Source organism: Delphinapterus leucas, chromosome 1 (assembly GCF_059928025.1).
Source record: "Delphinapterus leucas isolate spDelLeu-1000000601 "Yukka" chromosome 1, BTC_Dleu_Yukka2, whole genome shotgun sequence".
NCBI classification, from domain to species: domain Eukaryota; kingdom Metazoa; phylum Chordata; class Mammalia; order Artiodactyla; family Monodontidae; genus Delphinapterus; species Delphinapterus leucas.
The window spans coordinates 42588929-42731225 of record NC_143129.1 but is presented as its reverse complement, the minus strand read 5'-3'; the positions used below and the strand labels follow the sequence as shown (position 1 = coordinate 42731225).

Genomic DNA, 142297 nt, shown 5'->3' with positions numbered 1-142297 from the left:
AGGCTGTGTTCCTCCCTGTTGGCCCCAGTGATCGACTTGGGAATGGGCATCAGGTGTGATTCTGGCCAATGAGAGATGGGGGAAGATTGCTGGGGAGTTGATGGAGAATTTTCCTACCTCTTTAAAAGGGACACAAGAAAAGTGTGTCTCTTTTTTGTCTCTGGATGTCATTACCTGGACTGCCACAATCTTCCTAGACAGGGAAGAAATTAGCCTAGAAGGACAAGCAGCATATTGGGGTGACAGGGGAGAAAGTCAGGAAACACCTGGGCTCGTCATGACATTTTTGAACTGCTAAATTAATTGACCTTGGGTGGTGGCTAGGGTGAGGGGTTTAGATGGGAAGGTGGGGGGAACACTTGGGATTTTCTTGTTAAATGAGATAAATTCTTTTTCTTATTTAGACCACTATTAGTTGGGTTTTCTATTACTTGCTGCCCAAGTCATCCTAATACGATTAATGTGATTAGAATCTCACTGGAATACACAAGCAGAGAGAAAAATAGGGCATCAGAGGGAGTTATCAGGAGGACACTGGGGACTCCTGGCAACTCTAAGCATTGGATTATCTTGTCTCCCACGTCTGCCTTGGGAGTCCCCAGTGCCACCACTAATGGGTTACTCTCTTGCCATCTGCCCCCTTTTGTGTCTGCTGTTTTCTCTTTCTACCAGCTGGCTGGTACTCTCTATAATTTCCGGTTCAAATTTCCAAGAATGAGACCCCATTGGCCTTGTTAACTACCCCTGCTTCAGATAGGGAAGAGCTCTTCATGCCAGGCCACCTCATCAGCCACTGGTCAGTCTGTGGGTTGACTGTCCTTGAATCAGAGTCCTGTCTAATCGGCCATGCAAAGGAGGGTGGATGCAGAACATGGCCAGCCTCACTCAGTCTGAGGCCGAGGTCATGGGCTGGGAAGGTTCCCTTAGCAGGAAACAATGCTCTTGGCAGGTACCAACACTGACTTGCCAGCACAGCCTTCATGGGGAACAATGAAATGGCAGTGCTGAGCCAACCAGGGTCAGAGCAAAGGAATCCACTTCCACCGCAAGCCCTCTCCGCTGTAGATCTGTTATATACCCAAGAGTAAGGGGTGCCCAACCAAAATGCCTGCCCAGATCCTAGATCTGCCCCCAAACACACAGTCACACTGCTCAAAAAACATTCCCACCCCAGATGCACCCACCCATACTCCCGCAAAGGAAGCAGACACACGGCTGTTGTCCAAGACGCACACGCTCTGCCATATGGCACTTTACGGCAACTGTCGTAAGAGTTGTTTTGTTGCTTCAGTCACGGTGAAATAACGTCGTGGGCTGTGTGAGCAGCAGCAGCTCTGATGGAACAGGGGCAGAAGTGAGGGCACCCACAGCGGCAGAATGTTTCCTAAATAAAGCTTTAAAAATGCATAAGGGATTTAAGCACCTACGAGCCCAAGTGTGAGAGCGTGACACTGTTTCCGCTGTGTTTATGGCATTCTGAGAGTAGGTGTGCCATTCTTTCCTTAAGAACAAGTAATCACAGGCATGGAAGAGGCGCAAACTAAGGTGTTTCTGTCACTGATTAATGCTGTATCCTTAGGCAAATTGTTTGAACTTTCTGAGCCTCAAAGTCTTCATTGGTAAAATGTGTCTAATAATACTTCACTTATAGGATTGCCAGGATTCTTATATACAGGAAGACCCCTGAGAAAATGTTGAGCACATAATATTATAACATTTTAAAGGTGTCATCCTAAAAGACTCCTTCCCTGGGGCAAATGGACTATGGGATTATTTTGAGAGAATCGTAATCTAAAGCTCCAGGTCATGGTATTGACTGGGTCCTGTGATGTCTGTCACCCAGCTCAGCAAATGAGCTTGGGATTCAACGTGGTCATCAGATCAGAAATGAGAAATGGCTAGAAGGCGCAAAGTGGGTGGTGGGATATTGGGAAGGAGACACTTTCATTAATGTGAATCTGCCCAGGAAATGGAGAGGAAGCCACAGTAGCATCCAGAGCTGAGCCCAGGTGTAATTCATCATTTGATGCTACATGGGGAGTGGAATGGGAGCCAGGCCTGATGCTGGCTTGGGAACCTGGGGAAGAAGCTCAAGTTCACCAGGGAGCAGAGGCCACTGTGAAGAGTCAGTGAATGGTGGTGAGTCAAGCCGCCCGGCACTGAGACAGGGCACAGCGGTGGGAATGGGATTTTCAGGATTGGGGAGCCAAAGGACCTTTCAGGGAGTGGTGAAAGATATTTGGGAATTCTTGGGACTTGAGTCAGGAAAGGTCTATTAGATCTCTGAGAATATTCACAAGTTCAGTGTAAGTCTCCAGATGAGAGCCCAGCCTGGTCAACACCTTGATTTTAACCTTGTGATATCCTGAGCAGGAATCCAACCATTCTATACTACTTTCAAAACCTGAATTGTGAGATAATAAGTGAGTGTTGTCTTATGCTTCTATGTTTGTGATGAATTCTATGCAGATCAATGAAGAAATATGTGGTTCAGACTTGAGACTTAGAAATGTGTCCACCTTCATCTTATGTGTACTTTGGTTCTTCCCACCTTTGTTTCCTTTTTATTTTCCATTCGCTTATTTATAATTTTTTAAAGTCACAATCTGATCACTAAGAACCAGGAAGAATTTGACTGTATCGAAGTGCTGATACAATATATGACAATATAAGAAAAATATAAAGTCTGCATTCTGCTTCTGCCACTCAGTTGGTGTGGCTTTGGGAAAACTTCTTAGCCTTCCTACATCTTAGTTTCTCACCTATAAAACAGGGATTATAATGTTTACTTACTGCATTTAAGTCTGACTCGAGTCACATAATGTATTCCAATGTGCTTTATAAAATATGAAACTGTGTACAAATGTAAGCTACTATTGTTATGAAGCCAGAAAAACGAGCAGGGTGCCTGGGGCAGCCAGGTGAGCCAGTGGCAGTGAAAATCTAGCTAGAAAATCTAGAATCCTAATAGAGAGGAGAAAATTAATAGAGAGAGCCCGTTGCAGGTGGTGCTGGGAAGTAGCTACAAGGGCGATTTCTTCTCCCGAGCGTACTTGCATTCCCCAAATAAGAGGAGTGGACTGAGAAACACGCCAGACAAATTCTCAGTATCAGCAATAACCAGATTTCAAGTCGTAGGTGTAAAAAAAAGTAATATGACCCCCAAGCCAACGAAATTGCTTAGAGAGCAAAGAAAAAAGGAAGCCACAGTATAATAATTTATATAATGAAGATAGTAAACAGAACTAATGAATGAAACCAAACACCTATAAAGCAGAGGAGAAGCAGAAGGAAATTTCTTGGAGGAACTGTTATCATTGGCTGAAGACAGAATACGCCTGTGCTTAACAATGGCGAGGGAAACGTCTTACACAGGAAAGAGATCGTTGGAGAGAAAGGCTACAGGCACTGTGTAGCAGCATATGGAAATCCAATCCATAACAAAGAAAATCAGACAAGAGACGGGTGATAAGCACACCCGAGAAGAACAAAAAGACAGATGTGAAAATCGGACGAGTTCTACAACTACTAACAGCCTCCAAATTAGCAGAATGTTTTTTTAAGGCTCAGATTACAGTAGCTTTACAGAGAAATACTTTGGAGAAAATTCAGAAAAGGAAAACCAGCACCAATGCTATATTTACCCAACAATAACAACAAAGTGTTTTGTTTCCTGCCTGTTCCATTGTTCATTGACAATGAAGCCGCATTTTTTTTTTATAAATTTATGGCTGCGTTGGGTCTTCGTTGCTGCGAGTACGGGCTACTCTTCATTGGTGTTCGGGCTTCTCATTGCGGTAGCTTCTCTTGTTTCGGAGCACGGGCTCTAGGCACGCAGGCTCCTATAGTAGTGGCTCGTGGGCTCAGTAGTTGTGGCGCACGGGCTTAGTTGCTCCGTGGCATGTGGTATCTTCCCGGACCAGGGCTTGAACTGGTGTCCCCTGCATTGGCAGGCGGATTCTTAACCACTGCACCACCAGGGAAGTCCCTGAAGCTGCATTTTAAAAATGTGAACCCAGGTAATGTGAAAAACGTAAGTTCCAGATCAATTTACAAAAGTAATTAAAAGCTTTCGCAAGCATACAAAATCTTGTACTCATTTTAGAGATGGAATAAACTGAGAACCAATTCCAGGAAGTGAAACCAGATAATCCCATGCCACAGAGAAGATCCATGTATATAGGATCTTGAGTTAATTTAACACTAAATTGAGTTCAAAGCTCAGCTCTACCATTTGTCATTTGTGAGATGCTGAGCCTGTTAATTAGCCTCTATAAAACTGAGATAATAAACACTTTATAGGGGTTTGGAGAGGACAAAGTGGAATAATATATATATAAAACGGCTGGCTTATAGTCAATGATCAAAAATGGTAACTAATCTTTAAACTACTAAGGTCTCCCCAGCTGTAAAGTAAGGGAACTAACTAAATACACTGCAGGATCCTTTCTGCCTTTTGAGTCTTATGCTTCTACCCTTGTACATCGTTGGTGGGAATGTAAAATTGTGCAGTCGCTGTGGAAAATAATTTGGCAGTTCCTCAAAAAACTAAACATAGAATCATCATACAACCCAGTAATTCCACTCCTAGTTATGTACTACTCAAATGAATTGAGAGTGGGGACTTAAACAAATGCTAGGCCACCAGTGGTCATTGCAGCATGATTTACAGTAGCCAAAAGGTGGAAAGAACCCAGTGTCCATCAACAGATGAACGAATCAACACAATGTGGTGTGCATATACAATGGAATATTATTCAGTCATAAAAAGGAATAAAGTTCTGCTACATGCTACAACATGGATAGACGCTGATGACTTTATGCTGGGTGAAATAAACCAGAGACAGAAGGACAAATATTGTATGATTCCATTTATATGAAATATATAGAATAGGAAATTTCATAGAGACAGAAAGTAGAGATTACCATGGGCTAGGGAAGGGAGAAGGGGAAGTTATTGCTTAATGGGTATCGAGTTTTTACTTGGGATGATACGGATGTTTTTGGAAACAGATTGTGATGGTGGTTGCACAACAGTATAAATGTAATTGATGCCACTGAATTGTACATTCAAAATTGGCTAAAATGGCATATTTCAGTTATAGTAATAATTTCCCCACCAAAAAAAAAGTGTGGTTCAATCTTTCAGACCCTCCAAGTTAGAGAAATGAACGCTACTAGCATTTTCATATCCCCTGCAGTCATAAGGGTGGGCTCTTGAGTCAGTTTGCTTGGGTTAAAATGCCCCCTCTGTCACGTACTATGTGTGCCATCAGAGGCAAGGTACACAAATTTTTGAGCTTCAGTTTCCTCTTCTGTAAAATGGAGGTAAAATAATCCCTACCTCATAGGGTTGTTATAAGGAAGCTGTGAAGTTCTTACATCATGACTGGTACAAGGAAAGTGCTTATGGAGTATAGTTTCTTATTATTCCTTGAGAAGTGTCACTAAAGTGGTAGCAGAAGGTAGAGAGCATCAGAGAACTGAGTGTGGAATGGTGCTGGGGTGAAATCTCTTGCCGTGCTTGTACTGATTTCCCAAGATGCTCCCAGTGAGACGGGAACTGAAGGGCTTGCTGCCCTGGGCTCTCACCCCCAGGTGACCAGAAAACAACAAAGTACTCCTTGAAGCTCTGCTTCAAGCCCACTCCACCCTTCCCACTATAGGCAGAGAGAGAATTCTAAACCCTTCAGTAATATCACCTCACTTCCCTTAGAATCCAGTCCAAACTCTTGAATAAGACTTGCAAGGCACCTCCTGATCAAGTCCATTTACTAGTCCCTTCTCAACTCTCACCACACTTCGTCTCACCCTTTATGCTTCAACAATGTTGACCTGCTCACAGCTCCGCCTGGAAGGCTCCCCACCTCACCACCTCACCTGGCTCTCTCCTCCCTATTTTTCTGCACTTGGACATAATAACCTTCCAGGAGGGTTTCTCTAACTCACTAAGGCTGAGTTAGATGCTTCTCCTATGAGCTGGCTTAACGCTCTTTCTCCTATCACTACCACTGCATACTGACTCTGCTGTTATTGCCTGTTTTCTTATCATCTTTCCAGTGAGATCATAAGCTCCTTGTGCTGTTAACCATTTCATCCCCAGTACCTAGCACAGTACCTGCAGTGCCTGACTCATAGAAACACATGCTAGTTGAATAGATGAATGAACTTGAATGGATGAAAGAATAGGTGGACGGATGACCTGGCACTGGTTCTATAAATCACATCAGGTTGTGAGATGGCAACATCAGTTCCTTTTGCCTTTTCAGGCCTTTATCAGACAGTTATGGACCCTTGACATTGTGTCAATATCAATGGGGAAGAGTGACAGCACAGGTCTCAAACAAGGGAGGTGGAATGACTGTTAGTTTTTTTAGAAACTTCACTGGCTCCAACCACATACCTTCAAATAGATTCCTACACGTGATCCCTATCCCTCTACCATCCAAACCTACCTGGTTCTTAACTCGCCTACTTCTGCTGATGGTAGTACCATCATCTGAGCTATTAAAGCTTAAAATGCTTGTCGCCTTTGACTCTCACATCATCTCAAATCTCTACAGTCCCTTAGTCCACTAATTTGACTCCTATGTATACCCACTTTCCTATTCCTACCATTACTACTAAAAAGGGTTTTGTGTAAGAACAAAGCTCGATTAAAGAATAAGATTTCCTCCACATTGTGAAATCATCAAGAACACCCAGGCAACTCAACATCATTTAATATGTAGCACAGACTTCAGGCTAGCCTCTGCTTCTCTAGTGCCTCAGAAAAAAAAGCATTATTAAAATAGTTGATTCTCATAGCAGATACAGTACCAGTTTTAAATGGCATCAAATGGGGCAATGACCTAGCACTGCTCCTTTTTTAATCTTTATAAAACTAGGAAAATTAGGGACATGTCCCTCTGCCATAGGAAACAGGAAGGTCAGCCTTTCTCCTCTGAACAAGTGGCCTTGTTTTATTGTCTTTGACAATAAAGAGGTTTTCGAAAAAGAATATATATGTGTATATGTGTGTGTGTGTGTATATGTGTGTGTGTATATACATATATATATACACACAACTGAATCACTTCGCTGTACACCTGAAACTAACACAACATTGTAAAGTAATTATACTTTGCTTTTACATATTTTAGGTAACATATGATCATTAGAATGGAGAATGTGGTAATTATAATAAAAGGCTAGTTTTTAAAAAAACTATACTTCAGTTTTTAAATAAATAGTAAATAAATAAATAGGTCTTAAGCAGTGGTTGAATTTGTAGTTTAGCCATTGCCAAAAGGAACATTAATTAATATTAATTATACTACCTTTAAATCATAGAAATAAGTAAGCATTCATCAAAATTTAAAAGTACAATTTTTTTTTTTTTTTTTTTTTGTGGTACACGGGCCTCTCACTGCTGTGGCCTCTCCCGTTGTGGAGCACAGGCTCCAGACACGCAGGCTCAGTGGCCATGGCTCACGGGCCCAGCCGCTCCACGGCATGTGGGATCCTCCTGGACCGGGGCACGAACCCGCGTCCCCTGCATCAGCAGGCGGACTCTCAACCACTGCGCCACCAGGGAAGCCCAAAAGTACAATTTTATACAGTTTTCTCTAACTGGTTAAATTAAATCATCCTGCTATTTAAGTGGCTTTTTCACACTATTGCCTATCTGTTGCACCCAACAGACAACTTCTTCAGAAAAAAGTACAGAATCATAGAGAAGTTTGCTTTGAGAGGTGTAGACAGCTGGTAACATCCAGCTTAATCACTTGTCAAGGGGAAGTCTTGTTTTCCCAAGTAGTATGGACTAGACTCCTTAAGTCTGTTGGCTCAGTACGGTACTCAGCAGTCAGGGAGGCTTATATATGGCCTTTCATTTCTCTGACCTTCACTTTCCTCATCTGAAGGATGTAGAGAATAGTAACATCTCCCTATTGAGTTATCTAGAACAGTGCCCAGCACATCATTCAACTGCCTACTAGCCCTAGTCATCCCCCTGCCCCAGCCTTGGTGGCTCATGCCTGTCCTGAAGTGGGCAGCCTGTCTGAGAAGCCTGTCCAGCTCTTAACATTCCAACAGAGAATGGCACATTTATTTCTTTCCCGTCTTGTATCTGTAGTTCATAGCTCTCATTTTAATAAACAGTTCAGAAAAATCTATATTGTTTAGAGGATTTGGTCATTATTTATAGCCATTTAGCACATGCCCAGAAATTGTTTGGGTGTCTGGTATTGGAGAGAGTCAAAGCATTTAAATCACCCATCAGAGAGTCTCCAAGTTCTAATCACGTAATTCTAGCCCTGAAGGAAACACGGCATCACATTTTTTCAGCCTGTGGAGATGCTTTCACAAGTAGCAGGTTAGTGTGTAAGGGCATCTGCTCTTACTTAAGAACAATGTAACAACCAACTATCTGAATGACTTTTCTTTGTGTCATAAAACCAGGGTTGGATATTTTCTACGTTGTTGTTTAATTCCCTTTTTAAAATTTATTTATTTATTTTTGCGGTATGCGGGCTTCTCACTGTTGTGGCCTCTCCCATTGCGGAGCACAGGCTCCGGACGCGCAGGCTCAGCGGCCATGGCTCACGGGCCCAGCCGCTCCGCGGCATGTGGGATCCTCCCGGACCGGGGCACAAACCCGTGTCCCCTGCATCGGCAGGCGGACTCTCAACCACTGTGCCACCAGGGAAGACCAATTCCCTTTTTTTTAAAGGCTCGTACATTAATTCCTACTTGAGTTGTCTGTAGCTGAATTTTATTCTTCTGTTAGGAAATGAAAACGATGCAATCTAATGTGTTTAGCTTTTGCTTTTGCAGCCAGAAAGTTTAGAGCAAGCTTACTGCCCATGTGCCAATCAGTTCAATGTAATTGCCTGATTGTCCCCTCTCCTTGCATCCTTCAGCTGTGCACTTCAGGACTTTACTGTGAATTATCTTATTTTGCACCGTGTTTTAATCTTGAGTCCTTTCTGAGATAAGAGGCATTACAACATTCAATCTTAAATGAAAAAAATTCAATAGTTCATTCAATTCAACAACAGGAATAAAAGCAAAACTACTGGGTAAGTATTATAAGAAAATGTAAGTCACTGTATAGATATTTAAGAGATCTGTTCAGAAAGTATCAAATAGAAGTGATTAAAAAAAACTAGGCATGTTTCATATATAAATATAAATATAGATATCAAATTCTAGAATCAGACTGCCTAGGTTTGAATCCTACCTTCACCCTTTACCACCTTTATGTTCTTGGGCAGGTTATGTATCATCTCATTGTCTCAGGTTCATCATCTCAAAATTGCAGATAAAGACAGTTGAGATACTTAGGATATGGCGAGCTCTCAATAAATACTTTTAGCTTTTACAACTCCCTTTTTCTCACAGTGCTTCTGACAACAGATCCTGACAATGTTTGAAAGTGCCGTATTCAGAAGTTGAACAATAGGCTTACATCGTTTTAGGCAGGATCAGGTATCTTCCCCAAATGCAAAAGATTAGAAAGTCCTTAATTTTGCTTCCTGTAGACGTTGCCTCATTTAAACTCCAGTGATCTGGAACATATGAAAATCTTTAGCAGGCCCATCTGGCCAGGGCAGGAGCAGCTGTGATCAGCTGCTGTGACTCAAGGCTTCGTAACCCATAGGATCAGGGGGCCATGCCTCCCCCTTCCTTGACCACCCCCCCCCAATCCCCACCACAGGATACTAGGGATACAAAGGATAAGGTGGGGGAAAGGAAATCTCTTTCCTTGCTTCCAAAAGAGTAGCTGAATGAAGGCTTGATCTTCTGTTTCCTCCAAGCTCACCCATGAGTAAGGTCCTCCACTCAGTGGCCTGCCTTCCCTGTGGTCAGAGAGGAGAGGGCCTAGCAAGATACCAGCTTGGGGGGATGACCTCATGTGGTGAACAAACTCGAGACCCTGGCAGTCAAGGGCTGGGGTCAAGGGTTGGGGAGAAAGATGGTGACAAGGACAACTGCTCCCTTAGAAGCCCAGCCTCAGCTCTCAGCCATCACCTTCGATCACCCACCCACCCCCAGCAGCAGCAAGAGCACCAAACTCTTAGGGCTCAGAATCATCAATCAGATGACAGAGGGGAAAAAAACAAATAAATGTGCAACTTACTATGCTCCAGGCATTGTGTTAAATGATTTACATGGACTATCTAATGTAATATGTAATATAAACAGAAATGTGGAACATGTGAACCTAGATTTCTGAAAGGTGAGATTTTTAAATTCTTAATGTATATTATTACTTCATTCCATCCTTATTTAGAAGAGTCACAATGAATTATAGCATAAGCATATTTTTTAAACATCTATTCATGTGTGTTTTTAAATATTCACTTAGGGAAATGGAATCAAAATCCCTTTATGGAGGGTTTTTAGATTCAGCTAGGTGTCTACCAGGTCTAGTTAGTGATAATCTGAGGTTGCATTATCTAGTATGGTAACCACCAGCCACATGTGGCCACTGAGCTCTTGAAATGTGTTACTGTGATACCGCACTTCTAATTTTTCTTAATTGTAATGATTTACATTTAAAAACTGAAGCAGTGTGAAATATTTTTCTAACAACACAACTTGATTATTTTGGCAGGACAACATTTCACCTTCACCATGAAACTTTACTCTCACGTTACTGGTATCATATGCATTGTTTCTAGTATTGCATGTAAACACTTCACTGACAGAGTTAGTGTCTATGCACTGATTTCAGTTCCAGTGATTTTTTTCTATACACCATAGTACAATTATAATGTGTTTATTTGAATGTTTCATACGGACAGCACAAGTTCCAGTGATACCTATATAAGTCATAATTGGTGATTAAATCAAATATTATTATTTTAATTGTAACACAATTAAATTATTTTTCTAGTTAAAAAAATAAGAAAGAGCAAGTTTTTTAATTCAAAATGATGGCGGATTACTGATGCAGAATTGCATACAGGTGCAAAAGCTGATACTTTCATGGGACCTCTAAAAAAGGATTGGTAAATGTATATTGTAAATTTCACAATGAATGACCATTGTAATTTGTTGACATGGAGCAAAATGAGGAAGATTGTTATACAAAAAATTTTAGAGATAATAAAGTATACGATGTTAAGAGACTTTTCAGAAAATACATACTGAATTAGATACATTTCCTCTAATATTTGAAAAAGAATTGATGAAATTATTTACCTGAAATCAGAATTAAATATCTAAGATAAAAAAACCGCACATATTTAATGTACTCAATTTGTTGAGTTTGGACATATGTATACATACCTGCGATACCATCACTACAATGAAGGTAATAAACATGTCTATAACCTCCAAAAGTTTCCTTGTGTCCCTTTGTGTGTGTGTGTGTGTGTGTGTGTGTGTAAGAACACAACAAGTTCTACCCTCTTAACAAAGTTTTTTAAGTGCACAATACCATGTTGCTAACTATAGGCATTATGTTGGATAGCAGATCTCCACAACTTATCTGTCTTGTATAACTGTAAATTTATACGAGTTGAACAGCAACTCCCCATTTTCCTCTCCTCCCACCCTCCGGCAACCAACATTCTATTTTCTACTTCTACAAGTTTGATTAGTTTAGATATCTCATATAAGTAGAATCATGCAGTGACTGACTTATTTCACTTAGCATAATGTCTTCCAGATCTATCTATGTTGTCCCAAATTTTTAAGACTTTTAATAGAATCTGAGCTTGTCACTATAACCAGATATAAAACTGCTTTGATTTTCATATACACATACACATAAATTTTTAGATGGAGAGATGGTAAAAGAAACTATTATTTCAATTAGAGAAATTTTTGTTAGAAATTTAAGAGGAAAATACTAAAAAGATATTTCACAAAAAGTAAGAACTTCAATTAAGCTACCAAAACTATTGCTTATAAAATACAAGATCTTTTTAATGATATCAAAGATCAATTGATTCAAAATCTGAAAAATTGCAAAAAAATTTTTGGAGGGTAGGGTCAGCTTTAAATGAGTCACAAGATATAAAAGACACTGTCCAATTAGTACTTTGGGTATGTTATGTCTCCAAAGATTTCTTAATTTACAAGAAATATTGTCCATTCATGGCCTAAAATATCAAACTCATGGTATACATATTTTTTAATATTTTACATATGTCAAAGAAGAATTTTGGCTAGATATTAAAAAATTAGTTTCTAACACAACAAACAGTTTTTCACCTGTGTTAGACCAAAAACCCAGTTTATTGGAATTTTTAAAAAGGAAATGATGTTTCCTTTAAGTCTTTGTTTCACTGTATGATACATCTTACAAATATTTGTGCTCAATTTTCTGAAGCAGACTCCATGAAATTTGTCATGGATACAGTTGTTAAAATTATTCAGTGTATATATGCTAATACAATGAATCATTACAACCGAATAGAACTGTTGAAAGAAATAAAAGACAGTGAATTTAATGGCCTCATGTCTTCTTTGCCAATGTTCTTTGGTCGAGTTGTGAGAATTTCGCTGTGCTGTTAACTTTAATTCAATATTTTCTTGAAAATAAAGGAATATTTACCAAATATCCAATAATCAAAGAAAGAAAAAACAGCAGTGTGATTTACATTCTCACACTAATATCACACTGTATATGAATGAGCTAAATTTGAAGTTCCAAGAAAAAGAAAAGCTTATCTGTGACCTAGCTAGAGCAATACAAGATTTTAAGTTGAAATTGAAACTTTTCATCATATGATTAATTAATAATGATTTTACAGTTTTCTTATATACGTAAATATGAAGACAATTTTAATTGTAATTGATAGCATTAGGTGTAAACTGACTACAGCACTACAAGAAAAACGTGGAGAATTCAATACTGATAAAGACTTGCTTTTCAATCTGTCAATACCATTTTGAGTTTAATGTTAATAATACTGAGCTAACACAAGAGTTAATGAATTTACTAAACTTAGACATAAATCTGAAATTGATATCTTTTGCTTTGAAGTCAAAGCAATTACTTTTAAAAAGATAGACCAGTTTTGTCAATGTGGTTGCAAATATTAAAGGACAATGATTTTTCAGTTAAGGGAAAAATTTAATTATGTTTGGAACACCTTAAATATGTAAATATATTTTTCCAACTGTGAATTACATAAAATCATACACTTCACCTATTCCTCATAAAAACTGAGCATCAAAATTTGGTGTGCTATAAGTGTAAAGTACACTTAGTAAGAAGAGAAAAAACTAAAATATCTCATTAATATGTTTTATATGGATTATATGATTGAGTATATTGTGATATGTAAAGTATATTATCAAAATTAATTTACCTGCTTATTTTTACTTTTTTAATGTGGCTACGAGAAAGCTTTAAATTACATATGTGACTTACATTTCTATCAGGCAGTGGTGGCCCGACGGAGTCTGCAAACTGCCTCCTCAATAAATACTGCACTTAGATGCCTCAAAGGCGAGGAGGGGAGGGAGTCAGCCTGGGTGAATTACAGGTCCCCTGACTACTGGGAGAACTTTTTGCCCTGTTGGGTATATAGCGTTTGTCAGTGTTTGCCATTGTCTTTCTGCTCTTTCCTCTTCTAAGCACAAAAAGAAAAGAAAGAGGAAGGTCACTTCTGGAAGCTTAAAGCCAGATTTCCTCTGGAAGTCTATCTGGCCAGTTAAAATACGTCAGAGTCTATTCAGAGACCCAAGGAGTGAAATCGAATGCCCTTACCCTAGTTAGTGTGAGTAAATAGCTACAGGCTTTTTGACCCCAGATCTGTCAGAAGCCCTGAAGCAGAGAAAGGGAGAAACTCTGAGCTTCTCAGACCCTTTTTAACACTGGAAACTTCATCTAAGAAAGTAAAAGGTTGTTTTTGCAAAATAAGAAAAGTGGGGTTAGGTGAAGAAGTGATTAGGACTAAAATTGAAGTTTAATAGGAGAAGGATATTTAATTTGCCCTTGTGTATTTTTTATTTCTTTCTATTTTTCTCTCAAATATACAAGAATCATACACCATGATTAGTGATTTTAGTCATGACCTAATAATTCATGCTCTTATTTTAATAATCACATTTTGGAGGAATATCAGTATAAATGATCAAATTGTTTGCCACTTTGGCATGGTTAGGAAAAGGTTTTGTTTGTTTGGGGAGGTAGGGTGCTATGGAGAAATAACCCATTTACCTGGTGGAAGATACATAGAATATGCACATGGAAACTGGGAGGAAACAAATACTTTCTGAGCAAGTTTACACACTCAGCCATGGTGCTCTGTCTGTGTCATAATCAGTTCTCTGCCTAGCGCAGTGCCTGCCACCATGTAGGTAGCTGGCATCATTTGTTGGATTGAATTATAAAATGAGGTCATTTCCACAAAGAGGTTTGTTGTCTAATTAGAAGACAGAATGCAAACCATGAAAAATTAAATAAATACAATTGGTTTTATTTTTGTGTATTTTTGTATTGTGTTTGAATTTGTTCTCTTAATTATAAAACCTTTTTACTGTTAGGGCTTTTTTTTTTTTTTAGAAAAGACAGTGGGTACACAGGACATAATACAGACATTGCATTTATTACCTGAATTCTCACTCTCCAAATATTCCCTGTAATGACTTGGAACCATTTTTACCCTACATATATTACTCTAATTGAAAACCTTCTATAAAGTATTTGCATGCTGGGGCCAGTAAAAACTCATCATTTGGACACAAGTCTGGGCAAGAGGACACAGGATGCCCTGCAGTCTATCTTAGCTGTTTCCTCTGAAAGACATTTCTCTCCTGCTTGCACAGTTGATTGCATTGTTTAAACTTGTGTGTTATTGCCATCATCTTCCCCACACTGTTAAGTGAAAATGCCTTCTAAGAAAGTGGAAAAGCCTGTGAACCAAGTACATGAACCAAAGAGGCCTAGAAAAACCCAATCACTAAAAAGAGAGTTGAGAGTGAAAAAGCATTTTGAGAGAAAGAGAATGAATAGAAAACTTAAGCATGTAGAAAGGAAAACGTAATACATATTGGCTATTGAACAACATGGTTGCAGATCGTTAGTCTATACTCACTAATGAGTTCATTAAATGCAATTTTTGTTTTAAATCCTTTATCTTTATATTTCAGAAATCCTCCATGGATTATTATATAGATTTCTAAGAGGGTTTTAGGGATAAATGGGGGAAATTGGTTGGGGTTTCAGGAAATGCTTTTTAAAATTTTTCTCACTTAAAAATCATAAAATATGGGCTCAAGCTATTTGAAATTTCAATATCCAAAATATTTTCAGGAATAAGTTGTGTTTTTTAACACAGGATGCCTGAGGTCACAGAGTGAAAACAGAATTAGATGGTGTTATGAACAAATCTGTTTTAGAGTTTTCTTATCTAGAAAGGTCTTTTAAACTACAAAGAACTTAATATTTTTATGTTATTTAGAGATATTTGGCAAATATATGACTCTAGATAATTTCCAAACAGAACTTCAAAGCAGTCCTGTAATGTTGAAATAAAGTTGGAATCCTGAATAATTTTTTTTAAATACATTTGAAATTTTTGATATCTTTACAAACTCTTCTCTCCCTAAAAGAAAAAAAATTGAGTGTGGAAGCCATAGCTGGTCCATGGACCATTGTGGTTGTTCCTAGCTGGTTTCTTTATCTCTAGTTATCCCTATCCCTCCCTGTTCCAGTGGTCAGCACAAAGCTCTCAGAATTTTCTAGCAAAACACTATTTAATTATAATAGCTTCTGGCTGAGGAAACATCAACTTCCCATTTCTTTTCATGTTGGATTGAAATGTTTCTTTCCAATCATCAAGTTCCCACCACATTGCCAAGTCTCCCCTCAATGTGGGACTGGAAATGAGACCCCTGGAAAGCACTGTTGGTGGAAACATAAAGGCTATTTTCTTGGTGAAGGAGAATCAGAAAAAATGTACTCTACTCCTGGGTGTATATGGAGGACGAATACATCATTTACTGGTAACATTTCTGAAGCTCAACTAAAACAAAGAGAATTTTTAATGAACAAACTACAAGAACAATGAGTGAAGGAAAGAATCAGTAATAGTAAAATATTGGAAGTTTGAAAACATATGGAAAAGTGGCAATTGACTAAGAGATCCTTAGAAGGCTGAGTCCTAAACCAGCCTTAAGGAAAACTGAGAAACAACAGAATTTTTACTTCAAAAAGCCTCCAAAAGCTCAGAATTGGTGTGCAAAATCTCTAGGAAGTGCAGGGCAAAGTAGAAGTTAAAAATACCTAGGAATAAACTTAAACAGTGAGGGAAATATCTATACACTGAAAATCATAAAACATTAATAAAGGAAACTGAAGATGATTCAAAGAAATGGAAAGCTATCCCATGCTCTTGGATTGGAAGAATCAATATTATTAAAATGGTCATACTACCCAAAGCAATCTGCAGATTTAATGCAATCCCTATCAAAATACTCAGGATATTTTTCTCAGAACTAGAACAAAAATCTTAAAATTTATATGGAAGCACAAAAGACCCCAAATTGCCAAAGCAATCCTGAGAAAAAAGAGCAAAGCTGGAGGTATAATCCTCCCAGACTTCAGACTATACTACAAAGCTACAGTAATCAAAACAGTGAGGTATTGGCACAAAAACAAACTCATAGATCAATGGAACAGAATAGACAGCCCAGAAATAAACCCATGCACCTATAGTCAATTAATCTACAACAAAGGAGGCAAGAATATACAAAGGAGAAAAGACAGTCTCTTTAACAAATGGGAAAGCTAAACAGCTACACATAAAACACTGAAATTAGAACATTCCCTCACACCATATACAAAAATAAACTCAAAATGTAAGACATGACACCATAAAACATAGGTGAAACAGTCTTTGACATAAATTGTAGCAATATTTTCATAGGTCAGGCTCCCAAGGCAAAAGAAATAAAGGCAAAGATAAACAAGTGGGACCTAATTAAACTTAAAAACTTTTGCACAGCAAAGAAAACCATCAACAGGACAAAAAGACAACCTACAGACTGGGAGAAAGTACTTCCAAACGATGTGACCGACAAGGGGTTGACATCCAAAATATATAAACAGCTCATACAACTCAACATCAAAAAAGCAAGCAATCCAATCAAAAAAGGGCAGAAGACTTGAAGAGATAAACATTTTTTCCAAAGAAGACATATAGATGGTTAACAGGCACATGAAAAGATACTCAACATCATTAATCATTAGAAAAACACAAATCAAAACCACAATGAGGTATCGTCTCTCATCTGTCAGAATGGCTATCATCAAAAAGTCTAAAAATAACAAATGTTGGAGAGGATGTGGAGGAAAAGGAACTCTTGTACACTGCTAATGGGAACGCAAATTGATGTAGCCACTATGGAAAACAGTATGGAGGTTTATTTAAAAAACCAAAAATAGAACTAACATACAATCCAGCAATCCCACTCCTGCATATATATTTACAAAAAGCAAAAACTCTAATTCAAAAGATACGTGCACCCCAATATTCAGAGCACCACTCTTTACTCTAGCCAAGACATGGAAGCAGCCCAAGTGCCCATCAACAGATGACCGGCTTAAGAAGATGTGTTATATGTATATATACACAGTGGAATATTACTCAGCCATAAAAAATAATGAAATATTTCCATTTCAGCAATGTTATTTCCATTTCAGCAATAGAGAATATTATGCTTAGTGAAATAAGTCAGACAGAGAAAGACAAATACTATATGATATTGTTCATATATGGACTCTAAAAAAATAGTACAAATGAATGTATATACAAAACAGAAACAGACTCACAGACACAGAAAACAAACTTATGGTTACCAAAGGGGAGAGGGAGGGAGGGAGGAGGGACAAATTAGCGGTATGGGATTAACAAATACAAACTACTATACATAAAATACAGTTTTTAAAAATGAAATGATTGGTTGAAGATCAATTTGGTTGAAGAAGCAACCCCAAATTTGAAGAGTCCCAAATTTTTATCCTGCCCCCCTTGTCCCATCCTACCATACCATGAGAGACTGCCCCTTCTAAACCACAGCAAGATGCCTGGAGATTTGGTGACTGAAGGATATAAAACAAAGAGTCTCTAGACTGTCAGACACCAGCCCTTGTTCAGGACAAGTGAATCATTCTGAAAATAGGGGCATGAATTGAATGGTGGAATGCTCACCCAGCTCACTTCTCCCACTAGTTCCCAGGTTGCAGGTAGCTAGGATTAAACACTCTAGGCAGGAGGATGGAAAATCTTCTGGGGCCTCTGACAAACACAAGAGGGAAGGTCTGAAGCTACTGATGCCAGTATCTTTTGGGTTCTCCAAAGATACATCCCAGTCAGAGCACTCCCACAGTAGAGACCACAGGTGACAAACAAAACCCTCTCTCTCACACCTTACAATCAGCTTGCTGGTGCCCCACTCATATCAGATAGCAAAGAAAGCCTCTGTCATGAATGACATAAACCAAAACAAAAAAGCAAATAAACAAACAGGAAGAAGAAGAAGAAAAAAAGCAACTTGGAGAAAATGGAGACCATGCAGGAAGAAGAAAATTTTAAAAAATAAAAAAGAACAATCCCCTATATCCTCAGAGAAATAAGAGAAGACATTATGCCCATAAAACAAAAATAAAATGCCAAAAAACAAAAAGAAAAAAAGAAACAACATTTAGAAAACAAATTAAAAAGTACACTGGAAATAAAAAAAATTCTAGTAGAAATTAAAAATGTAATAAAACAGTTGAAAATCACCCAGAATGGATTAAAAACACGAGATGGAAAATATTATTGAAAGGATAAAGCCAGAGGACTTGTTTCAAAGTCCAACATCGAAAGAACAAAATAATTCAAGATATTTTCCCCAAATGGAAGTTACATGTTTCCAGAGAGAAAGGACTTACTGAGAACCCAGCATTATAGCTGAACATAGCCCATAAAAGGTACATTAAGGCTTCTCAGGGTACTAAGGAATGAAGAAAATATCCTACAAGTTTCCAGGGAGAAAACATGTTACATCCGAAGATCGGGAATTGGAATAGCTTTGAATTTCTTAACTGCAACGCTGGGAGCTAAATGTCAATGGAGCAGTGCCTTCAAAATTATAAAGGAAACCAGTTTACAATCAATAATTCTATTTGTAGCTAAACTAAGTGTGAGAGTGGAATAATGACAATTTCAAACATATAAGGTATGAAAATGTTTGCCTCTAGTATGTCGATTCTCAGAAAGCTGGTGAAGAATGTGCCTGTTACAAATGAGGGAGTAAACTAAGAAAGAGGGAGATGGGGCACAGGAAACAGGGAATCCAGCACAGGAGAGGACAAGAGAATCCCTGGGGTGATGGTGAAGGGAGAGCCTAGTAGGAGAGCTGTGCTTCAGGCACTGGGGACAGCCAGTCCAGACAGGAGCAGATTCAAGTTTAGGATTAGTAAAAGAAAAAAAAAAAATTGAACTAAGAAAAACGACCAATCTAAAAGAATGAGAAAAACAAAAAGAAAAAGTAGTACAAATAGAAAACATAAAATAAGATGATAGAAATAAATCATAATAAATGTAAGTGGACTGAAAACTTACCAACTAAAGGGCAGAGGTTACTAAAATGGACTTAAGAAAATTCAACTTTATACTGTTTACAAAAGGCACACCTTAAAGTAAAGACAGAGAAATGTCAAAAGTAAAAGGATGAAGAAAAATCTTTCAGGCAAATATCAATAGAAAGAAAGCTCATGTAGCTACATTAATATCAGGCAAAACACACTTCAATACAAAAAGCATTACTAAAGATTAAATAGATTAAATGTTTTATTCACCATGAAAATATAAAAATTCTATTCTTTTCTATATCTAATAATATAATTTCAAATATATAAAGCAAAAACTGATAGAACTACAAAAAGAGCAAAATTCACCTACCCAGTGGAAAATTTTAGTACAATTCCCTCCAAAAATAATCAAGCAGTAAGAAAATTAGCTAGAAATAAAAGAATTGAATGACATAATTAACACACTTATTCCAAAAGCTGTATATAGAACTCTGAATCCAACCCTTGGCAAATACACATTGTGCTCAAGCACACATGGAACACTTATGAAAATTAAATTTGTATCATTAGGCTGGTAAGCAAGTCTCTATAAGTGGGAAAGCTGTCATGTCATTGACACTATGTTTTCTGACTGAAATGGAATTACGTGTATTATTTTTCAAATAACATAACAAACCCAATATGTTTGAAAAATTCTAAAACAAACTACTGAAAATTCAGTGGATCAAAAAACAAACCAAGGTAGAAATTGGAAAATGCATAAATTCAAAGGACAATAAAATAGTATATATCAAGATATATGTAAGGAGCAAAGTTGTTATTAGTGAGAATTTTACAGATTTTTATGTTTATTTAGAAAATAAGAAAGAATGGAAATTAATGAGCTAAGAGTCTTAAAAAATTGCAAAAAAACAACAGAATGCACACAAAGCCAAAAGCGGGTATTTCTGAAAATCTTAAAACTGATTAGATTTATTTTTTAAAAAAGAAAGAAGGAAAATAATATTAGGATTTAAAAATCATTCATAACTATAGATATGAGATAATTTAAAATATTAAGAGAATAATAAGAACAATTATATCCCTTTAAGTTTAAAAACAGATGAAAAGGACAATATTACATACCAAAACTGACTCAAGAAGAAATAGGAAATCGGCACACGACTCTAACTATTAAGTAAATTGAATGAATCATTAAAAATTGACCCCCGCACATACTCAGTATCACTCACGAGACTCAGACATTTTAGTGGTGAGTTCTATAGAACAGTTAAGAAGCAAAAAATTCTAATTTTATACAAACACTTCCAGATAATAAACAAAGAGGCAGCAATACTAACCAACTTACTATATATTTTTAATACAACTTTAAAGCAAAAGTATACCAGGACAGTAAGAAAAAGAATAATAACATATTAACCTATGGCTAAACAGAGGTGCAAAATTCAAGGCAAAATGCTAGCAAACAGAAGCCAGCAATATATTAAAACTCACAGTTACATTCACACATACACATACACACAAATGGTACAAAAGGGGGTCTTCAACTGTATTGGTAATGTTCTATTTCCTAGGGTGAGTGGAGGCTCACAAGTTCCTTACATTACTCTTTATAGCCTTTTTTATGCCTGAAATATTTCAAAATATATTTTTAAGCAGCTAAAAGGCCTTTGAGATATAACTGAGGATGTCCAAGAATTGGCCTATTTTAAACTGAAATGTTAATGTAATAGTTTCTGGAGACATTTAAAGACTCATAAAATGTAGTTTATCCATGTGTTATTCTCAACTCTTAATCTTCTTTTCTCCCCAGAAATACACTGAATTTCCTCTATCAATGTAATATATCTTCAATGGGATGTATGTTCTAATTTTTCCTCTCAACTTTCACAGTCTCCTTAGCTTACAAACATACTCAAGCCTCCGCTATCCTTAATAAATTAAAAAATGAATTCCTATCACAGTTACCTGCTGTGAATTCCTTGCCTCCTCTCTTACCAGAGTTCTTGGAAGAGCAGCCTGTACTTCCTTTCTTTAACCCATCACTTCCCCGCACTCTGCAAACCACTGCAATCCGGTTCCTGTCCACTTTGGCAGAAGAGCTCACACTCTGGTCTCAACAATTGCTTAAAAGTCAAATTCAAAATAACCTTCCAGTTTAATAGACCTCTGCTGTCCTTGACGCTGCTGATCTCTTCCTTCTCCCTGAAGCTCTTTCGTCCCTTGATTCTGTGATGCTCTACTTTCCTGGTTCTCACACCTCTCTGTTCTGCTGCTGTATTCTTCACAACCTCTGAGTTGTCACCTTTGTTATAAATCAGGAGACCAAATGCATGTGGGAGTATTTCTGAACTCTCTATCTGTTCCGTTCATCAGTTTGTCTATCCTTGGTCCAAAACCACACTATCTTAATTACTGTATCTTTATAATTCATCTTGATATAGACTAACATAAGGTCTCCAGCTTTATTTCTCTTTAAGATTGGCTTGGCTATTATTGCCTCTTCAAATTTTCACACACATTTTAGAATATTGCTTTTTTTGAAGTCTTTTGCCCCCTAAATCTACCCCAAAATTTTTCAGAAATTTTTGAAATTCTAAAGTCTGAGAATATCTAACCTAGTTATTCTTACTCATTTTTTTTTTTTTTTTTTTTTTTTGGCGGTACGCGGGCCTCTCACTGTTGTGGCCTCTCCCGTTGCAGAGCACAGGCTCCGGACGCACAGGCTCAGCGGCCATGGCTCATGGGCCCAGCCGCTCCATGGCATGTGGGATCTTCCCGGACCGGGGCTCAAACCCGTGTCCCCTGCATCGGCAGGTGGACTCTCAACCACTGCGCCACCAGGGAAGCCCTTCTTACTCATTTTAAGGATTAACTTAGGGGGCAGTTTCATCAGAAACCTTCCTGTCTTCCCCATCACAGATTGCTTAGTTTCTCATTTTACTATTATCCCACTTACTATATTATTAAGTGATATAAATATTTAATATATTATTAATATGAGACATAGAAAAGTAAACCTATCTGTCTTCCACACAACTGGCAAGTTTTTAATTTGGAATTCAAATCCAGATTCCAAAGCATGATTTTTTTTCCCACTAATTACTCTTCCTCGTCTAGTGACATAATAGTTAATCATGGGATTTAAATTTAATTTGTTAGAGATTTGATGTTTACTTTTTAAAACCAAATGAATTATTAACTTTATAGAAAAAAATATTTACTACCTGTAAATAAGTGTTCAAGATAAACTTTAATTTTTTTAAACACCTTATCTATATTTTCTTATTTTAAATAAAAATATTTTTTAAGGGCTTCCCTGGTGTTGCAGTGGTTAAGAATCCACCTGCCAATGCAGGGGACACAGGTTCGTGCCCTGGTCCAGGACGATCCCACATGCCGCGGAGCCACAAAGCCCATGCGCCATAATTACTGAGCCTGCACTCTAGAGCCCACGAGCCACAACTACTGAGCCCGTGAGCCACAACTACTGAAGCCCGTGCACCTAGAGCCCATGCTCCACAACAAAGAGAAGCCACCGCAATGAGAACCCCGCGCACCACAACAAAGAGTAGCTCCCGCTTGCCACAACTGGAGAAAGCCCACGTGCAGCAACGAAGACCCAACACAGCCAAAAAAATTAATTAATTAAAAAAATATATATAGTTGAAATTATTTATTGCCCCAGAACGCATTGGCATAAAACAAGTATTTTATTATATTCATGAATTCTGTGGGTCAGGGCTCAGCCCAAAGGTCTTGTCTCTGCTCCACCAGGCCTGGGGCCTTAGTTGGGAAGACTGGAGTGTCTGGACACTCCTTCATTTATAGATCTGGTGCCTGACTGGCAGGGGCTCCACAGAGGCTGTCAACCAGAGAGCCTAGATCGAGCCTCTCTTTGCAGCTTGTGGTAGCTGGCTTCCAAGAGAGGGAGAATGTCAGGAGAGCAAGCAACCCAGAGAAACAGGAGGAAGCTGCAGGGCCCTTTCTGATCCAGTCTCAGAAGTCACACAGCAGCCATTCCATCATACTCTATTGGTGGAAGGAGTCACAAGCTAGCTCAGCTTTAATGGGAAGGGACATAGAGTCTGCTCTCAATGGTAGGAGTGTCAACAAATTTGGGGCCATATCTTAAAACCACCAAAGTTCATAAAAATGTCTAGACTTTAATCATGTTTTTGATAACTGCATGCTTGTTTCTGTCTTTACTGTTAGTATTGGGTCTGAAAGTGATACCTTTGCAGTATCCATAGTTAGATCCATTCTGCAGGAGAGATGTGACAGCTCCACAAGACTTCCCATCGCCCTTCACATCAGGAGGATTTGGGGATGATATTAGAAACAAATTCTAAATCTTCCATTCCTCTCTTCTGGAATTTTCCCATTGGCATAGACTGTGTAAAGGACTGGCCTCGTGTGGTACCCAAGAGATAGATAGAACAAGGAGTGTTTCCCTGACTTAAGAAATTTTCTTTGAGATTATGATAATATGTCATATATGGGGAGATATCTAAATGGAGATCAATGAACATTTTAGTATTTCACTTGAATAGTAATAGGGCACATTTCTTGAGCACTTACCATTCGTCAGCACTGTGCTGCACACTTATTTGATCGTTTAGCATTCTATGCCCTTGCCACTCATAGTGTGGGTCTCAAATCAGCAGCATCAACATCACCTGGGAGCTTATTAAAAATGCAGAAGCTCGGGCCCCAGCCCGGACCTCTTGAATGTGAACGTACATTTTAACACGTCCGCCAGGTGATTCGTGTACACGTTGAAGTTTTAGACCTACTGTTCGATGAAGTAGGCACTGCTACTACCTGCCTGGAGAAACTTGCTGAAGAGTGCATAATTTGTGAGTTAGCAGAGGCAGAATCCAAATCCAAGTTTGACTGGCTCCAAAACCTGCGCTCTTAACAAATGCTCCAAAATGCCCCTCAGTAAATTTCATCATCGTATTAGCAAGGATTTTGCTATCTGTTTAAAGGGAGGTTGTGAAAGTCTTCAGTGATTCTGAGAAAGAGGCTCTGCTCTTAGGACAGGTTTCTCTACCAAAGCAGTATTAGTCCATCACTCCGCAAATTATTTGGCCCTCTGTTTCCCCTGCTAGACTGAGGGTTCCTTAAGAGGTGGGACTATTGCTCTGTTTTTACATCTCTAGAAACTAGCACAGAAGCTGGCATGTAACGTACGATTTGTTCCTTACATGCTCATTAATGAATCAACAAATGGACCTGTCTATTCAAGTGAGTTGTATAGATTATGGACACTTAACTGGAAGCTGAAGTTATTTTGCAGTAAAAGAAGATGCAAGGGTTTTCTCTGGGGTTTGCTACAAGCCCAGGGTTTCAGCTGCAGAAAACCAAAGCACAAAGCTGCTGCTCTTGGCTTGTCGGTGAAGCTTATCTCTCCATCCAGGCAGCCCCCCACCCCAGCCAAGCAATGGACTTCCTGAGAAAGCTCTCCTTTCTTTCCCAGCTTCAGAGCCCAGCTTCTCTGTGGCTATAATTAACCTCCACATGATTTATGAAGGACGGGACCTGTGAAACACAGAGAAGCTTGATCATAACCCCCAGATTTCTGTGGTCCCTCAGTTTCTAAAGTTCTCTTTTATGTATTCCATCTCAACTCTTCTTATTGAGAAATCTAGAGAGAGAAGAGTATGGAGACACAGCAATGTCTGGTGGTTAGAGCAACCAGATGTCTGCTTTTTGATGGACAGTTTCCATTATGCTTGCTCGCCTGGTGTAGTTATTAACAACATCCTCTTTCACTGTCAGAAACACTCATGTTTGGATGCTAAATTATATGGTCCCCCTAGTCATTGGGACCTAGTGATGGTCCTCAAGTTACTTCAGGAGCCCAAACAGGGCCAGCCCGTCATGCAGGGAGCTGCTTTCTGGACTGGTAAGCCATAGGTCATTGGTTGTTTCTCAAAGTGTGGTCTTCAGGTCAACTGCTTCAGCCAGATTTGGAGCTGGGTATCCACGTGGGTGCCCAGGGCCCACCTTGGTCCTCATCACTCAGAACCAGGAGGCCTTTTTCCTCAGGGTCTTAGTCACTCTAAGACACTTAAGACACTCTCTACTGTAACCTTAGTTCACCTTGAAGACCCCTGATAACCTTCTATGCCCCCAAGCGCACATCCTTCCAACCCTGTGCACCTAGAATTGTTAGTTTTCAGGTTCCAGACCTCCTGCTTCCCACCAGCCTTCAGCGGTGGCCTGACTACCAGCTTCCCCACACACCAGAGCCCTATTATTAGGCAGTAGCATCAGAAACTAGAACTGCAATCCCAGCGGCCCTTTGATCTCCAGAGAGAATCACCGGAAGGGACAGCCCAGCCTGAGGTTATATAGTCCAGCTCTCTTTCCTCTGGGCTCCGGAGGCCTGAAGGCCAGCAGGAAGGAGCTGCACTATTCTTAGCCAAGGTGTGGGAGCCTGGCAGGAGCTTCAGGCACTGCCCCAAGGGTCAGAGACAGGAATTGGCCACCCACTCCGGCTGCTTCCCCTCTCTCCCGTGGCTGCCCCTCACACAAGGAAATGACCCCCACGCTCCCCCTACCCGACAGCAGCTTACGGCTCAGACATAGACCACCCCCTCAGTCCCCTCAGCAGCAGGCATGGCTCAGCCTCCCTCTTAGAGGGAAGATTCTGGGTACAGTTAGAGCCAGGAGGTGCCTTGGTTCCTTCACTGACCCCTATCACTCTACAGATGCCAGGACTGAGCCCCACAGAGGGACAGGGACTCGTTCAGGTCCACCTGGATCTAACCAGCGTTGGGTGGAGTCATAGGCTGTAGGAGCTATGAGATTGGGCTAAGGTTTCCAGATACCAGTCAGAAGACGTGGGCTCTCTGTGACATTTTCACCAGCCCTCAGTAAACTGAAGAAAATTAGGGTAAGATCACCAACACTTCAGGACCTTCTCACTCTTTCTCCAGTTCTAATCCTCTGGCTTCACTCTGGGGTCTTCAGACGGTTGCTGGGCTAGCTCTCCTAGGTCAATACATGCTCAGAGGAATCTCCCAGGCCCCAACCCTACTGTCCCCATCGAGTCTTCTCAAAGTTCTTCCATTTGGATATGGCCATCTCTGGAGAAAACACACATCTGGGAAGCAGCTGCCTGGCCACTCTCACAAAATCATCTCTGTCTGAGGCAGTTGAAGCCAGAGTGGGGAATAGGCGTGGAGGTCTAAGGAAAAACATGAAGTCTGTCCAAGATGGGATCTGGGTAGAGTGTCGGGGTACCACCCCAAATGTTTGGAGCCATGCCTCCAGGGTAGCCACTGGGATTCCAACTGTCCTTTGTGCCTTCCTCTGATCCCTGCAAGACCAGATGTGTCCCACAGCTGTGTACCATCTGCTATCCCCGACCCCAAAGGAAGCTATAGTTTGGAGGTTAAAGACGTGAGGAGGAAGAGAGTGACTCTTCCTTGGCTCTGGAGGGTGAGTTGTGGGAATAAGCTCTAGACTTCCCACAAAGCAGGAAAATGACCTGACATCCGTCTGCACAGTGGCTCCCCCAAAAACTCGCCTGGCATGAGAAAAAATTTTAAAGAAAAATCAATATGCTGGGGTTTCCAAACTCTTTTCCTACTAAATGTTTCACAGACTCTAGCTTAGAAACTTTACCTTTCCTATTTATTCTATTATCTGGCCCTCTCCCTTCCTCCTCACCCCAAACACTTGCACCCCGAGTTCCCAACCTGGGTCATGACGAGTCTAACAGCATCTAGTCAAGATGACATCCAACCCTCCCCAAAGGAAGAGAACTGTACACCCATCCAGTGGATGATGTTATCGGCCCCTCCCTGAGCTCAGAAGCTTGGTGCAGCCCAGACATATGGATCTTTTTAGAGACTCATGCAATTTGGCAATCCTGTTTCACACCCTCCAAGCCCTGCTGCTCTGACACTGCTCTGCTGGGACTGCACCAGCAGAGGGAAGGAGTGGATTCATGTAGGCTCTTTTATTCTTGTTCTTCCCTTGTCATTTCTCCTGGCAACTGTCTACTCGATCTGGAAAACACAATTGTTTCTCTCCAGGTCCAGTCTTTGGCTGAAAACAGGAAGGAATTGAGAGAGACAGACAGAGACAGAGAGAGGAAGGACTGAAAGAACACAGCAGCACTATTCTGGTTAGTTTTCCAAGACCGAAGGCTGGGAACCCCTCAACCAACTACACACTTGGTCTTGCTCCTCCCCTTCTCCACTGCCAGCCACTCCTGGAGGAGCCATTTACGCCCCCACGGTCTGTGTGAACAGCGCTGCTGGTCCGTGCAGTGCTCGACCAGAGCACTACATGTTGCCCCTCTGCCCCCATCACATAATCCACCCTGAGGCTCTGTGGGTACATTCAGCCTTGCTCTGTGTGCTCAGAAATGATGGAAAATGCTTCTGCTGAGATGAAAATATGTCCCTGCAACTTTGTGGGCACACTTGCCCCTTTCCTTCCCCAGCCAGACACACAGGAGGCTGCCATGTCTTGAACGAAAGGGAATGATTTTGCTGACCTGAAAGAAAGAACGACTTCTCTGCTCAGAGACCAGAAGTCAGAACTGCCAAGGAAAGTGTTCTGGCACTCAGAGGTCTGATTCTCCCAGCACAAGACCTCCAGTGACCCCCCCAACTGGGGAGTCTGCAAAATGTGTACCCTAAAGGGCAGGCCATCTTGCATGAAGATGTCAGACTAGGAGGGGTCCAAAAAATTCACAGGAATTGGGCAGTCCTTGACCCATTCCCCCACCTTCTGCCTCCAAGGTGGTCTCTTCGAGGCATAAGCCTCACTCAGAAGATAAGCAGTGGGAAAAGGGAGAAGGGAGGAATGTTCCCAGAGTCAGACCCCGACCAACCACCTTACTTTATGTGATGACTTCAAGACAGAAAAGACCTCTATATAAAGTGCAACAGTCAATAGTTTGGGACAGATGTTTCCTTTCCAGCCACATTTTCCTGCCCCAGGTTAAAAATAACCACCCTTTCTGTTTTGGCCTCCATCAAATGTATGTCATTAAAACCGTCCATTTGGGTTTCCAAAGACAAAGACTGATAGGTTCCTGGATTTTACAGCCTGTTGGCCCATGAACTACATGCAGTATCGGGTGCAAGATGATTCCAGCCCCTTGAGGCAATTCTTGGACCCTCTAGTGAAGGAAATTACTTCCCTGCTCCTACCTTTAGGTAGCACCAGAGAGAGAATTTCCAAATGAGGAAGCACAATTTGCCAAGTAGCTCCACTTTTGTTACTCCAAATAAATCCTTCATGTTGGAATTTCCTTGAATCCATTACACCCCCACCCCCAGGGTAGCCTGGACCCGCTTTGGTACTCTGGCTTTAATGGAAATATAAATGTTGTCTGGTAGCACTCATGAGCGAAGCTGAGATAGGCCTGCACTTGCAGGAAGATTTATTGAAAGTCTAGAAGAGACAGAAGGGAAATAAGCAGAGGCAATATCAGAAGTACAGACACACTCACATTCACAGACCATGGATTTCTGACCCATTCCCAGAAAGCTGCTTCCCAGGGCTTAAAAATTCTTTACTCAAGTTGCCCTCATCACTGACATATCCACTCTTTTAGCTAAGCTGTTTTCGGCTATCACGTGGCTGCTCCCTCAGACGATGCAGGTCCTAACAAATCTTAAGAAAAGAACTATAATAATTAATAATTGCCACAGCTTTTTCCTTTTCACAATGAAAATAGCTTTATTTGTTATTTTTGTTTGTAAAAGTAATGCACAGGTATGGTAAAATAAAATAAGGTCCATGCTGCACACAGACGTGAAGAAGAAAAACTGACATTTGCCCCTAACTCTACCACCCAGAGATGATCATTGAGTATGTATGTGATGCATGTTATCCCCTCACACCCTGACCTTTTTTCCTTCCCACAACAAAATAGCAACACACCGTGATGTGCTTTTTCCTCACTTACATGTCACATCACCAGCTCTTAATAGCTATAGCAATGCACAGAAAAGCTGTGGATTATGTGCAAGTCTAGATGAAACACCATGTCCTTCTCTCTTACTGAGAAGCCTGCCTCTTAGGAAGCAAAATTGGGATGGCAGTCCTGGGCCAACGCCGAATGAAGGGAGAAAAAAAGCATTGCATTTTATGCTTCTTTACTGAACGTCATTACAGTTTTGCCTTTAATGATATCCCAAGGGGCCTATGAAAGATTCCAACAGATTATCTTGGGCGCTTGCACTGGTTGATCAGCCCAAGCTCACTCCCCTCTAAGGAACAGCCCCACCTACTCAAGTGCAAGAGAGGGATGTTATCCCAACATAAGAATACTCTCCAACCCCACTTGAAATATATATATATATATATATATATATATATATATATATATATATGCAATTTGAAAACTTTTGTAATTTAAATTTTTGTAACAAATTATTCACAAAGTGATGGTATGAACGAGAAAGAAGATACACTCTAAATATTAAAGTACAGATTAACAAGATAAAAGGAATTTTATCAATAATAATTTGAAAACTTTAGTAAATAAATAAATTCCTAGGAAAATAACAGTTTACTCAAGAGGAAATGTTTTAAAACTGAGAACTCCCATAACAATTAGAAAAAATGGAAATAGTATTTTTCAACGGTCCCACACTAAATCAGGCCCAAGTGATTTCATAGGAAAGTTCTAACAAATCTTTAAAAATGTGATCATCCCAATCTTACAAAAACTCTTCCTGGGACTATAAAAAAAGAAAATATTCTCCAGCTCACTTTATAAGGACTTCATAACCCCAATACCAAAATCAGACAATGACACAATGATGAAGAAAGAAATACAGACCCATTTCATTTATGAATATAGAAACAAAAGCCATAAATAGAAGACTGCATTAGCAACTTAAATTCTACAGTGTATAAAAATGATAATAAGCCACGACAAAGTTGGGTTTAATGCAAAGTTGGTTTAATGTTAGAAAGCCTATAAAGGTAATTCACTAAACTCCCATATTAAAAGAGGAAAAGCTATACTTCTCTTCAATTAGATGTAGATATTTTTAAAACATCATACATTCATTATTTTAAAAAGACCTCTTTTAATAAATTAGGAATAGAAGGGAATTTCTTTAGCATGATGTAAATAGCACATATAAAAAAATTAAGCAAATGTAGTCCTCAGTGGGGAAACATTATAACATTACCCTTTAAAATCTGAAATGAGGTAAGAATGTATAAGATCACCCATCTTTCATTCTTGTAGCAGATGTTCTTGCTAGTACATTAACTTAAGAAAAAGGAATTCAAAGGGAGAAGAAAAAATAAAATTATCACTATTTGTAGTTGATATGATCATTTACATAGAAAACCCCAAAGAATCTACAAATACTTAGAAATAATAGAATTTAACAAGGTAGCTCAATAGAGGATTAATATAAAACAATGAACTGTCATTTCACACACCAGCAACAAAAATAATTAAATAGAAGATACTATTTACAACAGTATTAGAGGACGTCAATTACCTAGGAATAAATCTAACAAAAGATGAATTTAAACCACTACAGGGAAGATCATAAACTTTAAAGAAGAACCAAACAATGGAGAGCTATGCCAACTTCACTGAATGAAAGATTCCATTCTCTCCAAATTAATCTACAGGGAAATTTTTATCAAAATCCAAAAGGTTATTCTGGGGAGGAATCTGATAAGCAAATTCTAATCTATATGGAAGAGTAAAGAGCCGAGAATAGCCAGGCCACTTTTCTGAGAAAAATTTGAGTTTTCACTTGACCTAACCATATCAGGACTTATTTGAAGCTGCAGTAAATGAGGCAATGCTAAAGGCCCTGGGATACATATGGTGACCAATGAATAGGGAGCCCAGAAACAGGCACACATATAGGAAGTGTTGACACATAACAGAAATGGCATTCCAGATGAGTAAGGAAAGGATAGACTATGCATTAAATAGAGCTGGGCAAGTGTTTCTCTGTATAAAAAAATACATGAAACTGGATTAGTGACAGTTATTCACCCCGCATCTCTCAGTACCAACCCCACGCTTCTATACTCTTCTCTAGAATGCAGGTTATAATGTGTGTTTGCTCTATTATGTGAGAATATTCAGTTCTGCTACAGAGGACAAGGAAAGCAGACAGGATGGGTGAATTTCATCAGTACTATTTATAGGTGATAAGTAAGCAAGTGGTTTGTGAGACATAGGCAGAAGTCACATGTGCTAAAAGTAGGAGCAAATTTGTAATCTGTGAGACATGCAAAAATAGAATAAATTGAATATATTATAAAAAGAAGGGACCGAACAAAAGTGTTACTTACAGGTAGAAAGGAATAGAAAAATCAAGTCATGAGTCACCAAGTGTAGAGCGCATGCCTCCTCGGGCTGACAGCCAGGTCATCCCTAAGTTGTCTACCTATTGGTAGACATTATTCTGGCCCCCGTATGCTCTGCCCCATAAACGCTGACAAAAGGGATGGCTGCCCAGAAGAACACTTACGAGCTGTGTGCATAAACCTGCCACCCGACCAACTTGCCCTTGCATCTCCCAATAGAGCAAGTATATGTTGGTTCCAAGCATCTTCCACCTACTGATCCTTTAACCTCAATGCTGGTCCTCAAAACTGCACTACTGGAGCAAAACACAAGATTCAGAGAATGTGTGGTCCTTTCACCCTGCTTGTACCCATCGCAAGTGCGTTAACTTACCCCAACTCTTTCCTCTTGGTTCTAGCTGTATGTTTTAAATAGATTCAGTAACCTTCATGATTTGATTACCATAATTTGGTCTGAGACTTCTTGGTCTGTGGCCTCTGTAGCCTGCCTAGAGCACACTGGAGGTTTCCACTGCATGGAGCCAATTTCCCACAAGACCCTAGGGCTGGGAATCTATATGCCACATTTCCCAGGTTCCCTTGTCAGCTGGTTTCTGGTTATGTTCTGCCAAGAGGAAGCACTGGAGAGAGACTGGCAGATGGGAAGAGGACAGAAAGGGCTTACTTTTGACCTCAGGTTCTCATCACCTCCTTCTAATATCTGTACACCTCCACCACCAAGCATCCCTCCTTGCCAAACTGGGCTCCAAACCCTGAAAGCTTTCAAAGACCCAAGACAAGTTAGCAATGTGGGAAAAAAGTCTTGTTTCCAAAATATGAAAATGGAAAATCAAAATGAACAAATGTCTTATTAAATGCCTCTAAAAGGTAAACTTGTAAACTGCAATTCAACTCTTTAGCACTTATATCAGTATATAAATGTAATAAAGCTTGATGAATGAAGAATATATCATAAAACTCAAAAAAATTTTAAATAATTTCCCTTATTTTTTTACATCAAAGTAGTTATATTTAACATGGGATGAGGGTCTATTTTAAATGGATTGATACGACATGTGTGTGTTTTGGGGCTGGGGTGGGGGATGTTCAATGGTAAGGGTGGCCATGACCTAGAAGTCTATCAGGGCCTAACAGAGCCTCTCACTCTATAGATTTCTGCTGCATCTGACACAGAGTGTGGTGTAGGTTTATTTTTTTTTTCCTAAAGATTTTTTTTTGATGTGGACCATCCTTTTTAAAGTCTTTATTGAATTTGTTACCATATTGCTCCTTTTTTATGTTTTGGCTACGAGGTATGTGGGATCTTAGCTCCCCAACCAGGGATCGAACACGCACCCCCTGTGTTGGAAGGCGAAGTCTTAACCACTGGACCGCCAGGGAAGTCCCTGCGTGGTGTAGTTAACATTCTCTTTCAGCAACAGCTCATGTGACAAAGTAGGGGAGCAGAAACATTGAGGAGTAGCCAAAAAAGGCTACAGCTTTGAAGACCCTTGCTAGCTCAGCTCTATGCGGCCTGTGAGGAAACGTAAGGCTGGGGCCCCAGGGCAGACATGTGTCCAATGGCCAGAACCTGAGTTTGTGGGTGGCCAGGGCAAGGTTATGTGTGCTTGGAGTCATGAGTCTTAGTGGCCCTGGAAAATAGAAAGAGTGGTCAGTTATCACCTAGTGTCATGGTTCTGGTGTCATCTATAGTCTTGTAGGCCAGAGAAGAACAGCTCTGGTTCCCCAGAGGAAGTGATTTGTCAGCCTCCAGTGCCTCCTACTCCTATTTCCCTCCCTGAAGTCTGCCATCCACTTTGTACCTAACCTGTCTTTGTTCTATACCAGGGCTTCTTAAACTTTAGCGTGTATAGAAGAGAGTGCCTATTAAAAGCGCAGATCCCCAGACCTTACCCTTGATTCTGTGTAGACCATGCTTTGAGAAGCTCTGTTCCATAGGATCGTTGTCTCCTCTGCCCCCAAAGCTAGTTAAGAAATTCAGGTGCTAGGGACAAGTTCATGCTCCAGCTAGGGCAGACAAAGGGCATTTGAAGTAACCAGACGAATTTACTAAGAATGAAGGAAGAGTCGAGAGGGCCAAATTGGTTTTCATATGGGGTTTTCAACCCCACATTTTGTTCACAACATCTCATTGGGGGTAAAGCAGATCCAGCTCCTGGAGCTGAGAGAGCTGGGGGTCGGCAGAGGGCAACTCTTTTTCTCTGTTAATTGGGAGTTCTAAGGACAAAAGCCTGATTTTAAAAATGTATCTTGTAACCCTTTCTGTCCCCATCTGCAGTCCCTTGAGATCACAGTGTGGTCAGATCTGAATCACCATTTGCACTTTGAAACAGATACATACCATACCACCATGTTCTACCAAATCTGCATCAGAAGCCTTTGGTTTCATTATGTGATGAAAGGCTTTGTTTCCTCTGCAAAGGAAAGTTAGGCAACATGATCAGAATGGGAGTTTCGGATTGCTTTTAGACCTGGACACCCTTCTACTTTCATAATGCTAGGGGGTCTACAGAGAAGTAAATCAGAAAAGAGCAGTGCTGGGCCTTCCTCTCCCTTTCGGCTCTGTGGAACAGACATCATGGAAGAGACTGGACTGGGTATTTGTAATCATGTGATCCCACTCAGGATCTCAGGGCATAGTCTCCAAGACTGTGCCTTCTCTTACCCCCCACCACCACCTGGTGCCGTCATCTGCTCCTCCTGGCTCCTCTGTCTTCCAGTATCCATCTCCCCAATCCAGTCCTTGACTAGGCTGACTGCCCAGTTCAAAGTTTCTGTAATTCAGTTTGCCAACAACCAGAACAACTCACCAGGAGTACACAGCTCCAGGATCAATTAGGTAGAAGAGGGTGGAGTCAGGGGAAGTCTTTTTTTCTGATAAGAGAGCAGGAGGAAGCCCCTAGAGTCTCAGCCCCAGGACTGGAGAGAAGGCACCCCAGGTGCTAGGGGAGTCCTTTGTCTTTATGATGATGGTGACAGGATCAAACTATGTGCGAAAATAGGGACGGTAACAGGAAATAACCCTCCAAATTAAAACAAATAGATCTTGTAAGAAAAATAATGAAAAGAAAGTGAATAATTACTGTCATTTATATGTCCTGCTCAGGCTTTCTGCATCATTAACACACAGCATAGTCTCTGGTAGAGTATCACTAAATGCCTCAGATTTGACATGTGCTAAATTTTACCTGATTAGCAAAATGCTCACACTTGTAAACTCGGGTCCTTACTGGTAGATTCCATCTAAAATATTGTTCTCAGCTTAAAACTTAAAAGAAAAGCAAAAAGGAAAGGAAATGGAAAAAAAAATCAGAGGAAATTTGCCCCCTGCCCTGGACACCGGCAAGGCTGACACAAAGGGGTTAAAGTTAAGTCAAGTCCAGCTTTAAGAAGATGGGGCCTCTATATAAAGTTGAACAAGACGTCTGGGGCCCTCACAAAACCTTTTTTGGCCTCGACAGCGGCAACCCCAGCCTGCCTCCTAACGTCCTCCGCCTTTGGGACCAAGCGGGAAGCTCACGTTAGTGGCAGCCAAGGAGAGGGGTTGGCCGTGCCAGGACTAAAGAGGGAGGGGAGGGGAAAAAGCAAGTTTCGCCCACCCCACGCTCGGGCGGAGGGGCGGGAGCTGCGCGTCCGGGCCTGGCCAAGCAGCGTCTCGATCTCTGTGCATCTCTTCGGGAGCGGCGCGGGAAGGATGCTCGTCCGCAGGGGCGCGCGCGCGGGGCGCGGGATGCCGCCGCGGGGCTGGACCGCGCTCTGCTTGCTGAGTTTGCTGCGTGAGTATGGGCCGCGCGCCCGGCCCGGCCAACTTGGTGGCGGGGAGGGTCGACGCTCTCCCGGAGGCAGAGCGCGCACAGCCGAGTTAGGCGGAGCGAAGGGACCCCTGCCCCACCCCACGCCCCCACGCCCACGGCTGCTCCTGGCTTGGTGGGATCGGGGCCGCTTGAACCGAGCCCAATGGGGACTGGTGCCTCCGCTGGGAATGGGTGGGGGTGGGACGCGCCGGGAAGGCGACCACACTGTGAGCGTGAACTAGCCCAGGTGTAAATCGGAGGTCGCGCCGGCGGCTTCCCAGAGTCAATGAGGCTCTCTCGAGTTGTCTCTAAAGTAAAGCTCTTTGAAGATGCCAGTGTCCTTTCGAGTTGCCAAAGGTGCAGAGTGCAGAGTTGGAGCCAGAACCAGGAGAGAGGGGAGGAGAGAAGCAGGAAAGTTTCGTGACTGACGGTTGATTCAGAAAGCTGCGGCCTGAGCCGGTTCCTGGGAAGAGAGCTGTTCCTGGCAAGAGAGCGTTGGTGCCCACCGACCACTAGGACAGGGGGAGCCAGAATTGGACATTCAAGGAACCTGAGCGAAGCCAACCTGGGATGAGGCCCCAGGTCCGAGGTCCAGAGGCCCAGGAGGCAGGCTGAGTTAGGTGACATGGGGAGTTTGGAATGAAGAACAGTCCGTGAAAATATTCTTGCATTTAAGATCGCAAAGCTAAGTTACACTCCGTCTTCTGACACCCTCTTCTCCATGCCACTGGAGAGAAGGCACAGGGTAGATGGAGTTTGTTCTGTGCCCTGCTTTCCTCTCCCCACTGCAACCCCTCACCCTGGCACAAACTCAAACTTGTTACATTTTGGAGTTTTCTTCCCCTGCCCTTCTTCTCCAAGTTCTAAAACTAGTGGACAGATCAGCAAACTGGTGGACACTCCTTGGCTTTTCCACATCCGCCCTGACTTCTTAAGCTCTTGCACTCACTTTGGTTAAAAAGAAAAATTAGTAGGCGCTCAATAAATATTTATTCATAATTGCTTTCATTTGGGGATAACATTCTCCATCTCATCTCACTGCACTTAGAAGGATTTAAACATTGTAAGTTATTCTCCCTTTGGCTCCAGATTCTGCTTCCAGGCCTCTAGGACTCCCAATTCCGTACTCTTATTGCATCCTAAAGGCCACCCACCATGGCCCCCCAGAGTGACCTGGGCCAGCCAGCTAGGCCTCTTTGCTCTCAGTCTCCTCTGCTGTCCCCCTTTGGGTCCACCCAGTTGGAGAGAGACTCCAGGCTGGAGAAAGCTCTTAAGTTAGGCTCTGGGTTGACCTGTTTGACAGCCCCAGACATGCCCTTCGGGGCAGGGAAAAAGCTGTCAGTAAGATGTCCGTTGAAGCCCTAGAATGGGGAACTGCCCTGAGGGCTGGCTCCACCTCACAATGGGGTGAGTTGACCAGCAGCTCAGATTCCTATCCGATGCTCCACTCTCCTTTGGCTTCACAGCTCATGATGACCTGGTCCTGGGCCCAGTGAGGCCCACCCTTTTCTTATTTCCTCAGCTGGCCAGTCTCAGTCTCGCCTTGGCCTGCAGCAGTGGGGACAGGGAGGGCGATTTTAACCTCTGCAAAACCTTGGGCAGATATGCTGAGAATTTCAGTGTCTCCGCTTTGGGGATGAGCGGTGGGGCCTGGGTCCCTATGCTCAATCTTGCCAGACTGCTAAGGCCAGTGTGTAGCTTTATGCATTCCCCAAGAGCTTTCTAGCGTTTGTTTTTATATAATACTAGGAGTCATTTTCTATTATACTGTGGGGTGACTGGAATGAGTGAGTGACTGTACCTTGAAATGCTAACAAAGGAGCATTGCAGAAATTCTGTGCTATTGTTACTGTGAACTTTAGGGCAGAAGAGGGTTCTGTGGTTTTCTCCTCACTGACCTTTGTTCTGGGAAGGTCTTTTTTCTGTCGCTGTGAGAACTTGGCCTGGGCTTGGGTACAGCAGCCAACCAAAAGTGGACTTTCTCTGTTGGAGATGGGGTGGCTCTGGGTGGTGACCAGAGTCAGGGTGGGCGCTGAGAGGCCACAAGGTAGCACTGCCACACCACCAGCTGGAAAGAGAAATCTTTCAGGTAATCAGGGAACCCCATTTGTCAGCCCCAGGGTATCTGTTTCCTCCAAGCCCTCCAAGGTTGTCCCTCCTTTTTCCCTAACAAGTACCACCCCTTCACATTCCTCTCCTTCCTTTGGGTCCTTCGTGTCTGCTGACCCCACACCCATATCCTGTCTGGGGCTACGTGTAAGAGGGGAAAAAAGAAAAGGGAAAAGAATTTTATCAGATATTTTCCAGAGGGGAGAGGACTCCACCCTTTGACTCTCTGCCACATGGCGACCAAGAAGGAGCAGCCTTGGGACCTCTGACTAATTCCGTGGTCCCCAGTTCTCCCCCTTGTAGGGCCAGCCCAGCTGGCATAGCCTTTGCAAATGCAAATCTTCGGCAACATTCCTGTTTGACTGATAAAACGAGCCTGGGCATCTTTTTCTTATGCCTTTGGCTCCACCTCCTGGGCCTGTTCATTCACTAGTTCTCATCTCCTTCCTTCTCTGAGTCTTTGTCTCCAAAAGCTCAGGGCAAGAAGTGCCAAACTGCAACAGATAAACTCAGGCTCAGAGTCTTACAAAAACAAATCAAAAGGAGCCACAAATTCCACTTCTTACCATCTCACTGCCTGATTTCCTTTAGATCCTGGACAGGAGGGCCTGGACTTACTTTCAGAGCTGGACGGTTACCCAGTTCCAGCCTCAGGATGCCTGGGCCTCCTTCTCCCACTGACTTTGCTGGATGTCACTAAATGGCCCCGAGTGTGGGGAACTGAAAATGTGAAGGTGTGGAAAAAGAATAAAACACACCCTCCAAAAGAAAATGCCTGGAGTCGCCAGGGCAGAATTTCCATATTTTTCTGGGCTTTAACTTCCCTAATGAGAACATTCTCTTCCTTCCTCAGCTAAGAAATAAAAACACAGTATCTACGATTTTTAGTCCCAAAGGCCCTAGACTTTGCTAAGGAGAAAGACGCATGCATCTTGAGAGAATGTGATACAAATAAATAGGGATGTATACCAGGGTATACTTCCTAGGACCTACACTCTGGAGACCACTGAAATGAATCACTTCCCTTTGGAATACAAAGGAAAAACCTCTGGCTTGATTGGGAAGTTTGCTCCTGGTTTAAGAGGAAAAATAACCCAAAGAACCCACCACTGACACCTTCTTAGCAGAGCAGCATCTCTAGGTAGCCAGCTCCATTATTTAAGAAAATGCCTTAATGAGTCTTTGGGTGAAAAAACCTAGACTCCTGCACAAACCTTTGATGTGCAGTGGCAGACAGGAGGCTGAATTGCTGAGCATGATAAAATAAAGTAGAACTTTGTATTTGATGGGCCCTAGAGACAAAAGGCTAAAGGACTCCAGAGGCCAGGAGAACATAGAGAGAGGAGGGGAGGTGCTGGGAGCAGTAGGGAACAGTAGTGAGTGGAAGGTGGAAAAGACCTGGCTGGGAAAATTCCTTATGGTGTGGCCTGGCTGTTTAGCATAGGAATGTCTAGCCTAGGATTTCAAGATTATGCCTTTGTCTCTTCTGGGCTGTGCTGTAATCTCCCTCCATGATCTCAAACCTTCAGTAAACATGCACTGGCCTTGTAACACTGTTAGTGGTGCTCTGGGGTGGGGTGGGGGGAATAAAGGAATGGGTGTTTGGCAAGCCCATGGTGCAGTAGTGTAGAACGAGAACTCCTGCAGCCTGAGGACAGAGAGGCACAGAGCTGTGAGACGGGTCGGTGGCAATTAGAAAAATGGAGAAAGAGGTAGCCCCCAGGGAAAGCTCAAGATATTGGGGTCCCACAGGAAGTGGATGTCGGCCAAGACATGCTATTTGAATATTAAAGGGGAGTCTCAGTACCCTGGGCACACTCAGGCCACAGACACTTTTTTATGCTCACACCTCAGCTTAGCCTCTGCAGTGTAGGAAGGCATCAGCCCAGCTCTTTGATCTAGTCCAACATGACCCAAACCCACCGAGACCCATAGCAGGGATGCTTCCTGAATGCTCCCAGGAAAGATGGGTGGCTCACTATCTCCCAGAGTAGTTCATTCTATTAAAAAAAAAAAAAATCCCATGATTATTAGCTTTTTTTGTACTGCAGTGAATTAGCCTTTATATAGCTTCTGATCATTAACTGCAATTCTATTCCTTAAACTCTCACAGAATTAATCTGATCTTTCTTCAGGACAATCCTTAACAACCTTTCCGGTCTGCTCCACTAGATTATAAACTCCTTGAGGGCAGGAATTTATTTAAATTCTAGTGACACTAACACCTAGCAGTAGAAAGGTATCTTCTCTTAGCTTGTGCTCCTCACAATGCTGAGTTTGGTGGCGCTTCGGGAAGATAAGAATGAATGAATGAGTGAAATGAATCTTGAAGAAAGGTATTTATTCTCTCTCCCCAAATTCTTCCTTTCTATATCAAAAATCAGCAAATTTTTTCTGTAAAGGGCCAGATAGTAAATATTTTAGGCTCTGGAGTCCATATGTGGCCTCTGATGCATACTCTGTTTTGTTTTATTTTACAACACTTTAAACATGTAGAAGCCATTCTTAGCTCACTGGCCAAACAGCACACAGCCCATGGGTTGGATTTGGTCCACCAGCTATACTTGCCAACCCTTGATCCAGATGAAATAGCACTAAACCCTCAACCATATGACTTGGTTTCTAGAACTTTCCTAATTCTGGTTATCATCTCATGGGCACTCCCTTAATTAAATAAATTCCCTCTTAACATATAGCATTGAATGACACGGTACTACATAGAGGTGGTCAGTGTGAACACTCCTGGTGCAGTTGCCATTCAACCCAAGTGCTTACTGTGAACTCAGAGGATTGTGTTCAGTGCCCTGAGTAATACAGACAAGTACGAGAGATGGTTCCAACACTCAGGAAACCTATGATGTAACTAAGGTGACAAGACCTATACCCAGGAAACAGCATATATGATCTTGTGCCAGATAAGTCATGGAGATATGTGTCTTAAGGTCTCTGAGAAGCAGGAAAAAAGGGACCTGTCCTAAAGATAACCACTGTTTCTTGAGCATTTACCAGACAGGCAACTGCTTTACACCCCCATCTCCTTTATTCCTGCGAACAACAAGGAGGTAGGCACTATTTTTATCTCCATTTTACAGGTGAGGTATAGAGAGGTGAAGAAGCTTCCCGAGGCCATGCAGCTAGAACTCGGTAGAGGAGCCTTTCAACACGGTCCAATTACAGAGCCCAAGCTCTTTGTTTTGAGGCTCTCCTGTCTTCTCATCAACCATCAACGCAGGCTGTGGGCTCCCAGCAGAGGCCAGCTTGTTCCTTCTTCCTAGTACTGCATCTAAGATACCCAGGATCTCCTCCAAGAAATTCCTCTTGGGCCAGGTGCTAGAATTTGAAAGGATGGGCAGAACGGTACTGACTGACTAAGAGATAAGAAAACAGCACCAGCACAAACTAAAACTCAGAGGGTCTGTGAAAAACAAGACCAAATATAGGGGGAAAAAACCTCCTCCGAAAGTACAGGAATTTAGTAATTTAGGTAGCAGAACTTTCTGGATCTCTGAGGATTTGTAAACCCCCTTTAAAGACTAAAAGAATCTTTAACTTACTAATTGTAGGTAGAAATCTTTTAAAAAGATATTACATATGTTTCTGCTTTCTTAGTGTATCAGGAAAAAAAGGGCTTTAACCTTCAGACTCAGTTGTATCATGAAAATAATTAGGTTATGGTGCAACTCAGTGGCATCATTAATGCCTACGAAGGTGTATATTTTCATTTACTCCTACCATAAATGGTTCCAGACTAGCGTGGTTTTTGATACTCATGTCTGTTTTTCATTTACTGCTGCTTATTCATTTTCAACTGTTGCTTCTCCTTATTGTTTGCTTCTATTGTTTGCTTCTCTTTCTAATTTTTAGCTTTAGCTAGGATATCAGATAAACAAGTTTGTTAGAATTGTGTGTAAAACAAGAATAATTGCCTCTGAAATAAGTACCTGTAAGTTAAATGCATGACTTTTACAACATGAATTTTGTGACATCTATTTGGCTTCTTGGAATCCTCATTTTGCTAACTTCCTGATACCTTGTCTCCTTTTGTCCCAAGTTCATGGGTTGAGATCAAGTAGGGTAGGTAGGGGCAAACAGGATACTTAGGGAGACACAGTTGATAAAGATGGAGTGAGAAGTAAACAACAGAAGATAGCCTTTCATTCAAATTTAAATTGTAGTATAATGCTCTGTTGGGTTGGGGGTAAGGGCTGTTCTTCCAGTCTAGAGTGGAATGGGGTGGAGGTTTCATCGCTTGTCTCTTGGACCTGGCTGGTAGGCTGCTATGACTTCCATACAGAGTTGGGGATAAGAAGCTCAGATAAAGAAAGATCAGTATTGGATGGTTTAATGCCATGGGTGTGGGGGGCAATATAGGATAAGAACAAATCTGTGGTCAGTCTTGATTCTTATAAATGTCATTCCTCCAAGACCCATCTCTTCATGGGAGCACGAGAAAGGGCGCCCTAGAGACTGTGAAAACAAGAGACTCCAGTCTCTACGGACAGCCTCTGTGCTGCAGTGTAGGTCAGGATTGGCCCCCAGGGTTCTGCCAAGGTGTCCCCTTGCCCTACACCAGCTCATATGTACCCCATTGCTCAGCCTTGCCTTTCTGCCTTCCCTTTTTGTCCTGTTTCTCTAGGGTCTCAGAGGCTTCCCCACTCACCCTGGGCTCAGGGACATAAATCTGAGATTGGGGTTCCCTTTCCATTTGCAGGCAGATCCTGCAACCTGTTCGTCAGTTCTTGGCTGAGGGATGGGTGGGAGGGGGCAGCCGCAGCCAGGAGCCTGACCCTAGTGGCTCAGTAGCTGGCCTGGGTCCAGGATTTCTTCACTCATCTGGAACAGGCACGTCTGTCCTCAGAGCTAGCAGCAGGTCTCTCTTCACATCTGGAAAAGTTCAAAACTGTTTGTCTGGGTCAAGGAGGCCCTGGGGGAGGGGGTTCAAAAGCATGACATCACCTCAGCCAGGCCCAGCTTTCTCTGGGGAGAGAAGAGGGCTGGGCCAGGTTGGACCAGATGGGATTCCCAAGAATTGATGTATTGGTGGGAAGAAGAAAAAAGGGTGGGCAGGAAGAGTGATGTCAAGGGGGAGTTCCGGTGGTGCCTTGGAATATGGTACCTTGAGAGGATGGTCCTTCAATTCAGTGTCCAAATGTTCCCACCACCTGCCCCCTGAACTGAACTCATACCTTAGGGTCAGATTGCTGAGAGGGACTTATTTAAGGACAAAAGAAGACTGGATCTGCTTCCCCACCTATTTTATTTTGATAAATCCACTCCCCCCTCCCTGCTACTGCCCCCTATTCCAGCCAGAGAGGAGCCCATACTTTTCTCTCTAAAATATGGAAGATGCATCCTGATCTTTGGCAGTTTGGACCCCCTGACCCTCTTGCTACTTCTACTAAGAGTCAGCTAAACCTCAGTGGCCCCATTGCTCCTTGCCCTGCATGAATGATGGCCTTCCTTCTTGGCCAAAACTCTTATCTCTAAAACGGAGATAGTAATATCACTTGGTCCTCCTGCACACTTGCCCTGTAATTTTGAGATATGAGTTTTGTACTCACCGTGAGTATCAACCTACCTGCAGCAGGCTGGGAAGAGAGGCAGATGAGGGAGAGTGAGACTTGCCACCACCTTTAGGGGAGACTTTTGGCCTCAGTGAACTTTTGGTTCATTGCCTTGAAACTAATGCCTAACTTCCACCTTGATGCTGAGGAAAAGAAGAGGTGTCATTTTGCACTGCTATTTACCCGGAAACTTCTGTAAAATACAGGCCTAGGTTTCAATCAGTAAAGTTAGAGACAAGCTTTAGGGTGGCCTGGGACCCTCAGGTGCCTTTCCTTGAGGATGCTACTGCCGGGTATGAGCTCTGAATACCAAGTCTACCCCTAATATTTACAGGGCTCAAGCTAGGAATACAATGGAGGCCCACACATTATAGGTTTTAAATACTTCAAAGTTATAAATCAGGCCAACCATATGGTAAATAAAATACCGTCTATCCTCTTACCTTGAAAAACTTACCTTCATGGCCACCTGGAAGGCCAGATTTGAATTTAGGACTCTCAGAGCCTTGGAGTTCAATGCCACAATGTGGCTTAGCAGGAAGAGGTGGTCCTCGGCCCTTGCCTACCCTCTTCTCTTCTTCTTACTCATGGCTCTGGTCCATACTGTAAGGGATCTTGCATGCAGGCAAGGGACACCCCACCTACAAGGTGGGGTTAGATCTTAAGCTCTAACCCTTCTCCCTGCAAACAGACACCCATTGGCCACCCTTGGGCCTTGGAGGCACACACCCTGGTGCTGCAGTTCACCCTTGGAAGGAGGGACTGGGAGAACAGGCCCATGCAGGTCCTCAAGTGAGCCCATTTGGGCAAGAAGTTCTAGGACTTCTGGTCCCAACACATGATCTAGAAGAGAGGGTACACCTCTGTTGGCCCCATGGACTCCTCGTAGCTTGGGGACGGGGAGGGCAGGAAGAGGAACAGAGTGTAGGCTCTAAAGTGCAAGGTCCAGACAGGTAGCTTCTCCTTTCTGGGTCTAAGGATGGCACTGCTGGGTACCACAAGAAACATGGAAGGGTAAGAACCTGCAGGAAAATTTTCAGAGAATAACTAGTTCCAGGAACATTATACTATAGCAATTTAACATTTGTTATCTCATTGATTTTCCCAATAATCCCTCACTTTAAAAATTAGTAAACTGAGACACAAACACATTAAATTACAGAGTTATTGACAGAGCCAGGACTAAGCTCTCTGTTCCCAGGACATTTGTTGAGAAACCAAGCCTTATGCTCTCTAGTCCATCAGCTAGATTCCTAGGTCGGAGCTTCCCGAAAGAAATCTTGCGGTTGCTAGCTGCAGTTCCTCAATAAAAGGAAAGAATGAAAGGATTTGGGGAATGGGGGAATCTAGGGAGGTTAGAAGATTTTTAAAGGATTACATAGAGATGGTGTCGATCTAGTGATTATTCCAAGAGTTAATACATTGGCTGAAGAGAAGGATACATTAAAAAGGAAATAGAGGCACATCTTTTCCCACATTTTAGATCTTGGCAATACTTATTCAGGTGTAATTTGAAATTTTAATATTTTACTTAGCATGTTATGAGCATTGCCTCATATTCTCATGCTGCTATAGTTTTTGCATTTTTCTATTTGCAATGATTATGGTATGTTAAGTGCATATAACATCTATCCTATTGTAATTCATTTAGTTGCTTGCAACTTTTCCCTCCTATAAATAATACTATACTAGATGTTTGGTGCATGCAAACTTTTCCTTCTCTCTTTCCTTAGGAAAAATCTAGTGAGAAATTAGTCACATGTCCAGGAGGATGTCCTTGTTCTGCTCTGTTGCCAGGGGTGGCAGGGGATGTTCTAGATGGATTCTACCTAAAGTCAAGAAATTGAATCAGGTGATGCCATGAGGCTCCAGGATGATACGAGTTCTGATATTTCTTCTTTGTTTCTCTATAGCCTCTGGGTTCACAAATACAGAGAGCTTGACTACTACTGCCACAAAGACATCTACCCCAGGAATATCTTCAACTGTCCCTACAACTATACCCAACCAGGAAAGCACAATATCAAGTACTTCTGGAAACATCAGCCTCTACGCTGTCTCTCAGGACAGCAGTGGGAACACAGCAGCCATCTCAGGTAAAGAGTGTTTGTCTCTGGCCCCAGAAGGATGCTGCTGGCACTAGGGTAAAGCATTAGGATATTTGCAAATACCCCCACCCTCTATTTCCCCCCACAGATGGAAACATACAAGCCCCTTTGAATAGTGGCTTGAGTATCCTGCTTAGGGTACCCTGAAGTAAGCGCTAGACAGTTCTTCCTGTAGGGGCAGCTTTCTCAAGTCAACGCCTTGGCAGCTGATCCTGATTTATAATGCTCCTTGCACTCTTTGAGTTCAGCTTAGTGATAAAATAAAGATCTGATGAGGACTCTGTAGAGACCTCTGATCTCTTCTAAGTGAAGCAGACTGTGTACAGGTTCAAATTGGGGGTCTTTGACATCTCTAGGGTAGATCGGTTTCCAGTTCAGTTTCAGAGTCCTGAGGGCATCTCTAATACATTCTATGATTATAGCTATGGTTCCCACAGCTGGCTGGAAATGAGCTGGTAAGCGTTAAGACATGAAGTAACTCTTAACTCCCCAAATTCCCTTTTCTGGGTTGAAGTCCGTGCCTATGTCAATGAACTGAGATGTGTTTGTGTGTGTGTGTGTGTGTGTGTGTGTGTGTGTTTATGCCAATGCGCATATATTCACACTTCTGTTTTGGTCAATTCCAGAGCCTACAGTCAATTTCACATCTACCTCTGGGATCACCCCAGTCCCTGGAACCATGAACTCTTCTGTCCAGTCACAGACCTCTTTAGCCACCACAGTGTCTTCTACCCCCATCAACTTTACAACTTCAGAGATGACCTTGCAGCCCAGCATGTTACCTGGAAATATTTCAGATTCCCCATACAATAGTACCAGCCCTGTGACATCTCCCACAAACCCCTATACATCATTTTCTCCTATCCCAAGTACCATCAAGGTGGGTGAATCAGGCCAAAAATGACAGATTGCCCCCTCATTTCATATGTATGCAAGCTCTCTCTTCCCCTTAACCTCTGCTTATCCCAACCAATGAATTTGGGTCATATAGGAGTTAGCATGAAAAATGTGCAGCATAAATATTGCTAGAAGGGATAGAAAAGGGAGGAGAGGGGTAGAGTTGGGTAGCAAGGCTGATCTGTGCCGTGGGTACTATATTTCTAGGAAGTAGAGAGTAAAGAGGATACTCAGAAATCCATCTAATTCTCTGTGGTTCTTTCCAGTACCTCTTGGTCTAATCTTTGACTAGGGTACCACTCGCCTTTGGGCATATTTGGAAACCATCTTCTACTTAATGGCGCTGCTTTTCCCAAAATGTTTAGGGCAAATACCATTTCCTCTATGCAAGAGGGTTTGGTGGTATGCCAGGAATAGAGAGGCAGTGAGGAACTAGGCAGAACAGGGATGTTGAGCTCAACCTGCCTTTCTCAGCCTTGGGGCCTGTGGCTATCAACAGCTTTCAGCAGGAAGAGTAGAAAATGTGAGGGCATGGAGCCTGGGGGCAGGCATGGGGGACCTGCCTGGTTTCTGTTTTTAAAGGAGCCAGAATAGAAATCTGGAGAGTCCTAAGGGACCAGGAGGAAAATGAGTGTCACCAGGATCTGCCTGGCCACCTCATTATCTGTTTCGCTGCAAGTGTGTAATTCACTGGAGGGAAAACAGCTCAAAGGGGAAAAGATCCTCCCCTCTTCCATTTCTGCGCCATCCAAGCTAATGTTTACCAAGGTCACAAATAGCTACTTGCCTGCAAGCCCAGGCTAGTAACAAGTTTTGATCATCTGATGGGTTAGGAAGTGAGGTAAAAGAAGAATATGACATAAATTCCTAGTCTCCTAACAAAATGTTTAAATTTCCTTTCTTTAAAGCCTCTTTAAAGAGTATCTCACAGAAATCAAACCAGAAAAGAGGTGGGGAAGAAATGAGGGGCAAAGATGCTGGCTTATTTACTTTTTTTTTTTTTTTTTTTAATACAGGGAGAAATAAAATGTTCCAGAGTCAAAGAAGTGAAATTGACCCAAGGTATCTGCCTGGAGCTAAATGAGACCTCCAGCTGTGTAAGTCAAAGCCCCCACCTCCATCCCCAATTCCTTACCCCTCCCTCTCTTCCCAAAATTCCTTCTGAATGTCCTGAAGGCAAGTCTTGGACTGACTGACTTGGGAGAGGGTGGGGGGAGTTTAACATGGACAGGCTACTTTGAATACTGAGCTTTGGATTTAAGGAGTGAGAGGCCCCATCTGGTGGACAAAGAAGGCAAAGACAATTTTATTTAAATTTACTTTTTTCCCTCCTCTTTTGTACATTTTATATATATATATATATATATATATATATATATATATATATATATTCAGATTTAAGTTTGCTTTTATGTTAAAAAATTCTTCATGAAATATAAACTAGTCACCTAAAATATCAATTTATTTATTATTATTTTCATATAACTCTTTAATATACAAAGAATTTTTTTGCTGTAAATGCTGCATTCTCCATATAACCATTTCCTAGCATTATTTATTGCATGATCCTCTCCTTTATTGATTGGAATGCTTCCTTTAGTTTGTATTAAGTTTTTGTATGTCCTAGGGCATGTTCTTCAGAGAGATTTTGTATGTTTAGTTTGTCTTTTTTTTTTGGCCTGTTTTAAATTTTTTAATTATTACACTTTTATATTACGGCACTTTTAATATCCAGACAAGCAGGTCTTTGCTTATTACACTATAAAAATGAAAGGCTTTTTTCATCTACTCTTTTAGAAAAACTTTAGAAACACCTATTCAAGATTCAAAAAAACCACAAAACCATTAAAATTTTAATTGGAACTGCTCTAAAATCCCTCTATTTTTTTCTGGTTTTCTTTGGTATTGTTCAGTATCTTCTTTTTTTAGTTTTTAAAATGTTTTTTCCTTAGGTTTTATGGATTTCTTAAGGTTTATTTATAATATAGATTTTTTCATGATATATTCCAATTGATTTTTCTGGTATATTGGAAAGTCCGTTGAGTTTTTAATATTTATCTTGGGTCTAGTCATTTTCTTTAACTTGTTTATTAATTCCAGGAGCTTTTTAGCTGATTATTTTTCATTTTTAACATAAGCTATTGTGTTATTTCTCATAATATGTTGCTTTTCTCCTTCTTTTTAGTAGTTATGCCTCTTCTTTCAGTTTCATGTCTTATTGCATTGGTAAACTGTACAGCATGGTGTTAATTTTTAATGATGATAGCAGACCTCCTTGCTTTGTTTCAGTAAATCCAATTTCCTGACAGTAACAATTTCCTGGATGAAGGATAAGATGACAGGAAGAGTGGTATTTACTCATAGGAAAAAAAAAAAACCGTTTTCTTACAAGGTGGGAATCCATTTAAGGGAACCATATATATGATGTGTGACATGCATAGATTGGAAAGAGCCTGAGCAAATACTGTAGTCTGTAGAGGGCATTAAGTTACTTATTTTGTCCACTCTGACTGTTGGTATCTTATTCATGATTATCAGTTGGGTCATTGTGACTCACAGTTCTTTTAAAATAATACCTAAGAAAATTATTTAACTTACAATTTTAAAAAACAACACAAATTTTGAAGACATAGGTTCACACAATGGAATAACTAAGTGCAATCTGCAAAATAGTTAAGCATGAATATACAACGTACAAGTAACATTCTGTGTGTTTCTGACACTGATTTTCAACTCTAGTCATTTAAAAAAATTTTTTTGCCCAACACTTTGCTAATTATAGCCAAGAAAAATGACCATCTTCTCTCTCTCTTTTTGTATCATCTTGGTTGAGCACTTATTTTCTTGTGCATCACAGTGGTCTGTGCCAGAATGCTAATTCCTTGTTCGAACGATTTAGAGCTAACTGCAGAGGATTCATTCTAAATGTCTGTCCACTGCTCTTCAAAGTTCACATTTAACGAGGGTCATTGTACAAGACAAGTGCCAGAAACTTACTGCTACTCCAGAAATAACTCCTCTTTCTGTGCTGCAGTCTGTTTCTCTCTGAGGTCTTTACTGTCTACTCTATTCTGTGCCACAGCTAAGGTCTGCACTCTACTCAGTTTGGAGAGGATCTGCAAGTAGGGATGTGAAAAGATAGCAATTCCTCCAATATCCTAAAGAAGGCTCCTGCACTGCCCATGATGAATCAACTCTATGGCAGCACCTGTGTAGTGCTATTGTTTTCCTTTTCCTTCCACCACCGTCGATACCCCTGTCTTCCTAAGGGTTCCTCTTCCCCAGCCCCCAAGCAGCATTGCCTCCCAAGGTAATTTTCTTCAGTCAGCAATCCTTGTTCCAGAATTTTGGGCCACAGCTCCTGATTGTGTCCCAGATTCCTTTTCCTTGAGTCCTACTGCATGCTTGTCTGATAATCAATCTGTTCCAAAGTGGTGTAGTGTCTCCTAATTTTCCTTAGGTTGCATTTGTACCTTTGGTGTCAGAGAGCCTTACCACACCGGTTCTAATCAAGGGAAACTCAGGCCTAATGAGAAGCATGAAAGACATGGGTTCCTCTAACATCACATCCTTGAGTACTTATGTAATGTTCTTATGCTCTTCCATCTAGTATATTCCCATAACAGAAGTATGCATGCATTGTTCTCAGCTATCCAGACACTCATTTTGCACTGGTACCTAGTGAGTATCCTACCTGTTAGCTCTTGCTATGGGGATTATTTAGGCCTGTCTTCTGTACATGCATTCTGTAGACATTTCTATCCCAACTACTCTCCTTTTGCTCCTCATACTTCACCTCTAGGCAGAAATCACCTATTTCAGCCAGAGGGAGGGAAGGCAATCCCACTCTCCTGTCAAGCACCTGTTACCACATCTCAGAATCTTCATTAGCAGAACGCGCCACCCTATGTCTGACTTTCATTCTCTCCACTGCAATATCAGGTTAATTTAGTTTTTGTGGTTGTGGTTTCCCATATAATTTCCAAAACGTGAGATTACTTTATTCTCTTATGCTATAGCTATTGGTCCAGGGGAATCTACCAAGGAATCATTTTAATGGTGGTAAAATACACATCATATAAAAATTTACCATTTTAAGTGTACAGTTCAGTAGTGTTAAGTACATTCACATTGTTGTACAATCAATCTTCAGAACTCTTTTCATCTTCCAGAACTGAAACTCTCCACCCATTAAACAGCTCCCCATTCCCCCCCCTGCTCCCAGCCCCTGGAAACCATGATTCTACTTTCTGTCTCTATGAATTTGACTACTCTAGGTACCTCATGTGAGTAAAATCATATAGTATTTATCTTTTTGTGACTGCCTTATATCACTTAGCCTAATGTCCTCAAGGTTCATCCATGTTGTAGCATGTGTCAGAATTTTCTTTTTTAAGGCTGAGTAATATTCCATTGTATGTTCATACCCCATTTTGTTTATCCATTCATTCACCTATGGACACCTGGGTTGCTTCCACCTTTTGGCTATTGTTAATAATGCTGCTATGAACATGTCTGTTCAAATATCTCTTCAACACTCTTATTTCATTTCTTTTGGGTATATACCCAGAAATGGAATTGCTGAATCATATGGTAGCTCTATTTTTAAAATTTTGAGGAATCGCCATACCGTTTTCCGCAATAGCTACACCATTTTATATTCCCAGCAACAGGGCACAAGAGTTCCAGTTTCTCCACATGCTCACCAATATTTGTTATTTTCTGCTTTTGTGATAGTAGCCATCTTAATGGGCATGATGTGTGTTTGATTGGCATTTCCTAACGATTAATGATGTTGAGCATCCTTTCATGTGCTCACTAACCATTTATATATCTTCTTTGGAGAAATCTCTATTCAAGTCCTTTGCCCTCCAGTTTGTTTTTCAGAACTACCTTTCTTCAGAAACACATATGTTTATATGCAGAAGTTGTATTTTCTCCGCTAGCTCACATCACCCTTGTTCTGTCACATTTACTTCATTGGAGGCAGGTTGCCTCCAGCCTCCAGATAATATCCCCAGCCCTCGCTTTCCTTGCCCTCTGCCCCAACACTGAAGGTCAGTTTCCATGCAGAAAAAATAACTTACAGACTGAGGGCTGATGAAGACAGTGTGTCTTCTGGAAAGAGCCTGAGATCTGGGACCGCCTAACTTTTGGTCAGCTGCCCACTTGTGTGACTTGTAACAGGTCCTTTAATTACTCCAGTCTCTATATGAAAATAGGTGTTTTACCTGCATTGTCAAATTCACACCACAGTCAATACATTTATTGAAAGAGAGGGTGGGAGGGACAGAGAGGCGATTTAGCCTAGAATCTTAACATTGGGAAATATCTTAACGTTCATTTAGAAAAATACCTGTCCCTCTCTCTCCCAACTCCCATGCTTAATATGCTTCTTTAACATGTTAAGAGTCTTTGCAAAGTTTGAGAATGCTACTCTAGAAAGGTTAGGTGGTTTTATTATGATTATTATTTTTACAGAGTAACATGTGCAAGCAGATGTAGTTAGGGGGTCCACCAATCTGATTCTCATGAGCAAAATGGTGAGGCTGTGGCTTCCTCCTGCCTACTCTCCCATGATGTCCGCCCACAGCCTCCCTTGGGGGAGGATGTTTATTTCAAGCATCCGGAGGAGCATTGTGCTTTGTTCAGGATCCACCTGCTCCTCTCCAGGCCCAAACACAATTCACTGATGCTGTTGGCTTGCAGAGTGGGAGGGAGGCTGGGCACTCAATTCCCTTGAATTGAGTCCAAGAAACTAAACAAGGGGTGGAGGGACCCTGTGTAGAAGCCAAACCACTTGGGATGTTAACACGAACAACAATTCACTGAGTTCTTATTTGTTCGGTGTTATGCTCCGTGCAGTCTGGGTTCAAAATTATGTAATGTACACTCGCTCCGCCCACTAAGAAGTCTTGTGGTCTCTAGTCACAGAGAAATGGCAGTAGCAGTGAGGCAGAACGTGATTAAACATCGAAGTGTGGACAGTATAGTCTACGAGGTGTTGCTCTTATTAATAGTAATAGTAACAGCTGCCATTTATCCAGTGCCGATTTGGTTCCAAGCACCTTGCCAGGCACTCTTCATACAGCAGCTCTTCAGTCACCACCCCTACTGAGTCTTCAGCTGAGGAGCCTGACACTCAGACGAGTTGCATAACTTGCAAAGAGTCTAGTTAATAGCAGAACAGGGGCTGATACACAGTCTAAGGGAAGATAGGACTGGCTTCCCTGAGTAGGTGAGTTGGAATTGAGTCTTGAAGGATGGGAATCCAAGGGGGAAAGCCATGTTCTTCATTGCAACTCAGGGTTGTGAAGGTCGCAGGCTCACACACTCCTGGGCTTCCTTGTGGTGCTACCCCCACTCCCAAGGCCCTTCCCTGCCAGCTTCTCCTGCATACATGCTACCCATTCTTCAGGATGTTTCTGATAACCCCAAACCAGATGTATGCTCACCCTCCTTTGAACGTCCATAGCAGTTGTCTTAGGGTTCTTAGGGTTCTTACCATGTAACCAGCTCTGTTACCTCTTAGTCTCTTGGTGCCTCAGTTTCCTCATCTATCAAATGGGCAGAATAACAGTATTCATCTCGTAGGGTTGTGTGAGGCCTAAATGAGTCACCATGCATAAAGCACTTAAAATAGGGCCCGAGACATAGGAAGCATCGTTTATCTTCATGGCCATGCATATACAGTGAGAGCTCTGATCACGTGGAATTCATTGCCACACCTGTACCCCCCGCCCCCCCGCCCCCATACCTGACACACACGCAGAGGGTTTCACACAGTGTCTCATATTCGGGTCGTGATCACTGTCAGAACAGCTGAATCTGGTTGAGGCGTAGCTTCCTGGGACTCAGCAGACTGAGGAGGTGCCGCCTTGTTCGGCTTGTTTAGATTATGCAGGAGCCCTGTCCCTCTGCCTCTCTCAGGAACAAGACACATTTCAACCAGAGACACTTCAGAAGCCCAGAATCATCCAGGCAGGAGTTTCCCTCCTCCTCATCCAGAAGGCGCGGTGCTGGGGAGGGTGAGGTGCTCACGGAGAGGCAAGGCAAGGCTCTCCAAAGGGACACGAGCCCAGAGAGGAAGAAGACTGCTGATCACATCAAATGTGGAGCCCAGACTCCCTACAGCAAATGCTGTTTTGAAGAGCCTCTATCCAAGGACTTCCTTGGACACCTGCGTCGTCTATCCTTTTCCTGAGGGGGAAGCAGCCGTGGCCTGAGAATTCATTTCTCTGTAACCTTGGCTCTTGGGGACCTTCTGAGGCTACCGTTGGATTTTTCTTTCTGTGATCTGGAGGTTAGGTAGCCCTGCTCTCTGGCCTCCCCAAAGCCTTGATTTCCAGCTGGCAGGAGAAAGCTGGATGTGAGGCCAGTGTTCTGTTTTGTTTTGTTTTGTTTGCGGTACGCGGGCCTCTCACTGTTGTGGCCTCTCCCGTTGCGGAGCTCAGGCTCCGGACGCGCAGGCTCAGCGGCCACGGCTCACGGGCGCAGCCGCTCCGCGGCATGTGGGATCTTCCCAGACCGGGGCACGAACCCGTGTCCCCTGCATCGGCAGGCGGACTCTCAACCACTGCGCCACCAGGGAAGCCCCGTGAGGCCAATCTTGACCTTGTCTTGTGCAGGAGCAAAGGAGCCTGGGTTTTCCTGCCTCGGGCCATAGCAGTAGGAAAATACCCAGGCTGCTTTCCAAGCTGGGAGGGCCCTCTGGCCTTGCCCTGAGGAACAGTCTTGTTCCACAAACAGGAAGCTTTCTTCTCCACGGAGGCTCAGTTCTGATGCCCCTCACACGCCCCAGCAGTTTTCCCCTAACAGGAAAGTTGTCAGAGCCATTCAGGCATTTCCTCCCCTGCCATCTGCCATCTGGACAGAGGAGAAAGTCTTGGTTTTGATTCCTTTTCTGTGCAGGGGAGGCCACTCCCTTTGGAGGCTATTGAAATAAATCCTGGAGGTCTGAGCACAGGGTGCTGGAGGGGCACAGTCAGTGATTCCAATTCATCCCTTTTCTGGGACTCAACTGTTGAAGAATAATCAAGAGTTTGTCTTCTGAGTCTGAGTGCCTGAGTCCTATGTCAGCAACCTGGAGCAATCTGTCGCCCTCATGTAAAACTGGGTTCCATGTTTCTAATGGGAAAGGGGAATGGAAGACTAGACAAGAACACCACTTGAGTTTGAGCCATGCTCTTTGTGAGACCCCTTGGAGAGTAAGAGGGAAGGGACCGAGGATCCTGTTGCGTCTATAGTCATAAATTTGTTCTCTATTCCTCACCTCCCTTAGCTTTTCCTTCAATATTTGGGGCTGTTGTAACCTTGAAACAGAGGATTTTCTCTTCATTAGTATTGCATTATTAATGTTTTCTGGTTTTGGTAATTTCCTTTGACTTTAATTTGAATAGTATGTTTCCATGGGCGATCCTTCAGTAAGATGATGTTTCCTAAATTCATCCTCTGGCTTCTTACAGTACCACCTAAGACCACCTTTTGGTCCTGGAAGATTTTGGAGTTTTTATCTTATTATGTTTTTGCACATAAGAAGTTTGTGAGATTTTTTTTCTTTAGTTGGAATTTTAGAAAAAAAGGATTCTTCTTGTTTTGAGGGTAACAGTGTGACTTTAATCAGAATTATTGCCTGAGACTCCGGATGCAGTTCAGAGTATACTAGTAACCTCCTCTCCTTCTCACCGTTTTTCCCTGTCATCCCAGGAGGAGTTTAAGAAGGACAATGGAGAGGAACTGACCCGAGTCCTGTGTGGGAAGCAGCAGGGTGAGGCCAGGGCCGGGGTGTGCTCCTTGCTCTTGGCCCAGTCTGAGGTGAGGCCTCACTGCCTGCTGCTGGTCTTGGCCAACAGAACAGGTAAGGGGCACATCTGTGTTGAAGTCTAGGGAGGAAGAGGGGCTGAGGTTAGAGGATCCTGGGTAGAAATCAGGCCTCTTCACTCAGAGAGCACAGATGCTAGGGAGCAGGGCTATGCTGACTTTGGGAAAGACCCCCCTGAGATGGACCCTCACCATCAGAGCGTCTTCTAGAATAGTACAGGATGAGCTGTTCCAGCTTCTAGATCCAGCAACCTCTGTTTCTAATTCTAGAACTTTCCAGCAAGCTCCAACTTCTGAAAAAGCACCAGTCTGACCTGAAAGAGGTAAGCTCTGTGAGATGAGGGGTCTCAGGGGAATTCACTAGAGCAGGGGAGAAAGTAATTACCTTCTCCAGACCTGCCCTTCCTGCCTCTCCACCCTTCTCCAACAGTCCTTTTCCTTCTATGTTTGAAACAAAACGTTACAGCGCAGCTTAATTCAGAGATTCCAGTCTTAAGTCCTGTTTAGAACATCCCTGAGGTCCATGTCTTCTTGGGTTTATTCACTGTTGAGTCACACACAGGGTCTAGCATGGTCTGGGCTCCTTGTCTAGAACCCATGTTCCACAAATGACAGGCTCTCTTTTTTTGTCTCTTCTCTTCAAGCTGGGCATCCAAGGCTTCACTGAACAAGATGTCGGGAGCCACCAGAGCTATTCCCGAAAGACCTTGATTGCACTGGTCACCTCGGGGATCCTCCTGGCTGTCTTGGGCACCACGGGCTATTTCCTGATGAACCGCCGCAGTTGGAGCCCCACAGGAGAAAGGCTGGTCAGTTCTAGGGTCCAGGGCAAAGAAAATGGGAAACTAGGTCTCCTGGGGAGGTCCATGAATGCCATGGAGGGGGAGGAGAAATACCAGAAAAGGCACTTCTGTGCCCTCACAAGGGAATATGCGTGTATGCACATTACTGTATCCATGGACAAGTCAAAACAATATATAGCAGATTGGGGAGGGGGCACTAACTGGGGCCCTGGTCCCTGTGGTAGCAGATGGTTCGTGTCATCTATTTATTATTTTCCCTGGGATAGTTTAGCTGGATACAAACCAGAACAGGCTGCTAAATCAGCCACTTATTTGCAAGCATGTTAAAAGCCCACGGGCACCAAGTGGCTCACAAGGGGACACATGGAGGGAAAATCTACTCTTGACGTGTTCCGGATGAGAGAGGATAAGGCCAGGGTTTGACTTTTGGCCTCTGGCCCTTTACCTCCTCTGGGGAGGTTATTGCACCCTGGGGACTGCCTAGTTTCTGGCGGGAGCTGGCTCTTGAACTGCCGTGGCACGGTGTGGTGCCTCTCCTCTGTCCTTTCTCCTCTAGGAGCTGGAACCCTGATCGCTCTTCAGGAAGAAAGGAGTCTGCACGTGCAACCTCCATCTTCCCCTCCCACTCCCTTCCTCTTCCTCCCACCCCCCTTCCTGCTGCCCTGCTTACGAGATAATGCTCCTTTATTTATACACCATCTAGGGCGAAGACCCTTATTACACGGAGAACGGTGGAGGCCAGGGCTATAGCTCAGGCCCTGGGGCCTCCCCCGAGGCTCAGGGAAAGGCCAGTGTGAATCAAGGGGCTCAGGAGAACGGCACCGGCCAGGCCACCTCCAGAAACGGCCATTCAGCGAGACAACACGTGGTGGCTGATACCGAACTGTGACAGGGGGCGAGCGGGCGGGGCGAGACTGGGCAAAGTCTGGGGAAGGAGCCCCTCCCTGCACCTGAGCACGTGCTGTCTCCCTGCTGGGGGAGCCTCCCTTATCCTCCACCCTTTCCCACTGCACACCCCGTCGGAGGACGTTCCTGGGACCCTGCCCTGTTCCAGGCCAAGGGGTTCTCGCCACCTTGGGGAGAGACAGGTAGCTCCTGCCCTTTCCACATTCAGCTCCCTGCACCCTGCCTCTGGGCTGCTCTGCGTAAAGGTGTGATAGGGAAAGCGAAGGTGCAGAGAAACTCCTTGGGGGGGTTGAGGGCTTGCAGCTTCCACACAGGGGCCCCTTCCCTCCCCATCCTCTCTGCCTCATTATAGGAACTCCCAGGGGAAAGCACAGGCTTTTCTGGGTTGTAATTTCCTCCCAGGAGACTTTGCCTTTTACTCTTTCTTCCTTATATTTTCTTTCTCTACTTTAGGGAAACCAAAGCAATCCCTTTCACCTGCTCCTTTGTAGTGATATAGCCAGAAAATCGTGTTGTCTTAAACCATCTCCCTCATTCCCCCTCTAAGGCACTGTGGATTCTGTCACCAGCTCCCCTCTTGCTCTCCAAGTTCCCTGAGCTCCACAGGCCCTGCCCGCCCCCCCCCAAGTTTTAGAACAATGTCCTGTGTCTGTGTGTTTGGGGTACATGTACACACATGTTCACAAATGGGCACACACATGGACACAAATGGGTGAGGGCACATAGCTTGGCCCTTATCTCTGCGGGGCCATGCAGAGCTTCTGCTTGGGCTGCTGCTTCTCCCTGTGGCTCAGAGTGCACAGGACCGTGGGACCAGATCTCTGAGCTGTGCCTCTTGACCTGTGTGCTTCTGAGGAAGACTCTTGCACGGAGGCTAGGTTCTGACCTTAACCTCTGTCTCAACGGCTTCCTCCCTCCTCTTCCTGACTCCTGGGTTGAGCTGTGGCCTCAGCCTCCCAGCAGACTCCTTTCTGTCTCTGCCTTCCCAACCCTTAATCCTTTTACTGCTCTGCAACCCATGTGGTCAGGGCCCCAGCACGTCTCCAGAGGACCCTCACCACAAGCCACCTTTTCTGTGAGTGACCCAGGTCCTGTTTTTGTTTCTGTTTTATTCCAGAGGGGTGAAAAGGGATCCTGGTTTCAATGACGGTTGGAAATAGAACTTTCCAGAGATAGGAAGATGGGGTGGATTTTTTTTTTTCCTGAATAAAAAATGGTGTGTGTAAATACTGTAATTAAAGTGATACTGAAACATATCTGTTCTGTGGTTCTGTCCCAGCCGGGTGTGCCTGAAGACCAGAGCAGCGGTTTCCCCATGAGACCTGGCCAGACTACGCAGGGACCCGGTAGGGAGGGGCTAGCCAGGGAAGAGGTGGGACCAGCTCAGGGGACACAGGTACCAACCAGGATGCTGCTTTTTGTCTAAGCCTACTAACTACTCCCCTCTCTGGGGGGGAGACAGGGATGCCCTCAGGGAAGCTGATGTTTCTAGTCGCAGAAAGAAAAGCAGGCAGAATGCAGCGGGGTCTTCAGATTGGAGGGTGCTGAGGACTTAGGAGCTGTACCCTTCATGAACACCTTTCTGAAATAGAGGCACATTTTGGTCACCATATGCAAAAGATGCCAAACAAAGAGAAGGAGCCAGGGCCTGTGCACCCTCTATTATAGTCACACCATCCCCATCCCCAGCTGGGGGCAGAACAGTGAAGGAGAGTATGGGAACTTCTCTTTAGAGATCTGGCTGCCAACTCCTGGAGGGGATGCTTTCCACCTCTGCCTTAAGACAGCAGCCTAACTGCAAAACCATCTGTAAGCCCCCCTACCCCCAGAGCCCAGACACCCCACCCCCAGCCCCTACCATAGGAAGTGGGGGAAGGAGAGCTGTTGGACAATCAGAAGCTTCAGGAAACGCTCCTAAGTGTGTCAACAGTGGTGGCAGCAGTTGGGGCCAAACAAAGGATCCCTCGATTCTTATCTGGCCAAAGCCAGACCTTTTCCCTCAGCAGCCCTACCCCCATTTCCCCCTTTCTTTTCTCCAACTGCTCTAACCAGAGGTTCCTCCCCAGCACTCAGGGGAGGCAAAGGGAGGAAATCTTGAGGTTTCCCTAGAAGGTGATGGCTGGGAGTTGGTCAAAGGGAAGATAGTAATCAGAAAGAGAAGTCAGGTTGGCCACTGTCTGGTCACACATCCGGCCGTGAGAGGGACGGGAGGAGAGTCTGGCCAGGTCAGGCTGGTGGTACAGGGTACAGACTCCCAGGAAACAAGGGAGGAGGAGAAAAGGCAGCTGGGTCTTTGAAACGCCTTCAGCCTCAGGCCCAGAGGCTGGGTATATTGCCCCGAGTTTGTCAGAGTGTGTAGGCTCTGGGAGGAAGGTGTGTGTGTGTGTGTGTGTGTGTGTGTGTGTGTGTGTGTGTGTGTGTGTGTGTGTGTGTGTGTGTGTGTGTGTTAGGGGGGAGGGTTGGGTGGCGACTGGTTCTTTTTCATGCTGGACAGCTTGCCCTGAAGGACTCATTGCTTTCTAGAAAAGCAAACTTTCCCACCTTTGGTGTGAGCATCCTAGTGTGGCAATGGCTCCACCTGCTGGCCATGCTGGGGTCCTACCGCTCAGCTTCAGTTCAACTGCCTCCATGTTGGGTTTCTCTCCACTACTGCCCTGCCCTTAAGCAGCCCCACACCTGAAGCTCATTTAAATATACACGGTCACTGCTGGAGGAGACTTGAAAGATACTTTCAACTAGACTCCCTATGGTACAGTTAAAGACAAACTAAGGCCCTGAGAGGGGCTGTAGCTGGCCCAAATCATGTAGAATTCAGGTGTCCTGATCCGAAGCTTTTCGCACTCTTCTGCTTGGACCTCAGGGTTCCTCCAGTTGGATGTCCTGAAGCTGGAGAGGACAGTGTCAGGATAGGTCTGGGGCTTCACCTCTGGAGCATTTCATCAATGGGTGCTCTCCCCGGCCTGGGCAGCCAAGCAGGTCCCGGGACCTTAGTTCACTCTGCTGTACCTGAAGTCAGCCCTGGAGAATTGACCCTGGACTCTTACGTAGTTCATTATGGAAAAGCATACCTAGACGTATCTTCTGCTAGATTTTCATTTAATGGATAAAGAGGAGGATCCTCTAAGCCTGGATAAAAAGGTCGGTGATGGAGTGGCCCTTTTTTTTTTTTTTGCTGAAAATGCTTTATAATAATGCAGAACAGTTATATATAGCAAACACCTTTAAAATTTAAACCTTTGAAACATTTAATTTTCCGGCACGAATACACACAAATGCTACTACGGGGGTGGGCTGAGAGTGGGGACAGGGTGGGAAGGGCAGATTACAGCCTCCATAGGGATCAGCGTTTCAACAGTGTTACTTATAAATTATAGTACATCGATTTTATTTACTGACCTAGGCAGCCAGAGGATGGAAGGATATGCTATGTGGAGTAAACACATTCATACCGGGGTGAGGAATGCTAGAGGAGACACAGCTTTTTACACAGCTTTTTAGCATTAAAAATGTATAAAGTATTTAGCAAAAGTTACAGAAAACAGACCAAACAAGCAAGTGTCTTTTGGTTAGGAAATTCCACTTCCATGGGGTTTGCCACTGTGCTCCTGTCTGTGAAAGGTCTGCCCCCACCCCCTCCCCCATCAACTCCTCTAAGTGGAACAATCCTGCCTTTCCTCTTCACGTAAACCCAGTAGCAGTTGAGCAATTTAATGCAACGGGATGCTGCTTCTAATTCCTACAGCCCTCACCCAAGAAGCCCACAGCCAGCATTCAGTCATTCAGCAAGTCTTCTGAACACTTACCATGTGCCAGATACCATTCTAGAGTCTGGGGACAGAGCAGTGAACAAATCCTCAGGGACCTTACAATTCCAGTGCAGGAGAAACAAACACATTTATCTAAGCAAATCTATCCATATGCTTTCAGGTTGTATTAAGAGCTATGGAAAGTATAAAATAGATTGAAAGTAACGGTTGATATCTACATGTGGTTGTTACCCTCCAGGAGGTAAGAATTGAAAACACAGTTCATTAGAATGAAGTGGGGGAGAGATCAGGCCATGCAGAGGGAGGGGCAAGTGCAGGTGCCTGTGATGCAAACTCTGGCAAGTGCAAGAAGCTCTAGGTGAAGGAGGACGAGAAGACGGCTGAGGCTGTGTCAGAGGGAGTGAGGAGAAGAGTGGTGACAGGCCAGATCGCATCAGGCCTTTGAGGACTCAGGAGTTTGGGCTTTATTGGCAGATGGGGAAAACCATTGGAGGATTTTGAGCAGAGAGGTAACATGATCGGATTTATATTTTAAAGGGATTGTGCTGGCTGCTAAGTAGAGAATAGAGGTAGACAGGCAAGAGAGGGGAAGCAGGGAGACCAAGTAGACTATAGTGATGGTATCAAGAGGAATGGTCATGGCTGGGAGCAGGGCGATAATAGTGGAAGTGGGGAGATGAAGTGGAATTCAAAAGATGTTTTCAAGGTAGAGCCAATAGGACTTGCTCCATCATTTATTGCTTCAAATCATCATCATCGTTATCATCATAATGGCTAACCCTTACTGAGTACTGACTGTACCAAAATTGAGATGCTGTATCAAAAATTAAATTAAACCCTATGAAGTAGGTACCATGATCTCAGAAAAAGAAATGGAAACTCAGAGAGTAACAGGGGACTGTGCCAGGGGCTCAGTGGCAGAGGCAAAGATGTACAAAATATGAGTTCACTTGAACCCACAGATTTTTTTTTTTTTTTTTTTTTTGGCTGTGCCGCACGCGAGATCCTAGTTCCCCACTAGGGATCAAACCCACACCTCAGTGGAAGAGGAAAGTCTTAATCACTGGATTGCCAGGGAAGTCCCAACCCCACAGATTTTTAAATCTTGGAGAGAATACTACAAGTGCATTCAAACCAACAAACCAACACAAATGAATGCAAGGGAGAAAGTGAGAACAGAAGAAGAGACTAAATGAGGTGCCTAGTATCCAGAGGTGGGCAGGACCCCTTCTAGTGGGGGGATCAGGGGCTGGGTCATGGAGAGGCGATACCTGAGTGGGGTTGTAAACCTGGATAAGAGTCTGATGGCAAAAATGGGTGAGGATATTTGAGGCTGACAGAAGTACATACATATGTGTATGTGGAGATAGGGATGCAGATATGTAAAAAGTACTTTCAAAACACTGTGTTTTCCAGTGTGGCAGAAAAGTAGGATATATGGAGGGAAGCCGGGTACCAGAAAGATATGTATCACTGTTTGTGTAAAGTGTTTAATGCCAGACCACAGAGTTTAGATTTATTCATTAGAAGAGAGAGGGCCACTGCAGAGTTTCCGTTTATTCATTGATGTATTCATTTATTCAACAAAATTTTTTTGAGTGCTTATTTTAAGCCAGGTACTATGCAAGGCCTGGGATAAGACACAGTCCCTCTGTCAAGCCTTTACACTTGGTGGGTGTGGAGGGACAGATGACAGAATAATTAGCGTGGAGTGTGAGTGCTGTGGTGTAGGGAGCCTTGAGGAGGAAGGGCATGGAAGTCATGCAAGGCTACCCAGAGGAGGTGACATCTCAGCTGACCCTGAGGGACAAGCAGGATTTAAAAAGGAGAAGAGGAGATATGGATGTTCCAGGGAGAGGTAGGCGCCTTGGCCCAGGCACAAAGTGAGACTGGTCATTCCAGAAATGTGAGTGGTTCTTTTAAGGCCCAAGCAAAGGATATGATTCTTCTTTGTATCTTTATTTCTATACTGAGACTTGCTATTTGTTCCTTTATTTTAAGCATATTGTGATTGCTCATTGAAGCATGTTTATAATGGTTGTTTTTAAATCCTTGTCAGATAATTCCAACATCTCTGTCGTCTCAGTGTTGGCATCTGCTAATTATTTTTCCTCATTCAAGTTGAGATTTTCCTGGTTCTTGGCATTACGGGTGATTTTAAATTGTGTCCTGGACACTTTGGGTATTGTGTTATGAAACTCTGGATCTGTTTCAGCAGGGCCCCTTTCATACTGCACTGGGCGGGGGGGTACCTCCTGGTTACCACCAGGTGCGGGTAAAAGTCCAGGATCCCCATTCAACTGTTGACACTTGTGGAGTGCTGGGTGCCTCATTATTGCTGAACCAGAGTGGAAGTTCAGCATCCCCCCTAGGTCTCTGCTGATACTACCTTGATGACATGTCACTCCTTGAGTCCTGAGGTCCCTAACCTTCTTCTCTTTACCTTTCAGATTTTTATTTTATATATGACATTCAGTGTTTTTAGAAGTATTTAGCCAGAGGAATAGGGAGAATTGTGTCTGCTTCATCTTGTCTGGAACTGGACATTCATGCAAGAAATATGAGGGAGGAGAGGAAATCACTAGCCATGAGGCTGGAGAGTTAGGCCTGCTCAAGACCAGTTGTTCTCAAAGCCCTCTTACACCATCGAGAGGTGTAATCAAAAGTTCAAAGGCTTTTGATTTTGAGAATTATATCTATCAATAATTACTGTATCAGAAAGTAAAACTGAGACCATTTCAAATTATTCATTAACTCATTTAAAAATAAGAATTACCTCTTTAAGTGAATGTATGTCACCCATTTTAATGAAAAATAATTATATTTTCCAAAAAAAAAAAATTAGGGGCTTCCCTGGTGGCGCAGTGGTTGAGAGTCCGCCTGCCGATGCAGGGGACACGGGTTTGTGCCCCGGTCCGGGAAGATCCCACATGCCACGGAGCGGCTGCGCCCGTGAGCTATGGCCGCTGAGCCTGCGCGTCTGGAGCCTGTGCTCCGCAACGGGAGAGGCCACAACAGTGAGAGGCCTGCGTACCGCAAAAAAAAAAAAAAAAAAAAAAAAAATTTGGGAGAAATGAGGCATTGTTGGTAAATTTTGGTAAATTTGGTAAACATTTTGGTAAATTTCTTCAATATCTGGCTTAATAGAAAACTGCTGATACTCTCATATGTTTCTTTATTCAATCTGTTGTCATATTACATGTCTTGTGGCCTCTGGAACACTCCACTGTACTACACTTGTGGGAGAATGAAAGTGAAAGAGGGCAAATAACATTTAATATTATTATGAAAATAATTTTGACCTTAGTTACCCCTCGGGAATGTCTTGGGGACCCCCAGGAGATCCTGGACGACACTGCTGCTTTAGAATTCACTCTTTCAGGAGCCACTAGCCTATGTGGTTACTGAGCACTTGAGATGTGGCCAGTGTGAATGAGGAACAGAACTTTCCACTTTATTTAATTTTAATTAATTCATATTTTAAGACTGGAACAATATAGTGTTTTTTTGTTAAATATAATCTTGTTATTTTTGTAGGAATACATTTCACTTTAACTCTTAAAGTAAGATATCTCATTAATAACTTTTTATATTGGGTTTATGTTGCTATGATAAGATTTTGAATATATTGGATTAAATCAAATGCATTTTAAAAATTCATTTCACCTTTTTTTTTGACTTTTTAAAATGTGGCTACTTTTAAAATGTAAATTTAAAGTTACTTATGTAACTCATATTTCTACTGGGCAGTACTGCTCTAAATGAATCTAGATGAATCTAGATGAAAACTCTATATGCCATGTGAGGTCTATTCTTTATTTTGAAGGTAATGTGGAACTATTGACAAGTCTGAAGAAGGGAAGTGACTCAATCAGATTTGTATTTTAGAAAGCTCACTTTGGCAGAAGTATGGGGCATGGATCAAAGGAGGAACTAGTTAGGAGGTGACTGTACTAGTGAAGATAAGGGAAACATGTGGCCTGAAGGAAAGTGGCTAAACTGGAGACAGAATGGGAGGATGTAATCTTAGGTGTAATATTGGCATCGTGGTTATGTAGGGAAATGAATGTCCTTATTCTTAGGAGATGCATGCAGAATTCTTTAGGGATGAAGTGTCATAATATCCGCAGCTTTCTTTTATTATCTACACTTTTCTTTTTTTAGTTTAATTTTTATTGGCATATAGTTGATTTATAAAGATGTGTTAGTTTCAGGTGTACAGCAAAGTGATTCAGTTATACATATACATATATACACTCTTTTTCAGATTCTTTTCCCTGCAACTTACTTTCAAATCCACCGTATTTACATGGAAACTTTACACACACACACACACACACACAGTACATCTGTGAGAGAATAAGAGTGATAGGGCAAATAGCATCTTTGTATTATTATGAAAAAAAATATATCTATGGAGAGAGGAGGAGGGGAGAGAAAGCAAATGTGGCATGAAATATTAGCAATTGTGAACCTATATGAAGTAATCTAGTAAATAGGGGATCATTTTACTCTTAAATTTTCTAGAGGGTTGACATTTTTCAAAGCCAAAAGATGGGGAAGATAATGAAAAACAAAGAATGCAGCAATTGGATATGAGAGAGAGGGAAAAGGGCAGTGAAGAATGATTTTCTGTTTCTCTTTTGGCAACAGAGTGGACCACGTCGTCATCCTCAAGATGGAAACACAGGAGGAGAAACAGGCTCATGGGGCGAGGATGAGTTCAGTATGGATCTGTAGGCTCAGCAGTGCCTTTGGGATCCAATAGGAAGTGTACAAGCTGAAGTTTCTGAGAGGGAACTTGGCTAGAGATGCAGACTTGGGTGACTTTAAAATCTAGATAGTACTTGAAGGAGAGCACCACGGTGTCAAGGGTGTGTGTGGAGACTGAGAAGAGGGGGGTGTGAGGATAGAACCCTGGGGAACACTGACTTTTTAGGGTCAGCCAAGAGGGCTACCATGGTAGACAGCCTCCAGGATGGCCCCCAGTGCTGCCTCCTCAGCTTCATACTGGTGTGTGGTCCTCCCCGACATTGGACTAGTATTGGTCTGTGTGACAAGTGATGGTATGGCACGCCTGAGATCTTGGCCACATGTGCTTATTCTTCTTGGATCACTCACTCTGGGGAAGCCATCTCCATGTCACGGGCAACCCTGCGCAGAGGTCCATGCGTGAAGAACTGAAACTTCCTGCCCATAGCCATGCGAGGGAGCTTGGAAGAGCTTGGGAGAGAATCTTCATGAATGAAAGAATGAATGGATGAGACTGCAATCTCATGAGAAATCTTGAGCCAGAACAACCCAGCAAAAGTGCTCCCAAATTCCTGACCCTAAGAAGCTATGTAAGATAATCAATGCTATCTTACGCTGCTAAATTTAGAGGTAATTTGTTATGTAGCAACAGATAACTGATACAGATGTCTCAAATGGAGACCTAGAAGGGTGGTCAAGGAGACATGAAAACTTTGAGACTGGCATCATAAGGAACCAGGGAAGAGAATAGTTCATGGAGGAAGGTCTGTTATACAGTGTCAAATGCTACCAAGTGGTAGAGAAATGGAATTTTCAACAAAGGGGTGATTGGTAACCTTGGTGAAAGCAATCAGTGGAGTGTGGGAGGGTAGAAACCAGATTATAATAGACTGAAGAATAAGTAAGGATAAAAACTAGAATTTTTCCATTATCACACTTAATTGGGGGGAAAATCCCTTGTGATAAATACCAAATCCCCACTTTGGGGATGAGAAAGCCAGGGTCACATTGCTGCTATGTGGTAAAATCTGTACGCCCCCGCCTGCAGTGGCTTGTTAGAGAATTCTAACTACATTCATTACTCTTTCTGGGAAGAGTTCCGAAAAATCCATTTTGTAACCTCACCCCACTTCCAGCGATGTTCTTGCAACATTACAATTTCGGTGTCCCAGCCCGCTGCCCAGCTGGGATGGATGCTCCTTCCTCTGGTTCTGCCTGACTCACCCCTCCTGCCTTGGGAAGAGAACTGACAAATTAAAGTTAGTGAAGAGCCATTCTTGCATTCATTTCAAAGCTATTTATTGAACTCTTTGTAAGAGCCTCAGCTACTGGCCAGACTTCTCAGACAAGAATGGGCTACCAACGTGATGTTTTACATATGGAGTCAGCACTCCACAAGCAGAAGAAAATCTTCTTTATCTTCCTGGAGTGAGAGCCCCTACCCAAGGTTGAACAAAGCACAGCAAAATTCAGCAACTGCAGCATCAACAAATTGAAGCAATCATAGTAATCATTCAGCAGTGATTAATAGCAACAACTCCTCCTGGGTCTCATACATGAACCTATAGATAGGTAGCTATTTCTAGCTCTAAATCTGTTTTCATGTCTTTGGCCTCCAGTCAATCAATTCACCTTCCCATGACCCACACGGCCTCCCTCACAGAAAGATTTCCTGAGAAAGCTTTGCCCTAGGAGTAGAACCACTTCAGACCTGCTTGAGCTACATTAAGTGACCACACCGTGTCGTGGTCCACCTCCTGGCTTTAGAATCAGATAGGCCTGACCTGGGAGTCCAGCCCTGGTACAAGGTATGTGACTTTGAGTGGGGTTTTTTTTGTTTGTTTTTTTTAACCTCTTTCATTCCTAGGCTCCTTATCTGGGGAAAAAAAAAAAAGGGGGGGGGTTTAATCATATCTACCTCATAGCATGACCACAAGTTTAACAGGAAGAAACAATTTTTATGTAAAAATATTACTGCCGTATTTCTTCATTCTAAGTGAGGCAGGATTCACCTCAGAGGCGCTCGGCTCATTTGCTGGGGCGAACACTGGGATAAATGTTTGCGGCTGAGAAAACCAGCTGAGCAACTCTATACACACCCATCTCCTTAGCTCCTCCTTTGACCCCAGATTGAGAATAGCCCAGATTGGAGACATTTGTTCACAAAGAGCTAAATTTCTTCGTGTGATAAAGTTATAGAAAGCTGATATTTTCAGGGGAAGGTGGGGAACGGTAGAGAACTAGAGGAGAATGCTCTCAGGAAGGAAAAATGGCTGCAGGCAGGGTTCTGGGTAGCAAAACAGCCAGGACGGAGGGCGGGGCAACAGGGAGGGCGGGGCAGTTGAGGAGCTTTACTGTGGTGATTCCCAGCTATTGCTTGCTCTAAGTGGTGCTATAACTGTCCTATCGTGCCTCTGACCTGCAGTAAAAGTCTTCCACACAAAATGACCCTGTGTTCTGGGAGCTTTAAGGACAGAAGGAAGGAAAGAGTTTAACTTGCTGTGAGAATAATAGGACGAGAGGATGCACTATCACGAGGCAGGAAAATGACCTTGAATTCAGCTGGAGCAGGAATTCATAAGAAAAAGGGAACATGAAAATGTCAGCCCATCCCCCAAGAATCCTTGGGGGGAACAGGGACATCCCACAGAATTTGGTACGGGGACTTGGGCTGTTTAAGGAAAACATGTTCTAAGAAGGCTGGTAAAAATCAGGTTACATAAGGATTTTTTTTTTTCTTTTTTTTTCCGCGGTACGCGGGCCTCTCACTGCTGTGGCCTCTCCCGTCGCGGAGCACAGGCTCCGGACTCGCAGGCTCAGCGGCCATGGTTCACGGGCCCAGCCGCTCCGCGGCACGTGTGATCTTCCCGGACCGGGGCAAGAACCCGTGTCCCCTGCATCGGCAGGTGGACTCTCAACCACTGCACCACCAGGGAAGCCCTACATAAGGATTAAGAGCCCTACATAAGGATGAGAGAATGTACAGAAAGCAATTAGCTCAGAGCCCAACCTGTGATCAGCACTCTAAACTAAAGGTAGCTTCTTATTACGATTTAATGGACAATTTCCTCTTTTCTTCACCCTTTTGAACTTGAAGGACTCACAATCTATTTGAAAATTATGATATAGTCATTCATTTATTCTACAAACATTTATCACATTCCTTCTATGTAGCAGGTAATTTGAATAATTTCAGGCAGTAGGAGTGATGATCATATTTCACGTATGCGGGCTTAGCGTGTGCCAGGTAGTGGGCTAAGTGCTTTACCCGGCTTGTTTCATTCAATCCTTGTGACAATCCTAGGGAGGAACGATTATCTTCCCACTTTATAAACGAGGAGGCTGAGGCACAGTGAGGTTAAGCGACTTGCCTAGACCACATAGCTAGCCAGTGGGAGAGCCAAGGTTTGAACCCAGGCAGTTGGATTTCAGAACATTCTCTAAAAAATCCATACTGCACTGTTTTTGAATGCAACTGACAGGTGTGTGAGTTATGGCCTATGAGGGGGAGGGGTCATGAGGGAGGGGTCATGGGGAGGTAAACCTACAAGTATGGCTAGGATTTTCTTGCCTTCTTTTTCCTCCTACCTCCCATTCCCATTCTAGCTTGCACTGTCAAGATGGGGGTGGCACTAGCATCCCAACACTTACATCTGTTCAGAGCTGCTCATCACCTGGTTTGAGGTCTCCCATTCTACCTGTGCCCACCATTAGCAAGGGGAAACACGAAAAGGGAGAGAAGGAAAAGACCTGTTGAACTAACCGATAGATAATTAGAAGCTGACTATTTTGCCATAATGCAGCACAAGGGCAATAAATAAATCAATCACTTGGGGGGGTGGGGAACGACTTTCCTATAATCAGCATTTAAAGGCTTACACCACTTAATTAGTCTGTTAATTAAAACTGTTCTCCTCCTTCCACATGTTATCAGCCTGCAAGGCAGAGAAAACTCAAGCCCCTGGGGGGCAGGAGATAAGAGAAGAAAGACTGAAGTGCATAGCAGATTCAGACAGCTGGGCATGTGTGTGTTTTAAAAGCACAACGCTTAGTGCCCGGGGCAAATCTACCTGCTAGTAGGAAGGGAACGTTTATCAAAAACCAAAAGGCTGTTGTCTTTGTTGAACAGAAAGGGGAAAAAATGATTTAATCTTTAAAGAGAAAGACCCCCATAACCACACACACGGATCTGTGAAGGGCAGATGCACTGCGTGTTCCCTGGGGCACTGGATACAGTGAGAAACAAACATGCTCAGTGCAAACGCTGCGTTATCAGAAGACTGGAGCACGGGGACTAAGCCCTGATGCTGACGTGTGTACTTCTTAGGGAACTAACACACATGGAGTCCCTACTATGTGCCAGGCACCACCTCCATTCTTTATGTCTGTAACATCGTGTTTGGTGATTTCGTCGACATTCTTAGAGTGCGCTCGAGTTATTTCTGGGAATTCCCACAAAAGGAGCCTCACACGAGCCTTCATAGCTGTGGTCACCAAAGAATGGCTGCTCTGCTCTTCTCCTTCTGTTCTGGCTCTCAGTGGTCCATGCCTCCTGCCCACCAAGAGCTGGGGAAAGCCTCTCATCGCTGTGGCTGACTGTGTCATGCAAATTCATAGGGCCATGAAACTCACAAGTCATTCTTGAGCAGTTCAAATAGACTCCGAGCCCCACAGCTCTCTCCGTGCTCCTGGGAGGACTGTGGCCTTCATGCTGCTTTCCTCTCTTTTCCAGCCCCTCCGCTGGCCTCTGTCCTCCCCACCCTGGTTACCAAATACACACTCTGGTGCACTCGAATGAAGACGAGCAGACACAGAGTCTTCACCAGCATCAGACCACCAGCAGCGGTTAGGTTACCTTGTTAATACAACCCTCACAACAGCCGTGTGACAGACCACTAGCAATCCCATTTTACAAAATAGGGAAACCGTGGCTCAGAGAGGGTAAATCATTTGTCTAGGACTCCACAGGTAGTGACAAAACCTTTAAATGAGCTCAGTAAATATATGCTGACAGACAGAATTGGAAATATGGAGGCAAGAGAAGATCTCCAGCTTCTGGGAACTATGGGGCCTGCAGGGGTCCAACTATGTGGTAAAAGGGAAGTGTCTGTTGAGGCCACCCTTCTAGGGTAAGAGAAGGGGCAGAGATGGGGAGTATAGGGTCAGCTCCAAGGTCAACTGCTCGTGAACCCAATTCCCCTGCTGGACACCTGTTGTTATATAATCTACTTTCTACCAACAACCCATCACATTCCAACCCCCCCGCTAGCCCCCCCCCAAAAAAACCCTTTAGAAATAGTAAGTGGTGACATTTGTTAGCTGCATGAGCCTCTGTATGTCAACATGTACAAACATTCCCACTTGGGGATGGAATGGAGGGGCAGTGGTAATGTGATGGAGAGAGCCTGGGCTTGGAACGCAGTGACAAGCTTCTGTTCCCCGGTAACTAGCTAGGTGACCTTAGGCAAATTACTTCCATTGTCCACCTTCAGTTTCCTCATATGCAAGATGCGAAATGTCAGCCACCTTCCTCAAAATGTTACTGTGGGGATTAAGCGAAGTTAATACAATACTATTATTATATAGAGAGAACTTCAAAATTACAAAGTGCTTCCACATATACCTCTGGCAACCCTCAGAGCACCCTGAGTATTATTATCCCCATTTTTCAGTTGAGGAAATCGAAGACCCAGAAAGATTGGAATTCACTAGAGAACAGTGAGTGGTGCTATTATTCAAAAGCAGTGGGCCTGGCCCCAGCACATCTGACTTTCAGATCCTGCAGCACCACAGTATCTGTCCCAGAGTCCCTGTGTGTGTCATGTTCAAAGCTTTCATTCCTCTCGTAAGCAGTAAACATTTGTGTTCCTATCAGGTATCGTGCCCGGCATTGAGGATACTACTGCAGCGCTCCTATTGTGGCGGGGTAAGTGGACATCATCTAAGTGAGGAACAATCTCCGTGATGAATGTTACAGCTGGGGAAGGGCAAGGTGACATACGTGGAGACAGAGACAGAAGGGGAACCAGAAGAATGAGTAGGGCATAGCCTCACAAATCAGGGAAGGGGGTTCTCACCTCATAGTGGGAAAGAGCTTGTTGTTTGGTACAAGTGAAGCACAAAGGGTGAGAGGGAAGGGGCAAGAGAGGAGGCCAGAGGGTTAGCTGAGGGCCAGAGCTTGGAGGCTGAGAGAGCTGGGTGAAGGAGTTGGGACCTCATTCTTAGTAAAAGCAGAGCTGCCTACACATTTTCAGTAGAGAAGTGGTTGATATTTTTGGAAGATCCTTCTGGCTGGGATGTGGAGACTGGATCAGAGCCTGGTGAGACTGGAGGCAGGTAGGCCAGCTAGGATGGAGACAGGTGCAGAAATTCAAGCAAGAAATAATGGTGGTCTGAGCTTGGGATGGGGCCATGGGGATGGAGAGAAGGGCAATCTCTGAAATAAATTTAGGACATGATGATGGATGGGGAATGTGTGTGGAGGAAAGGAAGGGAGGGGGGAGGAGTCAAGGATGGCGCTAGCTTGTTTCTGGCATGTGCAACTGGTGGGTGGTGATATCCCTTATTCAACAAGGGGACACTTGGGGTAGAATGTCTGCTATTTGTCAGGGGTATCCTGTATGAGCTTGTAACCCAATTTCACCTAGGGACCTCTAAATTATGTTTGCCTTGCCCAGAGGAGAAGAAATGGATGAAAAGATCCTGCCAACTTGAGAATTCTGCTTGCCAGGTGCCAAGGTGCGGATGTATGTTGATGGTGAAACATCTAGTATGAGGGGCATCTGGTTCCTCTGGAGCAAGGGCATTCATCTTCCTGGGTCTCCAGTGGGCCTCCTGTTCCCTCATCCCAGCTTCCCTTTGATTATTTAAGAGCTATTTGTCAAGGGCATACCATGTAAGCCACCTCAGCTTCGTAGTTGCAGAGCGGAAACTCTTCTTAAAAGAGTTTATAATCTAGAAGCAGCGATAGGACAACCAACCACAAAAATAACTACAGGTCCACATGAATAATGTTAATAGCCATAAATGGCATAAAGAACATGCTCCCAGAAGACCAAGGTCACTTCTGAATGGGAAAACCAGGGAGGAAGTGGTATTCAAGCTGGTCTTAAAGGAGATGTGGAACTTCTATAGGCATAAATGTGGGACTGTGGTAGGAGTAGGTATTCCTGAAGGAAGAAACAGCATGAGCAAAGATGGCAGCGGGCACAGGGAATCACCAGCTCCATCTCTTGCTATCTTGGGTACGGCAGAGAGGGATTCCTTAAGCTGGGGTCCATGGAGCTTTGAGAAGTCTGAGAATTCCCTGACCGTGCAAAATTATGTTTATGCATGAATGTGCACTTTTCTGGAGAGGGGCCCAGCTCTCTTTCAATCCTCTGAAGGATCTAGGGCCGAGAAAATGTTAAAAAACAGTACTCCAAATCTCCCGAATTAGAATTTACAGGTGGGTTGAGGCATCTGTCGTTTATTTTATTTATTTTATTTTTTTATTTCTTTCAAGAACTGTCCGGTGCACACACCTCGGATCTCTAGACAGGCCCAAGGAGACCTTGAAATGCTAGCTAGCTCACAGGGCTTCCCTCCCTTTGCCCACCCTTGATCCCACCACCTCCATTTTATGAGTAGTCACCACCCTCACCAGTCTCCACTGCCCTGGGAGAAATAAGGGAGGCAAGGTCAGAGAAGCAGAGGGGAAACTCAGGGACTTAGGCAAAGACTCTGGAATCTCCCTCAGAGATGGGGTGGGTGGGAGCCTTTCCGCCCTAAGGCCGGAGGTCAGAACGGCCTGCGGGGTCCTCCGCCCCACTGCAAACCCACGGTCAAATTCTGGGAATTTCCAAAACCAGTCGGCGGTGCTGCGGCAGATCTTCCCGGACGTCAGCGTGCGGTGCCGGCCGCGGCCACTGGGTGGCGCGGCGCCGGGCGCCGAGCGTGGGAAGCGCGGGCGCGCGGGCGGGCTGAGCTCACACACCCGGGAAGCGGCCACGGCAGAGCCGGAGTCCGCAGCGGCTGCGCATCTCGCGCCTCCCGCGGGGCGCTCAGGGGGCGCCGAGGAGGTTGTGCGGTCCCCTGGGAGGGATGCGGACGCCGGAGGTAAGAGCGGGGCCCCGGGCGGGTGTGTGTGTGTGGTGGGGGGCGCCGCGGCCGGGCCTGCGGGAAGTCTCCGAGAGCCCCGGGCAGGGGTGGGCCCCCTGGGGACGATGCCCCGGGCCCGCCGGGCTCGGGTCGTCCCCCACCCCCGCTGCGGCGCGGCCTTCCCGCGCAGCTGCCCTCGCCGCGTGGGTGGGAGCGGATCCGGGCCGGGAGCAGCCCGGGCCGGTCCCTGGGCTCTGGGGCCGGGGCCAGCAGGGCGGGGGAGGTGGATTAGCAGCCCCCTGGGCCCGGCCCAGGAGCCCCTGCCCGCTCCTCACCTTCCGTTTCACAGCTCCGCAGTGGGCGTGGTGCCCCTCTGCTGCAGAGGGGGTGCCCGGAGTTGAGGAAGGCGGTGGGGGAGGAGAGCGCAGAGACAGGTGGTTGAGGGGGCGAGCGATGGTGCGCGGAGGCTCGTGATATTAATGCGTATTTCTTTCTCCCCCCCTTCTTCAGGGGGCGCGGAGGTGCGCGTGGAGGAGGAGGCGGGAAGGCCAGAGGCTTAGCTCGGGCGAGGCAGGCGCAGCCGGAGATGCCACTGGGCAATGTCTCTGTTCAGGCCCCCCCCCCAAATTAATAAAGTGGGTGTGGAGGTGCGGGTGGGGGAGTTTGTTGAACTGCCCCAGGCCTGCCGCCTGGCTCTCTCGTGCATATCTGGGAGCCGCTTGCGTTGAGCGCTCTGCAGAGGTTGGGGGTGGGGGCTGCCGTCGAATTGCAGAAGCTTCAGCAGCAGAGACAGTTGCAGAGATAGGGGCTGGGAGAAGGTCTTGGGGGTGGAGGGGAGGTGTCCGGAGGTGAAAGGGAGTCTCCAGGCCTGCAGACTAAGTTCATAGGTGCTGGGTTGGACAGGATACGGTGGGAGGTGGGAGCGGTAGGGAAAGAGGGTGATGCCCTTAGGACCCCCTCCTTCCAGCTTTGTTTGTAGCCATATACCAAAATGTGGGATTCGGCATTTGCCAAATGTGCTTAATTTTTTTTTTTTCTTTCCCTTTCTGTTTGTTTTGTTTTTTAGAGGAACGGCAAATGACAGAGCAGAGGCAAGGCTGGCCCAGCCAATCCTGGAGCCACTGCAGCACTGGTTCCCCAAACAAACACATTCTGGTGCAAGGACAGAGAGCAGGGGGCTGCTGGCCCACACCCCTCCCCTGCCCTTGGCCCCCTTGCTGCTCCCCTGTGAGAAGGGCAGCTGGACAGAGGCTGCCTTGGGCCAGGGTGGTGATGGTGCTGTGGCCCCTCCCTGCTGCCCAGCGTGGGAAGAAGAATGCAGAGCCAGGCAAGTCTCCCTCTGTGTCCTCTGGGGTGGAAAGAGCAGGTAGAGACAGGGCTGGGGCAGCCAGGGCCTGGCTGGCGTTGCTTTGGCATCGGTGGCGAGAGGGCTGTACCTCCGGCCCCTTGGGTTTGGTTCTCTCGGCCTGTCCCTGGCACTCAACAACTGCGTCTATGTGCTCATTGGTGCCACCATGTTATATAACACTTATATAATCTCCCAGGGCGAGTGCTGTGTCTCCACTCTCAGGTCACACAGACACTGTGTCCGTGCGGAAGTCAGGATCTGTGGACGCTTCTACGCCCTCAGCTTCAACCTGGCTCCTTCTCCTGATTCCGACTGCAGGAGGGGGAAATGGGAGAGCAGGGGCCCACTCTACCCCAGCTGTCTGGGGCTGAGAAAGAGGGGTTGGCTATGCAGCCTTCCTCATGTTCTTGCCCAGTGCACCTTCTGGTGGAGTGGATGCCATTCTTGTGCTCTGAGGCCAGTTTTTTGTTCTTGAGGTCCTCTGGCGCGGCAAATGGGTGTGGTGAGATGACCCCCAGAGTGTTGCAGTGGAAGAATACATGGTACTTAGGGTTGGATAAAGAGAGTGAGAAATTAACTCTGCCTTTGAGGTTTTGGGCAAGAGTGGCTGGAAGGATGGGATGGCGGTGGCATTCTAAGAAATTTGGAGCAGGCCTAAGGGCTAGAGGATGGTCAGGGAAGGGTGTACAGGGAAGTGGATCAGACAGCAAAGATAAACATGGTGTTCTTTTACTGTACTCTCCACTGGGCTGTCCCTGGTTGCCAGGGCAACAGAAGCAGTGATGAAAATCATGCCTTTCGTTCAGTGGAAAAATCTGGCTCCTCCTCCCACCTCTTCCTTCTCTAATTGTCTGCAACCTATTGGGAGGGTGATGGCTCTAGGGATCAGAGACCCCAGCGTGTTCATATCAGGCACCCCCCTTCCCCATTTTTTGTCATCTTCCGCCTTCCTGCATCCCCTGTCTCCCCCAGAGCTCAGTAATTGGCAGTTGCGTAGGAGTTGGACTGGATGGAGGGGGAAGGGCATGGACGTCATTGCAGGGCAGGGTGAGCAGAGCGTGGGCAGAGCTGTGGATACAGGAATGACTGGCACACGAGGAGGGTCAGGCATTGATTAGCTGGGTGGAGGCTTGTTCCTGGGATGGTAAGACCTGGGGTGGGAAGGGTGGGTGAGATGATGAAAGGCCTGCAGAACCTGGCAGTCTGGGCTTGCAGTGGTGGTAGGAAATAGGAAGGCCCTGAGGTTTCTGGTGTGGTCGTGGGTCCTGAGGAAAGTTAGAACTCATTCATTCAGCACTTTTTGGGTGCCTACCATGTTAGGTAAGGTTCTGGGAGCTGGGAAGACACAAGTAAGTAGGACTGGGCTTTGACCTTGAAGAGATCATGGTAGATGAGAGGAGGATGGGTATATGGGGGAAGATCAGCTGGCATTGTTACAAGCCCAGAATCTGGGACTCCAGGCAGGAGATTGGCAATATTCCAGACTGGAGGTGATGGATTAGGGTGGAGCGTGTGAGAATGGAGAATGCAGAGGAAGAAGTAGTTCAGAGAGCCCCTTTGGCTTGGGGACAGAACATGGCGAAGAGAAGGCGCTGACGTTTTGAGCCTTAATGACTGACAGAAATAGAAGAATCAGGGTTCATACTTATTTGGGGTAGTCATGTTTGATTTGCTTTTAGACATATTGCCCAAGACAGTGGCAGAGTGTCTTGATGGAAATGTTTATGCTCAGGCAAATAAAATTTGCGATGGAAGTCAGTTCTGGGAAGAGGTTTGGAGGAAATTGTATTATGAAGCCTTGAAGGTATGAGGTTGTTGAGAAGGTAGTGTAGAGAGAGATCCCAGGGCCTGGGGCATCGGCCTAGAGTTGGGTGAGGCTGTATGCCTTGTACTTGTTTATTACCCCAGGGCCCGCCCAGACTGCTGGACCAGTTTCTGCTGATGAGCGCCCACGTCCTCTACCAAACCACACCCCATTCTGAAGTTCAGGTTTCTGTTTAAGTTTTCTTCTCGCTAGTGGCTATGTCCAGGAGGATATGTCCTGGAAAGATAGATATATACATTTACCTCTCCAAGCTCCTTGACCTTTGCTATACCATTCACTTATAAGTTACTGAGAGGCCCTGGGATGTGCTAAAGAGATGTGCCATAGGTCCTTAGCCTCCGCCAGCAAGGCTGTTTGTTCTGGTTCCTTTCCAGTCATCACTCTAGAGGAGTAAGAGCCCTGGACAGAGTCAGGAGGCCTTTGCCAACTACCTGATCTTGGACAAGTCACTTCCTTTTCCAGGCCTTAGCGTCTAGTCTAAGGGTCTAGTTTCTTCCAGATCTAAAGCCTTCAGGTATGATTTCCAAAGTTTTTTCCACTTTTGCTCAGGTTTCCGATGCAGGTGGGGCTTTTGAAACCAGCAGCCCAGATTTCTTTGGAGTCTTGTGGGAGGGAGTAGGGAGAATGGAGGCCTGGTTCCTAGAGCAGGCCCCTGTCTCCAGAGTGGGCGGGAGCCCTCCAAGTAGAGGGTGGCCCCTGTTCCTTTTGGGAGCTTGGGAGTGCTAGAAGAGCTGGTTTTCCCAGTGACCAGGAGTTGGAAAACTACAGCCCATGGGCTGATGCCTGCTTTTGTAAATAAAGTTTTATTGGAACACAGACTTGCTCACTGTTTACATCTATGGCTGCTTTCATGCTACATTGATATAGTTGGGTAGTTGCAACAGAGACTGTATGACTACAAGGCTAAAGTCTTTACTGTCTTGCCCTTCAGGAAAAAAAATTGCTAATCTCTGTCCTAGACCACCAGAAAAGTGCTTGGATCACCACTGGGGATGCTTACTATGGCCAGATTCCTAGGGTTCTTGAAGATTCTGCCTTGGGCCTTCCTTTGTGATCCTATGACAGGATGATGTGGCAATTGAGATGGTAGATTCTTAGAGTCAGCCCAAAGATAGTGATCCTGGATCTGGGAAACCCCTTTCATTTTCATCTGTTTTCCTGAAGCCTGGAGGGTGCCTGTCCCCGCAGTCCCTCACACGTATACTTCTTTGAGCCCGGAGACCTACATTCCTCATCAGGGAAGGCTTGTGGCCTTGGTGTGACAAGCCACCCTCCCTCTCATTTCCCAGGCCTATGCAGAGGAGAATGGACCAACCCAAACCCAGTGTCTGGTGAGGAGAAGGAGAGGTTCATTGGTTCTGCCAAGTCCTGCAGCATATTTCCCTTGATACCTTTGCCTTGTCACCTCTGGCCTCACTATGCCCTTTAGTTCCAAGGCCCTGGAGATGCATCTGCAGAGAGAGCCTGCAACCCAGCCTGGTTTGTCTGCCTGAACTTGGCACTCATCCACTGTCGGAATAAGGCCCCGCAGCCTGGGGTTTGTGGGGTGTGTGTCTGTGTTGGCTTGAGGCTGGAATCAGTACTCAGGATTCTTGCAGCCAACCTTACAGAGTCCCCTTGTGTCCTGGTCTCCACCTTTTTTGACTCGGGCCTCATGCTGGAGTCTCGGTGAAACTCCTGGGTAGGAACAGGATGAATTTCAAGCTCTCGCTTTTATAAAACAGTAGCAGAAGAGCAGTTGGGTCACTTCTGCTCAGGGCTGAGGTAGGAAGTAGCAAGAGGAAACCGCGTGCTCAGAGCCATGCAGGAGGGGGGCAGGGGGTTGGTAACTGAGGTTTATTCCCATTGCAGCTGGAAGGGAGGAGGCTGGCAGCGAGAGGAGGGAGCAGACGACCCCGAATAGCAAAGGAGACAGAAGCTAAGCACACCCAGAGCTGCTTTTAGCTGGTAATGGTAAGCCTGGCTCTAGGGGCCTTACTTCTCACCTCCCCTACACACATTCTCCCCAGAGGCCGGGCCTGTGACTGTCCTCATCAAAGAAAAAAGTAAAAAGGTCTTCATCAGAAATCCTTTCTAAATACCTTTCAGTTTAGGGTGACCCCAGACTGCACGGGTTTACACGAATGTTTAGACAAGTGTACTGACTTGGAGAAACATTCATTTACTACAGATTTATTGCGGATCTCTTCTGGGTTGGGCATTGTGTGAAGCTTGGAGGATACAGAGGTAAATAAAGGATTCACAGTGTGGTCTGGAAGGTGTATGGGCAGTTGAACCAATTTTAGTAGAACCTGTGCTAGATCATAAGCTTCAGGTGAGCACGGCTGTGTGTGTCGTGTTCACCGCTGTGGCCCCGTGTGGGGTCCTGTGCTCGGCACATGGCAGGCACACACATGTTTAACTGGCTGACGCATCCCTGTTTGGTGTGTGTCCTGGAAATGGGCAGGAGGGATCTGAGGAGGTAAGTGGAGCAAGAGAGGAGCTCACGGCAGCGTGTGTGACAAATCTGGGCAAAGGATGGACATACCTGGACGGACTGGTTATGCGAGTGCTGTTAAGGAGAAAGGATGTAGAACGGTTGACCGTGTGGGAATGAGAGACACCGGTGGCCTTAGGACAATGAGAAAGGAGAATGACCTGGTACAAGGAGGTGGGTAACCAGCCCCACATCACTGGACAAAGCCAGGGGCTGGGGAAGAAAGAAGCCAGCCAGTGGCAGGGAAGGTAAGATTGAGTCGGGAGAGCAGAAACCAGCATGAGAGGAAGCCTGGAGGCGTCTCAGGCCCAGGGTGGAAGCAGAGCTGAAGCAGGTGAGTCCCAGGTGAAGATGATGGCAGTGACTGTCAGCTCTGCCCTGCAGGTCTCCTCCGAAATGACCATGTCCAGGTATGACCCAGAATACCACATTTCCCTGCACTGGGGCAGACACAAGGAAATTAAGTGGAGTTTGAGATTATGGTTATTCTCCTTTCTAAAATTCTTACTATGGAAATTTTCACATATCTGTGACGGTAGAGAGAGCAGAAGAAACTTCAGTGTTCCCGTCACTCAGTTTTATCTTGTAATCAACACATGGCCCCTTTTGTTTCATTTGTACATTCATCGACCTTATCCCTTACTCCCTTCTTGGATTATTTTACAGCAGATCCAAGACATCATATTTCATCCCTAAATACTTCATGATGAATTGCTAAAAACATAATACATTTTAAAAAACATAATCCCAGTAGTAGTATCACCCCCTGCAAAAGCACCGTTATTCTTAATGTCACCAATCATCCATTCATTTACGTTTCCCTTGCTTGTTGCCATTTTTTTTTTTAAATAGTTGGTTTTGTTTGAATCAGCCTCCAAACAAGATCTCCATGTTTCATTTAGTTCATGATTGATCTCAACGTCTCTGTTAATAAAGATTATGCTCATCCTGAAAAGAATGATGCTTTGCAATTCTACCTTTTAGATTTACTTAGCTGCCGCTGCTCTGTCTCCACTCAGCTGCCATCAAAAGCTTTCCTGAGTTTTGTTGAACCATTTGGTGATTTTTGAGCATTCTTCATTATTCCTCATCTTTGTGGTTTAACGTAACTAGTCGTTTTTACCTTCCTTCAATAAATACTTCTCGGGAGCCTCCCATGTGTCAGGCACTGTACCAGGCACTGGGCATACTTCTGTGAAAAGACAGGCTGGGCCCTGCTCTCAAGGAGCTTACAGTCTGACCACGTGAGAGCTGTTGTGGGTCTGCTTGTTGTCCCCCACCCCATGTTCATCCCAGCCAAGTCGGGTGACCATGACCATCACTGCTGTGCTGACACGTTTGCCACGTCCTAGGGCTCGGTGTTCATGTTCTCATGCTGTCCTTTCATGTGGTTGATAAGTGGTGTCCCCAGTACTGAGGGCGAAGCCAGGTGTGGTTTCTGTGGCATGTCCCTGTTTCATAGCCGTGCCCATGGATTCTAGCAGTGTCACCAAGTGACTTTGCGTGTGTCCATGTGACACTCTTGGGCTTGAGCCTTTATAACTAGGCGAGTTCACGTGGAGAGCTTGCTTAACTGGCAGACTGTAGAGGGGTTGAGTAAAAACATCTGGAAGGTGCTCAGAACTGTTAAAGAGCTCAGCGCATGCCATGGTGCTGGCATGTTCTTTGAGCAGGTCGGATGTTTCTGTGTCTTTGTGGACTTCCGGTTGCTTTGGGGCTTTTGCCCATAATGATCAGGCTACCTGCCTAATTAGGCCTGCTTTCTCGACCTGCTGTATTTTTGCCAAGCAGTACGGTATTGGGTGACTGCCGCCTCAGTAGCAGAATCTAATGGTACAATTCAGGCCTGTCTTGTTAATAAGGCATTTCACTGATTTGCATTTCTCTGTGAATAAATAATCAGACTTATTTGGACACTGTGACTTTTGATTTTGAGAGTGGTCTGTGACTCTTCTTGTATTTTTCCAGTTCAAATGCAGCTATATTGCAGTTCCTGGATTATAGTGCCTGAGCCTTCTAACAGAAAATCTTAGTTAATAAAAATGAGTATATTCCCAGATACAAAGACTAGTATTCTTTCACCTTTCCTAGGTCTTTTATTCTATAGTTAAGATAATAATACAGAATATATGAATATGCCATGATATACATGTCCTGTTACTGAAGGCTACATAGTTTAGAGTTTGGTGTTATGTTTTTATTTTCTTCTAATTACGTAATCTTTAATTATTTTGATTATGCACCGGTGTTGGTTAAAACTTTCGAACAAGTTTCCTTGCGTGTTTGTGTGCGCGCGTGTATGTATACAGCATCACCGTGCTAATACATTATATGCATTACAAAACACAAAAAGTTAAAAATGGCTGGATATATTGTATTTCTGTCTGCACTACTTATGGTCCTGTGGGAGCCCCTCTTGTTTGCACTAAATTTCACCCTGAGACGTATTCAGGACGTCGCTCCAGCACCTCCCTCTCCTTCTTGCATCACCATTTCTCCCCTCTCTCCTGGATCATTTCCATATGCTGCTGTTTTTCTCATCTTAAAAAAGGCCTTCTTTGACCTCACCTCTTCTAGCTGCTGCCCGTTTCTCTGCCCCAAAGAGTTTCCAGTCCTTGCTCCCTTCACTTCCTCTGTCAGACCCCTCCAGTCAGGCTAGTCCCAGCCACTCTGGACAGCAGCGCTCTTGCCAAGGCCAGCGGTGACCTCCATATTACTAAGTCTAGTGGCCCCTCCCTGGTCTTCATCGAAGTAGCTTCAGCGATATTGGCACAGCTGGGCATACCCTTTTTCTTGAAGCTCTTTCTTCACTTGACTTCCAGGATATAAATTTCTGGTTTTCCACCTGTCTCATTGGCCATCCCTCCTCAGCATCTCGTCTCCCTGACTTCTGAATGTTAGAAGGCCTGGGGCACCTGCTGTCTATCTTCTTTGTCTTCGTGATCCTTTCCCAACTCATGACTTTACATACCACCTGTATGGATGTTGTCTAGAATTCACTTCAGAGTAATCCCGCGAGATAAACAAGACTGACCATGAGTTGATAATGGTTGAAGCTGGCTGGTGGGTACCTGGGGGTTTATTCTGCTGTTCTCTCTAGTTGTGTTTATGTTTGAAATTTTCCATAATGGAAAGTTAGAAAAAAATCTACATGCTGTTGACCCCCAATTACTTTTCTCAAGCCCAGCTCAAGCTCCTGAAGTACAGTCCTATGTGTCTGTCTGCCTACTTAACATTTCAACTTGAATGTTAATAGACGTTTCATACTTAACATGCCCAAAACTGAACTTCTTATTTTTCGATGCAAATATATTCTTCCTTCAGTCTCCCATCTTGGTTATGAGAATGCCAGCCTTCCCGTTGCTCATCCAAAATGCCTATGGTCATGCTTCACTTCTCTCTTTTATGTCCTTCATTCAGTCCATCAAAAAAATCTTGTTGACTCTACCTGCAAAATATACGTAGACTATGACCAGTCAGAGCTGCTTCCACTGCCATCACCACGGTCCAAGCCACCATCATCTCTCGCCTGCTTCTCCTTTGCCCCTTATAGGCTGTGGTCCTCACAGTAGTCAGAAGGATCCCACGAGACATAAGTCACATCATGCCTGCCACGCTCAAAACCCTGCTGTGGCTTCTTTCCGCACTCAGTGAAAGCCATGGTTGGAGTGGTCTGCAAAGACCCTGCAGCTTATGAACACTGTCCAATAGAAATATAATGAATTACACAGGACCACCACATGTGTAATTTAACAATTTCTGGTAGCTAAATTTAAAAGGAAAAGGAAGTAGGTGAAATTAATTTTAATAATCTAACCCAGTATGTCAAAACTGTTTTCATTTTTGATGTGTATTTCGTTCTTTTTGTACTACGTCACACCCATAGCACGTGGCAGTTTGGACCAGCTACATTTCATGTGCTCAGCAGCCTCATGTGCCCAGTGGCTGCCTTATTGGGATTGCAGGCCTACCTAGTCTGGCCCCACTTGGCTTCTGTGTCCTTCCCTCCTACTACTCTTCCCTTCTTTCACTCTGCTCCAGCCACACTGGCCTCCTTGCTGTTCCCCAGATAAACCAGGCATTTCCTGTGTTAGGGCCTTTACACCTCCTGTTCCCTCTGTTTGGAATACTTTCCCCCAGGGAGACCCGTAGCTGACTCTCGCTTCCTTTGGGTCTGTGCTCAGATACTACCTTCTCAGTGTCCTGCCTACCCACACACGCTTGCTAGCATTTCCTGCGTCTCTTCCCTGCAATGTTTTTTTCTCCATAGCACCATCACCGTTTAACATAACTGTGCACTTCTGTTACTTCATAGATTTTCTCTCTCTCCCCACTGGAATGTGAGCTCCATGAGGCCAGGGGTTTTTGTCTCTGTTCCCTGCTCTATTTCCAGAGCATGGAACAGCGCCTGGCACATATAAGAGGTGGATTGATGTTGCTGAGGAATTAAATGAAACGTATTATTAAGAATGATTCTTTTTTAGTAAGAACCATGCAATTGAGTGTATTTTATTGTTTCAGAATATCATGGGTCATATTTTGCAATGTGGCAGTTTGAAGGTCTGGTTCATGTCACAGTGTTTTGAAAGAGTCCTCTCTATAAAGATGTTATTGTGGCTTCAACTTATAATTTAAATGGGTTTAAGACCCCTGAAATACTGTATTTCGTTCACTTCATTGAGAGATTTGAAAACAAGTTAGTGTATCCTGTCTTATGGGTGTCCACAGATACAAGGTTTTAGAGACAACGTCTTTCTGTCAAATTTGGTAATATCATCATGTAATGGTGGAAATGATTTCCAAATGCCAGTTTTTGAAATGCTCTTTCCGTGACATAAGTCTCTTTCAAGAAGTAGAGGCTTTCTTACCCATTTTTAAAATGTCACTTTACCTTAAAGGGACAGATTAAATACTTATTTGTTTGTTTAAAAAATAGTCATTAATCGGCATTCTCCTGATAGGCGCTCATTACAGAAGAAGTCAGCAAATTTTGCAACCTTGTTTTCCAGTTTAAAAAGAAATATAATTTCTGTTTAAGTTGAGCCACTCTTTCAGGTCTTCCACCATGAGATGATCATGGCAGTGTGGTCCAGTGCTTTGCAGATCCCACCCTCTCATTGCAAAGGAGTCATTTATTGTATTGAAGAGGATATCCTTAGAGTTGCTTGTCTGGGCACATGTAAACCGCACTCAGGTACGCAGACAACTGGGCTGCCCTTGTCCATCCTTTGGTGTTTTGTGTCTCCTACCTGGACCCAGGATGCAAAGGTGGTGGCACCGGCGTGTTGTGAGTTAGGAGGTAGGTGGTTGTGCTCAGAAGCTGCTCTGGAGGTGAGCATAGCAGGGATTGCTGGAAGAGATGGCCAAGGTAGCTAGGGTAGCCAGCTGTCTTCTTTTTTTTTTTTTTTAATTGAAGTGTAGTTGATTTACAGTGTTGTGTTAATTTCTGCTGTACAGCAAAGTGATTCAGTTATACATACATTCTTTTTTATATTCTTTTCCATTATGGTTCATCTCAGGATATTGAATATAGTTCCCTGTGCTATACAGGAGGACCTTGTTGTTTATCCATTCTATATGTAATAGTTTGCATCTGCTAGTCCCAAACTCCCAGTCCATCCCTCCCACACCCCCTTTCCCCACTGGCAACCACAAGTCTGTTTTCTATGTCTGTGAGTCTGTTTCTCTTTTATAGATAGGTTCATTTGCATCATATTTTAGATTCCATGTATAAGTAATACCATATGGTATTTGTCTTTCTCTTTCTGACTTAACTTCCCTTAGTATGATAATCTCTAGTTGCATCCATGTGGCTGCAAATGGCATTATTTCCTTCTTTTTTGTGGCTGAGTAGTATTCCATTGTACATATGTACCACATCTTCATTATCCATTCATCTGTTGAGCACATTTAGGTTGTTTCCATGCCTGGGCTGTTGTGAATAGGGCCAGCTCTCTTCTTGGAGAGAGAGGTGGTATGCCTTTGAAGCGTTGTGCCATGTCTTCCGTCCATTCACCTATATATGGAAAATGCTTGTGCAGTACGCTTTCCTTCCATTTTGACAGTCCAGGAGGTATGTCAGCTGGATATGTGCACGTGGACTTGTTTTTCCAACTGCCGTGACCAGAAGTGTGATTTAAAAGATGAGCAGCTGGATTGAGAACTGCAGCTCCGGCTGGGAACAGAGGCCCTGGTTACCTTCTGCTGCAGTAGAGCTCATCTCCTGCGTGCCCTGGACCCGGCATCGATGAGCAAGGCTTGTCTCCAGTGGGCCAGTCTTTGCTACTCAGACCACCGGCCAACCCGTCAGCTTCTCTTCTTGCCACACGTTCGTCCAGGGCCTCCTGTGGAAAAGCCTCTGTGTTTCTGGATGGAGTGGGGTGGGCACAGGAAAGGAAGGAATGTGCCAGTGTGAATGGGACCTGGTCTCTGTCCTCAGGGAGTTAATGCTTAATGAGGGAGATAGACACCCATGCTAAATACAAGACAAAGCGTAAAAGGGACACGGATGGAGTGTGATAAAGTGTTATATTAGCCAGAAGTGGGAATTGGAGAGGTGGTGAACATGAGCAAGGAGATCTCATCCATCTGTTCATGGCTGAATCCTCAGAGCCTAGCACAGTACTCCATCCCTATCGGGTGCTCAGTAAATGTGTATTTGTTAATAACTGGGTGTTGAAGGAATGGGGCTTCACCCCCAGGGACGAAGGAGGAAATGTCTTGTTGGGAGGAGGTGGTCATGTGCCCTGAGTGGGTGTGTGTGGCAGGAGAGGGGCTGTGTTCTGGGAGGGCCAGCCTCAGGGCAGGGCACCCGGACCAGCTTTTTCCAAGAATTTGATTTTGGTGATTCTTAACCTCTTTTTGTGCCAGTTCTCATTAGGAATTGCATGGAAGCTGTAGTCTCTTGCTCTAAGAAAAAAAAAAAAATCATGACAGCACATGATTTGACATATACCATCAGAGGACTCACAGATCCCAAGGTATAAAACCCTGCCATAGGCTGGGGAGCCGTCAGTGCTTATTGAGCTCTTTAAACAGGGATAAGACACTTGTTTTTCCTGGAGCCTTTGGGAATTGACTCAGATGAGTATATACTGTGTAGGCATTCTGGGTTTTAAGGTCATTGGTAAGTGACAACCACAATAGTGGCCCTGATGAGCTTAAGGAAGCAGTGGAGAATTGGAGGGGGGTGGCAGTTGGCGGGCTCTGTGCACTGTTATGGAGAGATCCAGTGTTTGCTCCACTGAGCAGGGGATGAAAAAATTTACCTGAGAGAAGATAGAAAAAAATTGACTTTTAAAACGTGCTAATTCAGGGACTTCTTCGGTGGTCCAGTGGTTAAGACTCTGTGCTTCCAATGCAGGGGGCATGGGTTCTATCCCGGGTCCGGGAACTAAGATCCCATATGCCGCTGCATGGTGTGGCAAAAAAGAAAAAAAAGAAAAAATTTAAGATTAAAAAGGAAAATTAAACGTACTAATTCAGAATATGGAATGCTTATGCTAGTTTTTTTCTGTGACATGTTTTCCAGCTCAGATACCCCCAGCCAAGCAGTAATTACAGACACAGAGAGGCAGTGTGTTGCATTTCTGGGAACAGGGAGAGTGGAAGGGAGTTATTAGAGTTTTATATCACCAAGGTATTGGGTTCAGAGAACTCTAGCAATTCTGACCCATCAGGGAAGGCTGCTTGGAGGAGGAATGTGGCAGGATTTCATGGGCCACTTGGAAAAGCAGAAAGACTGGGCTTATTTTTAAATTATATGGTTTTTGTTTCTGTTGTCATAAAAATTCCTATAGAGTATCTGTATACCTTCAGTTAAAAAATAAAAGAACAAACTTTCTGTCCTGTAGGAGTTTGTAGTGTATCTGCTGTACAGATAGGCTGTCTGGAGAGTTAAAAAACCCAGTATGGGCAGTACAGTGTTGCCATTTCTGCCTTTGTGTGTCATAGGTAAGTTCATTCATGGAGGGGTGAGGTTGGGGGGTGGTGAGGCCATGCCTTGTCCCAGGGGACAATGTTGATTGAACATTGGCCCTGTGCCAGGCTGGGCTAGATGCTGGCCAGCACCGGAAGGCACCGCTGGAGTGGGAGGGGAGAGCCCTTGCGCTCCTGCACCCGAGTGTAGCAGGGGACAGACTCGGGGGTCTTGGGAGTAGCATTGTCTGAAGCATATGGCGGGGAAGGGCTTGGTGGTTGCTGTGCAGGCTCTTCCACCCCTCTGCTGATGTCCCCCACTCATGGGATTTGGCTTTGTGGGAAGGTTAGTCTGTGACAGAGTTTTTAAAGTTCTTTCGAAAAGAAGAACCCCTCCTGTTTTCCCCAGAGAGGTGTTCAGACTGCAAGACCAGACACCTTAATGGGTGGTGAAATCAATCAATTTAGTGGGTTGGGACCAATGTGGAAAAAAAAAAAAAGACTGTAACAGAAAATATTAGATTGCATAGTATGTGGTAAAGATGAGTATGATTTCATGAAAGTCTCAGTCATATATATATATATATATATATATATATATCTACAGATATATGTATCTGTATACACACAAGTGCACATGTATGTAAGTACCAGGCCACCAGGCCACCTTGTAAACTTTTTTTTTTTTCCCTTATATTTTATTTTTTTATTTATTTTTGGCTGTGTTGGGTCTTCGTTTCTGTGCGAGGGCTTTCTCTAGTTGTGGCGAGCGGGGGCCATTCTTCATCGCGGTGCGTGGGCCTCTCACTGTCGCGGCCTCTCTTGTTGCAGAGCACAGGCTCTGGACGCGCAGGCTCAGTAGTTGTGGCTCACGGGCCTAGTTGCTCCACGGCATGTGGGATCTTTACAGACCAGGGCTCGAACCCGTGTCCCCTGCACTGGCAGGCAGATTCTCAACCACTGCGCCACCAGGGAAGCCCCTAAACTTTCTTTCTTACTGTGGGTTAGGGTCCAGAAAGTTTGAGAAACAAGCACTGGAAGGATTTGTTTGCTCTTAGTGTAGAGCATGGGTTCCAGCCGCTTCCCCAGAGGCCATCTCTATGGAGACTTTTTTTTTAAGAGCAGCAGAGTCAGGCTGTCACAGCATGATCTGAGGTTTGTCTGCGGCTGCTTACCCACTCCTGCCCCCACTTCCCTGTGCCTGGTGTTTCCTGCTGTGGCGAGCTGGGGAGAGAGGCCAGGCAGACCTCACCAGGGGTGGGAGCAGGGGTCGCCTCCCCTCCCAAGTCACCAGGTGTGACCCCCTGGAGTGCAGCATCTCCAGCCCCTTGCCTCTTCTCTGGCTTCTTGACTTGATTAGCTATTTCCATACCAAGGGCAGGGAGAGGAAGGCCATCCTGACTTATTACTTTGCCCCGTTGTTCTCTGTTTCTCAGGGGCATTGGGTGGGGAGGTTAGAGTTCACACTGTCTGGGGGGTGGATCCCTGGTAGGCTGAAGTGAGCCAGCTCCCCCCTCAGAATGACCACTTAGCTCGGTAATTCTCTGGCTCCATCTTTCCCACAGAGGAGAGGAGCCTTTCTCGGATCGTAGTTGCTTCTTCCATCAACTGTGCTGACCGGCCTGCAGAGCGCTGACCCACTTGTGGTACCTCAAATAGAGGTTTAAATTAGGACCTTTAATCTGTAAGAGGCTTACAGCCTGTTGGGTGGCCAGCTGCTCTGGACTTCTCTGTGGGCAGAGCTGGGCTTGGCCAGGCTGTTGTTGGGTTGAGGGAATCATGGGGGTCGGTGGTTTCCTTGGAGGAGTGACCATACGTGTGGCCTCACTCATGGAGGCCTGGGAACAGCAGGAGTCCCAGGGAAGCAGAGTTGTTTGCCCAACACTCCTTTCGCTGTTGGCACTTACACACACAGTCCCTGGGAGTGGGTGGGTACCATCTCTGGCTATGGGACAGGGTGGTGGTCTGTCCTTGTAGTGATGGAGTGGAAAGCCCAGAATTCCATGGGCCTTGGGTGCTGGTGCTGCTTCTTCTGGGCACTGAGCCTGGCTCCTTGCCGATGTGCAGTTAGCTCTGCTGGCTCAGTGTGTGTTTCCATCCCACAGATGCCTATTAACCAAGAGCTGTGTGTCCAATATGGTGCTGGGTGCCATAGGGGCACACAGAAACATGAGACTTGGGGCCTCCCCCAAATCGCTCCATGTCTTTTTGAGGAGACCCGACTAGTACATATCAAAGCATTCATTTGTCCCACAGACACATACTTACTTGGCTGGTAGCTGTTCACAGTAGCAAATTATAAAGTTCCAAAGTAATAGGCATGGGGGGAAGTTCTTTGGGAGGCCTGGGAAGGGAGAGAGCTATGGGGTAGTGAGAGCTGGGCCTGAGTGAGCGGTGGGATTTAGCAGGATGGGGAGAGGGGAGGTCGTTGAAGGTGGGAGGAACAGTGTGAGCAGAGGCCAGGAGAGTGCGTGGTCTTCCTCTAAGTGCAGGTTGCTGGAGCCTCTTCCTCCCCTCCCGCTTCTTGAAATAGTCCCAGTTTCAGTCCTAGAAACTTACTCCTTCAATAAAGTAGAGACAGATCTCAGGTTCCCTCTTTTTTCTCCTGTTTATCATTATAACAACAGTAATGACTCCTGACTTTTATTGAGCGCTTACTGCATACCACTGTTCTGTGTGCTTTAGGTGGATCGTCTCGTTAAGTCTTCCCAGCAATGCTGATATCACTGTTACATATTATTATGTGCATTTTACAGTTGATGAAACTGAGGCATAGAAAGGTTAAATGACTTGCCCACGGTCACATAGCAAGTTGGGTCAGAAGTCCACCTGAGGCAACCTGAAAGCAGAGGCCATGCTCTTAACCCGCTGGTTCCCAAACTTGTCTGAACATTGAAATCACCAGGGAATCTTATAAAATTTCCAAAGCCCCAACCAATTACGTTACATGCAGACCAGTTACATCACGGTCTGGGGGGTGGGGGGGTGGGGTGGGGAACTCTGATATGAGTAGTTTTTGAAGTTTCCCAGGTGATTGCAATGTGCCAGGTTTAGAAACCACTGTCTTAACCTCTGAGTTTTAGGGCCTGTGAGTATTTGATTGAATACATTTTTATACTCAAGGCAGAGGGGCCTTCCCCCAGGCCTGTATCACCCACCATTTCATAGGGAGTAACTCCAGCTTCTTGTCTGAGGGAGCAGGACCCCTGTCACCCCACAGCATCTGGGACTCCCCAAGAGTGAAGCCTGGGTGGGCTGGAGTGGGCAGAGGGAGTATGGGTCGCTTGGCATCAGTGCCCCCTTCCCCCTCTGAGTGCCGCCTTGGGGCAGAGACTGCTTTCAGAGCCCTGGAGACCTCCGACCGTGGTTTCTCACGCCTTCTGCTCCCCTGGGCCCCTGAGTTCATTGGGGAAGGGAGAGGGTCACATGAGGGCACATCGCTTCTCGACAAGTCTCGCTCCTCTCTGCCTGTCCCCGGGTGAACCTGAAATGGACATGAAGTGCAGAGTCCTTTGGGTGACTGGGAACAGCACTAAATTTAGCAAAACTAGCTGGTGGGTGGCCGGCCTGTAGTGAGCCAAACCCAGCCCCAAGTGGACTAGATTTTATAGTCGGCAACGCAGCCAGTGTAGTCTGTGCTTGGGCAAGTCTGTGGTTAACACGGGGGGATCTTTCCGTTTCTAAGGCCCGGCAGCTTGTCTGCCATCCTGCAGGATCCCAGGCTCTGTCTCTGCGAGTCTTGGGTCCACCCCCACCCCCGCTTGGGACTGGTCTTCCATCCTTCCCTCCCTCATGTGTCTGGGAGCTCCACTCCAGTACCTTGGCCTTGGCCTACACGCTCTTCTAGGCCTCTTGGCCTGCGTTGCCAGCCTTCATTCCCAAGGCCCTGGAGACCAGGACCTGAGCTTCGGTCAATTTTTCATAGGGTATCTGGCATCTTAGGACACTTTTCGGTTACGGTTGTTGAGTGGAGGTAAGGAAAGAGCTGGGCTGGCTAGTTGAACAAGGTTGTGAGGGACTGAGATGTATGTTCCTTCCTCCCAGAAGCTCAGTCAAGTACGTGACACCAGAGTGAATCACGATGTGGAGTGACTGTGGGTGGGCTTTGATGCTCTTTGGGGCTTGGGGCTCTCTTTGCTGGGCTCAGTCTTCTGCCCTGTTGTGGACTACATCTGGGAGGATGTGGGTTTTGCAGAATTGGGGAGTGGAGGTCTGCTGGTGACAGAACATCTTCCCCTTCTGGGCCTCCTCCTCCCCCGTCTCAGATCTGACAGTGGCAGCTTGCCTGGCGGTGCCTCTGTTGCCTTAATGTCCTGAGAAATAATGAGCAGGCTACATTTTCTCAGCCCTTTCCAAGGCGGACCATTACACTTTGGCCAGGGCTGGGGTCTTGTCTTTGTGACATGATTCGTTAGTATAAGGCGGCGGTTCTCAGCCAGGGGCAGTCTTGCCTCCAGAGGACATTTGGCAGCGTCCAGAGGCCAGGGAAACAGCGAAATACTGTATAACGTACAGGGCAGCCCTCCCCACAGCAAAGAATTATCCGGTCCTAAACGTTGATAGGGCCGAGGTTGAAAAACCCTGGTGTAGGGGGACAGTCTTTTACAAATGGCCCTAAGAGGTCATATCATCCAGATCCCTGCTTCCATGGGAAATGACTTGAGACCAGGAGCTATGTAGACATTGCCTTCCCCCTTTGCCCCCCGTCTGCCTCCCTCCTCAGCATGTACAGTGCCCTCTAACAATCGTGTTCAGGAGGTTGTTTCCAGGGAGTCGCTTAAACCGCGTGATGGCCCAGTTTCCCATAGAATCCCACCGTTAAGCACCCACGTGCTGCAGGTGGTCATCTGGGAGGCTTGGTGCAGCTGTATCCTTGGTGCGCTTGCACGAGCTCTGAGATGAACTTCAAGCACACCAGGGAAGCCGTTCCGTGCAGACGTCCCGTGTGAGTGATAGGAGTCTATCCTGGAGCTGTTTTCCTTCGCTCTTCTATCGCTCTCCTTCGCTCTCTGCCTTGCAGAACCGAGTTTCACTTGCTAAAGTTCTCTTAAATGCAAGAAACACACACTCATTGCCCCGGAGAACGTGATGTCGCTTCCCAGATAAAACATCCAATCTGTTGCCAGATACCTCAGCAGCCCAGTGATGGCTCATCTGCCAACACCATCCTCCTGTAGCTGGCAAGGCTGCCTTAAGGCCAGAACGGGGAAATGAGACATCCCCCAACGTGAGGACCTTAGCTCACTCTACAGGATGCGGGGAGGGCAGCTGTGGGCGTATTCTAGAATACACTGGCTTTTTACATTTCAGGACAAACCTCAAGGTTCTTCCCATGTGACTTCACTGCCTGGACTCTTTAGTTGTGACGCCAGAGAGTGAAGGTATGATGTGGGGGAAGAAGTGGCGGAGGAGATGGGAAAGGCAGAAGCCAAGGTAAGGCCAAGCAACCAGGGAGATGTACAGATGCTCTCCTGAGTGCATTTGACATTCTTGCCCCAGGTCGCTTCTCAGTGTTGTTCCCCTGCCCCTGACACAGTCCCTCAGTTTCCATGAGTTCGAGGGAGACCAGCATATTTTTGGATGGGCTCAAGCCAAACAGTGAGGAAAGTAATGCTACTTAGTGGGCTAAACACCAGTGATGCTGGAGTTACCTGCTTTTGGTGGTTGTTTTTTTGTTTGTTTGGAGTTTTCTGTCTCCTTTTGTTCGTAGAAGTCACTTGGGGGATGGATTATCTGATAAATCCTGGTGTTCTCGGAGTTCACGTTCACTGCTTCCCTTATCCTCATGTGAAGGACTAAGATGATGACTGTGGGCTCCGGAACCATGTTTTAGATTATTGCTGTCTGATCCAGCAGCCAGGACAGTCGAAACCAAAAGCCTCTGAAGTCCTGTTCAGCGATGGTAAACATTTGAAATGGATTGAACGGATGACTGTGTGTATATTTAGAGGGTCACACCCCGTAGAAAAAGAACCTCCGGGTAAGCCCGGCTTGCTCATCCCAGCTGCAGGTCTGAGCACACCCAGGGTCACATCCTTTTATTCCATGATGGGCTGAGGTCACTTCCTTATGTACCCAGGGCTGCCCACACCCAGCCACCGTTTCCTGCACTGGGTCAGGGCGTGCACTTCATTCTCTTCATAACCTCTTTGGTGGCTTATCGTCACCTACCAGCCTCCTTTGGCCTCGGTCCCTGAGCGTCCTTCCAACTTAGTTACCATCTTGCTCTAGGTCCCGAGCATGGCTTTGAGTCTCTGGCTTCTGTGTGGACTTCCTGGCTCCTGGGCCCAGAGCTACCTCAGTGCTCTGGCCGCCACTGGACACATAAGCCGTGGGTTGCTGATTTGGAGCCCAGCTCCAAAAATCAGTCTCAAAATCCAAATCCTCAGTCGTCTTGGTCTTCACTCCGTCAACTCTGGCCTCCACCACTTCCGTCTCATTAAAAAATCTTGTTTCTCATAAAAATGACTCCATATTTCAATATGCATCTGAAAAACCCAGATGCATTTTCAGACTCAAGTCTCAGAACATGAAGCCTGACAAATTAATTTGGAGTTTTGAAAACGTGTTTATTTAGTATGGTTTTGAAGTGTTGTAGAGTAACGTTTCTGCCGTTTATTAAAAGGCACTAGGAAAGTGATCAGAAACGTATACGTATCTTTTAGATTTCATGAGCAGAGATGGCAGGCACTGAAATCTGTTAGTGTTGGGGTGACCACCCATTTGGATAAAAGTCCATTGTTCTTACTTTTTTTTCTCATTAGCTGTTTTTTAAGGAGATTTTTAATTGACATGTAACACACATACAGAAAAGTGAGCGCATCCTAAGTATTAGGTACAGAGTGCCCCCAGCCTGTAACCAGCACCCACGTCAAGCAAAGGAGCAGAACGTACCACACCCCATTCCAGAATATGCCTTGTGCTCCTTCCCAGCTGCTGACCATGCTTCTGAGGGTAACCACTATTTTGACTGCTAAAATTACAGATGAGTTTTGCCTGCTTTTCAGCTTTATATATATATGGAATCACAGTGTGTTCTCTCTTGTATTTGGCCTCTTTCACTCGTCATTTTATATGTGACGTTCATCCTTGCAGTGTGCCGTTTTAGTTTCCTATTCTTGTGGCTGTATAGTATTCCGTTTTATTAATAGAACACAGTTTATTAGATGTTGTATGGTTGATGCATGTCTGGGCTGTGTGCAGAGTTTGGCTCTTTCAAACAGCGCTACTATGAATATGTTTGAATATGTCTTTTGGTGAATGAATGTATGCACGGACACACATATGTCTGAGTGTGTGTATGCGTAATTTACGTGCGTGTGTTTCTGTTGGGTGTGTACCTAGGAGTGGAACTGCTAGATCATAGTTCTGGCAGATGGTGCCAAACATTGATGCCAGTTAGACTTCCACTGGCAAAGTTCTGGTTGCTCCATGCCCTTGCCAGTATTTGGCATTATCTCCTTTCTTCATTGTACTCATTCTAGTGGGTATGAAGTAATATTGTACTGGGGTCTGAATTTGCCCTTCCACGATGCTGACCATTTGGGTATGCTCTTTTGTGAAGTGCCTGTTCAGGTCTTTTACTCGTTTTTCTATTGAATTGCCTCTCTTTTTCTTATTGGTTTGCAGGAAGCTGTTCATACATTGTTGAATATATGCATTGCACATATTTTCTCCCTTCCATAGCTTTTGATGTCCATACCTTTAGTGATATCCCCGAGGTTAATCCACATGAAAGCAGTAGGATTATATGTAATACTTTGCATGGGGATCTTTTATTCTTTGTTAGTGATATTGAAGTTGGGGCTGCATTCTTTCAGTACTTGTCTACAAAGGCACTATTGCGGTATTGGCTGTGTAGAATGGGACAGGGACTCTTGAAGTTCTCGGTGTATGTAGGTGTTGGCACCTTTGAGATCACATAAAAATTGTTCATATCCAAGTGCTTGCTGTGCTCCATATACTGTTCTAAGCTTTTACGTGGACAATCTCACGTATTCCTCATACATGCTTATCAGTTGTCACTCTTATTAGCCCCATTTTCAAGTGAGGAAACTGAGGCTCAGAGAGGTTTTGTAATTCCTGAAGGTCACATAACTGGGATTTTGGCTGCAAAACTCATGCTGTGTAATCAATTGTATTGCATAGAAAATTGCGGTTCCTAAAATCGGTGTTTTATTAGAATGCCTGGCATAGTGCCTGGCACATAATAAGTGCTCAGTAAATACCTGTTGAGTGAAAGGATTTGACAGTGGTGAGTTGGATGGTGTCTTCATTGAGTAGGGAAGTTTGTTCTGGCAGTGGGATATGTTGGTATGAGAAGCTGTTGTTTTCCATCCTGATGTGTCATCTCGTGATGATGTCACAAGTAGACATCATAGTGGACATTTGTGAAGTGAATGACTCAATCTCAGACAGGTTGTAAACCCTGCTTAGCGGAAGGGGTACATTCAGAGGACGCTGCAGGGAGGGCCCAGGGCCAAGACAGGCATATGAGTAGGGGCCATGGTCACGGCCCAGGGAGAAGGCAGAGTCCAGCTCGCAGCATCCTGGTTGTACAGCCACAGGGTAGCCCAGTTTGTGGAAGCAGAACAGGGTCCAGTGTCAGTAGGCAAGGCTGTCCCAGTTACAGGCTGTCGGGTCAGAAGAGGTCCCAGCAGCAGTGCAGGGCTGGCAGGCTCCAAAGTCAGGTAATCCAGAGTCACAAGGTTGCAAGCAGTAAAAGTTCAGGCAGGCAGGAAAGAGAGCCAAGGAGCGCTTGCAGGGAGCCATTTCCCCGGTCGACAGGTATTTATTGCAGGGAGCCATTTCCTCCTGAATGAGGCCTTTCTTCTCAGGCCACTGAGGGCCTGTGAGGAATACATCAGACCTCAGGCCGGGCCGGGTGGGGTGACCCAGAGACCAGCCTGTGCTGGAGCCAGAAGGAGCTGTCATGAACGTCTTGTCAAACTCTTCATTTAACGGGCGAGGAAATTAAAGCCTAAGTGTGAGATTACTCAGAGCCAGGGGGAGAGCCAGCCTTGGAACCAGGCACTGCAGAGTGTTTCCTGCTTCCTCATGTTTTCCATCAAAAATTAAGAGGTGGAAGGAAGAAGGACCATGGTGAAAGCCTTAAAGAAGAAAGATGGAGAGTCCTTGGATATGGGGGGAGAAGGAGGAATCAAGTGACTACAGTACAGAGCCTGGGCGAATGGCAGTTCCAGTGATGGGAAAGTGGGAAGGAAGCTGGCTGGATGATGATTGCGATCTCAAGTCTAGAATGTAAGTTCCAGGAAGACAGAGGTTTTTGCATTGTTATTGAAGCATAACATACAGAAAAGTACACAGAGAGCAAGGACCTTTTTTTTTCTATTTTTTTTTATTGTGGAAAATACATATAAAATTTACCATCATAACCATTTTTAAGTGTACAGTTCATTGGTATTAAGTACATTCATATTCTTGTGCAACCATCACCACCATCAGAATTCTTTTCATCTTGCAAAATTGAAACTGTACCCGATAAAGAGTAACTCTCTATTCCCCCTCCCCCCAACCCCTGGCAGACACCCATCTACTTTCTACTACTATAGGCACCTTATAAAGTGGAATCATACAGTATTTGCCTTTTTGTGACTGGCGTATTTCACTTAACATAATGTCTTTAGGTTTATCCGTGCTACGGCATGTGTCAGAATTTCCTTCCTTTTAAAGACTGAATAATATCCCATTGTATGGATCTACCACATTTCATTTATCCATTCATCTGTTGATGGACACTTGGGGCAAGAACTTTTATATGGGCTGCTTACCAATGAATGGAGTAGATCCTGGCCTTAGTATGTGCTCAACAAATAATTGTTGAATGAATTTTAGTTATGTTGAACGTGAACTGACAGTGGGCTACCCAGGTGGGCTGTCCAACAGGTGTTCCAAGATGACTCCGGACCAAAGGTGAGGTGAGAGATGAGGCCAGCGGTGAGAAGGTGCTCCCAGGGCACCGGGGCCGAGATGGGAGCAGGGGCCTGGGCTCAGCACAGGTGGGAGCAGAGCAATGAAAGATGCAGGCAAGGTGGTCTCAGGGAAATGCCATGTACTTTAAAACAGGAGAGAGGTTTTAAGAAGGGGGTGCTGAGCACCGTCCGAGTCAAGAAGGATGGGGTCTGAGGAAGGAACGTTAGAGCTGGCAAACAGTGATGGAGCCAAGATGAACTCGGCTCCCTCTTGGCCTTGGAACGAAGTTTCTGTAGCGTGGTGGTGGAGGTACAGGCCAGAACATGAGATGGGGGAAACACATGTGAAATAGCCAGAGCTATTAAATGCTGGGCACTAGGAAAGGCACCAGGACTAGCGGCAGGTGAAGCAGCAGCAGAGAAAGATGCATGAAGCACACACCGTTCTTAGGCTTCATGGAAGTCTTGAACTTGAGTGTGGCCTTGGAGTTGGCCTCTGTGCAATAAAGAGGAGAGAGAGGGGCATGCCAAGTAGATAAGCAATGAGAAAAAGAGCTTGGTGGAAAGAATGGGGACGTGCATGGGGACAACAAGGAAGCCAGATCGATGAGGCAGAGGATATGTGGGGGAACGTGGGAAATATGGTTGGCACTTCTATCCTTTCCTCCCTTTTAAAGTTAATTAAGAGATGGCCATTGGGAAGCTTGAGTAATCTACATCTAAACACTACATCTAGCGTAACTTAGCAGTCACACTTATAATTACTGGACACCAATCCCCAGGACAACCCCGTTACCCTGTAAACGTAATAGAAGATTTTATCATGGACACTGGTAGTTGTAAAGAATTGGTTGCATGTGACAGATACACCTGGCTCAAATATGAGTGTAGCTGTTTCTGAGTTGTGCACTGGAGAATCAGAGCCTCCATTCAGTGTAACTACTGTTCACTAAGCTCCAGCTGACAGCCGTGCCTGATACTAGATGCTCAGCTGTAAAGACAGAAAGGTTGAGATCTAAAAAGTAAGACTTGAGCCTGAACTGTTGGTAGACTTAACCTGAGTCCTAAAGGCTTTTCCTTTCCACAGAGCCTGGGGAGACGTTGAGCTGAAGACTGAGAAAGTAGATGCCGCGTCTGCCGCCATCTCACTCTTCAGCAGCTCCACACAAACGCTGAGCTGCCACTGCTCTACCCTGGGGCCGGGCAAAAGCCTGTACTCTCATGCGGAGCCCCCTCTGAAAATGCAGTTTGGTAAATTCTTAGGTGCACCCAAAAGGTTGCCCCAGATCTCAAGGAAATATTTAGAAATGCTTTTTAAAGGTAATATCCAGCTAACTCCCCCAAATCCAGGATCCCTGGAAGCTATTTATCTCAAGGAAAATGCCTAGAGCATTCCCATAGGATATAAATGAAGGATCCAAGTGTGGGGGAACACATATCCTCTGTACAGGGTACCAGTCAGATGCCACCCCCACCCCCCGCCCCCAGCACAGGAGCCAAGGCAGAAGGCTTGAGGCAGGAGAGGCCAGAGTCCTTACCTCTTTCTGAGTACCAGAGTTTTCCTGGCAGAGCTGGGAAGCACGAAGTGTTCTCCCTACCTGCCTCCAGCTCTGAGTTGCTGAAAGGGAAACCAGGACCCTAAAGGAGGTTTTCGGATCTCTGCACGCTTGGCCTGCATTATCTGTGGCACCACTGTTTACTCCAGCCCCATAGCAGGTTCCCTTAGCACCCAGCCTAGTCTGGCCTGACATGGGTTTTAGGGAGCCTTATATACAAACAATAAAATAATAATGATAGCTAAATTTACTGTGCCCAGATGTGGTTCTGTTTTCTATGTATTAGCTCATTTAAACCTTACAGTGACTCTGTGGGACAATTGCTATGTTTGACAGATGAGGAAACTGAGTCACAGAGAGGCATGGTCTCTTTCCTGAAATCACTCAGCTAGTAACAGGTGGAGGTCTAAATTGAACCCGTGTGCCTCCAGAGCCTGTGCTCCTCAGGGAAGATGGCCCCTGTGGGATGTGTAGGAGCCACCAGAGGTCAGAGCAGAGAGGTCAGCTGCTGACCAGTCAGACTCCGAGATCCGGTTTCTCCCTGTTGGAGCCGGCTGCCCCCGCTGCTTCAGGGACAGGACTGCCCTGTTGTATTACCCAAGTTTGCCAGGAGGATTAGCCTCTTCCTCGTGTCAAAACAAGCCAAGCAGGAAAAAAAATCAACAAACAACTCATGACTTCCAGCAGAAAAAGCTCTGCAGCTTCTCCAGCAGGAGGGAGATCTCTGCTGCGGAGGCTCAAACGTCCCAGGTTACGTCCTAGCTGTAGGCGTGTGCCGAGAGGGACTGAGACCCTTGGTTTTACAGGTCGGTGCCCCGAGGCCTGGCCCACTTGGTGCTCAGTCCCTGCCAGCAGCTCTCCTCCTTGGCTCCCCGTCACGCTGCGTGAGATTTGCTGTTGTCCTGTCGCTGAGCCTGACTGGTTCTGTTTCCATGCTTTTCTGCACATCGTTCCTTGCCCCTTGGGTTGCCTTTGCTCCTTCCATTTTTATTGGAAGTTTTGGATTCTTCAGAGCCCCCTTTAGCTTCTGTCTTCTCCGTGGAGCCTCTTTTCCTCCAGTGAATCCTGCCCCCTCCAGGTTCCTGTTGCATTTATTAACTCTTTTAATCACTGGGCTCCCCAATACTGCCTAGCGGTGGCTTCAAAAAATTTATGTGTGTATGACATTTGCATATTTGTGTATGTACACATCATATATTTGCATACACATTTGCATGTATGTATATATATGCATATTTCTTATTTATAAGGTGGGGGATGGTAATGCATGCCTTCCACAAGTAATATTTATTGAGTGCCTGCTATATTGCAGGCACTATTCTAGGCTCCAGGGATTTAGCAGTTTACAAAGCAGACAGAAGTCCCCTGTTCTCATGGAGCTGACACTCCAGCCAGTTTCAGGAAGAGCCCCCTCCCCCTCCAGAGTTGCTGGGAGAAGAGGAGGAGGCAGAGGGTCCCTGCTGATTGATCAGAGGTGGAACCACAACCTGGGTGGGACTGCAGCAGGATGGAGGCTGCTCTGGTGGCCTGCATGGGGCACAGGGACTCCCAGGGTGAGATTTCTGCCGTGAAAGAGGAGGAGGAGGAAAGGCCACCTGGGTTGCCCTGAAGGGGCAGCATATCTCTTTCCCCCTCCCCAGTCATAACCCGTGCCTGACCGTGAGGCTAAACCCACTCCCAGCCCCTCACACAACCCCAGTGGGCAGGAGGGGCAGCACCAGGTGGTGGAGGCACCCCGGTCTCGGCTGCAGCCCCAGAGCCCTGTGCCTCACAGCTGCGCCACCTCCCCCGCCCCAGCCCTCCCATGTGCTGGTGAAGGCTTACCTGGCACAGAGGCAGCCTGGCTGGCAGGGGCACATGGAGTCTTCCTGGCCACGCAAGGCCACTGAAAGAAGAGGTCATTCGACAGACCCCAGAGATCCCCCTCCCCAGCTTGTACCAGAGGCAGGACTCTGGAGTCACTGAGCCCCCAGCAGATCTGGGGTCAAGTTCCCCCACCTAGTGGCCTGGGGTAAATGTAGATGTTGAGTGGATTTGCTGTGGATTTGGGCTTCTCATCACCTCACGCTGTGACCATGGGCTATTGATCATACATAACATCCCTTCCTGCTTTCTGCTTTCTTCCTAGGATGAGGGAGGGCAACCTTGAGTGATGTTTTATCCCTCCATGCATCTCTTTTCCATGTGGGAAGTACCCGTTTCCAAGGTATCTCTTTGGGAAGTAGAGAGAGGGGGCCATGGCTGTGGCCATCCCTGCATTTGGCTCTACCCGTGGCTCTGGTCACCTCTGACTGCCCTGCTGGGCCTCAGAGCCCACACCAGCCTCTCTGCGAGGGGCAGGGTGATTTTGAGTAAGTTTTACTTGACCTTTGCTTTGATTCAATTCCCTCATCTGTGATATGGGACTGGTAATAATTACACCTGCCTCATGGAGATATTGAAAGGATTAAATGAGCCTATAAATGAGCTTAAAATAGAGCCTGGCTCACGGTAAGTGCTCTCTATGTCTGTTAATCCTAGATTACTCACCACGTTTGTGAAGTGGTGGTGGGCTTGTTTGCTTAGCTCTGTGACCACGAGCTCACTGTGGGCAGGACATGTCTTATGTGTTCCTGTAGCCTCAGTGCCTAGCCCACCCAGTGCCTGGCACATGGTAGGCATTCAGCAAACGTGTTAAGAGAACAGTGACCTCTGGATTTGGGCCAAGGTGAAGGGCAGACTCAGCATATGTGGAGGCATACAGGAGGGAGGCCTATGGAAGGGCAATTAAGCAGGGTCAGAGGTTGCAGAATGGGAGAGTGTGGAAACAGGTTGGAGGGGTGGATTGGGACCAGATGCGAGGGGGCCTGGAACGCTAGCAGACAGCCCCGGCAAGGCACTGGGGAACTGTGGAAGGTTTCAGAACAGGAGAGGGACATGCAGGTCCAGGATTTCAGGGAAGATCCTGGTAGAAGAATCTAGACTACACTAGAGAAGAGAGAGCCTGGAGCTAGCAGGGCGACCAGTTAGGAGGTGCTGGGGACACACGGCTGAGAGTCAACAAGCCATGTGGGCAGGCGGCATGCTATCTGCTCCCCTGCCCCGCCTGGCCCCCGGCGCCACGAGGAACCAGGCCAGCCTGTTGTGACCTTCGCCATCCAGCCCTGACTGTTCCAGCCCTGGTGCTTGTCTATTTGCAGCCTCCTCTCTCTGACACCTTGCGCAGGTTGCCAGGTTACGGCAGCCCGTGCTGCGCAAGTCCTTGTGCCCCAGCTCCGATGCCACTTGCTTCCCCCTCACTCTCCAGCCTCTGGATGTCGGTGTTTATTGTTTTAATCTTAAAGTGAGAAACAGTGAGGTTGCTGGAAATAGGCCATGTGCTTTTATTTGTTCTTCTAACCAAGGACAGGCATGTCTCCCAGTCCCAGGAGCAGGACCTGGAGCCCAGGATGGAGATGCAGGCAGGGTGCAGAGGATTCACCAGGGAGGGCCGAGTGCTCTGGGGGCCTGGACCAGAAAGTGACTGTTTGATCCTGTGGCGGGAGCCTGTGTCTGCCTGCTTGCTGGTCCCGGAACAGGTCCATCAGGGCAGATACTGCTGTTCAGAGCCACCATGGCAGGGCTGGGTGCCAGCCTGGCTGGCGGGAGGGCACAGGTCTTGGCCATTAAGGACGCTGGCTTATCCTTGCGACCTGTGCCCTTGAATCTGGGCCACACTCTTATGAGGTGCTGGCTTGTGTGAGGAAGTTGCTTGTAGCCAACCTGTCTTAATAAGCATCTACTGCATATCTGGTCTCTGCCGTAACGGCCACCTGGGAAGCCAGGGGACACCGCGGGCCTGCCTGGGCAGTGGAGCGGTGACAGTCCCCGCCATTTAATGAGCGTTTACTATGTGTTGGCCATTGCGCTGAGCACTCCGCATACGTTATCTCATTTAATCCCGAGGATAACCACATGTCGCAGTTGTTATTAGCACTGTTTTTTGGATGAAGCAACTGAGACAAGAGGAGGTTAATTAACTTGCCCTGGGTCACACAGCCAGTAAATTCAAGTGTCCCTGAGTCAGAGCCCCTGCGGCCAGTCCTGATGCTCATGCGATGGGCACCTAGAACTCGGGACTTGTCGTTGGGAAGACCTAGGGTCAGTTTTTTGCTCTGCCTCTCCGTTACTGGCTGGACGATCTTGGCCAGCTCCCCTCCCTTTTCTCATTTGCCCATCTGTAAAATGGGAATAACTATGTATACTTCACAAGGCTTCGAGGGGGGATAAAATGGCATAATTTGTCATAAAACTTGTTTGTGCACAAGAAGGAGTTATACATACATTACGCCTCACTTAAATGAGTCGATAGTAAAAACTTAAAACTACTTACAGAAAAAGGTACATGTTCACGTGCCTTTTTTTTTTTTTTTTTTTTAAAGGAAATGTGGTTGGTCCCACCTTTGTCCCTGGAGTTGTCAAGCATGAAAATGGGGAGGAGTTCATCAGGGAAGGACAGAGTTCGGAGGAAGTCTCCTAAGAGGAGGATGTCACTAGCTTGCCTAGCACAGTGGTTGGGAGTCTGGTACTGGCTGCATACCCTGCACAGGCTCCTCAGCCCCTAGCCTGTAAAGTGGAGGTGATGGCCATCCCAGCTTCCAAGTGCCGTGGTGAGGACCGACTGAGCTGTGATACACGCATGGGGCCGGCACCAGGCCTGACGCGTGGTGAGTGATACTGGATATTGAGGCCCACGTTCATGATGAGGTGGATGCTGTTCGGACAGGTAAGGGGGAAGGGACGTCCTGGTTTGGGGGCTTAGCCTGATTTGAAGGCTCTCTCGAAGGGGCATGGGGAGCGCACATGTCTGGAGGGAATGAGGACCTAGGCCCCAGAGCAACCTTGGGAGGAGGCCAGACCCTTGATAAGGGCTCTAAGCCAAATGGAGGCTCTACTTCTCCTACCCTTCATGTCCCAAAGCTGGGGTCAGTGGGGGTCAGAGCTGTGGGGCAGGAGGTCGCAGTCCTCCTGCAGGTGGTGGGGAGATGGCCATGTCCTAGAGGTCCGCTGGCCGGGTTCCAGCTTGGGCCTGAGCAGGTTACAAATCAGTGGGAGGAGGGATGCATTCCACGGTGTAGCTTGGCTTTGTCATCTTGGCCGAGGAACAAAGTTTATTCACAAAGGGTTCCTGCCATTTTTAAAGTTGTTACTTGGTTCTGTGTGTGAGAGAGTGAAAGGAGACGGGAGGGTAAGAGTTGGGGTCGGGGTGAGAGGGAGGTTAACGTTGGAAGTGACCCGCTGAGGCCCCTTTATCTCTTTCTTGCATGAAGGTGATGTAGTAACTTTGGGTATAGCCTAAAGGTACGTAGTGGTCAGTCAGTATCTGGGCATTTTATGATTTAGAAAATGAGAGGTAAACACTGATATTTCAGGTATTTAGAAGTAGGCCCCAAAGAAGTTGTACTGTGTTTCCACTCTTGGGTTCACTTGTTTGTTCGGCCAGCAGACGGTTACTGGAAGTGGGTGTGCCATCCATGGTGGCGTGAAGAGCTGTGAGAGGCAGTCCAGGTCCACAAGAAGCTTCCTTGCAGTCAGGCTGTTTTATAACTGTTCCCAAATCATGTTAGCTCTGGAATCTATTTTAGGAACTCCTTTGGTTATGAACCATATCTTATATTTAATTTTGATTCTCTTTCTCCTCCTGTCCTGGATTCAGTAGCCTCATCCACAAACACTGTGTGCCTGGCGTTATCATAGGTAGTGGAAGCATTTAGAAGGATCAGAGATACTTCGTAGGAACGTGTTAACTAACTAGAGCTGCTGCCTAGAACGGCCTCCCAAGGACTTTAGGCCTTCTCTGTGCAGTCACCACTTCCATGTCGCAGAGGACCCTGGAGCCCACCAGTATCTGTGAGATACCTGGAGCTGGGCATCAAGGCAGAGGGCGTTGCTCCCCTTTTCTTTGGTTGGTGAGTGTTCATAATAATAGTAGGAATTCCAGCCCACCCCAGGGGGCGCCTGAAGGTAGGTGAGGCTCTTGAGATCTTTCTGCCTACCTCTGAGGGCTGTGATGGCACGCCTTTGCTTCTTTCTCTTCATTTGTTCCTATATCTGGTGAGGATGGCGTTCTGCTCAGATCTACAGTGAGTAGCCATGGGGACCTGTTAAGAGTCTCTGGTCTTTGATTCTCTGAGAGAGGGTGGGTTTGACAGTGCCTTCCCACCTCTGAGATGAGGACAGCTGGATTCTGTCTCCTCCGTCCTCAACATTGCGTGGGGCCACACCGAAAAGAAAACCTCATGACTGATCCCAAGGTCCAGGGTTGACACTGCACTGATTTCAGCCCAGGGCAAGCCACCGTTAGCATCTTCCGGCCAGAGGGTGTTTGTGAAAGCACAGGTCGGGTGTCCCTTTGACATTTGCTTGGGGATCCTTTCCAGAAGCTGGAGGAAGAGGAGTAGATTCATATTTGACAAGTCTAGATCAAGGGAAGGACAGAGAAGCAGGAGCCTCGCAGGACCAGTGTGTGCAGGGAAGGGACTCGGACCAAGTGAACCCGTTTCCGGTGTGTTTGTCAGGGACTTAGGGTGGTAATGTTGACAGGGAGCATGATCAGCCAATCAACAAGCATAGATTGGGTGCCTCTGGGAGTTTCACATTGGAGAGAACGAAAGAGAATTCTAAACCTGGCACAGGCCTTTGAAAAGTTCAGACTCTAGTGGGAGGCATAGATGAGCACACGTGACAAGACATGACAGTGTATTATGAGGCCCTGGACTGTAACACAGGGTTACACGTGCTGTTGGCATTTGGAGAAGGGAGGACCATCATGGCCATCTATCCTGCCTGGGAAAGACTGGAGAATGACCACATCAGCAGTGTCAGCACGCAGGGAGCTGTCAGGACAGGGGCAGGGAGCTCTGGGGTCAGAGAACAGGGTTCTGTTCCCAGCTAAGGAAAGTTGCACAGATGAGTGGACATAATATACGTGAAAGCATCTGGCTGAGTGTTTTTCGTGTAGAAATAATTCAGCAGAGGTTTGTTGATATATTCCTAAGATCACGACTGAGAGAGTCCCAAGGAAGATACCACAGCAAGGTTTAAAAACAGTGTAGGGGGTGAGGGTGGGAGTGGAGGGGCGGGGCAGCTGCACTGGTGGAGAAAGCAGGAGGGAGGGAGGGAGAGCTTCTGTGGGAAGAAGGTTCTGCTGGAGGTCAGTCTGCTGTCCCTCCTCCTCAGGCCACTTTTGGAGGGTTGTTCAGATCCCAATGAGAAGGAAAATGTCAAAGTAGAATGAGTGCAGAGGAGGGCTGCTGGCATATGAGGAATGGTTAAAGCACGGGCATATATACCCCAGAGAGGGGAAGATTTCAGCAGAACGAGTTTGCTGGGCAGAGTTTTGTGTATTGAAAGGACTGTGATGTGATGTGGGTGTCGGGCTTATTACTCTGCGGCAGTGACAGGGCGGCCGCTGTTGGTGCAGGGAGCTGGGTCATTGTCCCTCCCTTTGAGCTGCGAAGGACTCGAGGGAGGAAAGATGGGTGGCCCTCTGAGACAGTGAGCCCCTTCAGCGGTGCTCTTGGTGTTTACAGGTAAGCTGAATGGCCATGACGCAGGGATGCTAATAATAAAAAGTCATAATAGTTGCCACTTCCTGAATGCTTGTTGTGTAGCAGGCAGTGTGACCCAGGGCTTTACTTGTATGGACTCACTTAATCTCCTACAACGCTGGGCAGGGGTATGAGTAGTTTCTTAGCCCTACTTTATAGATGAGAAAACTTAGCCTGAGAAATGAAGTAACCCCCCCAAGGTCCCATACATTGGCCTCCAGCCCAAGGCCAGTCTCCTTGTATTGGTGAAAGGTGAGGTCGGATGACCTGTAGGGCGTCTTACAACACCAGGTTTCTAAGTCTCTATCTGGTGGGTCATCCCCAGCCATTTGGATGGGGTTGGGCAGCTCTCTTGGGTCCAGGGCAGGAGTGGCGGTTACTGCTCTCCTGGTGACCTCACTGGGACTGGGAAGTCAGCAGGGGTATTCCGTTGGCTGTTAGGAACTGGCCTTGCCGGGGAAGTGGCTGGGGAGCCCCCAGGCTTATCTGAGCATCCCAGCTCCTTGCATCCGGTGTCCTCTAACCCTCTGGTGACTCTGGGGTCTCGGAAGCACCAGTGGTCCTTTTTTGTGTCAGCTTCCGCAGAAGCTTCTTGACTGTGTCGTCAGCGCGCTCAGCCTGCAGGTGTCCCCCCACCCCCTTAGCTCTGTCACTGCAGAAGGGCACAGAGTGATGTCCAGGGGCCAAGACCTGCCTTGTTTGGGGGGGCCAGAGTGGGATTAAGGAGCCAGCTGTCCTCCTACTGTCCTAGTTCTCCAGGCTCTGGCAACCAGGAAAGCCCTTGCTTCCATGGGCAGAGTTCCCCGAAGAGGGCCTAACACCAAGCCTGACACATAGTCAGCCCCAGGCATGTTTTCTTGGAATAACAAATGTGTAGGACTCACCTGCCTTCTCAGTGCTCACCCTAGGCCCTGAGGACTCTGGAGATTTTAGAGGGAGGGCGTTGGAGGGTGGGCCGCTCCTGTCACTCCACATCCAATGGCACTGGGAGAAGCTTCTCAGCGTCATCCTTTGTGTTTTAAGGCTGTTACTGTTTCTCTGCTTCGGGGGCAAGAACACTGACCTTCCAGGCCTGAACCAGATCCTAACCTGAGAATAACGGCTGCCCGCCAGTCCCAGAGGCCTTCAGAGAGCTGAACCTTCATGTGTTGTTCCAACACCTTCCCTCTGTAAATGAAACACTCACAGGACTGACCTTTATCCCACGGTTCTGGTCATCATCCCCTCCCTACTCTTGAGCTCTCTGTGTGCATAGGAGGTACTCACATCATCAAACATTTTGTGGGACCTTACTTTTGTTAAGGCTTAATATTATGAAAATAATGTACAATGCATCCCCAGTATTGCCCCCAAATATGACATTAAATATTATGTTTTAGACTGCCCCAACCCCTCGCCCACCCAAGGCTCGTCATATGAGAGCCTTGTCCCCCCTCCAGCTCCTGACGAGGCCGGCGCTTTGCTGAAAGTCCCGACCTGTGCCTTGGTGTGCACGATGGCTCCGAGGTCTTTCCTGTCCCTCTCAGGCTGTGGGCAAGGTCATGGGCATGGGCATGCCCCCTGTGTGGGGGAGAAGGCAGTATGGAAGTTAAAGTGCAAGTCAGAGTTGTTTGGGGAACCCCCATCCTACTTGTGTTTGTGACAACTGCTCTCTAGTTCTGACTCAGCTGAGTGAAGCAATAGTTGGTACCGGGGCAGGAAAGAAACGCCATTTTTGAGACACATGGCACTCATGTGGTCATGCAGAGGTCAGTACAGCCCCGTGAATGATCAGTTGCCCAGGTTCTCCATACCCTAGATATGTCTGCTCCTGCTCAGCACTTCCCTCTTTGATCAAGAACCCCAGGGGCAGCAGTAACATCTAAGGGTCCTAGCCTGTGCCTGGAGGGCATCTGGCCAAGACCCCTCATTTCCCCAGCCGCATCTGGCGGGTGGCACAGACGGCAGGGTCCGACTCATGTGGCCCGGCCACACTCCATCTCTCTGGAAATTATTTCCATCCGTTGACGGCCAGGATTTCAAGAACAGCCAGCCAAGAGTTGCGTTGGGTTACTCCCTGAGTCCCAAGAAGACTTTGCCTCCTGCATTTCAGGCAACCCTAGAAGCCCCTCGTTCAGGGGCTTTGGCCAGTGGAATGACCATGTTTACTGAGCCCCAGCCCGCTGTCAGAATAGTAGGTGCCCGTCCCATTGCCAGCCTGGGTTTTGCCTGAGGCTGAGCCATGAGCCCTCTGGGGCAGTAGCTTAGATTTAACGTTCAGTGGCCTAGGGTAAGGCAGACATTTTGGCCTTTTCCATTTTCCCAGGAGGTGGTGGGAGCCAGCTTGGGCAGGACGGTTTGGAGCCTGGATTTTTGGCCTGAGAGGCAGACTGACTCAGTCTGCCCAGAAGAAGGCGTCTACTTATGAATAGAGCATACTGGTCACGATATCTGCCACCCTAGGCCTGACCTTCCCCCTAAACAAACGTGCCCCGTCACTACACTGCCCTTGGCGTATTCCACACGGGAGTCTCTGTTGGTGCTGGGGCTCACTTCTGTTTGTTAAGGAGCTGACTTGGCCCTCACTCATCTTCTTTCACCCTGTAGTCAGGGGAGTCCTGTGTTCTCAGGGCCAGCGTCTGGCAGGCCACTTACTGCCTGCTGCCTGGTTCCAGCTCCCCGCCCGTGGCGGCATTCCGTGTCTGCATCTGCATCTCACCTCTGCCAGGACCTACCCTCCAGCACAGGCTGTCCCTAGCCCTTGTCTCTCGGATTTTCACTTGGCACGTGGTGCAGCATTGTGTCCTTGGAGTGTTTGTTTTCACTGCTGGGGCCTTGTTTCACTTCAGCTCAGCAACCTGGGCAGAAGTGCCATGGTCCTTTGGGTTGGGAATTTGATGGGAAAAACTCTTCAGTGGTTCTGGGGTAGTTGTTTCTGGAGACTGACGAGATGCGGTCTTTAAGGCTGTTAGACGGACCACATCATGGTCGTTATTGTTGATCGAAGCTATTAATGGCACGGTTCTTTCAGGAACCCTTTTCCCCATGGATAACACCAGACGTCTAATCTACAAGTACCGTTTCTGACACGCCCCTCCCCCGACTCAGCACATTTTCAGACTTTTTCTAATTATATATATTTATCGATTCTGTGTTTTTATTTCTTCTTAAAGTTCCCTGAGATTAGAATTTCCTTACCAGGTAGTTAACTGTCCCAGCAATTTGGCTTTTACTTGGCACTCAAGCTTTTTCCTCGAAGGCCCTCCTCTGTCTTCAGCCTATCACCTCAACATACTCCACCTTGTCTACTTGGTCTTGTCAGTATGAAGCGAGGTGTGGTTGTGCCTGATTAGTACTTGGTTGAAAGACTGAGATTGCCAGGTACTATAGGTCTCTTGAGGTGTTACTAGGCCTTTTCTTCCAGCGCCTGGTATGGTACCAACCACAAAAACATCATGGTCCATCATCACCATCATCATCGTAGTGATACTGGTACCAGTTGAACATTAACTCTGTGTTGGGCATTGTGCTGAACGCTCCTGTATCTCATACCATCCTCACCAAGAAAACCCCTAGGAAGTATGGATGAAGCTGAAAATAGGAACTTAGGAAGGTCAAAAAAGTTGTTCAAGTCTGTATAACTAGTAGAGGCTGTATTAGGATGCACATTCAGACCTGTCTCCCTTTAGAGTCTGAGTTTTTCACCACTATCTGTATTATCCTTGTTTAGTCGTGTGTCCTCACGAAATGTTTGTTGAATGGCAAGATTGTTCCCACAGTCTGGCTGGCCTCTGAGGTATCACTAACCATGATGAGGATAGCACCCAGTATTTTTGAATACTTAGGTTGCTAGGCTCTGTAATAATGTGATGTAGGTGACATGCATCAGATTAATCTATGTAATCTGCAGAGCTCAATGAGGACGATTTCCCCCGTTCTGCAGATTAGAAAACCGAGGCTCAGAAAGGCTGAGTTAAGTTGCTCAAGATCACACAGCTAAAGAGTATATAAGTTGGGATTTAGCTGCCAGTTATCTCTTGAACAGTGTGAGTCTGTTCTCTTGATCACTATGTTATTGTCTACAAAAAATAAAAAGATTAATTTCTTCCTCTGTCCCTTTCTTCTTGCTGCCCCCTTCCTTAGCTTGGGATGCTTTTTCTGTGTCTGTTTCTTTTCATCCTACTCTTTCTGAGAGGCCCAGGCTGCGCTCAGACTATGTCTGTCCACGTTGAACGTTGCAAAATTAGTTATTCGATTTATATTTTCTTAAACTTTACTTGTAGACATATCCTCACGTTAAAACATCACCTGATTTAAGATTGGTGCTCCATACTGTAAGAGTAGACCTATTTGTCTATCTTATTTCTGACCAAAGGAATGGAACAGAGAGCCTAGTTATAGACCCGTGTATATCTGGACACCTGATTTATGACAAAGGGGGCACTGCTGGGCAGTGGGAAATGAACGGTCATTTTAATAATAAACAGTGCTGGGTCAGTTGGATGTCCACAAGGAAAGAAATAATCTTGACCACCACCTCACGTCATGCACAAAAATAAATTCCAGAGAGATCATCAATCTCAATGTGAAAGTTAAGACAAAATAAAACTTCATTTACAAGGTCACATAGAGTATCTTCATAACCTTGAGGTAGCCATACATTTTTTAAAGAAGACACCAAGAGCACCAAAAATAAAGGAAAAGATTGATAAGTTGGATGACATTAAAATGAGGAACTTCTCATCATCAAAAGACATCAATAAAAGAGAGAAAAGGCAAGCAGAGTGGAAAGGATACACGTAATACCTACAACCGGCAAGTGGATTCGTATCCAGAGTACGTAAATAATCCAACAGACGCGTAAGAAAAAGAGCCCCTCTCCCTCCCAAAAATGGGCAAAAGAATATTCCATACTTATAAACTGAGTTGTATACAGTTTTCTTCTCCCAATTCCAGGTTTTAACCAATTTGTCCTGGGTCATTGGCACAGCCTGGTGGCTGGCCTTGAGAACTGTCTAATCCCCTGGCTCATCTTGACATTTTCTTTTATGTCTGGACTGTGGACCCTTCATTTTGCATGTCCTGTGTCACTCAGCTGTTTTTCTGCCACAAGTGCCTCCTTTCTCATGAATACACAATACATAGGTCTCTTCCTCTTTTCCTTTGGCTTGTTAACTTTTGACCATCTATTTTAAGACTCTTTCTCTCCGGCTTCTTCTCCCTTACCATCCCTCCTGCCTCCACCCCCACCCCTTTTTCATTTCCCTTTTTGTACCTCCTTGTTTAGCCTAAAGACTTGTCGTTGCAATGGTTATCCTAAAATATCTGAAAGCCTTTGGGGGGGGTAGGCTCATACCGCGGGCTCCAGAGACAGAGCGAAGACTTAAGGCGGGTAATTAGCTACCTTGAGAGTGACGTCATCTCAGTTATGTTCCATTGTCTGAGACCTCCAAAGGTGGGCCGGGGTGGGGGGAGGGGTGGTTACTGAATGAAGTAGAGGCCGGGCAGTGCCTTGGTCTTAGTGTTGTTTATGGAGGGCCCTATGCCTTGGATGGGCAGCTGGATTATGATAATCCTTTCCAATCTTATCAACAAAGCCCCAAATGGAGCCTTTGAGGATGCCCAGAGCAGCAACTCTCATCTGGGAGAGAGGGCCTGTGTATTGGAATGATTCTTTTGTCCTTCTGGTGGGTCAGGATGGGGCACAAATACTAGCACTCTAATGGTTTCATTCATAGTTAAAAATAATTCCGAGGTACCCCTCCACCTGCAGCCCTCAACATGGGGCTGGTTGACAACCACTGACCTAAAGGGCAGGATTTCCCTTATTTCCTTCTGTGCCATTCTTTTCCTCCATTAGCAGCATCTGTGAGGTGAATCCTTTCGGTTATCTTCTTCTTTGTTTCTTTATTTTATTTAAATCCTCACTCGGGCAGTGCTTGTTCCTATAGCATATTTTGGACACATTACCACAGAGAAAACACAATGGAAACTCTGCAGGTATGTTTGGACTTCAAAAATTGGGGGACAGTGTTTAAAATTCAAGAGTTTAATGTAGTAAATGTAGATTTTTGCCTTCTCCTGAAAAATTGGACGATCTGGGTCTCTACTCCCAGATGGCCCCAAGCGGGCAGAGCAGGGGAGGGGCTTGTCCCTGCTCCTGACACACTCCCTCCCCGTGGCTTGCATCCTTTGCTACCTGCCGAGTCCCCCAAGGCATTGGGGTTTGTCTCTTCCTGAAGTGGGTGAAATAGTCTCTTGTGGGCTAGCCTGGGAACCCAACCAGTACGTTTAATATTGTTTCAGTGAGAAAATGAGTTCCGGCTTTTAAAGAGCAGACTTTGGAAGCATCAGAGATGCTAATTTGGGAATGCTTGTAGGGTCCTCTCACAGAACCTGTATGTCTTGAGGTGATGGCCTGTGTCTTATACTTCTTCTGCGCTGAATGTGGCCTTAGCATCTAGTAGGTACTTAATCAGTGATTTACCTCCTGGGGTTACCGAGTGCCCTTTGTCTGCTCCCTTCCAGGCGGTAAACAGAAACACCTTCTCCCTGTGGACCTGAACCTGTCAGTGCTGCCTGAGACCAGACCGCTGCCTGATTTATCTAGAACACCCACTCGAGCCCGTGATACTCGTGTGGAGTTTGAGATCAGTCCCCTGTACAGAGCTCCCTGTCTTGAGAGAAATGACTTCTTTCCTGATGAAAGATCCAGCCCGTGTTCAGGAGGCCCTAATGAGGAAATGGGAGGACAGAGAGGCTGCACTAAGCCTGCACTGTTGGCTGATGCCCGCCGAACTGGAGTTCGTGGCAATTCCAGAGTGCTTGCATTCCAAACCCAGGGCGAGGGCTGGGTAAAAGTCCAGCTCATCCCCTTTAAAGAAAAAAATTCTTCCTCTCTGACATTTCGAGGTTTTGACCCAGATCAGTCAGAGGCCACGGAGAGCTCGCAATGTCTGGAGAGTGTGTTTAGTTCCCGAGGCCTGGAGCTGCAGAGAAGCCGGAGCGAGCCAGTGACCTGCTGGGCTTGAGTTGAAGCCCTGCCTTTTCAAGTGTGCCCTGGCCCAGCCTTCCCAGACCTCACAGGGTGGACGGAAGGAGCCAGCACCTTCCCCTCACTCCAAAGTTATCTTTACCCCCTGAAATCAAACATCGCATGCAGCACCCTGTAAAACTGCTTCCTTGTAGACTTGAGCGTGCTTGCTGAGTAAACATCCTCCCATGTTTTTGGAACTGAATCCATTTCTGCTTCCTGGTCATCCCATGTGGGTTTTTTCTGTTCTGGGTGCCATGCAGAATCAGGTTAATAGAAGGCAGACCTAGCGTTGGGCAGGGGCACCTAAAATGACAGTTTCAACCTTAGTAAATTGTAAGGAGAGTAACAGCGTCGTGGGAAGAAAGAGAAAAGACTTAGATTAAAAATGAAATGAAACAGAGCCTCCCAAACATAGTGCTGCCATAATGCTTTGCAAGTCAGAGTTGGTTCCTGCCGAGCCCTGAGACGGGGACCTTCCTTTGCATGGGCTCAAGCTCCGTTGTGCTGTGGTTGAACCACAGTCAGCCTCCGTCTGTAGGTTCTGTGGCTGCGTCTGGCCCTCCTGACCCTAACTTGCTCTTGCTCCGTCTCTCGTGACTTATTTGCCTCTTCTCTGTCACTTCCACCCACCCGTGACATCTCCATCACCATGGCATTGAGCAGCCACGTCATTCACCAAGTTCACGGGGTGATGGGCCAACTCTGTGCTGAGCCCTGCTTCCTTCTCGTTCTCCCTCCTGAAGCAGGAGGCTCCCTGGCAGAGCTCAAAGCCCTTTGTTTATTTGATCCTGGGCGTCTTGGATAAATCAGGAATGTCCTGACATGAACTTAGGCATGTTTTTCTTCCATGGAAAAGGAAACTACGGCAAATGGTATTTAAGTAGGCAGAGGACCATTCCGGGGGACTTGCGTTGGTGCCATCAAGGCCACATTCCTTTGGTCATCAGACCAGTAGGTGACTTCTTTATTGGCATGCTCTACCCTGGAGCCCAGAAGGTGTGAATTTGAAGCACTTTCTCCCCTGCTGAGAGCTTGGCACGGATGCTCTGGACTTCTTTTAAAGCCATGGAGTACCATGGTTGTCTTCCAGGTGGTCTTCTTTCTGCTGGGTGAAACCTTGGCCCAGAGTAGTTGCTTGAAGAAGGCTGCTTGGGAGTTGGGGTACAGGATAAGGTTGCTGCCTGGCCTCTCATTCTCAAGCCGTCTTGAAGTTGCAATGATCTCGATGTGTGATATACTTTGAGTCAGCTGCCCCAGGACCTGAACACATCTCTCACTTCCGATCAGGGCTAGGCTCTTGTGGTACAACTGGTCGCCAGAAACCTTTGCGGGTCTGCTTTCTTTGGATGTGGCGTTGTGGGAACCCAAGACTTCCTGAGTCTGTCTAGGTGTATGGAGTCCAGTGAGTTTAGCATCTGAGTTGTTCTGGAACTATTTCTGGGTCTGGGGGCAGGAAAATATTGGGAGCTATGTGCTTTGCTGCAGTGGAGACCTGTCAGTATCCAAAAACGAGCCCAGTCAGTCTCCAGAGCATTGGTGGGAACCCCCCCCCCCCGCCCCGTGAGAGTTTCCAGGTGTGAATGCCCATGTATTACCATGGCAGGGGCAGTGCGGGGTGGGCTGGCGGGTGCTCATCTCATTTGGCCACCTGCCCTGGAGAGAAGAAGCCAGTCGTTGGCCACTGCAGGTCCAGGCTTGGCTGCTGCTCCGTTTTGCTGCTTTTCATGTTGTCAGAGGATCTTCTTGGGAACAAATGACTCAGCAACCTGAATCTCTGGGACTGAGTAGCCTAAGTGCCTTTTGAGAAGTGATTGGACCTATCTGCACAAGCCCTAAAATTCTGAGCCCCGGAAGAGTGGAGATCCGGACTGGTTTTACTCTAGATTCTTCAGGCTGCCACTCAATTTGGTTTCTCCAATTCCTGCCCCAATAGAAGGAGCTCACTCATGGGGTAAGCAGGCAATGTTTTAATTATGCTTTTTGTCCTTAGAAAATTCCAGGAAGAAAAAAGATCCTGGTTTGTGGCCAAAAAAGCAGAAAACAATGAAAATCAGCTACGGCTGTAATTCTGGACTTGTCTGTGGCAGAAAGAGTTAATAGGACGGTGGTCTCAGGGTGGGGGCCATTATATTCTCGGGTCCAGGAGAAGCTCACATGGTTCAAGAAAAGATGACGCCACATTTAGTGTGGGACAGCCCTGTCTGGGTTCTGGGCGCTGTCACTCAAAGAGTTAAGCTAGTCTTATGGCTGGGGAGCCCTCAGGGAAGGCCTGAGCCTGCAGGGACCAGGCCCTCTGTGCCCCAGAGCAGTGAGGTCTGGGGTAAAAGAGGGGCTGAGAAGTGTGGCCAGGAAAGCCGAGTGTAGGCCCAACTTTTTTTTTGCCTTGTTTGACCAGCCTTGGCACTGCCCTCTGGCTCTCCAGGGGAAAAGCTGCAGTTCTGCTCTTGCAACACAAGGAGCAGACTGGAGAATTTAGATCTGCGTCACAGAGCTCAGAGAGAGAGAGAGGAGAGAGGGGAGAGAGAGAGGGAGAGAGAGAGAGAGCGCGAGCGCTCCGTCGATAGGTCTGCTAGCAACAGCCGTGCTGCAGCAGAGAGAGAGAGAGAAATCAAGAAACAAGTCATAGCAACACCGGGCACCAGGTTCTGCCAGCTCACTTGCCAAGCGTTCAGAAATCTGTCAGGGGCCGGAGGCCTCTGGGTAGCCTAGGCTAAGGAGATGACACGCAAGGTGGCACGGGCGGTTCCCGCGGGGAGGAGGTAGGGTGGCGGTGGGGGGCAGGGGTGGGAGCAGGAGGTTTCGGGGCGATGGTGGAAGGTTTAATGGGACCAGTTTCTGGAACATTCGGGACTGCGGCACCTTACGGCCGACCGAGATTTGGGTCTGCGCAGGCGACGATGGGTGGTCCGATGGGCTTCAGGACTTGATGGCGTAACCCCCGTCTTCCCCCACGTACGTATTTGCTGGGATCGGGGGCGATGTCTCTGCGTATGTGGGTGCTCTGTCTTTCTCACCTTCTTTCTTGCTTTTTGCTATTTTTTTTTTTTTTCTGAGGGAGGGGTTTTTTCCACTTTAATTTCTTTTCCCTTAGTGTCAGCTGCTCAAGCCTGACTGAGGTAGAGGAAAGAGGAGCAAGCCGTCCCTGGCGTCCCACCTGACCTCCCAGCCTCTACCCCCATTTCCTTCCATCGGGCAGACAGACAGAGAGACAGGCTGGTTTTCCAAGTTGTTTGGGTATCGGTGTCTGTCCGTCCGTATGGTTCTCAGGTAGAAGGTACGGAGTGAGGAGGAGAAGTGTTGAGAGGAAGGCGAGAGGGGCAGCTTTCTAGGGGTTGCCTTGTTGAAACATTCGGCCCTGGGAATCTGGGGCTGTTGGGGAGCAGGTGGGCAGGATGGGGCGTGGGCTGCGAGAAGTGGGGTAAAGCTGGTAGGTTTGTCACTGCGTAGTTGGGGAAAGTGGGGAATGGTGACGCAGTCACTGTTGGATCTTGTTAGGGGCTCTGGGGGGACAGGTAGTGAGGGACCCAGGATCTGTAGGGCCAGCTGAGAGGGGTTGAGGATGAGCTGAGAAGGGAAGCTAGCATTTAGAGATTAAATGTCATCCTTTTGGCGTTGGAAAGTTGTTTACCTTGTGCTCTCTGTGTCTCCATGTTGGCACCCTTCCAGTTCACATGTGATGGCCTTCCTTGTACTGCTGCATCATTAACTAAGTGACTGAGCTGGCCTTCCATTGGCCAGGGGAGGGCTCTCACTCCAGACACTTCCTCTGATTGGTGGGTGGACCAATGGCAGGTGAAAACCTTTTTTTGATTGGCTGAGGGAAGGGTATCAAATCTGAATTTGCATTTCACTTGCTTAAAGGTGGGGGGGAAGCCCAGCAGCTTTCTAAAATCTGTTTAGGGGTGTGCGTATGCTCCTGTGTCTGTGCCTGCTTCTGACTGACCAGTTGAAGCCTCTTCCTGTGCCTTTTTAACTTCATGCACTGTAAGGGAGAGGAGCTGAGGGCTCCCCAAACTTTTGTTTTGGAGGGGCAGGGGTTGGGAAGATGGGCACGCAGAGGGTTGACCAAACTGGAAGAAAATACTCGTTCTTTAGTGGGAATTTTCCGATCAGCCACACCTCAGCGTTGCGGCAAAATAAATCTTGGCTCCCCTGGAAACGCATGGGCAAGGTAGGGCAGAGCTGCTACTGCTGCTCTTGCCGCCACCCTGGGCTTCCTGCTGACTCCGGGCTCCTCCCCGGGGACAGGAGATTTGCATTGACGTCCCAGGCTGTCCAGAGCTGAGCCCATTATGGGAAGGACCTGCCTTCTGGAAGCTGCTGCTCCCCGGTGCTTGGAAAGGTGAGGACGGGAACCGACCCCAGGACGCTGATCAGAAACTGCGTATTTGGTGGGATTTCCCGAAAGCCACGGGGCCGCAAGAGGCTTGGAGGTCCCAGGTTAGAAGGGTTTGTCATTCTGGGGAGTGAGGAGAGTAAGAGCAAAACTAGGGCAGCAGGCTGCTCGCCTCTGGTTGGGGGAGGAGGACTTGGAAAAATCAGGGTCCCAGCTCCCCGTCTGGTCCTTGTTGCAGCCCTTGTGTCTGTGGGGAGGGGGTTTCCGAGCCCTGCACCTTGCGCAGTGGCCCCCGCCCATGACTGCGCATCTGGGAGCGCAATGCGCCCTGGGTCTCTGGCCTAGGACAGCACCGCCCTTCTTATTACATAACGGAGGGCACGGCTGTGCCTTCTCGGCCCTTTCCTGCAACCCTATCTCCTGGCTCCCCAGGGCCCACAGAGCTGGGGAGGGTCTGGTGGGTGAGCGGTGAAAGGCTCCACTCCCTTGGAGGGCTAGCTCTTGTCCAGTCAGTGATAGGGGCTGGGTTTGAAGACAGAAATGGATTGCTGACCCCCATCTTGGGATATGAAACGCAGAGTGTCCTTCTGAATGCCCTATGTCACCTATGGCCCCCAGGACCTCTCAGGAGGATGGGATGATGCCCTTCTTTCCCTCTTATGCTTTCTGCTTTTTGAGAGGAAGTTTCTGAAGGGAAAGATGTGACAATTGTGAGAGTAAGGGTTTGGGGGGGGCAGTTGGGAGGTGGTTGACAGTTCCCTCCCCTTGTCTCTGGCTTTCCCTTTCCCTGGGTGGGTTGATAATATTTTTGGACTCCTTTTTATCATAAGGCTGCCATTTTGGAGGCATTTCTGCTCGTCTCCGACATGGTGGCGTTGGTTTTTCTGGTCCTGCTGTGCCAGTTCCGCAGAGTGGGCGGGGGGCGGGGGCTATGACGGAGGCGGCGGCGGCGAGGGGGGTGCGGGGGGGCAGAAGCGCAGCAGAGGCGGGCACAGCGGTGGCTGCCGCAGTGAAGGTGGCCCCAGGGGCAGGACCGCCCAGTCCCACCCTCGGACACAGCCCTGGCTTTGCCAGAGCGTGGGCATTGCTCCCCGAAGGCCTGGGTCTCCCATGCCGTCATCGGCCTGCGGCTTAGAGCAGTCCGGGGAAGAGCCTTGTTCGGGGCGGGAGGGCGGAGGCAGAGATACGGCAGCTCATCTCAGACGTGTCGGACCTGTGGTTTGTGTTCCCCAAATAGGTTCTGTCTCTGGCAGTCTCCCCATGGAGACTGGGGGTGGGGTCCATGGCAGCTTTGAGGATTTGTTTGGATGGCCCTGCCTTTTTCCCGTTTCTTCCTCTCTGTTCCTTCGCACGCCCCCTGCCAGTGCCATGGATCCAGCTGTAGTCCTCCAGTGAGGCTCCCTGCTGCCCGTCCTTCTCCTCTCCAGGCCCTTCTGCGTGCAGTGGCCATCTTGTCTTTCTTGCTCAGAAATTTAAAATGGTTTCTCATGGTTTCCAGAAGGAGATTCCTTCCCTTTAGCAGTATGCTGGAGGCTGTCTGAAACTAGTCTTGTCTTAGCTTTCCTAAACTCAGTCTCACCTCTCTGAGTTTCCCTAGGTGGACCACGTATTCCAGAGAAACCAGACGACTTACTTTTTCTTGCTTTTTCTATCTCTCTGTTCTCACTAGTGATACTCTCCACGCCTCCTCTCCACTGCACCCACCTGCGGCAGTCCCACCGTCTTCCGTGGACCTCTCCTGATTACCTTCACAAGAAGCAGCCCTCCTCCCATCCGGCCAGACTCCCATACGCTTCATGCCTCTTTTGTGCTACTGTAGATGTGCTGTGGTTCTTCGTATATAAGTTTTATGTCGCCTATTAGATTGTGAGCCCCAGGAAGCTAGGGAAAAGAAGGGAAACATGTACCTGTGTGGTGCTTTCTGTTTGCCAGGTACCACATCCGTCTGGTTCACGGCGGTTATTTCATTTATTTCTCACCTCAACCCTGCGAGGAGGGTCCCATGGCCGGTAAGTGTGTTGATCGTGATTAGAACCCTGGTCTGTCAAAGCCTTTGCATTTTTCTTCTCTCAGTCTTCAGTGTCTGCAAAATGCCGCATACGAGGTAGATCCCCAAAATGTGTCTATTTAAGGAGTTTTGTGAGTCCCTGATGTTCTGTGAGACTTTGGGTGGCTCATCTTCCTGCACCCAAGGTCTGGGTCGTTTGGCTCTTCCATGCCACCCTCCCTGCTGCCTCATTAACTTTCTCCTCTTTCTTTGAGGCTAGGTTCACCCAAGACAATGGGGATTTTTTGTAGCTGAAATTGATGGACTAACAAACTTCAGTTTTCCTGGTCTCCTTCCTCTCGAAAGAGGAGGCAGAGGTGGGATAGGTTGTAGCCTCTTCAGAGCAGGATAAGCTCCGGAATCCAGAGATCAGTGGAGACCGTAGAAGCAGAGACATGGCGCTTGGGCAGACCTAGGTTTGCATCTTGACTCTGCCTCATCTTAGCTGGGTGGTTTTAGACAAGTTACTTGATTTTTCTAAGTCTTAGTGTCCTCGGTCAGTGAGATGGAGCCTCTGTACCTACTACACAGAAATGCCTAATATATTGCCAAGCAAATAGGTTCCCAAGAGAAAGTGATGCAGCTCCATTCCCCCTGCCCAGTTGTCTAGTGGGGATTTAAGAAAGGAACATAGCAGGTGGCTCGAGAAGAACTGGGGGAGAAGGAAGCTTACGTGCGTTCAGCGGTATCGTAAGCAGGGGCAGGGGAGGAGGTAACCTGGAAGTATGCACCTGAAGCCTGTGAGGTAGTGCCTTTCCCCCACCTGGAGTAAATACCCTCTTTTGCATTAGGAACTTTTGCATCAGGAAAACACCATGGAAACGCCATGAGCATTGGTGGTGGCAGAGTGAGGGTTAAACAGTGAGCCTTCCTGGGATCCTTTTGATGCCAGGTTAGTTTCCCTTCTTTCCAAACGCAGCAGTGGCTGCCTGCTTCCTGATGCTGTTGCATCCCACGGGAGGGAAGTTGGGCACCCTGAAGCCCCCTGTCACCAGTTCCGGGGCTGCGGAGCAGAGAGCGACGACAGCCCGTGAGTCGTCAGCCGACGGCAGCGGGGACCCTGGTGACGGCTGCTTTGTTGTTTTTTTCCTCTTCGGATGATGACTCAGTGTGTCGGGAGCCTGGAGATGGAGCACTCAGCCGAGTGGCCAGGACGTTCTGTCAACATGAAAGCAGCAAAAACAGTTTGTCGGGGCTCAGCGCTGACCCCGGGCTGGGGTCATTTTCAGGAAGGGCTTGGCAAAGAAAGACCACCGCCAGGCACGGGATTGGGGGTGACGTCGGATAACTCAATAGGACCCTATAGACCCTTGAATTTTAGAATCTGAAAAGAAAATCAGCTGTTTGTGTTTTATTAGATGAGCTTGGCAAACAGGATCACTTCTTGAACTCCTCTCACTGGTCCCCAACAAGAGACATCTTCCCAGGTTCAGAAAACCCTTTGGGATTTCTCGGTTGTGGCTTATTGCCTTGGATGGAGGGCAGGTCCCTTCTAGGGGGCAGGGGTGGGCCTGGCAGTCCTAGTGCCCGTTATGGGGATATGGAGTCATAGGTTTCCTCTGCTGGCATCACGTGAAGATGGTGGATCCACATCACAGGCCTTGAGCTGAAGACCAGCTCTTGGGCAGCCCACTTCAGCCTCTCTTTTCCTTATTATCTCAAATCAAAGTCTTATCTTCTCCCCTTCATCTTCCTCATTTCCTTCTTAGGCGCAGTAGTGGGCCTGAAGTCCTTGACCTTTGCGTCTGTGTCATCATGGCGGCTCAGGGTTCTAGACTTTTCTTGAATCTGCAGCATTGCGCTTTGTGCGCGTGACACCCCCCCCCCCGCTCCGCCCCGCCCACCCGGCCCCGCCCCACCAGGCCTTCTTCGGAGCAAGAGAGAACATGGGCCTCCATCGCCACTGAATCTCAGCCAAACCGTCATCCCCAGCATCTGGCCTCCCTTCTCTCCTCCCCCGCTTTCGGCCAGTGTCTGGTGTGGAGGAGCAAACAACTTGTGGGAGGAGATGGAGGGACAGCCTGGCCTGGAGCTCTCTGCCTCCTTTCCTCGTGTGCCATTTTTCAGCCTCACGCTTCCTGTGGATGGATGATGCCAGCACTGACATTTGTCGCCGAGCACCTCCCCTCCCCAAGGACTTCCCCGCGCGACTCTTTTGGGGTCTGGAAAGAGTGGCTCTGGGGCCTTGGGAGCCAGAGGGGACGGGGGGACCCGGCCCAGGTCACAGCAGACTGTGAGACGGGCGAGGGGTGGGAGCTGGCCGACCCCACCCAAGCGCAAAGGCAGCCCCGGCCCCTTTGCGTCATGTCTTTTTCAGCCTGAGGAGAGAGCAACTTGACCTAAAAAAATTGTATATATGTGGGTGTTGGATCCTTTGTGTCTCTTTGTCCAGAAGCTGTGCATGTGATGAGAGCCCAGGTTCTGTACTTCAGAGAACTGTTGTCCTTCAGGTTTGTTTTCAGAAAGATGTGATGGATGGGCCGTCCTTGATGAGACCATGTGCCTGCTGGGACTGGCCTTCCTCCAGGATGCTGGGCCTGGCGTGGTGTTTCTTCTGTCAGTGGACGGTGAGCCGCAGCGGAGGGCCATGTCCGGGGGCCCAGAAGGGACCCTGATTGGGGCCTGCATGTGCATTGCTTGGTTGGCCCTGGGAACTGAGCCCACCTTTCGTTTCTTCCCCACAGAGAACTCAGAGGAGTTCAGCTCCATGAGTAGGTGACAAACTCCTGGAGACTCAGCTGACGATGGTGCTGGTGTGCAGAAGACAGTTGTCATCCTGTGGGATAAGTGTGTGCCCGTTTGCATTTATTTGGAACAAAAAAAGGAGCTGCCTGGCAGCCTGGCTCTCTGCAGTAAGTATTTTTTTGCATTCTTTTATCCCTTCAAACGTCGGAAGTGGATAGATGTTTATTGAACCTAGCCAGCTGCTGTGCCTTCTCCATTCTTTCCTGCACACTGCCGCCCTTGGTCCTCCAGAAGAGAGGACTGGATCGATTTCCTCACGCTGCTGGAGAGCTGCAGAGAGGCTAGAACTCAGTGTTCAGCCCCTGCGCATCCCCCTCACATCCAGGAGGTGTCGATTCTCCCTAAAACAGAGAGCCAAAAGTCCAGGTCCCTCAGAGCAGAGTGTTCATGGGCTGAATGGAAGGGCCCTGCCTGCGCTCATTGCCCCCAGCAGGGAGGTGAGGCTCTCCGTTGGCTGGCTGGAGGAGCTGGGGGAGGGGGGTGGGCCTTGCCAGCATCTAGCATGGTTCTCTGCCAAGTTCTAGCTCCAGATCTCTAGGCCGCTAGGAACCTAGACTATATATAGCGTTGTGCTAAGCAGTTCTTATCAGACGTGTCTGCCCTCCCCTGCGGGCGAGGAGCGCTTCTATCAGAGAGCCAGAGCCTGGAAAGTGTGAGCCATCTCCATGGGGTCTTCTATACTGGGGAGGGTGTGTGTGTGTGCGCGCGTGCACACACGCGTGCATATGTGTATCTGTGTCTGTGTCTGGTTCAGGGCTGCCAAGCTTTCTTTCCTTCCCCCTATTTCACATGCTAGTAGATTCAGAATCTTGTGGAGGAGGGCGCTGATGTAGGCTGAGGGCCAGGAGGGGCTGGTGCTTCTCGAAGGATCCTGGATCCTGGGTTTGGAGGAGAGGCTGGGCACATGATGTGGCTGAAAGCACAGTGTGGCCTCCGGTGTGTCTTCCTGGTTTCCGGTTTGCCCTGCTTTGCCCGAGGATGTCTTTTGACCTCTCTCTTCCTTCTTTTGAACCTGCTGCCTTCCCTGCCTTCCTCCAGCCCTCCCTCGTCCTTTCTTGGATTTTCTTTGGGATATGTGAGGCAGACCCAGCTATGGGCATCCGGGAGCTTGTCTGTTCCCCGCCCTCACCCTCGTTTGGGGCTTCCGGAAGTCTGGCTTGACCGGCACAAGGGGCCAGCTGTCCTCAGAGGAGCTGGTGGTGGACGAGCATGTCATGCTGGGAGGTATAGGGCAGAGTGGGCTGGGTCTTTGCCTCCTCCCTTTCAGAGGTGCTGTTGAGCCCCCAGTTTGTGTGGTTCTGTGACCACAAGTGCTGATGGATGTGACGCCATCCCAGTCTTGTCGGTGAACCATCACCAGCCTGCTTATTGGAAACCAGGCGCAGCAAGGAAGATAGGATTCAACGCTCTCCTTCCCTGCCTCCCAGGTAAGTCAGGTGTGGGCCACCCGTTCCAAGCCCTCCCCTACCCCCTGCTCTTCCCACGAGGGCGTTTTCCTTATTCAGTGGAGAAGCCTCAAACTTCTCCATTCAGAATCTCCCAGACAATTGCTCCCTTCTTTCCATTCTCCTCTTCCTGGTTTTTCTGTGAATGGGGCTAGTAACCAGCGAAGGCTCGGGGGCAGGGCGGCCAGCCTAAGCGATCAGGCACTGGCCATGTGGGAGATGGCAGGGTGTGGTCGTTGGCAAAACAGTTGGGCCTCCCGCAGTAACTGACCAGCCGCTCTCCCTGACCCCCTACGAATAGCACGAGATTCTGAATGCTGATCCCTCAGAGGGGCTGCGAGCCTGCCTGGGAACTGGGCCTTCTCTTCCTGTGTCGTCTGGACACCTTTAGCCTCGCTTAGTGGTCTGGAGCTTATAGACTGTGGGCTGGGCAGTGGACTTCGGGGCTCTTTCCGCCTACTTTGGGTTTTTATTTTTTTTTGTTTGTTTTTTTTTTGTTTTCTTGAGTGAATAACTTCTTTCCTCTAGGCCCTCATTACCTTTACTTAAAAAAAAAATCCTGGCTCAGTAAACCATTGCAAAGATCTCCAGGCAGTTTGACGTAGAAATGTTTTTTTCTCTGCGTCACCTGTTGCTGGTCACAGTAATAGCGATCGTGATTAAAAACGGTGAGGGCCTGCAGAACTGGGGAGGTCCGTCACATTACAGAGATGGTTCAGAAGGCAGACCGGAGGCACTTGCCACATTACCAGGAAATCTTTCTCCTATCAAGTAGATTCCTGCCACATTCTGGGCCAATAGGCCTGGTTGGAATGAGCTGACAGCAGATTGTCTGGGGTCTAAAGATAAAAGGGATGGTGCTGGGTAATTCTATGACGCTCTCGGCTAATGTCAGGGGGCACCTGTGGGATGCCAGCTCTCTGCCGTTGCCTCGTGGACGTGGCTGTTGTTTCCTCCCCACTCCCCCCGCCCACCCCTACCCAGGGAAGTCTGATGTACCCTGCCTCCCCGTGTTTCATCTTCTCCTCTTCCCATCTGAGATGAGCCTCTGAGTTGGCTGTGAGCAGCCTGAGATCCTCGCTGAGTGAGGAATCCAGGGCCGTTTGGAAGAGTCCGATGTCTCTTCCTTCAAGGAATTTGACAAGTCTCAGCCCCTCCAGCAGTAACGAAGGGAGGGATGGCTAGGGGTGTTGGACCTGGAACATGAATAAAGCAGACAGATCAGCCTTGGTGCAGCTGGGGAGATGAAGAGGAGCTGGCCAAGTCCCTCAAGATGTGTCAGCTAGAGTCTGGCCAGCACTGGCTGTCAGGCTGGAGCCAGATGGAGCTGCTGGCCATGCTCGGGAGCCTTCGCTGTCCTGTGTGCAGTGCGTCCCCGGGCCTGGCTCCGGGTGACGGCTGCCTCCATTCACAGCCCTGCCCTCGGCTAGGTTGATGTCACCAGGGTGGGGAAGTTGGTTTTGCTCCTTGAGATGTAGTAGCCTCTGTGGCCTCTGGTGTTCCCAGAATTGGGGTTGGTGCTCGCCGGCTGATTTTCCTACTTTTGTCCCTCACCTAGTTCTTACCTTCCTGTTCACCAGCCTGGCTTCTCCAGACCTGGAACGTTATGTGGCAGAAGCCAGGCTAGCAGAATAGCTGGCATCCGATGAGAGGGGGGCCAGGCGTAGCTGGCACTTCTTTTCGACCTTTGAACCCCTGCAGTCTGGGAGCCAGGAGGCAGCGTGGGGCCTTTCCAGCTGGGGTCCGGCAGCGGTTAACAGAGCTGGTGGCACTGGAGCCGTGGTGGTGTGGCTTGGCCAGGAGGCGTGGGGGAGGGGCCCTGCCAGGGGACCCGATTGGTCAGCACCTTCCTATTCCATTGAATCCTGGTCTGGTCAGGGCTGTGAATTGTTTAATGCATATCTTAGCTCTATCCCCTGGCACGAGTGCCCCGGAGGCTGCAGCTGCAGCTTTAGAGAGGATCTGTACCTCATGCTGGTCACTTTTTTGGGCATGTTGCCTCCCTCTGAAATATGCGAGAGAGAGTGCCTTTTCCACTAGCCGGCTGTCTGTGGGAGGCCCTCATCTTGCGTTGCTTTTCTGGGACTTGGAGTGTCTGTGAGGAAAGCAGAGACTGGGTTTGGTTCCTTGGTAGCTCCTTCCGCAGGAGCTGCTCGTGGGCTGATAAGGCCAGAGAACGCCTCCAGGCCCCGGGCCTTTGCGGAGCCTGATGCAATAGTGTGGAGCCTGGGCAGGGGAGTAGCAGGGGGACAAGGATGGAGAGAGCCATGCGGGGAGATGGTTGTACAGCGTCTGACCACAGGATCAAGGCCAGGAGGGGGTTGGAGGAGGTGTCCAGCATTCAGCCAGGGCTGCCTGCTGTGGCCTGAGTGAACACGTGTGTGCATGGAGCCCAGAGACAGGCATCAGAGCTCTTGGTCTCAGCATGCAGGCCAAGGAAAGGGAAACTGACCTTTGTCAGGGCCCCCTTTTGCTTATTTAATTTCATGCTCAGAACAACCATATGCAGTAGGTGTTACTTCCCTTTTATGGTTAAAGAACTGTGATTGTTCAGTGACTTAACCAAGGTCACACACTTGGTAGGTGGCACTACTGAGATTTAAATTCAGGCACTTCTGAGTCCAAAGCCTGTACTTTTTCTTCATCCTCTTAGGCTGAAGCCAGACATTTTTGGGAGCTAAGACCTTCAGAGGATAGGCAAATGATGTGACCCAGAGTGAAAGGCCAGATACCCAGGGGACTCTGCTGTCACAGGGAGGGCTGCATTACATCCCTTTTGAGGGAGGCAGGGCAGGGGCAGATACCCTTTAGTATCCGTGGATAGGCAGGCAAATACATTCCTTCTACAAATATGTCTTCAGCCTCTGCTGTATATATGCCAGGCACTGTGCTAGGTGCTAGGGATGCAGAATTCAACAAAACCAAGTTTATGCTCTTATGGAGTGTATATTCTAACGTGGGGAGAGATCATTAATAATAATAAATAGAATTTAAAAATAAAGTAGACATATATGGAAAAGAAGGACACTCCTACATAAGAAGAGGCATCCAGATGTTGGTCAAGGAGGGAATCTGAGAGACAGAAGGACCTCGGCCACCTGGGGAAGCCATATTGATTGAGCCTCCAAAGAGAACTGATACACAGACTAACCCCTCTCTTTTCCTAACAGCTGGGAAAATCCATCCAAGGTCCACAGAGCTCACAGGAACTTGGAGTGAGTCAGGAATCAAGGTGGCCGTAGCCTGTAGTTTGGTCACCAGCAGACTAGGATTTTCTCCATTAGCCGTGGCTGCTCCTGACCTTCCGTCTCCCACCGTCACCAGGCGCCAGCTGGCATCTCCACCTCAGCCTGGTCACCGTGGCCACCTCTGGTCCACGCAGCACAGGGGGCCACTTGGGTTCAGTCTTTGCTGAGTCACTGGTAAAACATATGTCTGCAGGAGGCAGACTTCAGCTGAGCCTCTCCTGCCAGAACACGTGGTTGCGAGATTTCGCAGTAGGGAAGGGACAGGCAGAGGCTGAGGGAGGGGAGTCCCCTTGTATCAGATGCTTGGACGAGCTCTGTGTCTTGAGAGGTCGGTGACTGGGGACGGGGTAGGGGACATTTCCTGTGTGCAACCTCTGGGCTCAGGACTTGTTTACATAGTAGGAGTGCAGTGGCTGCTGGGCCCAGGGTGAGTCGGGCCACGAGATTCTCCCTCTTCGGTGCCATGGTCCTTGCCGCCTGGCCCACCCTGACCATGGACACTGCCACCTGCTGCCAGGGGGCCGTGTGGGTCTTGGTGGCGTGTGGTTGTGGGGGCCCAGGGAGCCTGTAGATGAGTCACCAGGCCTGGGTTCTGGCTCCCTTGGTAAAAACTCACTCACCCCCTTCACCTCTTTGGGCCTCGGTTTCATTATCTGTAAAATGAGAGGGTTGAATCAGAATCTTTTTGGAGGTTCCTGCCAACTCCCATATGGGGAGTCCCTGGATGTTCATGGAGGTATTTCTTAGCCCGAAACTCAGGATCTGCATCACAAGAGAGGGGTGGGACCTTGAAGACCCGTCTGAGAGCAGCTGTAATCGTGTTTTCTGAAGGGACACTGTCGGCATGAATTAGGGCGGGTGGGTGGAGACAGTTTTTGAAAGACCTTCAAAAGCAAGTGCGAAGGGTGAAGATTGCACGAAGGTGGCTGATGAGGACCCTCCAGGTGACCAAGGACGTGGACTCTGGCTCCCACCAAGAGGCTTGTCGAGATGGGCCATGTGGGAGCTGCTGGGGGCTTGCTGTGCTGCAGGGGGTGACTTGACATGCCGTGCCCCAGGAAAGATGTGCCATCCTTGCTGGCCCTAAGTCTTGGAGAGAAAATAGGACTGCAGGGCCCTTGTGTCCTGTGCATTCCCTGAGACTTATCCTCAGGGTCTGTGCCCCTTCGCTGTCAGGAAGTTTCCCTTTATATTTAGCCTTCTTTTCTCATGTGGTTGTTTAAGCCCTTCTATTTAAAAAAAAAAACGATAAAAAGACGAGAAAAGAAAACAAAAACAGAAATATCTCAGAGCTACCAGTTCCATTTTGGCTTTTTAGTCTTGAGTCATTCTTTAAAAGACAGCAAAAATGAAACACATACAGCAAAAACCCAGGGTCCCAGGCCCTTCCGGGCTTTTGTGCAAAGCCAGGCTGTGGCCAGGAGTGGCCAGGTCCTGGCCTCACTTCTCTTCTCCATGGCAGCCTCAGTCCCTGACGTCCACCATGTTTCCTGGGCTGCGTGGGTAGGAGCCCTGAGGCGGAGGCACACATTGTGCAACCCGCTAGACAGAATGCAGAGCATTAAAAATAACTGCATTTCTCCAAGATGCTGTCTGCTTGCCACTCTGCAGGACACTTACCTGGGATTCGTAACTCTGAGCCCAGCCTCCCCAGCTCCCAGGAGGGTGGTGTGAAGAGGGATTTGGGCTAGGATGCAGGCAGGAGAGGAATTGACTAGTAACCATTGTCTCACATGTGCCGTGTGATGTTTCACAGTTCTTTTCACGTTTGCGAGCTCTTTTGGCCTCACACAGCCCTGTGAGGGCAAGTGGGTGGTATTAGCCCTGTAGTTGATGACACTGAACCAGAGAGAATCCTGCCAGGGTCTAACTGCTTGTATCTGCTTAATTTGGGACACCCACCCAGGCCCCTGACTCTGGTTGTCATTTCCTCAGGTTCTGGTTGTGGGACCCATGGAGCGGGGCAGGGATCGGGGTGGGTCTTGGGCAGTTGGCTTGATCTCTCTAGGTTTGGGGTCGCTTCTCTATATATTGAAGGGGCAGGAAACCTCAGAATATCTGGGTTCTCCCGTTCTCCATTCTTTCAGCTTCTTGGAGCTCTTGTGAAGACTGGCTTGCACTCCTTGGCTGGGAAGCCAGCCATGCGTCATGTGTTTCTGGTGAGGCTTCTTACATTTGGAAGCTTCTGGAATATGCAGTGCTTCAGACAGTTCTGACATGTCTGTAATGGCATTTCCTGTGTGTGCCTGTGGTCATGCTTCAGCTAAGTAGCTCTCTTAGAAATGAGGCCTCACTGTGGGGTCTTTGAGATTTTCCCATCGGATTTATAAGGTACACACGGAGCTTTGCCCAGGATGCACACTGTGTGTACGTTACCTGTTTGTTAGCTACTTTTAGTGTACAGCACCTGCTGGAAGAATTGGCTGAGGTACAATGGTAAAGTAAGATACTGGAAACGCTGGCTTCAGCTCGGATTGTTTGAATCACTATTGACTTGAAGAAGTAGCCCTTTCCCACGGAGAAGGTGGTCAGAGAATTCTTGGTGTCAGTGTTTTCTGAACATTGAGCACAGCCCTCACCCTTTAGAAGGGTGCTGAGGCAGAGTGAGAGCTGCGCATCTTCTTGGCCATGAGACCCCTCTGTGTGATCTTCATTCAAATAGCCCACAACCTCTTTGAAGGGGAAAGAAGTGTTAATTTACAACACATTTAGCCACGGTGGCTTAGGCTTTATCCCGGGGTGTTCCCTGAAGAAGGATTGGGATTGGACGTTTGTCCATTTGTATCCCCTGAATGCAGCCTCGGCTTGTAGAGAAACCCCGTGACGGGGAAGCTACCGGGGGATTGTTTCGGTGGATGCAGGCTTCAGTAACTTTACCTATGAAGATTTGTCATGTCAGACCCTGTTTGCCTGGAGGTTGGGAAAGAGGATGGCTGAACCTGTAGCAGGGAGGGTGGCTTAGGCTAGACTTTGGGAAGGACTGTGGCATCCCCTTTGCTGAGGGTTCCCAAGGAAAGATGAGGCTTCTTTATCTGAGAGGGGGAGACTGGAGGTCCTGGACAGGGGCCTTTGGGCCTGAGTCTGTGAACTCTGAGGCCACCCCAGAACAGCATGAGTGTGGGTGTCAGGATCCAGCGCAGGCTTTATCTTTCCTTTCTGCCTCTGAGGCACGCCTGAGCCTGGGGCGGGGTCGGGGGGTTGGGGGGGATGGACACATGAGCATTGTTTCTCCTTGCAGAGAGAACTCCTGCCACTGACTGTATAGGACTGATAATATTGGAAAATAAAAAAGGGAGAAAGGCACGTTGCCCCTTATCCCTGGCAGGAAAGAGCCCTGAGCTGCTCTAATCCTGATTTGTATCACTCCCCCCGCTCCCCCCCACCCAGTTCCTCCTAGCCCTAGGGATCTTTGATAGGCATCAGAGACGTGAAGGAGCACGCGCACGCGCGTGCGTGTGCGTGTGCGTGTGCGTGTGCGTGTGCGTGTGTGTGTGTGTGAAAGAGAGAGAGGGGTGCATGAGGCAGGGCCATGCATAGTTGTTGGAGAAAGGCAGGAGATGGAAGAGGAATATCTCAGGGCAGGTCCACAGCTCTGGGACCACCAGCATTGCCTGCTGTTCTAAAGGCACGGGTGTGTGTTGAAGTGAGCATACTACTTAGAGGTGACCAAAGTCCAGAGTCAACCAGTTAATGTCTAAATGAGGGTTGTATTGAATACGGAGAATCATGTATCCTTTTGTATTGTTAGTGCCTGCAGATTTAGCATCGAAAGGCCTGCCAGGTTAGGAACCTTTCACTGGTTCCCCCTCTTTATAAGATCATGCTTATTTTATATCAGCTTTTTATCTCCCTTCTTTTCTGTTTCTCACCCTCACTCACTCCTTAGGTATACGGGAATATTTGTCCACGCGTTAGTGTTACCGCTTCCTTGGGGTCCAGTTCTTCCGGTGTCCCTGACATCATAGAATGTATTACTTTTATTTCACATGTGAACGCGGCACAGGCTCACTGCAGAGATGAACCGTTTCTGAAATGGGGCAGCTCCCCATCTGGTCCTGGAGAAGGTCATCCAAAGCCCTGAGGAGATGGGAATCCAGGGTCTCCTTGCCAGGACCAGCTCAGACCCATGTCGTGCTTCCTATCTGGGGTGGGAGTTGCTCAGGCATGAATCCCCCACCCCTCAGCCCTATTAGCTGTTTCTTCGTTTCAGCTTGAACCCTGAGTAGTGGCCTGGAAAGTCTGAGACCACATGTCACCTTGCTAGGTGAGGAGGGGGCAGAGAGAGAAGAGAGCGACAGGGACAGAGAGGAAGGGAACGTGGGCTCCTGGCCACTGGCCTCTCTCCAAGACAGGTGAAGTCTGTGTTCAGAAAGGAACTCATTTAATCTTTTGGCCCTAATAGCAGTTATTTGTGTTTTCTCTCCCTCTCTCTTTTTCCTCCCTCTCCCTAACCTCCCCCCCCCCCCGCCCCCGCCAGCCCGCCTCCAAAAGAATTTAATCTGCTGGACAACAAACAATACTGTTATAAAACTTTGAAAACAAGAGGGCGCGGCCTCCCTGACAAGGAGAAGGGCATGCCGGGTAATGGGCGAGGGAGCCTGCCAGGCCCGAGATGGAGCCAGGCAAGAGCCCAGTTGGCTGGGCACCTGGGTGCCCGCCCCTGCCCAGCCCACCAGCCGTGCCATCCCCAGTCCAGAGGGGAAGGAACCGAAACAAAAGTGGGGGCAGCGGAGCTCTTGAAAAGGGGAAGTTGTACGTGTTCCCCTCTCCGATCTGATGGGAATGCACTAGACTGTGAAACTACCCCCTCCTCCCCCTCCTCTTCTTCCCTCCCTCCTCCCCCTCCTCCTCCTCCTTCCTCCCCCTCGCTCCCTCCTCTCCCTCCTCTCTCCCTCCTCCCCCTCCTCCTCCTCCCTTCTCCTCCCTCCTCCCCCTCCTCCTCCTCCCTCCCTCCTCCCCCTCCTCCTCCTCCCTCCCTCCTCCTCCTCCCTCCCTCCTCCTCCTCCCTCCCTCCTCCCCCCTCCTCCCTCCTCCCCCCCTCCTCCTCTCTCCCTCCCCTCCCTCCTCTTCCTGCCTCCTCCCACTACTCACTGTTCCAGGTCCTGAGACTGGCAGACAGAGGTCCTGATAACAGAATGAGGCTGGCATAGCCGTGAAGGTACAGCCACCAGCCTGGCCAGCTGCAGGGGAAGCAGGAGAGAAAGGTGCTCCAAGCTGGCTTTGGACTCCAGATCTACCCTCTGTCTGCCCAGCCTCCCGCCCCCCACCTAGGGAAGTGGAACCAGGTCATGGGCATGACCCGGTCCATGTGCTCTGCCAGGTGTGTGCCCAGGTACTGGGTAGAACCGCCACTCGGAGGTTAGTGGGTACGCCCCGGGCTTCCTGGTGCCTGCCGGGGCTGTGCTCCTGGGAGGATGTCTGACTTGGGGAGATGCTCTGCTCTCCTTCCAGGAGGAGTGGGGGCAGTACTGCAGAGGCTGGGCACGCCTCTGGAAAGGTTCCTGGGGACAGAAACGTGCGTCACCCAGCGGGAGGGCACGCGGTCCTCTGAATGGGGCTCCTGGCGGCATACTGTGCCCGCTAGTCACTCCTGGCGGCTGCAGGAGGAGGTGACCCAGCTCCTTCTTGGGAGGTGGGGAAGCTGGGCTCTGGGTGTCTCTCCCCCAACCTCCAGAGTTAGATTTCACCTGAGCCTGAAGTTTCACTTCTGAGTCCATCTTCACTGGGTCAAGTAGATGATTTGGGAATGACAAGGGAGCAGTGTTGGTGGTTTTTCTTCAGATCTGCGTTGGCTTGGACCTGTGAACTGTGGTGGGCATTGCGTGTGTGTAATAGACCAAAGGCACACTTACTTTTCTTCTTGTGGAAAGCACCAGCTTCCCTGAAAGCAGTTCAGGGCTGTGCCCATCCTCTGCCCAGACTAAGTCACTCTCTGGGAAACAGGGAGGCGTCCTTGATCCCATCTTCACGCCACCCCTCCTCCTCCCCTTCACTGCCCACTGTCTCGTGCTACCCCCCAGGCCCCATGGCATCCCCAGGGCAGGATAGCCATGTGCATCCTCCCGGCCAGCCAGTCATCCCGATTAGGGCCTCCAGTGCCCTGTCCTGAGTCTGGGAGGTTGGGAGATTTCCAGACCCAAGTGGTGTTGAGGAAGGGACAGAGGCCTAGGAACATAGGCCTCCATACCCCTGCCCCAAGAGAAACCAGAGCTACTGATGCTGGGCCCACACAAGCTGAGAACGTGGTGATTTTTTTTTACCTCAGGGGTCATCTGGGGGGGTTTAGTGGGTCTGGAGTATGTCATCCCACCTTGGGATCTAGGGCCTGTGAAGTGTGGTGGTTCCTGGATGCTGAGTCCTCATGGAAGCCAAGCTGCCAGAGAGAGAGAGGAAGAGAGAGAGAGCCAGTTCCACGTTCCCCTCCTCCGCGGCCCCCTGTATATATACCTTTCATTTTATCACCCTTTTCTCTGATTCATTAACCACAGCTAGTTGGCAACAGGTCCCACCCTGACAGCTTAAGACAAAATGTCCAGGACACTGGGCCAGGGCTAGAGTCGAGAGTGACAGGAAGCTGGGCTGGGCCTCTCTGTTCAGACGTACAATGGTCTGGGACTAACTCAAGGGCAGACTGTTCCCCTTTTTCAAAAGGGCCTTTTCTAGGCCCCTGTCTCACCAACATGACTCTTCCTCACTCCCAGGAGCCCTGAAACCAGCATTCCCAGCGGCAGGAAGATGGATGATCTGGGCTCCACTTCCGGTGCTCCTCCCCCACTCTGGCTGGAACTTGCGTCAGTCATGTAAGTAGCTGTGACTCAGCACCCAGCTGGGTTGGGAGGGAGGGAGAAGCTGCTGCCTCGCAGGAACCTTCCCAAGCGTTCTGGATTTGAACACGCTGTGGTAGCGCGGAACAAGCCAGCAGCATTTGGTTCCTGGAGGCAAATATCTGTTTGTTCCGTGGGTTTGCTTACGGATTTCATAAACAAGGATTCCTCTCCTTCCTGTTTTCCTCCCGTATTATTTTTTGGGCACCGTGCTGGGCATAGGATTTTTAGCACTTTAAATGACACAGCATCATTTATAGAATGCAGTAGAAGCTCTCTTTGCAATCTCCAGGCTATTCTTTAAGCAACGGCCCCCATGAATTGTATTTAACACTCAGATGTTTTTGTTTGGCCTGTGCAGAGTTTCTGTTTCTTTTTTTTTTTTCAGCTGTATCGGATTCTGCATGCCTTTAGACTAAACACGGCCCCTCCGGGTCCCCACACTTCTGCTGCACACTGTCTCTGCTTCTCTGTCTTAAGTTTCCTGCCTGACCCCTCCATACATTTGAATGTGCAGTGACCAGTCTGCACCAGCCCCTCTGTTTTCGGATGAACGTTCCGAGGCCTATTCCAGGAAAGTGCAGGCCCCAGTTCTCAGAGCCTGGCCGAGCAGGAATTAAAGCCACTGTGTTCTGATTCACTGTATGGTGACCTTTCCTCCACCCTCGGGTCCCTGCCCAGGCAGAGGAGTTTCGTAGGCACGAGGGGGTGGAAAAACCTCCAACTAGAATGTGGGCACAGACTGGACTGGTGCGGCATTGTGGCCCCCAAACCCTCTTCCTGTGCTGTGGCACCTCCCAGGGCTGACATACCCACTCCTCAGGGGCTGATTCTCCTTCCCGACAGCCCTCTAAGCCCTTCTCCACTGGTCAGCTTGCGTGGGGCCGCTAGGCTGAGGTGGGAGGATCCAGCGTCCCGCCTTTGATGACACAGCCCTTAGCAGGCTGGGGTCTTACCAGGCTGCCTTCTTCCAGATCAAGGAGGCCCTCGGGTTGGGTGCCAGGGAGAGCAAGCTGCTTCCAGCCGCATGAAATCACCTGGCTACTTGCAACTAGGGGACAAAATCAGCATCTGGCTTCAGGTAAGTGAGTCATTCACTGCTCGGCCGACTTCAAGAGAGAAGCCTGGTTCTGTTGGGAGGTCTGAGACCTCAGCAGACCCTTTTATCTGGTGGGATTGGAAGGGCGAAAGGTTTGGATACTAAGATGACTTTTACCCCTCTACTCTTAGAGTGTTTGCAGCAATGCATTGCTAATGATTTCTTGTCTCTTCTTCCAGAGAACTGAGAGTATTTTAGAACTCGAGAGTTGGAGCCCAAACTCAGGTTCATGTCCCTTAGTTCCCTCGGTGACATTGCTCCTCTGCTATGTGCATCCCCTCCTCTGCACTCAGAGCTGACGCTTCCTGGGTAGCAGGAGAGACATGGATTAATCACCCTCACGACTAGATGACCTGAGTGTGTTCTGAAGGACGGGAGCATGATGGTGTGAGAGGGGAGCTTAACCCAAAGCCAGGCTAGACTGGGGAGCTTTCCTGCGGACGGGGTGGCCCAGCTGAGACCTGAAGGAGGGCTTACTTGGCGGGGAGGGCAGTGACTGACGGTTGGTAGTTATGAGAGAGTAGATGCAGATTGTTCCAGAAAGAAGGAATAGCCTATGCAGAGGCCTTCTGATGGAGAAAGAGGCAGTCTGGATCTCACCGAAGGACTCCTGTGACGACACCTTAGGAACGGGTTTGTGGAGAGTGGCAGTTGGAAGTTACAAAGGAAGACGAGTTTGGCTGAAGTACAGAGCAGCAAAGCTGAGAATTAGCGAGTGTAGGTCTCCAAACCCCACGTTTTATAGGGTTCGTATTCTACGGGAATGACTATCATTAACGCTCAGTCGTGACCTAAAAGCCTTAGATTCACCCCCCCGCCCCCCCGCGCACTGGCCTCCCCTCCGCTGTTGACTGCAGGTGTCCTTACTTAGAGCCCTGGCAGGCAGTACTGATCCCCAGCCCTGGCTCTCCCACCTGTGGCCGAGGCCACGCAGAGCCCCACGGGCTGCAGAGCCTAGTGCTGCTGTCAGGATCGCTCAGGCGTCCAGCACAGGTACTGCGGGGCAGTTCATCCCCAGCGTCTTCCCCTCCCACAGCCGCGCAGTGGAGACCACAGAGGCACCAGGGTGCTGGAGAACAAAGCAAGTATCGAAGCACCGGCTCCTTGCAGAACCAGGCGTGCTCTCATCTCCACCCAAGTTTAACATGTACAGTCAGTAATAGCCCCCCCATCTATGCAGAAATATTGCCTAGGACTACCCTCACCCTCAATCTTCCTCATAATTAAGTTCAAGAACAGAATGAGACGGTAGTCCAGCTACAGAACAGGAGGCAGTGGGCAGAAGAGTAGGAGCACAGACTTTGGAGTCAGACCTGGAATCGACACCATTCACTAGTCATGGGACTATGGACAAGTTTTTGAACCACACTGAGGATCAGTTTCTTCTCCTGCCAAAAAGGGAATACTACCTACTCCGCAAGACTGTTGTGAGAATTCAAGAGCACAGCTTGGTGTTCAAATTTTATTTCCTTCTCTTCCCTAGAGCAGCACGTGATGTTATGTCCAGGAGGCGTAAAAAATAGAAGGGTTTATCTAGAGTCCTGAAGAATTGGTAGGGAACCGGAGAGATACAGATTCTTCTTTCTCCTGGTTATGGTATCAGAGGAAATACAGACATATTTTCTTAGCTTCAAACAACCAAAAAAGATGGTGCAATTAGGAGATGGGAAATCTAATTTGAACACCATTTGCAAACCTAATTTTCAGGCAGAATTTGAAAACAACACAGAACAAAACTCCATTCTTTTATTAGAGGATTATCTACTTAGTACAATTATAAGACACTAATCTTTTTGTGTCACAGTAGAGAATAAATAAGATTGGCAATTAACGGGGTCATATTTGAATGTCCTGACCGCTCACCTATGGCTGGGAAGGCGGAGCCCCTGATCTACGTGACTAGGACACATGGAAGAGTTGCCCTGGCTCAGGTGAAACCCACCTTTGTATAGTGTCTAGAGCCTCACAGGCAGAAAGGGTGCTTGTTTCCTGATGACGTGAGATAATATCGGAAAATGCTTTGCACACTGTGAAATAGTTTACAAAGCAGGGCAATACTAATGTACATATTAACCCAGTTTAGTAACAGCTTTGGCTATTTTATTTCGTCATATATATAATAATATGTAGGGACTGGTTATGGAATTAAATAACTTAGAATTCATGAGTTTTGTATTGCGATTGTCTGTGTAAATTATCAGCTTTGACTTTCATGTTCTTTGAGCATCACTTTGTAACTCTTCTCTGTGCCTTTCTAATGGATCCATATATCATGTCCCGTCACAAGTGAAACTGCAAGAAGACACCTCTGCTCGGGGCAGAGGCTGGGCCTTCCGATCGCATCTCCCTTCTTTCTTCAGTGAGATCCTCTTCTTCTGGAAGCTGGTTTCACATGGTGGCTTAGATTTTTCCATCTTTGTATCTAGCACCATTTGAAATCAGTGTTTTAGGAGTAAGAATTGCAGCACAGCAAAAGGCCAACCGCAGAGGAGCTGCTGCTCGTGGGATCAGCTTCCCTCCTCCTGCCACCTGAGCCGGTTCAAGAAAAGGAAGAACTTGAGAATCAAAGTACACTCTTGAGTGTGTTGGGTTGTGGAAGGGGACAGTGCAGGGATGGGGTTGTGTTCAATAGAAACTCAGAGGCTTGAGCAGAGCCAGAGGTTGTGATTGTCTTTCTGTTGACAGGGAGCGGCAACCCCTAGCAGTAGCCTGTTGGTAAGGCCTTTGAGCACATGCTTGGGCAATGCTGGGTTGGGTACTTGATTGCAATAGGCAAGGGGAGGGGTGTGGACCAGAAGGACTATCTCATCACATCAGCACTGTCCACCTGCTCCTAGATGCCGTGAAACATTCAGCTGCAGTTGCCGAGCAGCTGAAATCAGACTCGCCACCTGCACTGTCAAGGTGCCGGACCCCACCGAGCACCACTGGACCCATCTCTTACACAGGCTGACCGATTTCTCCTGGTGTTCAGAGTCTGTTTTTGTCTAGCACCATTTGAAATCGGTTATGATGTAGGGGGAAAAGCAGCAGCCTCGAGGCCTGATGCCAAGTCTGGTCAGCAACAGCCTGGGGCTTCCTGGAAGATGGATGCGCAGAGAGAGGGGGAGGAAGGTTATGCTTTTTCCTGCTAGCTTCTTTAACTACATCTACCATACTTTATGCACGGGTAATAGAGCAGTTAATGGATTTTTAGAAGCAAATCACTAAAATTTATCTGATGTCCTCGGTTTGCTGAAATGTGGTAGTGATGTAAACTATAAATTGGTTGCTGTTGAATTATCTTTCTGTCATGCGTCCTGACCTTAATAAATGCTTTACTGTGTACAATTTATCATGTCTTCGTTTTCTGTCTTTTATTTTTCGTTCCTAATTGTATGATGATGAGTGGGGTCCTGAAAAGTTCATTTGCTGTGCAGACCTTACCTACTTCGTAAAGAACTTGAAGTCGGTTACAGCAGACAGATATTAAAAATGTAGCCTATGAAGACAGGAATGAAATTCTATGAGCCAAGAAATAAAATGAGAAAAAAGGATTACAGAAGAGAGACACGTTGCAGACCTGGGCTGAAGGATGCTGCTTATTGAATGGGAAACTGACCTCGGTTCCCAGTGGGCTGCAGCCCTGGAGCCTCTGCAGTCAGTGTTCCCTCAGAAACATTGGCATACCTGAGCCTGTACTCACATGGCCCGTGGAGGAGCACCGATGAATTCAGCTGCATTATAAGAGATGCAGGAGTATTGCTACTTTTGGTTCTTTGTTTCTATCAACCTTTGTAGACAGAGTGCGCCAGTTCTGTAAAGGTATTCAGCGATGAGCCAGACTTGATTTCACAGGGGATTCTTCAGGTAGGAGGGCTGTTTCCCCCTGATTGACCATTTTGCACAGGAGATGCAAGGCCAGCCCTGACCTACCTGCAGGACTTTCGTTTCACGCCAGTGGTTCTCCATAAGCGGTGGCATCTCAACCACCTGGGAAGCCTTTCTAAGTCCACCTCCTGCCAGTCTTCCCCCAGCTGGCTGCCCTGCCCAGTCGGGTGGAGGTGGGACAGGTGAAGCATCTGTTGGGAAAACTTCCAGGTGAATGGGATGCATCCTTTCACTGCAGCTGCAGTGCTGTTTCAGGCTGTTGACTGGCGAATTCATGTTTTAATCCCCAGGATGCGGTGGCGGGACCAGTTAAGACCCTGAATTGTTTTATTCACTTCTTTGCTGAGGTAGCTACAGTAGACCTATGGGCATAACAGCTTTGGGTCAGTTGTAACAAACTGAACAACTTTTGATTCACCTACTGTGTCCCTAGCTCCAGCCTAGGTATCACCAATAAAGCAAGTAACTCATGGATTCTGCCAGCAGGTTGCTGTGATTCCAGTCCCCAAATAAGAAAGTGCCAAAAGATGGAGTTTAGCATCAAAGCACAAAAACAATGACTTGAGACATCTTTTACATAAAAGTACTTCCTGGTGCTCCCATGAATACTTAAATAGTGCTCATGGCTGAGTCATGAGATGCACAATGCACACCCCAAGTAATTAACATGCCCCTCATTTAGGATTATTTTGCTTTATTCATCTGGAGGCTGACAGGTCTTTACCTAAAGTTGGCATTCCAGGGTGGTCTTTCTTTAGAAATTGCTAAGCAGAATGTTTCTTTTGGAGACATCTTGAGTCTGGTTTTTGAGGCCTTGCTTTCCACCCAGATATAGAAAATGCTTTGTCGGGCATGGAGCTCTCTTCCCTGAGTTTTGCTACACATTTACTGTAAGCGTGTCAGTGGAGAGCGAGTTGGACTGAAGTCACCTCCAGCCTCATGCAAGTTGTACTGGCAAAGAATTCCCGCCTGTGGAACCAAGTGCTGGTGAATCTTAGTAACTATGAGACAAGTCTTTTTCCAGCTTAGGGTAAACAATGTGTTAAATCTCTAACCTGGTAAGTCTTCATGTAAGATGTTGGCTCAGCCCTGCACTTTGAGAAGCTGGTATATAGTTTCACGGAGTTGCCTAGCAGACTGGTGTGTCTACATTTGAGGGCAGCTTAAGAGTTTTCCTTGAACACAAGGAAAGCTATGTTTTGTGTTTATTCTAATGTGATACCGCTCCACCCACCTTCTGATTGCATTCACCCAAGGAGCCATTAGAACAGTGATTTTCAGATCCCACCCCTATAGGTTCTGGTTATACTGCTGTAGAAATGGGGTCTGGACATGTGTTTTCTGAAAGTTTCCCAGGGGATTCCACTGTGCAGTCAGGGTTGAGAGCGCCTCCTCTGGGTCTTGCTTCTACACAAAATGTGACCTGAGGACTCATGGTGTCGGTGTGTTAGTTTCTTGTGGCCACTTTCACAAGTTACAACAAACTTGGTGTCGTAGTCTCTTCGGGCTGCTGTAACGAAACACTACAGACAAGGCAGCTTATAAAGAACAGATTTACTTCTCATGGTTTGGAGGCTGGGAAGGCCAAGATCGAGGTGCTGGCAGATTCAGTGCCTGGTGAGAGCCAGCTCTCTGGTTTTGTAGACAGTGCCATGTAACTTCCTGGGGCAGGGGGGTGAAGGGATTTGGGGTCTCTTTTTGTCAGGACACTAATCTCATTCATGAAGGCTTCATGACCTAATCACTTCCCAGTGGCCCCACCTCCTAATACGGTCACCTTCGGGTTAGGGTTTTAAGGTAGGAATTTTGGTGGGACACAAACATTTACACAATAACTTGTCTAAAACAACACACCTGTATTCTTTTAGTTCAGGAGGTCAGAATCAGAAATTAAGTTATAGGCAGGGCCACACTCCCTCCGGATGCACTGTCAGAGAATCAGTTTCCTTGCCTTTTCCAGTTTCCAGAGCTGCATTCTCTGTCTTCTGGCCCCTTCTTCCATTCTCAAAGCCAGCACCATAGCATGCTGCATCAGTGGTCACATTGACTACAGCCTTCTGCTGTAGTCAAGGCTTCCTCTGCCTTCTTCTCCTGAGGATTAAATGTGATTACATTTAGGGCCCCACCTGGGGGGGATAATCTCCCCACCCAAAATCTCATCTGCAAAGACCCTTTGCGGACAAAGCCACATTCACAGGTTCCAGGTACTGCTTTCCCCTGGTATCTGAAAGTAGAATGTTCCTATGCAACCTTTCATAAGCAGATTTGGCATAAAGCACCGAAGCAAATGCCTGAGGGCATACCTTGCAAAGGGATGCACAAAATAAATGGAGATAAAGCACAGATACTTCTAGACCTATGGCAGCTTGGTGCTGAGATGCTGAGTGTAGTTCCCAGGAAGGAGCGTGGGGGTGCCACTCTCACCTCCTGTGTGGGCTGCCTGTGTAACAGCTCGCTGCCAAATAAATGCTGAACGATATTTTCGCTTTTCCCTTTTTTTTTCATAAAAGCAAAAATCCTCTTTGGATTTCTTTTGATTAATGAAAACAGGTACCAATGTAGGTCTTTTGTAAAAGCACTAAGTGGCATAAAGTGGATTTTAAAAAGTAGGGTGATACTTGTATTATGACTCCCGTATCTCTGGAGGACCTTATACAGCCTCCACAAACCGCAGTATGTGGAACACATACAAATGCAGAACCTGGGGCCCCAGCCGAGGCCTACCGCTTCAAGAATCTGCATTTTAGCAAGATCATCGTGTGATTCACCTGCACACAAAAATTTGAGAAGCGTGGTTGTATGGGATCCTACCCAAGGATTCTCCAATAATTGAGTCCACGTCAAAGACAGATTGAAAGGAATATTTTCCCTTGGGTCCTTTTCAGGTGGCAGTGGGTGATCAGAAGACCAATCATTTTCCTGAACACCATGAATAGTGCTCACCTAAATGATAGTAGTCTCCAGAATTCTCAATGAAGCCACAAACCCTAAGCACCAGGATGCCAGATGTCCTGATTCTTTCTGCTAGTTCTGCACAAGGCCTGCCACTGTGTCATACGTACGTACCATGGTTGTTTCTAAAAGCTACATAAAGGTGGTGAACGATAGAAACTTAAGTGACTGCCTGGCAAATATGAGTTTTACTATCCCAAACAAGTTTTCTTGGGCTGATAAGTCAGGAATCAGGGTGGGTAGCTTTCTCAATGTGATGCATACTTAAGGCAATTTTGGTCACTTTCTGCTGGTATTTAAGCCGGAGGGAAGGAAAAATAGTTACTGACCGCAGACCCCAATATTATGCTCCTCCATATGTAAGCCATAAGGGACAGAGGTTAGCTCTTTTTCAAAAGTTAATTTCCTAGAAGGCAAGCAGAAAAGAGCTAGTTAATTAAAATGAAATTAAAAACGGTTTCTGGGACTCAGCAATGACTAAAATCTCTGAATAATGACAAAGTTTGAAAAACTAAGAAAGGCATGGTCAAATGCCCTAACAGTCCACAGGAGGGCAGCAGTGCTAATACTATAAAGGCGCACCACTTCGTTCTAGGGTAACCTTTTCTGGATGGATGATCCTGGAAATGATGAAAGCAATGCA

The 142297-nt window shown here is 46.8% G+C and overlaps 3 protein-coding genes across 16 annotated transcripts; all 3 read left to right on the top strand.

Annotated features, from left to right (window-relative positions):
* The first annotated feature begins 35465 nt into the window (after window positions 1-35465).
* CD34 (CD34 molecule) lies at window positions 35466-58109 on the top strand. Of its 2 annotated transcripts, none has more exons than XM_022593508.3 (8): window positions 35466-35628; window positions 45233-45415; window positions 46054-46307; window positions 47341-47421; window positions 55031-55181; window positions 55415-55467; window positions 55789-55953; window positions 56651-58109. In XM_022593508.3, exons 1-8 carry the CDS (start codon window positions 35547-35549, stop codon window positions 56834-56836), a joined length of 1155 nt encoding a protein of 384 aa, XP_022449216.1. In that variant the 5' UTR covers window positions 35466-35546; the 3' UTR covers window positions 56837-58109. The 2 variants fall into 2 exon arrangements, with proteins under 2 accessions (XP_022449216.1, XP_022449218.1); XM_022593510.3 differs by lacking the exon at window positions 56651-58109 and adding an exon at window positions 56504-56644 and having other exon boundaries at window positions 35467-35628.
* A 4272-nt stretch (window positions 58110-62381) lies between these two features.
* Window positions 62382-105591, top strand: LOC149750486 (uncharacterized). Its single transcript, XM_089920587.1, has 4 exons — window positions 62382-62478; window positions 71248-71298; window positions 73002-73469; window positions 74518-105591. The coding sequence occupies exons 1-4, from the start codon at window positions 62382-62384 to the stop codon at window positions 74985-74987; spliced, it is 1086 nt and encodes a 361-aa protein (XP_089776713.1). The 3' UTR covers window positions 74988-105591.
* Window positions 105592-105616: 25 nt separating this feature from the next.
* Window positions 105617-138162, top strand: LOC149750485 (uncharacterized). 13 transcript variants are annotated; one of them, XM_089909076.1, is made up of 6 exons: window positions 105617-116861; window positions 117337-117430; window positions 119357-119433; window positions 121922-123643; window positions 133611-133709; window positions 134708-138162. In XM_089909076.1, exons 2-4 carry the CDS (start codon window positions 117381-117383, stop codon window positions 122188-122190), a joined length of 396 nt encoding a protein of 131 aa, XP_089765202.1. In that variant the 5' UTR covers window positions 105617-116861; window positions 117337-117380; the 3' UTR covers window positions 122191-123643; window positions 133611-133709; window positions 134708-138162. The 13 variants fall into 13 exon arrangements, 6 of the variants coding, with proteins under 6 accessions (XP_089765202.1, XP_089765193.1, XP_089765188.1 ...); XM_089909067.1 differs by having other exon boundaries at window positions 105617-116880; XM_089909085.1 differs by having other exon boundaries at window positions 105618-117430; window positions 121922-122038; window positions 122156-123643.
* Window positions 138163-142297: the final 4135 nt, after the last annotated feature.

Excerpts from the sequence above, each read along its gene's own strand:
- LOC149750485 (XM_089909076.1), top strand. The coding sequence starts at position 117,381 with ATGGGAAGGACCTGCCTTCTGGAAGCTGCTGCTCCCCGGTGCTTGGAA. Across the intron at positions 117,431-119,356 it reads GCTCCCCGGTGCTTGGAAAG|GTACCACATCCGTCTGGTTC; the intron begins GTGAGGACGGGA and ends TCTGTTTGCCAG. Across the intron at positions 119,434-121,921 it reads CGAGGAGGGTCCCATGGCCG|GTTTGTTTTCAGAAAGATGT; the intron begins GTAAGTGTGTTG and ends GTTGTCCTTCAG.
- LOC149750486 (XM_089920587.1), top strand. The coding sequence starts at position 62,382 with ATGCAAGGCTACCCAGAGGAGGTGACATCTCAGCTGACCCTGAGGGAC. Across the intron at positions 62,479-71,247 it reads TATGGATGTTCCAGGGAGAG|GTATCGTGCCCGGCATTGAG; the intron begins GTAGGCGCCTTG and ends TGTTCCTATCAG. Across the intron at positions 73,470-74,517 it reads GAGGGATGCGGACGCCGGAG|AGGAACGGCAAATGACAGAG; the intron begins GTAAGAGCGGGG and ends TTTGTTTTTTAG.
- CD34 (XM_022593508.3), top strand. The coding sequence starts at position 35,547 with ATGCTCGTCCGCAGGGGCGCGCGCGCGGGGCGCGGGATGCCGCCGCGG. Across the intron at positions 45,416-46,053 it reads GAACACAGCAGCCATCTCAG|AGCCTACAGTCAATTTCACA; the intron begins GTAAAGAGTGTT and ends GGTCAATTCCAG. Across the intron at positions 55,954-56,650 it reads GCCCCACAGGAGAAAGGCTG|GGCGAAGACCCTTATTACAC; the intron begins GTCAGTTCTAGG and ends TACACCATCTAG.